The sequence below is a fragment of the Spermophilus citellus genome, assembly GCF_964194105.1.
Source record: "Spermophilus citellus genome assembly, chromosome: 3".
Taxonomy (NCBI): Eukaryota; Metazoa; Chordata; class Mammalia; order Rodentia; family Sciuridae; genus Spermophilus; species Spermophilus citellus.
The window spans coordinates 45,527,958-45,672,136 of record NC_138184.1 but is presented as its reverse complement, the minus strand read 5'-3'; the positions used below and the strand labels follow the sequence as shown (position 1 = coordinate 45,672,136).

At 42.0% G+C, this 144,179-nt stretch overlaps 2 protein-coding genes across 7 annotated transcripts in view; one reads left to right on the top strand and one right to left on the bottom strand.

Annotated features, from left to right (window-relative positions):
• The window catches only part of FLNB (filamin B), a 149,737-nt gene extending 106,637 nt beyond the window's left edge, over positions 1 to 43,100 (top strand). The window contains exons 21-47 of one of the 6 annotated variants that reach the window (XM_081286655.1): positions 857 to 1,454; positions 2,114 to 2,287; positions 2,878 to 3,040; positions 3,737 to 3,897; positions 6,586 to 6,753; positions 8,078 to 8,170; positions 8,973 to 9,096; positions 10,115 to 10,271; positions 11,397 to 11,586; positions 13,287 to 13,534; positions 16,564 to 16,602; positions 17,354 to 17,456; positions 18,212 to 18,352; positions 20,515 to 20,643; positions 21,597 to 21,770; positions 22,665 to 22,823; positions 23,107 to 23,310; positions 23,951 to 24,103; positions 24,203 to 24,325; positions 27,080 to 27,346; positions 27,864 to 28,001; positions 28,962 to 29,077; positions 32,312 to 32,444; positions 34,229 to 34,405; positions 39,211 to 39,429; positions 40,540 to 40,743; positions 41,358 to 43,100. In XM_081286655.1, coding sequence (XP_081142781.1) covers positions 857 to 1,454; positions 2,114 to 2,287; positions 2,878 to 3,040; positions 3,737 to 3,897; positions 6,586 to 6,753; positions 8,078 to 8,170; positions 8,973 to 9,096; positions 10,115 to 10,271; positions 11,397 to 11,586; positions 13,287 to 13,534; positions 16,564 to 16,602; positions 17,354 to 17,456; positions 18,212 to 18,352; positions 20,515 to 20,643; positions 21,597 to 21,770; positions 22,665 to 22,823; positions 23,107 to 23,310; positions 23,951 to 24,103; positions 24,203 to 24,325; positions 27,080 to 27,346; positions 27,864 to 28,001; positions 28,962 to 29,077; positions 32,312 to 32,444; positions 34,229 to 34,405; positions 39,211 to 39,429; positions 40,540 to 40,743; positions 41,358 to 41,545 — 4,743 coding nt within the window. In that variant the 3' untranslated portion in view covers positions 41,546 to 43,100. Of the gene's footprint in view, positions 1 to 856; positions 1,455 to 2,113; positions 2,288 to 2,877; positions 3,041 to 3,736; positions 3,898 to 6,585; positions 6,754 to 8,077; positions 8,171 to 8,972; positions 9,097 to 10,114; positions 10,272 to 11,396; positions 11,587 to 13,286; positions 13,535 to 16,563; positions 16,636 to 17,353; positions 17,457 to 18,211; positions 18,353 to 20,514; positions 20,644 to 21,596; positions 21,771 to 22,664; positions 22,824 to 23,106; positions 23,311 to 23,950; positions 24,104 to 24,202; positions 24,326 to 27,079; positions 27,347 to 27,863; positions 28,002 to 28,961; positions 29,078 to 32,311; positions 32,445 to 34,228; positions 34,406 to 39,210; positions 39,430 to 40,539; positions 40,744 to 41,357 lie in introns of all 6 variants that reach the window. The other 5 variants (XM_081286654.1, XM_081286658.1, XM_081286656.1 and 2 more) reach the window with 5 other exon arrangements.
• A 17,078-nt stretch (positions 43,101 to 60,178) lies between these two features.
• DNASE1L3 (deoxyribonuclease 1L3) lies at positions 60,179 to 136,570 on the bottom strand. Its single transcript, XM_081283823.1, has 10 exons — positions 136,432 to 136,570; positions 136,212 to 136,273; positions 93,329 to 93,551; positions 86,630 to 86,718; positions 82,292 to 82,381; positions 81,630 to 81,742; positions 75,824 to 75,936; positions 72,400 to 72,557; positions 61,803 to 61,899; positions 60,179 to 61,497 (listed from the first exon to the last, which is right to left on the bottom strand). The coding sequence occupies exons 1-10, from the start codon at positions 136,477 to 136,479 to the stop codon at positions 61,381 to 61,383; spliced, it is 1,110 nt and encodes a 369-aa protein (XP_081139949.1). The 5' UTR covers positions 136,480 to 136,570; the 3' UTR covers positions 60,179 to 61,380.
• Between the last annotated feature and the right edge of the window lie 7,609 nt (positions 136,571 to 144,179).

The following is a 144,179-nucleotide window of genomic DNA, read 5'->3' as shown; positions in this document are numbered from 1 at the left end:
GATGTTGTGTCCACCAAGAACTAAAAAAATAAATATTAAAAAAATAAAATAAATAAATAAACTAAGCATGGTGGTACACACTTGTAATCCCAGTGACTCGGGAAACTGAGGCAGGAGGATCTCAAGTTCAGGCCAGCCTCAGCAATTCAGCAAGGTTAACTTAGGGAGATGCTGTCTCAAAAAAAAAAAAAAAAACAACACATTAAAAGGGCTGGGATTGTAGCTCAGTGGTATAGATCCCTGGGTTCAATCCCCAGTCCAAAAAGAATACATAATCTTCATTACTTCTTCTGGTAGCCCTGAAATTTTGGGTTTTTTTTTTCCCATTGTCTGAATGGTGTGAATCTATGAAATGGACTTAGTTGTTGAATCACAGATGAATGCTTCATCCCTCCCTCATTTTAACAGTTTGACTTTTTTATTGTGCAAAATTTATTGAATGAGATGTAGCATTTTTAGTTGCAGTGAGGTCTGGCCTTCTGCAAGCCCTTGACCAGGGAGACCTTTGTATGCTTGTTGGATAGGATGCTAGTTCTCAAAGTCTACCTCAGGGGTTCAGAAGAATATGGGATAGCAGTTAAGGGTGGGATTGCCATCTCAACTCCAGTTCCTGTCGCTTAGGCAAGCCTCCTGCCTGTGCCTTTCAGCAGTCATTGAGTTCTTAGCCATCTAGCTATTCATGGCATTTCATCACAGCTCTAACTTGGGGGGTGTGAGTGAGTGGCACAGTAGGGCTGGGGAGAAGGACCACTTAGCTGTGGTACACTTCAGTGCTGGTTGTAGTCTTGCAGCAGGCCTGGCTAAGCAGCAGTACCAGTGCCAAGCGGGATTTAACTTTAATTCTTTCTTTGTATAGGTGAAGGCCCATGGTCCTGGCCTTAAAGGTGGTCTTGTGGGCAAGCCTGCTGAGTTCACCATTGACACTAAAGGAGCCGGAACTGGAGGTTTGGGCCTAACCGTGGAAGGTCCTTGTGAGGCCAAAATTGAATGCTCTGACAATGGTGATGGGACCTGCTCTGTCTCTTACCTTCCCACAAAACCTGGGGAATACTTCGTCAACATTCTCTTTGAAGAAGTCCACATACCTGGGTCTCCCTTCAAAGCCGACATTGAAATGCCATTTGACCCCTCTAAGGTTGTGGCATCAGGACCAGGTCTCGAGCTCGGGAAAGTGGGTGAAGTTGGGCTTCTTAGCGTTGACTGTTCGGAAGCAGGTCCTGGGACACTGGGCATGGAAGCCATCTCAGACTCAGGAACAAAAGCGGAAGTCTGCATTCAGAACAACAAAGATGGCACCTACGCGGTGACCTATGTGCCGCTAACAGCTGGCATGTACACACTGACCATGAAGTATGGTGGGGAGCTTGTGCCACACTTCCCTGCCCACGTCAAGGTGGAGCCTGCTGTAGACACTAGCAGGGTCAAAGTCTTCGGGCCAGGAATAGAAGGAAAAGGTGGGTTTTATTTTTAAATAAGGGAAAGGCTGGAACTTAAGGACTACCAGAGGCTCACAGGCTACCAGCCCCCTAGACTTTTAGGGGCCAGGTGAGGTGTAAGAGGACATGTACCTGTGGCCTCTGCTTCAGAGAATGGTTGTGGGGAAACCTGGATGAAGTGGGGAGCACATTGCTTTTCCAGAGGCTGCTTTGCTGCCCAGCCCTGTTTCTGTTTCCCCGTGGGGAATGGGGTCCAGCATTGTCAGCAGATTTTCTAGATTTTTTTTGGGCAAAGCCAGAAATATTGATTTTTTTTTTTTTTGGTTCAATATTAGAAACAACTTATTTCATTGTCAACACTTCATTGAAAAAAATAGTTTAAATGTGATGCTGGCTAACACCACACATGCTGCAGACAGCAGGTCCGCCTGTACCCTTTAACTTGTCCTAGAACCTCACCTCTGTGTATGCAGGTCAAGACTTCCCTAAAAGGGGTTGTGTTGTCACAGACCAAGACTATCCTGAAAGAGGAAAAGGGGTTAATAGTCCCGATTTTGAGAGTAAGGAAACCAGTTGTCTGCTGTCATTGAAGTTAGACTTAATTCTAGTGTTTTGGGGTTTGCTATTGGGTGCAAGGTGTTTTTTGGGACATTCTTGTCTGTGTTGTTGCTCTGCAGATGTGTTTAGAGAAGCCACCACTGACTTCACTGTTGACTCAAGGCCCCTGACCCAGGTAGGGGGTGACCACATCAAGGCCCACATTGCCAACCCTTCAGGAGCCTCCACTGAGTGCTTTGTCACAGACAATGCTGATGGAACCTATCAAGTGGAGTATACACCCTTTGAGAAAGGTAAGATTTGCTCTTCTTGGATGTGACCCTTAATCAAAGCCATGCTGACCCCTGACCTATGTGCTGGACCCATCTCAGGAGATGCATGTATAAACTGAAAAGGAATGTGAAACCTCTCTCCCCAGTAGGCTACCTGCCTGCTCAGTGCCTGGCTTGCTAGTCTTTTTGTATAACAGGTAGGCTGGGGCTTAGCCTCAGCCTCACCTGAGCAGGTTATGGGGTGATGTCAAGGTATGTTGTTCATTTGTGCTATTTTTTTGTAGGTGCATATCGGGTTTCCCGTAGCCTGTTGGTTAATAGCTAGTTGGAGTTTTCTTGAATTAGGATAATATACTTAGAATTATGACTTGAATATAGATATAGTGATATTTGCTTGGGGTAGCATGGGTGTGTTATGTCAAGTAAATTGCATTAATGGTTTGCTTTTTTTTTTAAAAAAAGAATCCATCTATACCAAAATTGTTTTTTTAACCTACTCTTTTCACATGACATAGACTTGAATGACAGAAAAAACCCTTAAGTACAATATCACTTTCCACAAATAAGTGAACTTTATGCAAATATTTATTTCTGTTTGTTGTTTTGAACAGGTCTCCATGTAGTGGAGGTGACATATGACGATGTACCCATCCCAAACAGTCCTTTCAAAGTAGCTGTAACTGAAGGCTGTCAGCCATCACGGGTCCAAGCCCAAGGTCCTGGATTGAAAGAGGCATTTACCAACAAACCTAATGTCTTCACTGTTGTTACCAGGTAGGCAGGGCCCTGGGCTCCATGTATTAAGTCTGTAAAAGGAATAGTCCTATGTAATTTAACTGCTTTAAAAAAGTTTAAGGGCTGTACCCTACAGATGTGTTATGGTCTACCATCATATGTTGAAATGCATTTTTGTAACATGTTAGTCATTTTCTTTTATAGAGACTATGTTGTAGAGAAAGACCAATTGTAGTGCCTAATAAAAACCAAAAAACAAACAAAAAACTTCTAAGCAAACTAGGACTAGAGAGAAGCTTCTTATTCTGATAATGCAGAAGTATATAGCCAACCTTATACATAAAGGAATAATTAGAAATATTCCTATTAAAATGGACCACAAAGAAGGCTGGGGGTTGGGTCGCTCAGTGGTAGAGCACATGCTTAGCATGCACAATGCTTTGTGTTCAGTCCCTTGGGTGGAATGGGCACGTATCTACATTGTATTTGCATTGTTAGCCAATGCAACTTGTTAAGAAAAACAAATGAAGGAAGCATTGGAAAGGAGAGGTCAAGGCTGTATTTATATTAGACTGTTGAGAAATACCCTGGGAGAGAGGTGTTGACATGTTTGCAGAATGAGGATGGCTCAACGAAATAGTTACTTATTATAAATGGATTTTAAAATGAATTCTGGCAATAAACAGACTAGCATGGACTGTAAACATTTCACTTTTTTCTCCACCCTTTTCTCAGAGGGGCAGGAATCGGTGGGCTTGGCATAACTGTTGAGGGACCATCAGAATCGAAGATAAACTGCAGAGACAACAAAGATGGCAGCTGCAGTGCCGAGTACATCCCCTTTGCCCCAGGGGATTATGATGTTAATATCACTTATGGAGGAGCCCACATCCCTGGTAAGCTATGCAGTGGACAGGAGTCCAAACACTAACTGATTTTGGGTGAAAATAAGTTTGATTTTGCTTATTTCTTTTGAATAGGAAAAAAAAATCTGATATTTGTGGTAGCTGTAGAGGGGGACTTTTCCCTTTTCAGGATAGAGCCCCAACCCAGGAACCCAGGAATAGGAAGAACCTCAGTGGCTCATATAGTTTTTTCAATAACCTGGCATGATGCTGAGAGGGAAATGGGCAGGCTGAACGCCCCACTTATGGCTTTCTGGATTGACTCCTAAGAAGCTTGAGTCACCACACACTTCCCTGATTCTGTCCCCTCTTTCTCTCTTACCATGTACAAATGTGCATACACAGTCACAGTCACTCTCTCACACACATTGATCAGAAAGTATTAGCATTGAACACAAATTAATTCTACTCACATGTCCATATGAAATGTCAAAGGGACAAGTTTTTCCTCAAATTTGTGCTTGCACTCATTCAATAGAGATTTTAAAGATTATCAGGGTATTTCAGCCTCTGCCTCCTACCCCTAATACTATCTATTGTTTTTGCAACTGAAACTTGTAATAATTGGTACAAAGAAGAATGGAACGAGGTGACAAGATAAAGTTACAGGAGTTTTGGAGTTTTGAGAGAGTTGAGCATCAAGAGAGAGGACATGGTGACTTAATTAGGTGGGTGATAAGCATCTGGTTGTGGCAGCATTAGAGCTCCTTTTGACTCTTGGGAAAGTGCTGGGTACCATCAGCCTTGGAATTCTCCTACAGAAATGGATGACCATTCAGGCTCTGGTGGCTGACCCATGAGCTTACTAGAAAACAGAAAAAAGACTCGTTTTGGGTATTCCCATTAGATGATAATGATGTCTGCATTCATTTTCTCCTGAACCCCAGAACTCTATCTCAAGCAAAGACATTTAGTTAAGTGATGGTTGTAGTCTTAGTGTTAAGCTATGTAGCTAAGGTAACTCCAAAGGCACTGAAACATTTGGTGACCTGCTAGCTTCTAATTGCTTTCGTGGGATTTCTGGGTGGTTAAATATGAGCCCACTTTTTCCTAGAGATACAAACCTCTAGTGGGATTTTGTTTATTTGTTTTTTTGTCAGTGCTAGGGATAGAACCCAGAACCTTGTGCATGCTAGGCAAGCATTCTACCACTGAGCTCCCTACCCAGCCCTCTAGTGGGGTTTTGAACAAAGTATCCTGTCATGCTCATAATGGCTTATTTGTTTCCTGTGGTGGACCAGCTGTGGTCTGTTGGTGACTGCCAAGACCACCAGGTTGACTAGGATTCAGAGTGTGTCAGGAGGAAGGGCTGCCATGATTGATTGATTGTGTGCCTGAGGCAGGGACCAGGGGACTGATGGCAGACTTCCATCTTGAAATTAAGATTTTTACCTTTGTGTGTTGCTTCATACCTGCTCTCATGCTGATTCTCTGATGACTTAGTGGCCTCAGAGGTAGTCCTTGGCCACCCCCCCTTGTCATTGAAGTCCTCATCTACTATGAAATGAAGCTCCAATTTCTTTCCCTAAACCACAGCATGGAGGGCTGTGCTCATCTTTGCTGGGGTCAGCCATTATTTCATTTACTTGAAGAACTAGATGCCATTGAAACTCTGCTGTGTTGTTAGAAAACCAGGGTCTTGGTTCATTGTGTGGTCTTTGTTATTTACCACCCCTAGATCTATAGATAAACTTTCTAGGATGTAAGACAGAGAGACTTTGGATTCCATGGCTGTTAGACATCTGGTAATTGTCAGGTGTCATGGGAAACATAAGAACTCTACACATGGCAAGGAGTTCATGGAGCTTGGCAAGGGACTTGGCAGCTTAAAGCCTGGTACTGAGGACATTGGGCTTCTGTTTCTGGGGAGGTCCCTGTCCTTAGGGAGTTCCATTAAGATTCCTGCCCCAGACCTTATTCCTCTGTTTAGTGCTTTTCTTATAAATTCTGATCTTCCTGCATTCTCCATATTTTACTGGTCTTTAAAATTGATACTGTGGTAGGAGTCAGAGGCCCTCAGGTTTGCTCTTGGGGTCAGCCATGCAGCAGGTCCATCCAGAAATCTCAATTGTTCAGGGAACCAAGAAGGCTGTGTGTGTTTGGGGGATGCTGGCTGTGTTGGCGGGATGGAATGAAGGAATCATTTGTGGGAGAGGAGGTTGGATATAGTCTTCAAGGCCTGCCTGTCCTCCCATCACCCAGTCTCCTCCTTTAGTTCCTCCAGCAGCCTGTCTTCCCCTCACCTCTAGGCTTCTGCACAAGCTGGTCCCTCTGCTGGTCCATCTACTTCCCCTGGGTGATAGCTGCTCTTTCTTCTGTCTCAACTTAGATGTTACTGGAAGGTTTCCTCTGGTCTCCTAAGACAAGGTTCAATGTCTCCTAAGTGTTTCACCTGATACCCCTTCCCACATATGTTATGTAGGATATTAGAGTGACATGCTCACACCTTGCCGCGCCTTGCAGGCTCCTTAAGGGTTGTTAGCCACTGAGTAGACACCTGGCACAGTGTCTACATGTAGTAGGTGCTCCATGGCCATTGATTGGGCACATGGGTAGGCACAGCAAGGCAGGGGGAGCTGATAGAGGCCTATTAAAATTGAGGTCCCTCGTGTGATTCTGTGTGTGCATAGATGGGTCTCCAATTGCTAGATACTCAAAATCCCATGACCTGTTTTCCAGGTAGCCCCTTCAGGGTTCCTGTGAAGGATGTTGTGGACCCCAGCAAGGTCAAAATTGCTGGCCCTGGGCTGGGCTCTGGTGTCCGAGCCCGCATCCCACAGTCCTTCACGGTGGACAGCAGCAAAGCTGGCCTGGCCCCATTGGAAGTGAGGGTCTTGGGCCCCCGAGGTAAGTATGTGTCCTGCCTCCCTGCCAGCATCACTTATCTGGGTGGGGACAGCCATGACACAGAACAGGTATTTGCTTTCAAATATAATCATGAACTTAAGATTATTATTGCTGATAATCTAGCTAAACTGTAAAAGATCCTGCTTAAAAGTAGGCAGGCCTGTTATTTCTTTAGAAGTCTGTCTTCCCCCATCCCTTTAACGACATGGCCTTAAATTTCTTTCTTTCTTTCTTTCTTTCTTTTTTTTTTTTTTGATACTAGGGATTGAATTCAGGGACACTTGACCACTGAGCCATATCCACAGCCCCATTTTACATTTTATTTATAGACAGAGTCTCATTGAGTTGCTTAGCACCTCACTTTTGCTGAGGCTGGCTTTGAACTCACGATTCTCCTTCCTCAGCCTCCCGAGCTGCCAGGATTACAGGTGTGCACCATTGTGCCTGGCTCTTAAATTTCTTTTAATAATTTCACTTGTTAGAGTAGCTAGTTGAAGCAAGTAGTATATGGGCTCTCATGTAAAATTACTGTGATTGCCACAAGCAACTCAGTGAGACCCTGTCTCTAAATAAAAGTCCCTGGTACCAAAAAAAGAAAGAAAGAAAAAAAAAATGTTGCTACTTCTTCATTACCTACTTCAGCATTTATGAGATGTCTAAGGGGGAAGTCCAGATGTATGGAAGGGGTGAGATTTGAAGGCAGTAATTCTCTTTGAGATGCCTCCATGCTCATGTAGAAAATTCCAGAATCTCTGAGAGTGCTAGCTCTGTGGTATTGTGTGGTTCAGCCTCTGGGAGAGGAAAGAGGGTCTTTTGGGGAATGGGGTGGATGTTTTTTTTTTTGTTTTTTTTTTTGTTTTTTTTTTCCCACTGGCCTGCCCTGTTTGCAGTCTAGAATTTAGGATTGGTGTGGCAAGCAGGGTATTTGGGGACAAAACCCCAAACTATGTTGAAACATGACTTTTTGGGTAAGTGACCGCATTCACATTCCCTCTTTTAAAAATGTGCCTTTATTCTCATACACAATTCTTAAATAATCTGGATTTTTTCCCCTGTTCTGTGTTCTTGGCTTCCAGGAGTGACAAATAGGGGGTTCCTCCTTTGAAGAGGAACCTTCTCCTTAATGGGGTTCAGCAGGAGGTTAGGCCCTTTGAAGCTCAGGGCAGAAGTGGTTTGGGGGAAATGAGGTCATGGGACTGGACTCCAATTCTGTGAAGTTACTGAGCTTTAAGACTTGCGTGCATGCATGTGTTTGTGTGAAAGTTTTACTTAGATATCTTCTTTTATCATGGAGAACTCTCAAGTAACAGCCTTTTAATTTTAGCTGATGAGATGGATTCCCAGTCATGGCGCAGCCCCTTGAAAGCCATTTCAGAGTTCTTTAAAGGTGACCCGAAGGGTGACTTTATGGAGACAGGTTTGCATTTTTCCATTGGGCTGCTGCTTTAAATTATGTAACCTAAATTCTTCTTGCTGGCCTTGCCTCTAAAGTTGGCGTGTAGCTGCCTCACCTGCTTTATTTAATGAGCATGCTATGCTTTGATTAGCCTACCCTGCCATTGACCAATCTTGACTCTCATGTTAAGGACTGCAATCTGGAATCTATCAACACAGTGCATGCCTTGATTATGCTTTAACGTGATCTCTAAGCATCCCCTACAGACATCACATTGAAGGTCTCCTCATCTCATGAGATTGACACCCTCACCTGCCCTGTACCTACATCCCAGCATGCTAGCATTTTATAGTGGTCTTTGCTCAAAAATGATCACAGATCTTAACTGGCCATCCCATTGATTAACTTTTGCTGTTCAGGGTTCTGGACTTTTGGGCACTTTCTCAGCTACAGAGTAAAAATTGCCACATCCCAAGCATGCCTAACCAGCTTGAAAGGATATAGCATGTCCACAACATGTGCCTTCACCATACGCCCTCCAGCAGCAAGCACAGGCAGTCTCCTTAATTATACTCTAGGGCAGACTGAGTGTACTTTAGCCAACCCCAAAAGCTAAAGGTGTCTCTTGGGGTCATTTCTGCAACCATGAATTGGGGATCCTGTGATTTCTTAGGCCTATGATTATGGCCTGCTTGCCTTTATGTTACTCATCAGTGGAAACAAATAGCTCTTGGGGATAGATGTGATGCTGTTTCAGACGCAGCCAAGGGTGAAGTGAATTGGAGGCCAAGCAGTCACTCAGATCTCTCATCTCTGTCCTCAGGTCTGGTGGAGCCAGTGAATGTGGTGGATAATGGGGATGGCACACATACGGTGACCTATACCCCATCGCAGGAGGGGCCTTACATGGTCTCAGTTAAATATGCTGATGAAGAGATCCCACGAAGGTAAGTGCCTCTCACCTGAGGTATGGATCTAAACCAGCCTCAAGCCCACCCAGCTGCAGGATTGGCTAGCATTGCTGTGGTAGCCCCACCCACCCACTTACCCATTCATCCAATCAGCAGATTTTATCCTGAACCTGTGTTTTCCACACACATTATACACTAGTTTGTTATTTGTGGTTCCCATTCTGCTATCCTGCCTCTACTTTTATCCATCTTTAGTTTAAAAGCAAGCTGAAATTAAGAAGATGGGGAATTTTGGAAAAACAAGGAATGTATTAGTTTACCAGAAGCTCCCATTTGGTAACTGTGCAAATGGTTTTCTCATTAAGACAAAGGTCTTTACCACTTAATTTGAGAGTCTGGTTGACAGTAAACATTCTCAGAAAGATGTTGGGTAGCAGCTTTGTTCCTTGTTTATATCAAAACAAAAAATGTGTAAGTTCTTTAGCTCTGGAATAACATCAAATTTTTTTTTAATCATGCCCCTTAAAATGGAAGACTTACCTCTAACCTTAATATATACATTTTATATGGAGATCAAAACATAGCTAGCTCTAGCTGTGTAGATATTCATTATTTATGAATTACATTTGCATATTGCTTTACTTGTCGATTGTGTACCGTGTAAAGCATACTAAATATAGAACAAGAATAAATATCATTATAGAATGAGATAAAATATTAAAGACTGGTATTCTTTCCATTTTGGTTACCATTGTCTTAGCATAATAAAAGTATTAAATGGGTTTAACCCCGAGTTTCCCAAACTAATTTGGGAGCCTGTCTTCCCTAAACTATTTATATTCCATGAAATGAACTCAGGGCAAAGCTGGTCTGGCATATGATGGCTACTACCTCATAATTCTAAATTTCTACTGGACTTAAGCCACTTTGATTAAACTCATTTTCTTATCTCCTATAGAAATACTCTTGTCAGTCCTAGTCTGGCTGTGTAAGAGAGGTCAGATGTGGCTGGACTGACCCATATCCTTACTGATGAGGGTATTTGTCTATCAAGTCCCTTTAAGGTCAAGGTTCTTCCCACATATGATGCCAGCAAAGTGACCGCCAGTGGCCCTGGCCTCAGTTCCTATGGGGTGCCCGCCAGTCTGCCCGTGGAGTTTGCTATCGACGCCAGAGATGCTGGGGAAGGCCTGCTTGCTGTCCAGATAACGGTAACCTTGAACTGTTTTTTTGAGCCAAACCTTATTAGTAAGACCTAATTTTCTCGCCAAGGATAAGAACAAGGGTTTTCATAACTAAAACCAGAACTGATGCAATTATTTGTTAGATTTTTCAAGAGTCACTGTATGTGTGGGAGAATAAGCATGCTCACCTGAGAGGCTTTATTTATTTATTTATTTATTTATTTAGGTGGTGCTGGGGATCGAACCCAGGGCCTTCTGTATGTGAGGCAAGCACTCTCCCAACTGAGCTATATCCCCATCCCAACCTGAGAGGTTTCACTCTGGGTGTCACTTTGTAGTAAATCTCCTGTATTTTCATGTTACATCTCTGTTTTTATTTTTTAAATGTTTTAAATTACCTATTGGATCATTTGGGACTACTTTCTGCTATATGTCCCAGTAAACCCCCAAATAAGTATGGCTTCAACATAAGATCATCCTCTCTTGGAAAAGAAGCCAGGTGGTAAGCCACTGAGGTATTCTATGGCTCTCCAAGGGAACCAGCTCCATCTCTGTGCTCCTGTGTCGTAGTGTGTGGCTTCTGTCTTTAAGTTCTCCTCATGCCCATGAGACTGTCAGTGCTCTGGCCATCAGATCTACATGGCAGGCCAGGAGGAGGAAAAAGGGAAGATGGAGAAGTGGGGCGCTCTTCCAACTCAGTCAACTCAGCTATCTTAAGCAGCCCGGTCAGAAGACTTCCAGCCTGTCTCATTTGGTAGAAGTTAACCATGAATCACATGGCCATGTCTGGTACCAAGGATGCCAAGACATGGAGCTTTGTATTTTGGGGGCTATGAATGAGGGAGTCCTATTAGTAAAGGACACAGGGAGAGTAGATGTAGCAGCATGTGAGCAGGAGATTCTCCCCTTACCTCTGCATTTCATGCATTTAGAGCTAAAACATTATTTGTTTACTTAACAGATCATTGTGGTTTGATCTGTGACCCTGTCCTCTGCCTACCAACACAGCAGAACAAGATTATATTAAGCCATCACTTCTGTCTCCTCCCACTAAAAGCACGAATCAATGAGCAAGATATGTCAAGGATTTCCATGAACTTGCTCTACCTATGGGAAGAAACATCCTGAGTAGCATATCTCTTTTATCCACAGGACCAAGAAGGAAAACCCAAAAGAGCCACTGTCCACGACAATAAAGATGGCACATATGCTGTCACCTACATCCCTGACAAGACTGGACGCTATATGATTGGGGTCACCTATGGGGGGGATGACATCCCGCTTTCTCCTTACCGCATCCGAGCCATGCAGTCGGGTGACGCCAGCAAGTGCCTGGCCACGGGTGAGTGCAGGAGGGTGGATTGTGGAGTCAGAAAGCTAGGTTCTAGCCCTTCTCCACCACTTAATAGCTGTATTATCTGGGTGAGTTGCTCAATCTCTCTGAGCTTCAGTCATACATAGATTGAAGATCTCTTTGGGGAACGTTCAGGTTCAAGAAGTTCTTGCATGGGTCAGAGACTGTTCCACAGGATTATTGCAAAAATTAGATGAGGGTGAGGCATGAAAAATGCTGAGCCCAGTGCCAGGTTCATGGGAGCTATTTATTATATCACTTTTGAAGTGGCTATATTTGTTGAGGTCTCAACTATGATGGTGACTCCCATGAGAAGCTGCAATTTTCTGCCTTCATGAGTAGATGGTTGAGTTATTTAAGATTCAGGAGCATTTCAGTTCAGCATCAGAGAAACACATGAAAGGATCTAGGGTTTTCCTTTCAGGAATTCTCCATGGATAACTGAGCCTCACTGTTCCTTCAATTTCTTAGGCATGAATAGTTGACTGTCATGGGCCTTTCAATTTGTAAGAATAGTTCCTGCAGCTCAGGGTTGCTCCTCAAGCAGATTTCAAAACATGAAATGAAATAGATTTGCTTCTCTTGGGCCTGGGTTTTTTTTAATCTTTCATCTTACTCTGGCTTTTAGGTCAGGGTTGTCAACTGCTCCTCTTGGTCCTTTTTGTCTTACTCATTGCAAAAATTAAGAAATTTTGAAATGTTGGCCAGATTGCCGCCCCCGTTCCTGTAGTGACCTCTGACCCTAAAAGGGCATGTTAATGTGGGAAGGGGGTTTCCTTTTTGCTTTCCAGACTCTGTTTCCTTCCCTAGCACAACCAGAGTCCTGAGCAAAATACTCTCCTCGACAGTGTGGTTCCTGTTGGCCATATCTCTTGGTCTGTCCTTCATGGCCTTCCACAGATTGGCTCCAGTCTTCTCCTCTACCTACCCTCTGTGCAAATGTTCTTACCACTCCCTGATACGCCTAAACTTCATGCTCATTTTTGCTGATGTGTTTTAGTTCACACTTCTCTGTACTTTCTGATTTTATATAGATCCTGGGTAAAGGAGTGCCATAAGTCAGAGAAAGAGACTGGCTATTGTTTGGAAAGAGGTTACTAAAAAAATGCCTATCCTTCAGAGTTGAACCATTTTTTTTCTTTTTTGGGGGAGTGAGGGGGAAGATTGCCCTCTATCAATGTGGCAACTCTGAGATGTAAATTCTTAGAACCTTTGAATAGCTGGGAGGTGGAACACTTATCAGAAGAACGATTGATTATTTTATCTATGACTCAGTCCCTGCTCAGCCATTTCCATGGCAGATAGAGCTGTCATCCTTAGCACTGGCCCACATCTGTCTTGTTAGACTATGAGCATCTGAGAGGAGGGACTCTGTCTTGTTTCCCTTTGTATGGGCCTGGCTCTTAAGAGCATGCCTAGTGTGTTTGCTGATGATAGTCGACCTTCATCTCCATACCCTTGGACGTGAGCAAACCAGGCTGTTTTCTTTGGAGCTGATGGGTGGGATACTCCTTAAGCGGCACCCGCCCCCTCCGAAAAGTGATCTTTGGGAGAATCCCATGTGGCAGCAGTTAAATGCCTAATATTTACAGCTACAAGCAGCACAAATGTGTATGATTTGTTGTTGGGCCTCTGGAGCATGTGTCCCTGCTCATGCTTCTATTATCTTCTCCTGAATCTTTCCGCAGGTCCTGGCATTGCCCCCACTGTGAAAACTGGCGAGGAAGTGGGCTTTGTGGTGGACGCCAAGACTGCTGGGAAAGGGAAAGTGACCTGCACAATTCTCACCCCAGATGGTACTGAGGCTGAGGCTGATGTCATTGAAAACGAGGATGGCACCTATGACATTTTCTATACAGCCGCCAAGCCCGGCACTTATGTGATCTATGTGCGCTTTGGTGGTGTTGATATTCCAAATAGCCCCTTCACTGTCATGGTAAGTAAAATTCCTTCTCCAGAGTGTGCTCTTTTTAGCAGATACAGTAACAGCAGCCATTTGTTGAGCCCTGACTAGGATATCCTCTTCCACAGAGTCACAACCTCATAGAGCCCTAGCATAATCTCCAGAATCATAGAGACCCTTTAACTCTAAGGGTTTTGGGGGAATCTCATCAGCCACCAAAGTATCTATCATGCAGAGGGACTTGGACAATGCCCTGGCCTAAGCCCAGTTCAAAAAGAAATACTCTCTTGAAAAATACACTTTTATAAAATAGAAAGGAAAACATGACAGTTTTCACTCTGCTAGTTCTTCCTGTGTCTTCCTGCCTACCTCCATGGTTGGAGAAGAGAGAGTCCTGAGGCTTTTCCGTTTGCAGATTTGATTCTCTTATCTCAGGACTGAAAAGTACCTGCAGTTGTTTTTAGGGAAGATTCACACTTTTCATATGAGAGGGGAAACACCTTGTCTTTTTTTTTTTTTTTTTTTTTAATAGTTGTAGATGGACAGCATGCCTTTGTCTTATTTATTTATTTATTTATTTATTTATGTGGTGCTGAAGATCGAACCCAGAGCTTCACACATACTAGGCAAGCGCTCTGCCACTGAGCTATGGCCCCAGCCCAACACTTTGTCTTTTGAAGCAAGGAACATCTGGGATAGAAAGGAACCAGCATGTGAACATCTGGGCTAACTCATAACTAGAGACTTTAATTTTCAGTTTTTTGGTTGAAATAATCAAATCTTACTCTAGTTAGGTTATTCCACCAGGAGTGGGGATAGAACTTTAGGAGAATTACCTTATGTAACCCTCAGGACCAAGCCTGTTGGCCCTTTTACAAATGAGGCGTGCCTGGTCTAGACAGATCCCAGGTGCCGTCCAGTCTCCCTCCCTATGCCCTTTGATGCAAGGAGCAGCCTCCATCCTCCACAGGTTCATAGGCCCCTGATGACCTGGCCCTGCCCACAGCCTGCAAAGTGCTTTGTAATTATTTCATGTTGTGCAGCAATGGAGAAGGACATAATGGTTCCATTCCAAACAGAAGCCTGAGGACTTTCTTCCAAACAGTCTATAATCTATTATAGCTTTTTTTCTTTTCCCTTGACATTTGTATGTGTGTAAACATCATGCCAGAGGTCTGGAGGCTCTTTTCTATCTCAAGTATGTAAACACTTGTCAGCTTTGGATGTTGTCCATTGGGAGTGTTTTTCCCCTGTAGGGAAAAAAGCAGTGTAGCTCAAAAGTGTGTATCCTTATTATACAGAAGAGTCCCATTGTAGTTTTAAGAATCTGGGTGTTTTTATTTTATTTTATTTTATTTTTTTGTCCCTAGTGAGTTTTATGTTGTTAGAATTGGGTAGAAGAGCAGCCTCCAAGTGGAGGTCATGGCTCTGCTGGTACAGTGGCCTGGGGATAAGAGACTCCAGATTGATAAGGTCAGAGTGAGAAAATCAGGGTGTAAAACATTGGGAACCATCTTAGCAGGTGAACCAGAGAGGCTGAAGTTGAGGCTTTTAACTTGGTTAGAATAAATGTCCCCTGATCCTTTAGTAAACAGGCAAGGATACTTTGTGGATGCTCACTACCCCCTGACCACTGCTGAAGGTAGAAATGCATGATCCCTCATGGTACCTGGTTTGGTACTTTATTCTCCCATTTCACACTTTCCCTAAACATTTCTAAATGAATTGACTTCCACTGGATAAGTTTTCTGCCTTCCCTTAGAGGGTTAAAGGCAAAAGGACATGGGTACCTGGCACTGCATTGGTAGTGTATATCTCAAGGAGACCTGCAAGCTGATTCAGTTAGGTTCATCACATACATGGCCCATGACATCATGGATGAGCAGTTTTACTGCCTGTCACTGTTGAGAAGTCCTAGATCAAAGACCATAGTCTAACCCTTGGAAGATCTTTCTCCTGGCCAATGTAGCCCTGCATTCATCCCAGCTTGAACAGGCCCTGCAAGGCCTGTTCCTAAACTAGCAGCTCACAAGGCCTGCAAATAGAGCCCTTCTTGCATATACCACAGCACATAAAAAGAGCTAACCTGAGCACAAGGCCCCTGTAGAAGAAGCCTTTGCTGCTTGTTATGACAAAAGAAAGATGTTGAGGGGCTACCTCCACATTGGGTCAGTTAGATCAGAAGCATGAAGTCTTGAGATTTTTAAAAAATGAATTTATACCAATGACTTGAGGCTGAGACAGGAGGATCATAAGTTCAAGCTGGCCTTGGCAACATAACAAGAACCTCAGCAACTTAGGAGACCCTGTCCCCCCAAAATAAAAAGGACTGGGGATATAGCTCAGTGGTAAAGTGCCCCTGGCTTAAATCTCTGGTACCAAAAAAAAAAAAAAAAAAAAAAAAAAAAACAGAAAGAAAGAAAAGAAAAGAAAGAAAGAATTTATTAAAAAAAAAAAAACAAAAACCCTGAAGATATTTATCAAGTAAAAAGACCACTTTCTTGACCCCATGCTTCAGAGAGGACTGGTATCAGTTTTTCTCTGCTTATACAACAGATACCTCAGTTTTGTGCGTGGGATCATAACATATGTTATTTTACAACTTGCTTTCTTTTTTCAATATGCCATAGATACCTTTTCACATTAATTAATCAATTTCAGTGCTTCTTCAGAATGGCCACTCAGTGTTCCCTTGGACAGTCTTATCACAATTTATTTGACCAAAGTATCTTACTGATGGATATTAGGTTGCTTCATTCTTTCACAAGTGGCTCCTAGTAGAACTCCCTATGCACATCAGTCATCTATGGTGTCTCCTGCCAGCATAGGCCTGCTAGAATTGGGATTGGGGGTTAAAGGACATGTACATTTGACAATTAAAAAGAGAACACCAACTTGTCCTCTAAAAGGTAGTATGAATGTATCCTCCTGCTAGAGGAAGCCCCTTCCTGCTGTACCAGGTGGAGCAGTGGGGAGGAGACAGCTCCCAGGTTGTAGCATTTGTTGAGTTACAATATCCCTCCAATGTGATTCCCAACTAATCTCCATTTGCCACTGACCAGGCCACGGATGGGGAAGTCACAGCCATGGAGGAGGCACCGGTAAATGCATGTCCCCCTGGATTCAGGCCCTGGGTACACCTTTGTTTTTGTTTTTTCTTTTTCCTTTTGTATTTCTGTGTTTACTCAGCCTTCATTTCAGAAAAGCTGCCACCTGCTTCTCGGGATTGCTTAAGCCCTCTGGGTGTCCTGGTCATTGGTGTGTTCCTCCTACTGATCAGTCCATCATGATGATCCTGCTTTTTCTATAAGATCCACCTTTGTGTCAGCGTCCATGCTCCATGAATCGCCAGCCATCATGTCTGTGATCCCTCTTGGTGCAGTTTGTCTTCGTGTTTAAAGAGCAAGGTGGACAGTTCTCTGCAGGCCTCTTGCTGGCTCAGAGCTGCCACTTGCCCATTTGTTTTCTGTTCAGGGGCACAGCCACCTGCTGCTATTCTCTGGCACATAAAATGCACCTTCCTTTCCAGGCCACAAGCAACTAAACCTCTCCAGGTGGAGCCTCTTGGGACTTAGACATTGCTGTGTCTTACTTTTCCACTTTCTCATGGGCTCTGCTGGGAATTTTACAAGCAGGCTGCTGAGTGAATTTCTAGCTATTCATCAATGGGACTTCTCAATCCTTCAAGTTCTGCTCTGGGCCCTTTGGTTAGTTAGACACAGTGCATAGGCAGCCATATACCCAAGCTTGGCCTCACTGACTTGCAGAATTCCCAGCAGCTCTGCTCCCTATAGCTTCATTAGCTCATTTTGTTGCCCACTTGACCAGGTGATCACTGCTTCCTGTTTTTAGGTAACTGAAGAGGCGTATGTCCCAGTGAGTGACATGAATGGACTGGGATTTAAGCCTTTTGACTTGGTCATTCCATTTGCTGTCAGGAAAGGAGAAATCACAGGTAAGCCCTTCTTTGCATTGGGAGCCGAGAATGGTATTGGGGAGATACCACTATCCCACAGACCTAGGATCCTTAACCCAGTGCCCCTGGTGCTTGCTCTGGGGCATAGTCCTGTATTACTTTCTTAAGAGAGCCTGTGATTCCCTCTAGGTTTAGAATTGCTGTTTTAGATACCTCCTGACTGTTAGGTTCCTGTTCCCCCTTTTCTTTCTGCCTTTTTTTAAAAATATTTTTTAGTGTTGACAGACCTTTATTTTATTCATTTATTTATATGTGGTGCTGAGAATTGAACCTAGTGCTTCACACATGTGAGGCAAGCTCTCTACCACTGAGCCACAACCCCAGCCCCTTTGCCTTTTCTTATTTGTCCACTTTTCCAAATGCAGTTGATGCTGAGGTTGGGTATACAAGAGTTACTTTCTCTCCTTGCCCCTTTCTAATGCCAGCTTCTCTTTGAGTAAATGTTCTATTTATCCTGCTGGTTTTGTGGTCCTCTCAAGTCCTATTTGAGCTTCTAATTTGCCAGTTGTAGAAACCCTTTACTTATGAGTTGCCTGCTGCATTTTGTGGAAGCCAACAGGAACCAAAAAAAGCAAAATAGGTCTCCAATTTCCATCTGTGGGACTTGGATGTTTTAGGCAGCATCAGTTTTCTTGGGTCTGAAAACCTGTGTTTTGAGGACGTTTCTGTGTTGCGCTCAGCTTCTTGGAGAAAGTCACCATGAGCCCATTACCCTGTGTCCCTGTGCTCCACAGGAGAGGTCCACATGCCTTCTGGGAAGACAGCCACACCTGAGATTGTGGACAACAAAGATGGAACAGTAACAGTCAGATATGCCCCCACTGAGGTCGGGCTCCACGAGATGCACATCAAATACATGGGCAGCCACATCCCTGGTAAGTGGGATTCAGCAGCGTGACCAGCAAAACCAGCAGGACTCTACGATTCAAGGACCTGAAAAGCTGGGGGGCTGGCAGACGTTCCAGGCAGGCCGTGCAATAAATGGTTCGCAGTGGCAGGCTTAGGGAATGCAGCCTTGGCATCCCTATGAAACCAGGAAGCCTAGGATCCCAGCACATCCAGCCAGTTTCCCAAAGAGATGATGCAGCTCTGCCTCCTGGGTCTCAGTGCAAGCCTTCAGGCCTGTGGTTGTTTGTCTTTGTTGCTACATGATGGAGTATGACCAGAGGTCAAGCTGGGAGAAAAATGTGAGGCGCAGTGAGGGACTTTCCAGCCTGGCCTGCAGAACCCTGTGTGGTGTGGGGTTTGGGGCAGGGTCAGAGCAGGAACAGAAGGGTGGACAGCCCTGACAAGGAAAGCCAGCTCAAGTTTCGTGGCCATCAAACAACATAGTGCTAGTCTTGTTCTTTTCTTTTTTCTTTTGTCTTTGTTTAAATATTTTTTAGTCTCATTTTTTTGAGTAAGTAGCATATTCACATGGTTTAAAAACAAAAGCCATGTGGAGAACTGTTCCCCGCCCACCCACTCATTTCTTCCATCTACCCTCTTCTTGAATATATTAGTGATTTCCTATGCTCGATTTCAGGATATTTTAAGAAATGGATTAGGCACCCCCACCTCCCCATAAACATAAATAGTAGCATCTGTACACATTTATCTATCTTTGCTCTTTTCATCTCTCATATGGACCTTCACCCTGTTTGGATGAGCCATTATATATGTGACCAATTTCCTTTCAGAGGGCATTTCTGGTTCCACATTTTAGCTGTCACCAGTCTTTTTACATCCATCTTCTCACATTTTTCACTGGGTACTTGTGGGAGTTAGGCCTTAGAGTTGTGGGACACAGGTGCTGTCTTCTGTGGGTTGGCTATATCTTGCCAAATTGCCCTTCCTGGGGGCTACTCCATCCATACCCCCACCAGCAGTGGAGGAGAGCACTTGCCTCTTCACAGCATGGACAGGGAAATGTGCTTTCAGATTTTTGGATCTTTGTGAGTATGAAGTTGAAGAAAGCAGTATCTCAGAGTTGCTTTATTTGCATTTCTCTTGTGAACCAGATTGAGCAACTGTCCATACATTTGAGTGCTGTTCATATTTCTTTTGCTGTGAACTGAACATTTCTATCCTTGGTCTATTTTTCTATTTGGTTACTGGCCTTTGTCATATTGATTTTGGAGTACAATGTAAATATTAGAGAAATTAGCCCTTCATGATAGCAGTTGCTAATACTTGTCTGAGTTTCGCATTTCCTTTTGTTTATGTTGGTATGTATACATGATATTTAAAGAACAAATGTATTATCTACATCTGTTTAAATATTCTAGAGATACAGATGGTAGAGAGGGTAAGAAAATGTCTTTCTCACATTGCCTTTCTACTCCCTGCCTGGGTAAATCAGATGTTTCTCTGTATCCCTGCTAACATGCATACAGTTGTGTTCTGTTTTGTTTTTGAAAGAAAGACAAATTGGTATTAATATTATATAGCAACTTACTTTTTCTCTTTTTAACACAACCTACTATGGATAATCTCTCAAGTTAGAACACAAAAATCTCTCTCTTGTTTATTTTTAAATGGCCAACGAATAGACCTATTTCTCCTGTATCGTTGGACACTGGGGTCTTTTCCTGATTTGCATGTAAACACTGTGGGAATTAAAGTGTTCTTTGCATAGGGCTGGGAATGGATCCCCACTGTGGGATCCATTACTATCTCCCTAGATCAATAAGGACTTTCGTTTTGAATGGCACAGGCAAATGGCCTTCCAAAAAAGACTTTTCCAGACCTTTCCCTCTAGTAGTAGATCATTTCCTCTCATACAGTGCAGTGATTCCTCCGCTTTAGCCACTGGCCCCCAACCCCAGTCTGGAGTAGCCTTGGGGACTGTTTTTCTCTTGTAATTGAGTGAAGGAATGATACTCATTTGACCCCCTCAGAGTCCTAATATGGTGAGGCAAGGCATCTCCTTTTATCTTCCACCTCTCCTCAGGAACCTGCCTGTGGTTGGGTGAACTAACATTAAAATACCTGTCATCTGAGTGCTCGTTTATCATCTAATGAATTCCAATTTTGTGTTTTTCTTTGGCAAACCCAGAGAGCCCTCTCCAGTTCTATGTGAACTATCCCAACAGTGGGAGTGTTTCTGCATATGGTCCAGGCCTGGTGTATGGAGTAGCTAACAAAACGGCCACCTTCACAATTGTCACCGAGGATGCAGGAGAAGGTACTGGGTGGTTTAATGTTTATGTGCTTCTGGCCTTCCATTTGGGGAGTTAAGTGGACATGATTCCAGGGAAGCTTTTTAAAATGAAATTATTACCAGGTACTGTGGCACACACCTGTAGTCTCAACACTGGGAGGTTGAGAGGGGAGGATTACTTGAACCCAGGAATTTGAGACCAGCCTGAGCAATGTAGCAAGACTTTGTCTCCAAAAAAAAAAAAAAAAAGAAAATATTGAGTAGTAATATTTGCATTATCTTTTCTCTCACATAGATCTATGTATCCTTTAGGTCGACTCTGTCTTCTACCTATTATAGAATTTCTTTTTCTGGGGACAGAATCGATGGCTTTGAGCATGCTAACCAAGCACTCTACCTACCACTGAGCTATATGCCCAGTGTTCCAATACAGAAATTTTTGAAGTCCTGTGTTCCAATTAAAATCAAATTTGTACTATGAAATATTTTATATGACTCACCTGGAATTAACGTGCTTTTGTTGAAGATGTTCTTGTCCTTTTTGCACATGTATCCACAGATCCTCCTGTAAGTTTTTGTAGCAACTCATTCTAGTTAAAGCTCTGTGCCCATGTCCCTTGTATTTCCTAACCTGTGGTTCTAGTGGATTTCTGTGATGGTGTCTAGCTAACAGGGATAGAATGTGTCTGGCACCACCCTGTATGTGTTACTGACCTACAGGGCTCCATGTCATTCTTATCGCACACGTCCTGAAGAGTTAGGGATTACTAGAGAGAACCCAAGGCAGACAATGGGGTGTCTGCCCAGTGAGCTTTTCCCTCTTGTAAATTACTTCTTTGTTACCTAGGCCCCTTGTACAGCACACACATGGAATGTGTCAGCCTATTGTCCCTGGCATCAGGGTTGCCCTGGCTAAGTTGTCCCTGTGGAGACAAGGAAAGTCTCTTAACTGCCCTCCCTCCCTGGTTCACTCACAGGTGGTCTCGATTTGGCTATTGAGGGACCCTCGAAAGCAGAAATCAGCTGCATTGACAACAAAGATGGGACATGCACCGTGACCTACCTGCCTACACTGCCAGGCGACTATAGCATTCTGGTCAAGTACAATGACAAGCACATCCCTGGCAGCCCCTTCACAGCCAAGATCACAGGTGGGTTCCCTGGTTTGCTAGGGTTGTCCTCATGGGACGATATACCTGCCTCAGACAGCCATTCTCTCTGCATGAGACCAGGGGTGGCAAGCTGTATCTGTCTGAATTTAGGTTTCATAGAGACTCTTTAGAGGAGCATCCATGGTGTAAGTCCACCTTCAGGCAGGCTAAATTCTTCTCTTCACTGATAACTTAGGGAAAAACAAAAGCTACCATTTCGAGGATGATTATTTTACACCAGTATAACTTCATCATGCAAAGAACAAGCCCTCAGAGAGAGGCATGCAGATAATACTGCATGAGTACAGTAGCTCAGAGAAGTCCAGCATCACTACCAGGCAGGTTTTCTGTTCTCCATTTTATAGATGAGAAAACCATGGCTTGGTAAGGTAGTAGCTTAATTGAGTTCTTGTGTGGGTATTCTAAGATTCAGGATAAGTTATCCTATTCCAAAGCCCATGTTCCTAACCTCTGTTCCACCTGCTGGGTTTGGTTCTAATTTTCAGTGGGTTATAAGGAAAAAACACAAGTTGAGGTTCATGTCCCCGTGGTGTTTCGACCTGTCTGAAGCAGCCAGTAGCCCTCTGTGGACCATGATCAGTGCGTCCCTGAGAAATGCCAAGCCATGGCAACAGGTGGGAAGTGCCTTCCATTTCCATTCAAAAAGTGGCCTATGAGGATCCACATCCCCAGCTCCTGCCAGCTCCTAGTCTTCCCTTGAACCAGGCATGAGTACCAGTCATTCTTTGTTGGTCCTGTGTGCTCATGGTCAGAGCCACATTTTGTCACTTAACTGGGTATTTAATTCTTACCTGTTAATCTGTCAGTGGCATTTGGAGTGAGGGCTTCCATGCAGCCACATGTAACAGGATCCTTGTTGGGGCTGTTTCCCAGATGACAGCAGGCGTTGCTCCCAGGTGAAGTTGGGCTCAGCTGCTGACTTCCTACTTGACATCAGTGAGACTGACCTCAGCACACTGACAGCCAGCATTAAGGCACCATCTGGTCGTGATGAGCCCTGTCTCCTGAAGAGGCTGCCCAATAACCACATCGGTGAGTGCCTTCCAGGTGGTGAGCTTGGACTCATGGCTGGGGATGGGCTCCTGAGGTGCTTTCTTGGTGGCACATTGGAGTGTGACATGGTAAACTTGTTGGGTCACATGCATGAAGAAAGTCTTCGTTCTGATATTGACACCCTTGAATATTCTGGATTGTTGTAAATTTAGGAAGGAAATTGTCAATTACAATTTTGAGAATATGACATTCCCACTTCTCCACTTTCTTTCCTCCATCTCCTTCTTTCCTCTTACATACCTCAATGTATGTTTTGGTCCAGGCATCTCCTTCATTCCCCGGGAGGTGGGTGAACACCTGGTCAGTATCAAGAAGAATGGCAACCATGTGGCCAACAGCCCCGTGTCCATTATGGTGGTCCAATCGGAGATTGGTGATGCACGCCGAGCCAAAGTCTACGGCCGAGGCCTGTCAGAGGGCCGGACTTTTGAGATGTCTGACTTCATTGTGGATACAAGAGATGCAGGTCTGTGGCATGTTTCCAGGGGAAATACCCAGAACTTATAGGAAATGGCTTCTTTTTCTCAATCTGCTTCATCTTCATCCTACCAACTCCCTTTTCTCTCTGAATAGTCTTCAAACTCAGAGAGGTCCTTGAGGGTCCTTTTACCTACATAATCATTTAAACCTCATGACCATGGGGAGAGAACATATTTGTTTTATAAATAAAGAAACTAAGGCTCACGGGCTTATAGTTATATTTGCTCCTGAGATTTGAATCTAGATCCACAACAACTCACAGACCTGTGTTTTGTTGCCTATACTGCCCTCAGTTTGTTCTTCTCATGGTGGGTCTCCTGGCTTTATCCTAAGTGAAGAATGCTGGGCCAGGTGGCCAAGGTAGTATTCTCCTGACTGGTTTCATGGACATAGTAGGTGTTCATGAGGAAGGAGTCCTCTGGATAAAGCCTTGTTCAGCAGTTTAGTCACTGTGTGGCTTCTCAGAGGCTTTTAAACTGTTCTCCTGTCCCAGGCTCTCCAAATAGGGCTGCTTTTACTTTCTGCTATCTAGAAATAGTTAGGGGTTAGATGTCCCTTCTATAGTCAGTGGGCTCCCACTTGTCAGAGAGCTGCTGTCAGAATGGCCGGAGGCTGCTGTGTTGCAGGTTATGGCGGCATATCCTTGGCAGTGGAAGGCCCCAGCAAGGTGGACATCCAGACAGAGGACCTGGAAGATGGCACCTGCAAGGTCTCCTACTTCCCCACCGTGCCTGGGGTTTACATTGTCTCCACCAAATTTGCTGATGAGCATGTTCCTGGTACGTGTGACCTCTGCCCTCCTTTTCTGGTGCTTGGGATTTCTGTAAATGCTGTGCCTTGGCCTCTGGGCGCTCATGAGCACCTTGTTGGTTTTTCAGGAAGTCCATTTACTGTGAAGATCAGTGGTGAGGGAAGAGTCAAAGAGAGTATCACCCGGACCAGCCGGGCCCCCTCAGTGGCCACTGTTGGGAGCATCTGCGACTTGAACCTAAAAATCCCAGGTGGGTGCATGGGATCAGGGCATAGTAGTAGGCACCATAGAAAACCAATTCCAGGCCTAGCTCAGAACGTGCTACCTAAGTCAGCTCTGGTGACCGTTTTATTTCATTTCATTTTGTTTTCAATATTTATTTTCACAGATGCCTAATTAAGAAAAATAAATTTATTTACCTGCTATCTTTCTCTTCTTCCAAATGAAAATGGCTTTATTATGTTACATGGGCAGAACATGGATATGCTTTTAGGTTTACTATTTGCCAAAAAGAAAAATGTCAGTGAGAGCACTGGTCACACTTCTAGATACAGATGCCAGTGTCTGGAAGGATTTAAGTGACATTGGCCCTGCAGTGGCCTTCTAACATTTCTACTCATCTCTTTCATGCCTAAAATTAGGAAGAGGGCTGTACCGCAAAACTGGGTGGGCTACATCCAGCCCTTTGGCGATGAATTTTTCCTCGTGGGGCCAATGAGCAGTAAACAGGCCACACAGTCTGGAATGTGGTTCTAGTTCTTTCTATAGGGATCCTCCCAAACAAAATTCATGGTGTCAGTAAGAGTTCTGAGCTCCTCCACCCATAAGCTGGCATGCACCGATTCTGCAGAGAAGGAAAATCAAAACTTGTTTGTGATCTCCTTGAAAGAGGACTGGTTTTCCTGTTCCTAGTATATTGTGTATCTATTTACTCTGCCTTCTCGGCTGTAGTTGGTAGGGTCTTGTGTAGGCACAACAATGTTGGGTCACATGGGAATGTGTGAAGAAGCCTCATTACTATAAGGTCAAAACAAGATCACTTTAAGCTGGGCATAGTGGTGCACACCTGTAATCCCAGTGACTCCAGAGGCAGAGGCAGGAGGATCGCAAGTTTGAGGCCAGCCTGAGCAACTTAGAAAAACCCTGTCTCAAAATAAAAAAATAAAAAGGGCTGTGGACGTAGCTCAGTGATAAAGTGCCCCTAGGTTCAATCTCTAGTACCAGGAAAAAATTAAAAAACAAGATCACATTAGAAGAGTTGTATAGATTGTTTTGTGATTATAAAAAGTGCATATTTCCCACATTGGAGGGAGAATGCATGGCCAGAAGGGGGATTGCTGGGTGGTACATTTCATATGCAGCCATGACTTGGCTGATGGCCCTCCAGAAATGTATTGGTGCCCATTTCTACATATTTTCCACCATCACTGCCTTTCATTCTCACTTTGGCCAACCTGATGGAAAAACACAGTATCTGGTTTTCATTTTCATTTCTTGAATTATTAGTGATGAGGACTGTGTTTGCATTTGCTTTATGTTTCTGATTTTGCAAATTATCCATTCTGTTCTTTTTTCTTATTTATTTCTTGGAATTATCTTTGTATTAGTGTGGACGCTTGTTCTTTGTCTTAAATCTCTTGATGACTTTGTTATTCTTTTTGGTTACTTGGTAGCAGACGACTCTGGGAGGACACACAGTTCCCCTCATTACCCACATGGTCCCCTCTCCTCTGTTGGGGTAGCTCATCAGCTTCCAGATATCCTCAGGACCCAGGCTTTGGGCAGGGGGAAGGGGATCTCTTGGTCAGTTTGGATTGCTATAACATTGTAAATGAAGGACTACCAGCAGACATTTACTTCTCATGGTTGGTCAAGACTGGAAGTCTGAGATCAGGAACCAGCATGATTGGGTTCTGGGGAGGGTGCTCTTCTAGGTTGCAGATGGCTGCCTTCTTGTATCCTCCCATGGTGGACAGCAGAGAGAAGCAGACTCTTCTAGCTCTTTTAAGGGGACTAATTCCATCCTGCAGGTTCTCCTTTCATGAACTCATCAAATCCTGCTTTTTCCTGTAGGGTCCCACCTCGTAAAACTACCACACTGCGGGGTAATATTCAACATGAATTTTGGAGGAACATAAACATTCAGTACATAACCTGGGATGACCTCTCCTCAACCTCCCTTCCTTCTCTGTCCTCAGGATTCAGAGTCACAAACTCCTCAACCCAGATCCTGTAGGGCCGGAGGGCGCAGTTTCATATGGGCTGTAGGTGATGGTAGTGCTCAGTGTCCTGTGTGTCCCCTGCCTGCCTGTCTCCTTCACATTGGCACAGGCACAGTTGTTAGCATGATGCGTGCAGCTCACAACGTACATGTGGTCTATACCCTGGTGCTGGTGACCGAGGCATCTTGTGGCCTCTGTCTGATCTTCAGTCTGAAGCTTTTGCTTCTGAAAGCTTTTGCTCGCGCATGGTTTTCCCTTTGCCATTGAGACTGACACGTGTTCACCTTTGTCTCTGCATCTGGTGTTATTGCCTAGAAGAAATGCAAAGCTTCTTGACAGTAAAGGATGAAGACCCTTGTGTTTTCTACCCTTACCTGCCTGGTGGAGAAGAACCGTCCAAGCATGACAGATGGCCATGTCACCTTTGTTCTGGATGTACCTGAGCTACTCTGGTTTTTTATCTATATGTTGCAGCTCAGTTCCTGGTTTGAAGCTGTCACATCAGATTAACTCACTTCCAGCCAGGAAGGCTGTAAATATACTTGATGGGGCAAGAAGTGTCAATACCCTAGAATGCAATCTGCACTGGGTGCCTGAAGGGCCCCACCCACTCCATGCTGGCCACAGGAGGACAGGCCTCCAGCCCGAAGGGGAGGGGGCCTAGCACCCTATGTCCACCAGGCTGCACCTGCCTTGCCTTCTGCTGCTACCCTGCATGTTCCACCTGCCTCTGGCCCCTGCTCTAATCCTCCTTTTTTTCCCAACCTCTTGCCTCCTTTCAGAAATCAACAGCAGTGATATGTCGGCCCATGTCACCAGCCCCTCTGGCCGTGTGACTGAGGCAGAAATTGTGCCCATGGGGAAGAACTCACACTGTGTCCGGTTTGTGCCCCAGGAGATGGGCGTTCACACGGTCAGTGTCAAGTACCGTGGACAGCATGTAACCGGCAGCCCCTTCCAGTTCACTGTGGGGCCACTTGGTGAAGGGGGTGCCCACAAAGTTCGGGCAGGAGGCCCTGGCCTGGAGAGAGGAGAAGCAGGAGTCCCAGGTGAGCATTCCAGCAGCTTGGAGGAGACTGAGAGTTGTTGGGGATGATAACCTGCACCCCTGGCTCTAAAGGGAAGACTTTTCATGGATGGCATTCAGTGACATTCCTTATTCAAGGCTTCTGTGGCTAAGTAAGTTTGAGAATTGCCCAAAGCTAAACAGGCTTCCAGGACTTCTCAGAGTCTATAACTTATTAGTGTGGATCTGAAGCTCTAAGAGGGTCTGATGTGCTATGGAACACACTAGAATGCTGCAAAACCAATCATCAGGGTCCTTTATTCCCATCCTTTTCTGGCTTCATTTGGGTGTATTCAAAAGATGCCAGTTATCTGTGAACTTAATAATCATGGGCAGTGCTTAGGAGACCACAGGGATGGCCCTTGCTTGGATCCTGCCTAAGGTTAGAGAAAGAGGAAAGGGCTGGTGAGGGACTAAACCAAGCACTACAGATTTGAACAGGTAGAGGGGCTGGGGCTGTCCTTGGCTCAGTCACTAACCCAGTGTTTTTTCACTCTCAGCTGAGTTTAGCATCTGGACCCGGGAAGCAGGTGCTGGAGGCCTTTCCATCGCTGTTGAAGGTCCCAGTAAGGCCGAGATTACATTCGATGACCATAAAAACGGATCATGTGGTGTGTCTTATATTGCCCAAGAGCCTGGTATGTACTCAAGGGTTGACTGAACACATTTTGCTATTCAGAGATGGTTAAGTTGCAAGGAACAGAAACCCATCTAACTCAAGTATCCAAGGCATTTGTGGGAGGAGGCACAATAGAGAGCTTTCTAGAAAGCCAGTTGCAGAAAATAACTGGGTCTCAACGGGGTGAGGACTCTTGTTATCATTATCTTTCACAATTCTTTCTCCATTGGCATATTTGCTCTTTGCTTTCTTTCAAATGCTTCTGTCAACTCATGGCCCATGACTGGGACATTTGCCCCAGGAGAGTGGCCTAGGTGTCTAAGTTTCCTAGAGCAAGGTTCTTCATTTTTTGTGTCACAGGGACCCTTTTGGCATCTGGTAGAGTATATGGGGTCTGTTCTTAGGATGATATTTTGAAACAAAATATATTAGATTATAAAGGAAATAAATTATATTAAAATGTAGTTATCAAAATTAAAACATAGGTATTGATAGTTATCAGATATGCACCATAACAATATATGTTTCTCTCTCTTAATACATTAAATCATAAGATTTAGTGATGGTATACTAATGACCTTAATTTCAAAATAGTGATCAGTGCAAATGATATACAAAATATTTATAAAACTTAAAATGGTATAAAAAATACTGTTTTTGTTGGTGATAAGTCACAGGTACTAATCCTGTGCTGTGATTTCTTATTGACATTTCTAAAGACTAAATTTCATTAAAGATGTGATTTTCCTCCCCCATTCGAGTCTGTGGATCTCCTGAATTCTCTGCATAGACCCTTTGGGGACCCTGTGGGCCTAACCCTGCCAAATTAAGAAAATTATACTCTTTCATTCAGCTATGGCCATGGAGCAAGGCTGTGTCTCTCTCTGAAGACATTTTAGTCCTAGCTAAGAAGCCAGAGGCCACTCTGGAGGTAACTTTTTAGAATCTGTGAAATGATGGAGCTTTCCTATCCCTACAGGTAACTACGAGGTGTCTATCAAGTTCAATGATGAGCACATCCCTGAAAGCCCCTACCTGGTGCCCATCATCGCGCCCTCTGACGACGCCCGCCGCCTCACTGTTATGAGCCTTCAGGTGAGACGCAAGGAAGCATCCGTCTCCTTGGCCACAGGCCAGCCAGTGAGACCCCTGGACTCCTGAGGCCTCTTCAATCCCCCCTTGGGGATTTCACTTTGACCTCAAGTCTTGCCCCTTGTGGGCAAGCATTCCCATGACAGGGTCAGCTCCCCACGTACTTAGAGCAGAAAACAGTTGGGTCAATCAACAGCACACCTCAACGTTTAGGGACAAGTTTACTTTTAAATATTTATTTAAGAGAAACAAAGGAAGCCTGTTAATAATTGGTTAAGGGATAAGGAGAGACTTAAACAAAACAGACAGAAAACCAGCAGCCCAGTGATATTTAACCTGCTCTTGTTTGGCTGCTTTTTCCCTCAAAGTCAATTGCGATTTATTTTATAGGATGATTTTATAGAATAGTTGTAGCAGCCAGGATCCAGCTAGCATGAGGTGGCAGAGTAAGGTCTCTCTCACCTCAAAAACTGGGCTGTTGACTGCAGTTGCCTGAATCTCCACCCGGATCTAGAGGCAAATGGTTGCTTTGTCCACCCTACTGGGATACCAGGAGATGCAGCAACCCCCAACCCCATCTCAAACAGGTCACTTCAGTGTTGCATTGGCACCTTTAGCCAAACTAAGAGCCACTTGGGATGCATCTGCATCTGTTGCTCAGGACACTGAAAAATAATTTGTGTGAAATCAGAAGTAGCATTTAAGTTGTAGAATAACACCAGACTCTCTAAAGAGGATTTCTGGTTAAGGGGCTTTCTGTATAACCTTTGGCTGCCCTGAGTTCTCAAAAATATTGGCTTGATTAATATCCACTTTAGTATCTCAGATTGGTGATATCATTGCATCTAGTTCCATAGGCTTCATTTACATTTGAGATTCTAGTCTTATTCTGGGGGAATTGGAATACTCCTAGATATTCCAAATGTTAGTCTTTCAGGTAGGGACTGAGATAGAACCCAAACCAGCATCATAGTTCATAGATTGAAGAGGCCTCATGTGGAGAATACCAAGGGTACTAACTGGTCACTGTGGTGTAGATGTATTTCTTGTGTTTCATTTAAAGGCTTCTTAACAGAAGCTTCTTTTGTGGCTGGCTTAAACCTATGGAGGGAGATAAACCCAGCATTTGTTGAGGGCATAGAGCTGCCTTCATGCATCTCAAAGATTCCTTTTGGATCTTCTGAGGTGTTTATCTCCCTCTTGAGGATTTAGCGGCAAGCAGATTCAGGTAAAGTAAATGATTGTGTCCAAAATGAGCTGGTTTGGAGAAAGCCTCTTCCGAAAACCTTTGCTATAGAGTCCTCACATCACAGTTTGGTCATAAATATTTCAGTAAGCATGCAGGAGGCCTTCTATCAAGCTTTTGCAACCAGCTGCTACAGCAAGAGGGACCTGTGTGTCTACATTGTCCCCTGTTCTTTCTGGGTTATTTGATACTGAGGGTTGTGTAAATTATTTATCAGAGCCTTAGTGGAGGCCTACACAGCCACATCTGGTGCTGGTTAGGCAAGAGAGGCATGTATTGTTTTGTCTTGCTTTCAAGACTTTGTAGAAAATTAGAGTCGGCTGGCATTTCGTGGAGGAGGGAGTGGAATAGGGGTGATCTGGTGATCAAAGAATCCTTAATTTTGTGTTACGTCCTTCCTCCCCAGGCTGTAAGCTCTAGGCAGCACAGTAGAGTAGAACATTCTGCAGCAATGGAAATGTTCCCCATTTTCACTGTGCTGCATGGTAGTCCCTAGCCATCTGTGGCTAGCTATTGAGCACATGAAATGTAACTAGAATAACTGATAAGTGGAATTTGGAATTTTATTTAATTTTAAGTGTTTTGAATGTAAAGATATTCATTTTATAGTCTATATACACATAGGCAACATGTATTTTTAATTTATATTTATATATTTACATACATACATATATCCACATGTGGCTAGTGACTATCTAACTGGACAGCACAGCTTTAGGGACTTGCTACTAACATATGGTCCTTAGACCAGCACCCTTGGCATTTAGAAATGCCAGCACCTGGAAATTTAGAAATGTCAAATCCAGTCCCCACTGAGAATCTGATCAGATCTCCTGATGATTTGCTTGCATGGGAAGTGTGATCCCTGCTTTCATTAGTGTCTGAGGTGTGGCTGTCTAATCAAGTTTAAAACAAAAAAGTGCTGACTTATAAAATTTTGCTGCTTGGGATTGGCCAGTCTTAATGTGTATTAAATGTTGCTATTTGGTTTAATTCCTAAGTACCTAGTTCTCTGTCCTTCCAGGGGAGGCTATTGGGTCCCAAATAGTACATGTGGAGTAAAACTGACCCAGAGAAAAGCAAAAACTACATTTCTCCCCATTGTTTTTTGTTTGTTTTGTTCTTTTGTTTTCGTTTGTTTATTTTGTTTTGGTGGGATGGGTATAGGCATTTTGAAGTCTTTTTGTGTATGGGCCAGGCCTTGTGCTGAGTGTTGTACCTGTGTAACTTCATTTAATCCTCTCAACAGCTCTCTGAGATAGATGAATTTATTACGTCCATAAATAATGTATTATTTATGTAAGTAATTCATCATTACTTACTGAGACTCAAAGAAGGATCAGCAGCTTAGTCATATTGCTAGGAAATGGTAGTAAACCTAGGTCCAGCTGATTCTTCAACTCACTGTACAGTCCTGCCTACATTAAATGTTCTGTCCATTCCTACCCTTGAGAGGAAAAAAGAACAGTGGTATAAAACTTTAAGTTAGGGAGTACATGGTTTGGTCAGCTTCTAGGCTTCTCTTAAAGGGGAGTTCTTATACTTGCCTGGCCCACACGAGGCCCTGGGTTCGATCCCAAGTACAGAAAAAGAAAAAAAAGAAAGAAAACAAAAAAGGAGTCCTTGGTTTATTTCAGCTGGGGAGATACTACATTTTCTGGCCTGTACAAGTCTTGTTTGAGATGATTAGACAGTAGTCTGATTGACCAAGCTGTCCCAACCCTCCAACCCCAGGAGCTGTCTCTTCCAGCCTAAACCAGCCTAAATGGTTTGAGTACAAAACTGTGCAGATGTGTGTCTTGGTTTTCTTGAACTCTGTACTAGAAATGTACATGATATGCTCACACTCTTTTGTTGTCAGATGTTATTTGGAAACATATTCTGGGCCTATTTGCACGAGAACTGTCATCTGGAGTCCTGGGTCAGGTTGGTGTGTGCCACTGAGCAGGAGCTCCAAGGGCCATAACCTGTTTAATATATTAAATTCTCAGGAATCGGGATTAAAAGTTAACCAGCCAGCATCCTTTGCTATAAGGTTGAATGGTGCAAAAGGCAAGATTGATGCAAAGGTGCATAGCCCCTCAGGAGCCGTGGAGGAATGCCATGTGTCTGAGCTGGAGCCAGGTAAGCAGGAGGCCCGCAGAACATTGCTGTGTGTATGCGTCCCAAGTCTCGTCACTGCCAGCGACATTGTTTCTAAATTGTGATTTAGACATGGAACACAGAGACTCTTGACTTTGGCATAAAATTCTTTTTTTCTTCTTCCTCCTTCCTCCTCCATTCCTCTTTGTTCTTCCTTTTCCTTCTCCTTCTTCACAAATTCTACTTTCCTTTCTTTTAATTTTTTCAGATTCTTTTCACTTGACATTCTTTGTGATTTTTCTCTCATTTTAACAAAATCTTACAGATTTTTGTTACATTGTTGACCTTATGACATAAGTAAGTATACTTTGATTTCATTTTGCTGTGAGGAAAAAGTAGATCAACGTTCTTCTGTAAAGTGAAAAAAGAGAATCTAGGTTCTTGAGCTTATTACCCTAAGATTTTCTTGGGTGGTGCCCTGGTATATGGAATTCTCTGACAACGATCAACTTTAAGGAAATCAACTTTAAGAAGTGAACATTTATTGAGTGTCAAGACATGGCAGGAAGATGAGGCTGGGGAATACATGCCCCCTGCCCTCAGAGAACTGCTCAGAGCTAGTGAGCAAGGCCAGAAACCTGCCTCACCTGGTAATGACCCCCGATGGTTCCTTTGTCACAGGAGAACTGATCAGCAGCTGATGAAAACGTTAGAGCAGGAGAGAGAAGCAGGATCAAAGTGTCTGTTAGCAGTGATTTGATTTGGTCATTCAGCTGTGTTCTCCAAGCCCCAAAGATCTTGACTCTTTCTTCTGCTTTGTGGGTCATTGTGAGGCTGGCTTTGGTAGCAAGATGGCTGCAGCAGTACCAGACTTCCAGTCTTCACACTGCACCAACCAAGAGACATTTTCCTCTCAGAATTCATTTTCAGAAGTCTGAGAGATGCCTTTTCTTGAAGTCTCCAGCAAAGCTCCCCTTCCATCTCACTGAACAGGGACACATGCCCATGACTAAGTCATGTCCTGTAGCTAAAGAAATGGCCTTATACTAATTGACTTAGACTTGAAGAAAGAAGGATTTTCTTTATTCATTCAGGGCCCACATCTGGACATGAGAATGGGTACCCAGCTGGGAACTGCTAGGGGAAGTACAGAGCTGAGAGGATTAGGGTGGGCAGCTCTAGGATATTGATCTCTGGAGAGTACTTGAGTAAAAAAGAAGAAGGTTTGGGTGGAACTTTGAGGGAACAGATTCTATAGGAGATGAAGGTACAAGGAGCCAGGGAAGAATTGAGAGACTAACCAGAGAGGAGGAGGTGAAGGAGGGCAGATGCTCTGCATCCCAGGCTGGAAAGGGTCACCTCGGGCATAGGAGATGGATAATCTAGGTGCCCACTTCAGTTAACAGATTCTCTTGCCGCATGCTGTGACCCACACTCTCAAGAACAAAACCTGGCTTTTGCCTGTGGTTGTTAGCTTTGGGCTTAATTAAGGAGCATTAATGCCAGTTGGAACCATTTATTCCCCTTCAAGAGGCCAAGTATCGAGACATTATGAGAAGTGAGCTTTTCATAAAGGAAGTGTCCTGAGGCAGAGGCCAGAGTGTGAAACCAAATTTGAGACTTGGATGCATTTCCCAAAGGGCTGACCAGGGACACACAAATAGACCCGTCTGGTTTTGAAATCCACCGTGTTATGTGCCAGGCTCCCAGCAGAACCGTGTGTCTTTTTAAATGATTTTAAGGGTGGCCTGCAGTTCTGTGTCCTCACCTAACTCCAGCGTGTTCATCTGTCTGGTTTCACTCTGTGACTTTGCTTATTCTCCTAGATAAGTATGCTGTTCGCTTCATCCCCCACGAAAATGGCATCCATACAATTGATGTCAAATTCAACGGGAGCCATGTGGTTGGAAGCCCCTTCAAAGTGCGCGTTGGGGAGCCAGGACAAGCCGGGAATCCTGCCCTGGTGTCTGCCTATGGTGCAGGGCTTGAGGGGGGCACCACAGGTAAAATATCATTGCACTTCTTATCTTTAACAAAGCCAGCTCCAGAGGCAAAGCCAGGTGGAAATCTCCAAGGCCTGCAGAAGCCACCTGTATACTCCCCCTGGGAAAGTGGAGTAGCATGTACTTTGGAGGCTCCTGCTGTCCACCATTGTTTTGGGAAATAGGGCTTGACCTGTGATAAATCCAGAGTGAGATCTCTGTGGCAGTATTATCATGTCATTACTGTTCACTGTGGCCCAGATGTCTTCCTTCACCAAGTTCCTGGACCCCAGGGACAGGACACTGATAGTTGGGGAACATACCTGGTGTCATTAGTGATGAGTTTTTTTGCTTGCACAGGAGTCACTGGTATCATCCCTCCCCGTCAGTTCTTCTGGTCCCTGGACTCCCAGAAATACACCAAAATAGTATAAAATCTGTCATGGCCCATTTCCTCCTCCTTTATTCTCTACTCCTGAAATGGCTCAAGAATTCTGAAACTTTTTGGACTTATTACAATATATTTTTAATGTTTGCTCCATTAAAATGGGACATATCTGATTCTGGAAACATAGGAACTGAAGAAGGATTTAAGGTGAAATTTACTTCCTTCCTCAGCTCCTTGCCTCTCTCTGGCCCCTGGTCCAGGAGCAAATACCCCTAGCAGCTCAGAGAGATCTTCATACCATCTGCCTGTCTCTCATTTGACTTCATTCTTGCTGGCTAGGTTGGTTAGCTACTTCTTTAAATGGTCAGATGGATGGTTTTGCTTCTTTTATTTTGTGGAAGTGATCTTATTGCACAGATTGGTGAGCAGCTTGCTTTCTTCCCTTGACATCTTAAATATTTTTCTGTATCCAAACATACAGCTCCACCCCCCTCTAAATGCCTATAGTTGGTATTCATACTGTGAACTAACAACTATTTGCATGGTCAGCTAGAGATGGACATTGGCTGATATTCACTGTGTCACTGTTTCAGAAGATGCTGGGGCAGGGAATTTGTCCTCTTGGGTGTCTCTGCAGGGGAAATCTGTAGTGGGGGACTCATTTGCATTTGATGTTACTTGGGGCCCTCTTGGGAAAGCAGCCCATGCTGGTTTCTCAAATCCCTTGTTTGTGTGCATCTCTCCTCTTAGTTCCCCTGCCCCCATCACGCTGCCCTGCTGTGAGTGGGATGGCAAAGAAATGTCTTCCTCATGGGAAAGAGGATGAGTGGCCATGGTTCTTGGCATCCAGTCCTGGATCAAAAGCGTCTTAAGTTCCCAAGGGTCCCTACTCAGATTCATGAGTGACTGATGGGCTGGAATGCTCTTGGGGACTCCATCCAAAGCAATAGCCTTAACAGCCCCCCCCCCTCCCGGGATGGCATTAATGCTGCTGGACTCCTCAGACCATCCAGATTGGCCCCCACTGAACTCTGAGCCAGCAGTTTGCCCTTTGTGAAGGGCCTTAGGTGAAATCCATTTGACAGTTGAGGAAAGGGAATCAGAGAGGTCCATCACCCCCAGACTCACTCAGGTAGGAGGAGGCAGAACCAGGACTCAGTCAAGGTCCATGATCTGAGAGCCTGGTGATAGCCTAACCCCCAGGCTGTCCCTCCTCCCTAAGTGCCCACTTACCTGGAGGGCACACACGCACCTTCACCTCACTTTGTGTAGTGTCCTAAACTAGCACTCCTGTCTTCCCAGCAGCCCTAGAATAATTTCCAACAGTACAGGCATTTGACCCTTGGCAGGCTACCCACTGAGCACTGAGGTGGGGTCCTTCTGCTTCTTGAGTGCACAGCAGCCTGTGTTCCCTGTGCCAGCCAGCAACCATCTGATCCTCCTGTTGGCTCATACCTATAGTACCCAGCCTCTCCCACTTCCTCTTGGCGGATTGCATGCCTTCTCCAGAGCTCGGGTTTCAGACTGAGCTTTGCAAGCACTGGACATTGCAGGGAGAAGGAGCCTGTCTTGGAGGGAAGCTTCTAGCCAGGAGAGGAGAGTACAGAGCATGCTTGTTTCAAACCCTGTGTAAATATTGCTCTTGTCAAGGGGAAGGTGTCTTGTTTTTTCTAGCCCTCCCATTCCCAAGCCTTTCCCCAAATATCCATGTGGAGGTTACACAGCTGCAGTGTGAACAGATGAAGAGGTATCTGCTCTGCTGCTGAAGGGTCCAGCATGCTGACCTTCAGCACAAAGCAAACCTCCCTGTGTTTATCTTGGGTGGATTTGTTGTATCTCTTGGCTCAAACTTTCAATGGTCCATTCTGCAGATTTAGGAACAGGGCATGAGGAGAATTTAGGGCAGGGCTCTGCTGAGGCTTGGAGGTCAGGAGTTAGACTAGGGAGGTTTCCACTCTTTGGAGCAACTGAGTGTGTTTCCTGATAAATGCTCCAGAACCCCAGGATACACCCTATGCCTTCTTCCCCTCTACCCTCTCTCACCTTAAAGACTAAGTTGCACTGCATTAAACATGCACTGAACTCACAGGAACTCAGCCAGGCTGGGGGAGGGGAAGACCATCATGTTGAGGTGTTTGTTGGTATCAGATCCTGGTTGTAGCTGGAGGTGGTGGTGAGAGACTTCTGTATGCAGGCTCTCTCTCTCCTGTCTTCTCTCAGACAGGTGTCTTAGTTCCAAGTCAGACAGACCTTGTAACTCTGGACAAGTTCTTTGCCTTTCTGTATCTCCAATTCATTTTCTGTGAAGTGGAAATAAGGAAGCCTTAGTTAATAAGCTTATTCTGAGTATTAAAGTAGCTAATAAATAGCCAGGTAGCTCTTGTCCTGTACTTCCTAATTTCCTTTTCCCACCTTATCGTCTTTGCCTTTTTGGGCTCTCAGAGTCAGAATGAACTGATTTTTTTTCCCCCCTCAGGAATGAAATAACTTGTTAAAAAGAGTGGGGTGGGGGGAGTGGAGCTGGACTAGGGATAGAGCTTAGTTGGTAGAATGCGTGCCTCATGTGCACGTGGCCCTAGGTTCAATCCTCAGCATCACAAAAAAAGAAAAAAGAATGGTGCTGGGCTGGGCAGCTTAGTGGTAGAGCACTTGCCTAGCACGTGTGAGGCACTGGGTTTGATCCATAGTACCATGTAAAAATAAATAAATAAAGGTATTGTGACAATCCAGAACTAAAAATTAAAAAAAAAAAAAAGAAAGAAAGAAAGAGTGGAGCTGCCAGGTGTGGTGACACATGCCTGTAATCCCAGTGACTTGAGATGCTGAAGCAGGTGGATCGCAAGTTCAACAACTTAGTGAGACCTTTGTCTCAAAGTAAAAAATGAAAAGGGCTGGGGATAAGGCTCAGTGGTTAAGCACCCCTGGATTCAATCTCTGCTACCTAAGGGGGCAGGGGTGGGGTGGGTGGGGGGAGTTGGAGCTTCTGTGCACTATAGCCAGGCCTTTTAAACTTCACTTTACAAATATCTTTCCTTATCGCCACTTTACAGCTACTTCCTGGACACACCACCCCCTTGTTATAGACTCTCTACTTCCCCCACAGTCCCCAGCCTGGCAGCTGCTGCTTAAGGGGCTTCTCAGCTACATAGATTAGGAACCATGACAAAGTTGAGATAGTGGGAGGGACTTGGGACAGGAGCCTCTGGAGCTTCCAGAAACAGCTGGGCTGTGTTTGAAGGTTGCACAATGGTAGTTCCTTTTCTTTTATTGATAACCAGAACAATAATTCCTTCTCTGATCTGAGGGCTATAATTAAACCAAAACATTTCCCAACTGGGGTGGCGTCCAGGGCTCTGGCAAAAACAGCCTCCTGTGGGGGTGCTGTGCTAGGGATGCCCCATAGAGGGCACTGTAGGGGGCACGCAGCTGATATTCTGACACCCAAGCAGCCCCACTGACCCCTGGAGTAGAGAGGGGGGAGTGGGATTTTTGTGGAGCTGTGGGCTTAGGTAGGAGTGCCTTCATGGCCATCAGTTGGTACTCTCTTTTGGGCTTTTGTCACAAGCAGGATGCCCTGGGACAACCAAGAGGTTAGGTATCCTGAGGTTGCAGCTTGGGCACCTCCACTGTCTTTCCAGTGGCCAAGAAGGGCCTGGGCACCAGAGCCTTGCAGACTTGGTTCAGATGCTGCCTGCTACTTTCTGATGATACATCATGACTGGCAAGTGGTCAAACCTCCCTTAGTCTTAGTGCCATTCTGTGAAACAGAAACCACTGTGAAAGGGTCCCATGCACATGCATGTAAAATAATGCCTGGCACAGGGACTGCAGCTTTTGTGGGGTCTGTGGTTCTCAGCAGGAGCTCCTCTTTTATTCCTGTTTTTGTTGCTGGAATTCATGGCCAAGGGGGTGGGCTGGCAGATCACAGTGATTACTCCAGTTTTTGGGATGGGGTGGGCAAGGAGCCTGAAGAGGAAGAGAGGGGACACTGGGCCTCCTTGGCATCTCTAAATCTACCCAAAGGAGAAAAGAAAGGTCAAAGGGGCCCACGCCTCTCCTTCCCGCCTCTAGGCAGAGCTGGGCCAGTGGCTGAAGCAGCACTTTAGGCTTGCAGTGATGACTCAGGCTCCTCGCCCTCAGCCATGGCTCATGCCTGGAGGAGAGAACAGGGTGTCCAGGCAGTTTACACTTGTGGGCGAAATGTCAGCCACACTCCTGCCTCACCCTGGGTTAGGAAGCTACCCACCCAGGGCCCAAGGTTCTCTGTGCCAGAAGTCAGAGCTGGACCAGTGGGTTCCCATGCCATCAAGGCAAGCCCTCTTTGAGGAGACTTATGTGTACACCATCACTGCTTTAACACCCCCAGGAAAGCCCCCCACATGACACCCCTCATCCCTCCAAATCATTTACTAGTGCATTCCCTTTTCCTCTCTCCCAGGCATCCAGTCTGAATTCTACATCAACACCACCCGAGCAGGCCCAGGGACGTTGTCTGTCACTATTGAAGGCCCATCCAAAGTTAAAATGGATTGCCAAGAAACCCCAGAGGGGTACAAAGTTATGTACACGCCCATGGCTCCTGGAAACTATCTGATCGGTGTCAAATATGGCGGACCCAACCACATTGTGGGCAGTCCATTCAAAGCCAAAGTGACAGGTAATGATGAACAACCTCAGAGTTATTCTGCCCTATGGAGCTAGTCTTATCTGACTAACAATATGATTTTAGATATTAAATCTACTTTGAATCTTGAATGTAAAGAAATTGTATGACATTCCAGAGGCCGGTGTGTTGAAAACTTGCAAAAATAAGTCCACGTAGTGAGGCAGTATAGACGTGGAGAAAGCAGGTTAGGTGGGTGTTTTTGTTTTTTGATTCCCCCCCCCCCGTTTAACAGAAAAGAAGAAATGTTTACATACTTGAAATCTAATGTATTTGTTTAATCAGAGCCTGAAAAAAAAAAAAACTTTCTAACCTTTTCGCTTGAAATAATCAAAAAGTTATTTTTTAATTTATAAAAACATAGGCCAAGTGCAGTAATCCCAGCAACTTGGGAGGCTGAGGCAGGAGGATCACAGGTTCAAGGCCAGCCTCAGCAATTTAGTGAAGCCCTAAGCAACTTACTGAGACCCTGTCTCAAAATAAAAAATGCTGGGGATGTAGCTCAGTTGTTAAAGCATCCCTGGGTTCAATCAAAACAAAACAAACTTACAAAACGATGTCTCCTTCCAAACACTGAGGGAAAGAATGCCAAATAGTAAAAACAACTTCACAAGCTGGCACCCAAAGGTAACCACCATACATATTGTGGTAAATCCCTTCCATGATGTCATGATTCACTGTTCGATAAGTAATATAGGTTCATCGCAGAAAAATGAGAAAACTTGGGAAAAACATCCTCTGTTGTGTATAGAATCAATTTTGATAATGTATATATGTCCTTTCAATGTGTATATGTCCTGCTTATACATAGAGTATTTTATATGAATGGAAAGGTAAATTCTGCAGGGTTGCAGAATTTGTCAGCTAAGGCCAGACTGGTCCATTTGCCCAGAAAGGCAAATCCTAGTTGTGTGTATGGGTGAAGCCTCAGGGGATTTGGAAGACACTGTGGTTATGGGATATGGATATATAGTGGCTTTTGTATCCAGGTGTTGGGCTGTGGGGATCTTTCTGGGACTTTTACATGGGATACCTGCCTGTCCTCTGACTGAGAGTCCTCTGGTCTGGCCATGCATCCCTCCCTCCTGCTCTTCCATGTCCTAGGTCAGCGTCTGGTCAGCCCGGGCTCATCCAATGAAACCTCGTCCATCCTGGTGGAGTCAGTGACCAGGTCATCAACAGAGACCTGCTATAGTGCCATCCCCAAGTCATCCTCAGATGCCAGCAAGGTGACTTCCAAGGGAGCAGGGCTCTCAAAGGCCTTCATGGGACAGAAGAGCTCCTTCCTGGTGGACTGCAGCAAAGCTGGTAGGTAGCGTGGTTCCACTGGGGTGGGGAGGAAGGGAATGGGGCCTAGACAGGCCAAGTATCCTCCTACACTTTGACCTCCCCTGCAAAGGCCTTCAGTAGCATCCACCCCCCTCTCCCTTGCCTCATGCAACCCAACCACCATCAAACAACCATGTTTCTTGCCCTGTTCTCCTGCACTTAATGTCTATACCTGTTTGTTCTCTCTTTGCCCCTTGATTCTTTGAGATGACCCCAAGGTAGTCATGAAAGGCAGTAGTATCCCCATTACACATGGGCAGACTGATTTGGTTAATCTAGTCCCTTCTCTTCCACTAATTGCTCTAATTTCCAGCTGAACTTGGGTGTTAGGGGTCAGTTGCCCAGGTTCTGACATCCAGAGCACCTGGACTAGAAACTTGGCTCTGCCATTTCACTTATTTGTTCTCAATGCTGGGCACATGAACCTCACTGTCAAGCTCTGTAAGTCTCTGTTGGTAATCACCACAGCCTCCCACCTGCTCAGGGGCCCAGCGTCCTCACAGAAGCTCAACAGGAAGTCCCAGGCTTGTCTCCCTTGGTTCACATGTTCTCTTTCTGCTGCCCGGAGTGACCATTTTCCCTTTGCTCTTCAGGTTCCAACATGCTGCTGATTGGAGTCCATGGACCCACCACACCCTGTGAGGAGGTCTCCATGAAGCATGTGGGCAACCAGCAGTACAATGTCACATATGTTGTCAAGGAGAGGGGGGATTACGTTCTGGCCGTGAAGTGGGGGGAAGAACACATCCCCGGCAGCCCTTTTCATGTCACAGTGCCTTAAAATAGTTTGCATCAAATCCTGGGAGGAATTCTTATGGTTGCTTTTATCGCTTGTTTGTAATTCATTTTATACCATGTCCTCCAGCCTGTTGGTGGGTCTAAATCCCATCCCAAAACACTACCATTCTAAAGTGCCTTCAGAAATAAGTCCTAGACTTGACTCTTGAGGGATGCATTGGGTAATCATAAGAAATGCAAATTTGTCCAATGGACTAAGAAGATCCAACGTATACTCAGTTCACCTCAGACCTTGGAGGGCACAGGTCACTGCAGACAGACCAAGAATATGGGGAAGACTGACATTTTTAAAAAATGAAACTGGCCAACCTAAGCTACAGGTTTGCTGTTGAGCCTTTACAAAAAAAAGACGGGGGGTGGGGGGCGTGAGGGGGAGGTGGGAGGGGGCCAGGAAAAAAAGAAGAGACCTAGTTTAGGTTGTAATTTAGCAAAGGGATTCCTTCAGACCAGCTGGATATAGTCCAGGGCCCATATTCCATAGGAAAAGGCTGTTAGGTGCTCCTCCACCATGTTGACACTACTTCTCACCAATCACCCATTGCACTCTCGCCTCCTGACATTCTTTCTGGGCAGAGCCAGTTGGTGGCACATGGCTTCCTAGTGTTTCTGCACTTCTCCTCTGGTGATTATTTCCTTGCAGAGTCATAAAAGTGTGACCATTTGGCTGCCACGGATCTGCTTTAGGTTTCCAAGTCCATTTCAGTCACTTGGTGGAGGAAATTCTGCAGTGACCAGCAGCAGCCCACTTGCCAAAGATCCCTTCTCACCAACACTAGCCCTTGCTTCTAACACACGCCCCAGTCACTTATCAGCCTTACCAAAACCTTTAAAGTGACCTCAGGTGGGTGCACATGTTAGTGTTCGCCTCATGAAGGCCTATAAGGTGACACAACACTCATAGCCACCCCTGCCAACCTGTGGGTCACTCAGGAAAATATTAGTATAGACAGGAAAGAATGAAGCTCATGCCAACTTTTGGCTGAGTGTTGGGGAATTGTTGAGGGGCAGGGAAAGGCAGCAGCTTCTTTGGTGATCTCCCTCTTTTGGCAGAACAGTGAAAGCTGCGTAGCTGACAGTTTGCATCAAATCCTGGGAGGAATTCTTATGGATGCTCTTGGGAAAACAATAAGCAGGTGCAGATTTTTTTTTTTTTTTTTAATGGGGTATAGGGCAGTTTGCAAGCCTTTTGCAGACCTGAGCTGGCTTTGGGATTAAGTTAAAGCAATCAGGGACGTTGCCTCATGGCAGAGCTCAGATGTGTAGCTTGGGCCAGGCAGGCTGACTTTCTGATTTGCTGCTTAGTCCTAAGGAAGTGACCACTGTCATCATGGGTGTGGTAGGGCTCTGGAGGTGTAGCAGTTGGAGGTGGGTATTAGTGGTAAAAGTCCACCTTTTAGAAACTGGAGGCAACCCGAAGCCTAATGTGAAGGGACCACAGGCCTTGGAAACGAGGACAGGGAAGCCAAACTGGAATCAAATGCCGACTGTAAATTGTATCTTATAACTTATTAAATAAAACGTTTGCGCCGTAAAGTTTCCCCTGGCGTTCCTGGGTGGCATCTTTTTTTCTGAATAAATGGTTTGAGCCTTTGACCAGCTCTCCCAATCCCTGACTGAAAAGGCACAGAAGAGCAACTCATTTTGACAGTGAGCCTGATTGATCTCTTTCTTCAGGGAAAGGTCTGTGTTCTCCTGAGAGGCCAGGTGGCACAGCCTGAAAGGTGAGGGGACTTTGAGAAGAGGGTGTATGGACACCAACACCAACACCTCTTGGAGAGTTCTAGATACGAAGCTCACCCAGGTAAAAGCAGGGGCAGGTGGAGGCTTTTCCTGATTACATCAGGAAGTCCTTATTTTCCAGGATGTTCTCAAACAAGAACATACCACATATCATCCTACTGCCTTAGACATGCAAGGTTAATATTCGGTGTCACCATCTGCCCTCTGTGTGTTCATGCTCTTTTTTCTGAGAGCTTTTTTTTTTTTTTGTGGTGGTGGTGGTGATTGAACCCAAGGCCTTATGATGCAAGGCAAGCACTTTACCAACTGAGCTATATCCCCAGCCCTCTCTTTTCTGAGAGCTTCTGGTTGCTGAATGGCTAGGATGGGACTGGCCCCTTGCCTCCTCCTAGCATTCCTAACAGTCCTGTGTCACCGTTGACAAGGCTATTGGGTGCAGTTTGCACACCAAATTTACAGACACAGCTTACTTGGGGTTAGACCCTGGCCCTTCTGACCCCAAATGGGAACTCTGCCCCTGTTGACACTGCTATGGAAGCAGAAGCCCCCCGGGCAGTGGTTGGAAGTCCCTGCTGGGCCCCTGGCCCTCCAGTGTTGGGGCAGAAAACTAGATCTTTCCTGTTTCTTCTGACACCCAGCTGTGAATCAGAATGGTGATTTGTTTACCTCTGAGAGGTGGGAGGAAGAAATTGGAGGGAAGGAACACCCTTATCTGTGGCTTGCACTATGAAGGACTAGCCTGAGCTCCTAGCTCAGGGGGCTGTGGGGAGTCCACTCAGGCTCTGCCCTGATGTTCTGGCTTTGCCCACCGAGGAGCACAGGGGCATAGCCAATGATTTCTCCACCTTCCTGAAGCCTGACCAGGCATTTGGGGAAGGCAGCATTTGTAGGTTAACAGCATGGATTTTGACATTGGTATCCCAGAATTTAAACACTGGCACCACATTTCACTGGCTCTGTGACCTTGGAGAAGTCACTTCACCCCTCTGAGCATGCCTCTCTCTGGGTGATGATGAGGAAAAGATGAAACCCCACTGGGAGCTGTAAGGAACAGTCTGCCTGAGTCTCTCACTGCTATGGCCTATACCTGCTATAGTATCAGGACTGTACCTGGTGGCCCCCCTACATGGGGCTGGAGCACATTTCCACTGTAAAAATTATACCAAAGATATCTCAGAGTAGAAATCTGCACACCTCTTTACTGGCCAGTGGCTAGAATCAGAGGGCAACTCTTAACTGACTTGGGCTTGGCTGCCATGGAAACCTGCTGTTGTTTGTGCAAACACCTTGAAAACTTTGAAACTTGATCCCTGGACAGGCCAGGTGCCAGGTCCTTTCCCACTTTCACTAGTTGACTTTGCCCCATTCCTAGAAGGAGCTGACAGGATTGTCACTCTTCAGCATCTAGTGGAGGTTAAGCAGACAGCAACTAGCAGGTGCTCTGCAGAGATCAGTTCTCAACACAGAAGAGGCCCTGCCTGTCATGCCTGGATGCCCACCTCTTCCTCATCGGGGTTCACTTTGAGACCCAGGGCAGCACCCACCAACTGCTGCCAGGAAGGAAATGTTTTATTACCATGTCTTTGCTTCTAATGCTCTTGTGAGTACCTGGGGTCTTGACCCCAGGCCTAATGCTAGGACTTCAAAGGGGCCCTGGAAGCCACATTCTGATGAATTTGGTGTAAAATGAGTTGGGTTCATAGGGATTTAATTTCCCTTGAAAATTGCTCAGCCTTGAAAAATAGAATAAAGGTTAGTGGCAAAATGAGTGCTCAATCCTTGCCAAGTCCTCAATAAATAATAAGTTATTTATTTTTGGTTCCAGGAATTAAACTCGGGAGTGCTCTGCCACGGAGCTACATCCCCAGCCCTTTGATTTTTTTAAATTTTGAGACAGTCTCACTAAGTTGCTTAGGCTTTCAAACTTGGGATCCTCCTGCCTCAGCCTCCTCCTATGTTGCTAGGATTATAGGTGTGCACCAACAAGCCTGGCTCAAGTTTGTCTTTAAACTGAGGAAGATCACTTATTGTGATCTTCCTTGGTACTTGGCCTCATCTCATCCAGTAGGGTCAGGAAAGGAATGTAGTCTTTTCAAATCTCTATAACTTGGCTGGAAGTGGGGGCTGCGATGAGGAATTAGATTATTTCACTAATGAAAAATTTCTCAGAAATGTATCTTACTTAATTTTGTTGTTGTTTTGTTTTGTTTCCTTCTCATAAATACCACATTGCAGGGAGTTAAGGCCCCAGGCTTGCCTGGATTCAATTTTTCTTCTTTGGCTTTGTCCTAAGGATGCTGCCCAAACACATGGTGGGAGGGATTTTTTTTCCCCCCCAAACAAAGGAATCCTTCTGTGCTTTGTGGCTTTGTCTGGGGGCAGCCCATGGGGACAGCTCATGTGTGTGGAATTTAGGGAGACCTACCTCTCACACTCTTTTTCTGTTCCTCGAGCATTAAAGGCAGGAGGAATTTAGGAGCCTGATGTGGGACACATAGCCAACCTTTGCACTTGCTTATCTTTCCAGGACAAAGACTGCGGGCCTTTTATTGCTCACCCTTTCCCCTCTGCCCTGACCACTGCCTTCCCAAGGCACCCGGACACCTCCCCCTGGCTTGGAGTTGCCCTTGCTTCTAGGCAGTAGACATTCTTAGGGCAAAGTTGGTGCTGGATCCTGGCAGGGTGTTCTCAGAGGAGAAGGAAGCCTTGGCAGAGGTGCCAGGCCCTGGAAAAGTTAGACTTCCGATGGAGCAACAAGCAGCTGCTTTAACAGCAGCAGTACAACCGTGTTGAGAAGTGCTCAGCAAATGATGGCTCAGATGCTACAGCTCAAGTCTAGATTCCAATCCCAGCTCTGCTGCTTATCAGCTGAAACCTCTCAGGAAATGCCCTCTCTGCCTCAGTGCCCTCATCTGTATAATGGGAACATAACAAGAAACTTCAAAGATCAGACCTACACCTCCCCTCCTCACTCCCCCACCCCCACCCCTACGCTGACCTAGGTAAACCCTCAACTCAGAACTGCCAGGAAAGGGGCTGCCTGAGTGATCCCAAAGTGGAGTGGAAGGGGTGCCCCATTGGGGGAAAGGTGGCTGGCAGGGAAGCTATTTAGCACGGTGGTTATGAGTACAGGCATGGGCTTCCCATCCTGGCTCTGCCACGACCTCAGGCAGCTCACCATCCTCTTAGAAAACTGTGCCTCGGTTTTCTTTCCAATGAAATGGGGTGGTGGGACTCACCCCATAGAATGTTCTGAGCATTAAACAACAAAATCTGTGTAGAAGGCAAATCTCAGTGTCCAGTCCATGATGAGGGCTCACAAAATGTTATTGGTATATGGTGACTATAATTGTTCATCAGTGGGAATGGTTGGGATGGGCCAACCACAGGACTCTGAGCTGGGATGTCAGGGCCTGGGGGCATGGCCCCAATGGTGTGAGGAAAATTGAGTCAGATGTACTTGGAAAACTAACCCCCCCACACAACCTTTGTCCTTTTAGAGTTTCAGCCACCCTTTCCCCTTAATACAGGCCTAGACCAGAGATAGACCTTCACAAGTTAATTTTTCCAAGTATGAAAATTATCCCAACTAAAACTAATGGTAGGCTCAGAGACACATTATCTCTCTCTCTCTCTCTTTTTTTTTAGAGGAGCGTACCAAAACTCAGGTTGAGTGACTTGCCCGAAGTCACACAGGTAGTAATTAATGGTCAAGCCTCAATTTAGGAAAAGGGCCATGAAGTTTACACTGCTCCCAGACTCAGGGAACAGAATTCAAAAGCAATTCTCCTCATGGACCATCTGCTGTCCTTAGGCCCATTGGAAGGCATCACTTTGAGGACCTCTTTCTTTTCTTTTTTTTAAAGAAATTGTATTGAGCTGAAATTATTTTTTTAATATCTTTATTTTTATTTGTTGATTTTTATGTGGTGCTGGGGACCAAACGCACTCATGCGAGGCAAGCGCTCTACCACTGAGCTACAACCCCAGCCCTTGAGGATGCTTTTCTATACCTTCCCCAATTCTCTACCCTTCGTGGGATTGATTTGTCTACCAGGGTTCACCTTAGATTGCCTGAAGGCAGTCCCTGCAATAGGAAAGCGTGAGGTCTCTGAAGGCCCATGAACACCTGCCTCTGCCTCTCTACATTCAGGACACCCAGACTTACCAGTCCGGGGGCAAGGACAGCCTGTGCTCTGCCTGTCTTCATCTACCTTTGGCTCAGTGCCTGGCACAGGGTCAAGAAAAAATGAATTTTGTTGAATGAATAAACAAGAATACAGCTGGCAGCGAGCAGAGGCTTCTTGGAGTTCCGGGATCATATACCCATTCCCCATGATGGTTTGACCCCAGACTCCTGCCACCCTTGGCCCTGCAACTCCTGATTCTTCCCTTCATTCCTCACCCAACCTGCCCCTGCAATGGGGCCAGTATGAAATGTGCCTGTTCATCATTTCCTTGAGCACATTCTGAGCACTGTGCTAGGCACCACCCCTAGACATGCCCTGAAGATTCGTTTTGCTGGTTTTGTTTACTTGCAGCTCCAAGCAGAGTGTAGGCCCTCAGGAAAGAAGGAGTGGAACGTGTACCCTGGTCAGGAAGCCTGGATTCTAACCATCGGTGACCACTATGGGTGCTCAACCAAGACAGGTCGCACTTAGTCTACACTTAATCTTTCCAGATTTCCCAGTCTCCCTTCCTGCCATCTCACCACAGGGGCAGTCTGCAACTGTGGGTTGCATGATGGGTGACTCCCTCCACACACCAGCTGTGGCCCTGGCACATCATAGCATTTCTCCACACGTCCAGTCTTTCCTCCCCCACTCTGCCTGGCTAATTCAGGTTCACAGTCTCTGGAGGTCACTTCCTCCAGGAAGCTTTCCCTCCCCTCCACCCCCCAACACACCTTGTTAATGATTCTGTCCCTCCTTCTCAATCGTGAAACCTCCCTGTCTCTCCTTATCGGCCTTTTGGATCTGACTTGGTACCCAGTGGAGTTGAGAGCAAATGAATGTTTGTCAAAGGGATAAATGATAGCACACCCAGCAGAGTAGAAAGACAGTGGTCCTGGAGCATTGTGGGTAGCCTCCTTCTCTCTGGTATTCACCAGAAAGGCCCTGGTCTAGGAGGCAGAAGGTGCGAGGGTCCAAAGGCGGACTTCAGGGTGCTGTTGGGCATCTGGTGAGCCCTCCTCTGCTCCACCCTGCCTGTGCCCTCTTGTGGTTGTCATGGTCCATGTCTATGACATCCATGGGTTTGGGAGTCGATCCCAAAGCAACCACTTAACATTGTCAAGCCTCAACTGGTACCCGATTGGTGCTTGTTAAAGTTCAGCTGATTTTGATGGAGGGTTGCATAACACTGTCAACTCATTCTCCCAATACCAAGGGGAGTTCTCAATATCATTCCCCTGTGTACTGAGTCCACTGGGTTAACCAAGTGGCAGAACTCTGTTAGGAGCTGAGCTGCAGAATTGCTGTTTCCAGAAACTTCCTGCAGGTGGCATTTGGGCTTCCCTTGGGTGCCTACTGCATAGTAGGTGTACATCAAGGTTTGCTGCATGGAATAGAGGCCCTGGCTCCCCATCCACCTCTTGGGGACTCTGGTCATGAGGTGAAGGCCTGGGCCTGAGACCTTTGGGGGAAGAACAAGGCTCCTTGCCAGACACCCTGGGGTGAGCCTATGTAGCCAGGCTCTGCTCCTTTTTCTAGCCTGCTCTGTGCTTCTGCCTGTGGGTGGCCAGAGTCCCCTCACCAGCCCAGCCTCTCCTCTCCAATGGGGCCTTGTCAACCCAGCCCTCATTGGCTGCACGTTTCCTTGGAGACTGACACCAGCTACTCAAACACAGGCCTCAGAACTATGGGAAGAATCTTTCTTTCTTCCCTCCCTGACCCTCCCCAGCCATGAGGGAAGTGTCATTTTCCCAGAACCAGGCCTGCTGGCAAGAGCACATCCAAAAAGAGACTGCTGCCCGGGTTGCCTGGAATATCCACTATGGCCACAAGTTCCTGAAGGAGGGGACCAGGGCCAAAAAACAGCCCAAGCAGGCCCCCTTCAGATCAACCCCAGTAGAAGGCCAGGTGCCTGCCAGCAGCTCCCTTGTCAGCAAGGAGGTGAAGGTGGGACATCCACAGGTCCAGGGTGTCCAGAACCAATTGTCCAGTTTAGTGGATGTCCAGGTCCCTCCACCCAGTAGTATCAGAATAAGGAAGGCCAGAGGAGCCACTCAGGGCCCAGCAGGCCACAGCAGGCCAGAGAACTCAGTGATGAGGCAGGCCCCCTCAAGTACCCTGAAGCTGCTCTTCAAAGGTGTCTCCCACAATGGCGAAGGCCGGGCCCGTTACCTCCAGGAGCGGTATCAGCAGTTACCAGAGGAGAAGTTCCGGTACCCGATCCTGTCATCCTGGGAGTATGGCTGGCATGTGGGTAAGGGCACCATTCTCTTGCCATTTCAGGCCTTTGGCAGGGAGGGCCAGCCTCATCTTTCATCATCCGTCTCTCCTGGCACATCAAACTGGCTTACCAACCCTGCCTTTTCATGTACACATGTGCATATCCTGGCCTCCCCACCTGGAATGTTCCTCCCGCCCCTTCCTCTGTCCTGGCCAGATTTCACATCACCTCCTCTGAGAAGTCTTCCAAGAGTCCCAGGCAGATTTGTTGAGTTCACCTTTGTGCTTCTGCAGCTTTTTGGGTCTACAGAAGCACCAAGCCAACTGTACCCCCATTCCTTGTCCTTCTGGTCTGGAGAGCCCTTTGAGTTCCAAGACTTCTTAATTAACTTTAGGAATGTTCCCTCAGCTTCCAAACTTGGGAGTGGTTCTCAGTGACTGTGTAATGAATGAACAAATGAATGAACATGGACTAGAGAAAGAGAACTTTATTTGGAATCAGGAGATATGAGTTCAAATCCTGATTCTTTGAGTTGTGTGATCTTTAGGCAAGAACCTGAAATTCTCTGGGCCTCAGTTCTCATATCTGTAAAATATAAAAAACCTAGTACCTTCCTTCCTATGTCACAGAGTTTTTGGAAAAATTGGGCAGGGTTGGGGAAAGCACCCGAAATAGGAATTATCCTAAAACAAAACAAAACAAAAAACCCTGTGCAGCATTGGAGATGTTTAGTAATCATATTCTGTTACTGGTACCAAGACTGCTAGGGGAAAGTTTTTGCACTTTAAGGAAGTGCTTTTGGCATTTGATAATATAGACAGAGAAACTGAGACACAGTCCCGCTCCTGGATGTGCTAATTATTTTGAATAACTGTTCATATGATGCACTCATGCTGATTACTGCCTGTTTCAATAAATACTATAGAAAAATTCATGCACCCTATTGCTGGTACTGGCCCTAAACCCCTCCCCATCCCAATAGTTGGTGCCCATTTGCTTTTAAAATCCACTTTCTGTCTTAAATCATGTCAGACAAATATATTCTAATATAAGTTTTTAATTTAATTTGTGGTGCCTTGCATAATGGTCAGAGGCTCATGTGTTTGTTAAGGTCGAAATAAACTATTTTTAATGCTATCAAAAAAAAAAAAAAAAAACCCTGTGCAGTGGGATCTGAATGTGACACTTAATTTGGGACATCCTGTAGAGGAAGAGTTGAAAGTACTGAATGCCAGCTTTGTCCCCAAACTAGCTCTTTCCCAGCAACTTGGGAGGCTGAGGCAGGAGGATCACAAGTTCAAATCCAGCCTTGTCAATTTAGCGAGGCCCTAAGCAACTCAACAAGACCCTGTCTCTAATAAAATATAAAAAAGGACTGGGGATGTGGCTTAGTGGTTAAGTGGCCCTGGGTTCAATCCCTGGTACAAAAAACAAACAAACAAAAACTAGCTCTGAAGAATGACTCAGTTTGAAATTAGGAGACTTTGGTTTGACTTCTGTTTCAGTCATTCATTTTTTTTGTACCAGGAATTGAACTCAGGAGCACTCGACTACAAGCCACATCCCCAACCCTTTTATGTATTTTATTTGGAAACAGGGTCTGACTGAGTTGCTTAATGCTTTGCCATTTCTAAGGCTGCCTTTGAACTCTCAAACCTTCTGTCTCAGCCTCCCGAGCTACTGGAATTACCGGTGTGCGCCACCACGCCTGGCTTCATTCATTCTTTCATTCAACAAATGTTTCAACAAATGTTTATTGAGTATGTGTCAGGAACTTTTGTTCCTGGGAATATATCAGAGAGCAAGATTAGACCAGAATCTGCACTGGAAGGGGTCAGGCCACAAATAGATACACAACGTAGGTCAGGCAGTGAGGTCCATGCTGCAAAGTGACACTTTTGGATCTTTACTGTGCATGAGGTCATCAGTGCAGTCTTGTTAAAAGGCACATTCTGATCCAGTAAGTGGAGGGGCTATGGAAGAAGATTCTGCATTTCTAATAAGTTCTCAGATGCTGCAGATGCTGGTTTGGAGACCACACTTGTAGTTTCTAAGGCCGTTAAGAGGAGTTAACTGAGGATGTAGAGGTTGTGGCTAAGGGTACTGTCCTGGTAGATGACTTTCTGGGGAAGGGACATGGGAGCTGAGTCCTGGGATAGGATGAACTGCACAGGACTTCTGGAGGAAGGGCCTGACTGCCTGCGTTCACAGTCGGTCTCTGTTTTAAGTGTTGTGCAACATCTTCCTCTTCTGCTCTAGTCCCTGGGTCCATATCCACAGCCTGTGAAGCCAATGCCAGTGAAAGGTCACCAGCTCTAGCAAATAAAAATGCAGAATACCTGGTCTCATCTGAATTTCAGATAGCTGAACCTTTTTTAATGCAAGTATATCCTAAATACTGCATGACAACTATAATAAATAATTGAGTCATGTTTATCTGCATGTCTTTTTTTATTTTTTTGTACTAGGGATTGAATTTAGGGGAGCTCTGTCACTAAGTCACATCCTCGGGCCTTCTTTATTTTTTATTTTCAGACAGGGTCTCACTAAGTTCCTGAGGCCAGCCTCAAACCTGTGATCCTCCTGCCTCAGCCTCCCTTGTCACTAGCTATTTGCATTTCCAACGTAATTGGACATTCTGCAACCCAATCACTGGAGTGCCAATACCCACATCAGAAGGCCTGATCTTGGATGCTCCCTGAGTTCTAAGGCAATTTCAGCTTCTAGGCAGAGGTAGAGAGATTGTTTACCTCTCTAGGGGTTCTACTTAAGCCCACAGTTGCGGCCAGAATCACTGGATCGTTCTGTAAGCCCCTGGCCTCACACCCCGAACCCAAGTCCAGTTCATGGATGAGTTGTAGAACAGATGATAGACTACTTCTCCCCTTCCTACCACAGTTAGGAACTACATCAACCTAGTGGATACAAATAGACACAGGGAAGAGGAGTTGAAGGCATTGTCTGGGCTCCAACTAGGTCAGCCACAAAATGCCCTTGTATACTTATAAAGTGTCAGTTAGTGCCTGGCACATAGTAAGTGCTGAATAAATGATATCTGGCATTATTGTTGACTCGAGGCAATATTTACAGCTTACAGGCATTGGGGAGCCAATTTGGCCTTGGACCAGACCCCAGAGCTCTTACTATGGAGCACTGGGATGAGTGGGGTATCCCTGATAATGGGAGAAATGTGATGATGGGTTAGAGTGAGGAGAGGGGTCCAATAAGTTAACCATTGGCATGACATCAATGTTATCCATCAGCGAAAATTCTGTTCATGGTGCCAAAGCAGGATCTTGGGGTTCTCATGCTATCTCAGGTATTAGCCTTCAGTTATTGGATCATAGGGAGGCCTGGGATAGAGGTCAGGAAGCATAAGAGGGCAGTGACTATTCTAAGTGACAGAAGTATTTCCATAGTTGTTACACTATATCTCTGCTGGCCCCCAGTTCTTTGGGTGGGGTGGTGCTGGCAGGAGGATGGTGAACCCTGGTCACCCAGGTCTCTGCTGTGTTCCAGGGGATGCCATGAAGAACTTCTCGACATCTCCGTATGCCAAGACCCAGACCATCGCAAAGACATTTTACCTCAAAAGTAGCATCTTCCATTTACCACGGCGAACAGACCAGCTCATGTGAAGTTGGCTGGGGAAGGGCCCTCAGCTGCTACTTTCCTTCCTCCTTGATCTATCTGGATCCTCCAGGGGACATGCTACCAGCCAACCCTGCCCTCCACTCTGCCTTTTGCTAAGCCCTACCTCCCTGGTTATGTGTGGATGGGCATGAGTGTGCCTCTAATGCAGATGGACCTCTGGGATGTACAGGTGACCGCCCCCCCTAACCCCACAGGTTCTTGTCTGTGCTTGCAGACCTTCACTCCTTGCAGACCTGCCCATACCCTACCATCATCAATAAGGCCTGCGCACTGGTGCTCATTTCTTGCGGAATCAACAGAGTCTCACTGTGCTCTATCAGCACACCTGGGGGTGGGGGAGGGGCTCACCAAGTCCTTAAGGTGCTAATGGGGATGTGTGTGTGAATAGCTCCATGCTTTTTATTTCTCTACAGTCCGTTGTAGGGATCCAAATCAGAGTTGCTCTATCCCAGTGTATCCCACAGTTTAGTGAAGAAATAGTTTTCATTTCTTCTTACTGTTTCTCTCACACCCAGGAGCCTGCATTAGTCAGGTTGTTATAGCCTCACTGCTGTAACAAAAAGCTCCTAAATCCCAGTTGTTAAAACCAATAAAGATATATTTTTTACACCATAATCCAATTTGACGTTCAGTGGACAAGGGTCCAGATGCTGATCTAGGAAAGGCTTCCCTCATCTGCTGTCTTGGCCATTGCCAAGGGCCTCAGAATCCTTCCCAGAGTCCTCTACATCCAACTGGGGGACAAGGAAACATGGAGTGTAGAGACACACACTCAGTCTTAACCACCTTGGCCTTCTCCTGGAACTGACAAATGCCATGTCCTCTAACATTCTATTGGTGAGAACAAGTCACATGACTTCTAGGTGAGAAGAAGCCTGGATTGGTCTATAATTGTGTTTCAGTCAGTCTTTTGTCCCTGTGACAAATACGTGAGAAAAAGAACTTGAAAAAAAAAAGGTTAATTTTAGATCACAGTTTTGGAGGTTTCAGTACATGGTTGGCTGGCTCCAAGATACAAACACTATGGTGGAAGGGAGTGGTGGACAAAACCTCTCAGCATATGGCAGCTGGAAGGCAGGAAAGGAAAGAGAGAGAGAGAGAGAGAGAGAGAGAGAGAAGAAGAAGAAGAAGAAGAAGGAGGAGGAGGAGGAGGAGGAGGAGGAGGAGGAGGAGGCTGGGTGTGGTGGTGCACACCTGTAATCCTAGCGGCTCAGGAGGCTGAGGCAGGAGGATGAGTTCACTAAGCAACTAAGCAACTCAGTGAGACCCTGTCTCTAAATAAAATACAAAATAGGGCTGGGGATGTGTCTCAGCGGTCGAATGCCCCTGAGTTAAAAGTTCAACCCCTAGAACCAAAATTAAAAATAAACAAATAAATAAAAGAAAGAAAGAGGAGAAAAAAAGAAGGGGTGGGGGACAAATTAGAGTCCTCAAGGACACCCCCCCATAGCCAACTTCCTCCAACTATGTGACTGCTTATAGTTTCCACTGTCTCCCAATAATCCATTCAAATTATTAATCCACTGTTTAGATTATAGTCCTCATGTCCAGTCACTTCCCAAAAGCCCCACTTCTGGACATTGTGTCCATAGGACAAAAGTCTTTAACTCATGAGACATTCCAGATCCAAACCATAACACTGTGTGCCCAGAAAAAGAGGAGAAAAGATTCCCAAACATCTAGCCTGTCCCTTCCCTGAGGATGGATTTGAGACACAGTCACCATCCTAAATTCAGTCATCTCCTGAATTAGTTTCCTCAGGCTACTGCAACCTGAGTGTCTCAAAACCACAAAAAATCATTATATCATAGTTCTGGAAAACCAAGGTGTCCGCAGGGCCATGTTTCCTCTAAACCTGTAGGGGATGCTTCTTTGCATCCCTAGCCTCTGGTGGTTTGCTGGCAATCTTTAGTGTTCCTTGGCTTGAAGCTGCATCTCTCTGACCCCTTCATATCACATAACGGTCTATCTGTGGTCTGTCTTCACATGGCTGTCTTTTTTAGGGAGGAAGGGAATACCGGGGATTGAACTCAGGGGCACTCAACCAGTGTGCCACATTTCCAGCCCTATTTTGTATTTCATTTAGAGACAGGGTCTCACTGAGTTGCTTAACACCTCATTTTTGCTGAGGCTGGCTTTCAACTCACAGTCCTCCTGCCTCAGCCTCCCTAGCCACTGGGATTACAGGTGTGCGCCACCACTCTGGACCACAAGGCTGTCTTATAAGGACATCTGCCATGTTGGATTAGGGCCCAACCTACTCATGTACGATCTCTTTACTAATCACATCTGCAATGACCCTATTTCCAAATAGGTCACATTCTGAGGTACTGGTGGTTAGGACTTCAACAACCTTTGTGGAGGGACAATTCAGCTAAGCCTTGGTTACTGGGACCATGTTGATGGTCCTTCCTCTTTTTCTTGGTAAAAGACCACTTGGTCTTTTGCAGAATCCCAGACCATGCAAGTCCATTGGATGTTGATGCCCATAGCCTTTCACAGCTTCAAAGGCCTCAGGGCATAGCTAAGTATGGTGGCACACTCCTATAATCCCAGATACTCCTCTTGCTAAAGCAATAGGATTGAAAGTTCAAGACCAGCCTGGGCAACTTAGTGAGACTCTGTCTCAAAATAAAAAATTAAAAGGGCCAAGGGTGTTGCCCAGTGGTAGAGTGCCCCTGAGTTCATCCCCTGTAACAGGGGATGGGGGAGGCCTTGGGCATAGGGAGCCCAAATAGTCATCGCTGTGCGTAGCTCTTTGCAAAACCAAAATGCTCATGGGTTGGTACACCTTGTTTAATCAGAGCATCGTGGTACCCTCCTCTGTCCCCCTGGATCCCAAAGCCCAACTATTCAACAATGCTGTTGCAGTGCAGAGGCAGCCATGGATGACAATATAAAACAAGGTGGACATGACTGTGTTCCAATTAAACTTTATTTGAAAAAAAAAAAAGATGGTAGGTTAATTTTGATCCACAGACTGCATTTTGATGTACCCTGGGTTAAATTTAAAAAATATATTTAAGTTGATTTTACTCCTCCCCATGTGTCTGCTAGAAGATTCCAGGTTGCATATTGACTCACAGTGTTATCAGTATTGGACAGAGCTAAGTTAAGCATTTTATAATTTTAATTCTGGGTTAACTTACCTTGGGAGAGGGATGGAGTGGGGTGTATGGTGTGTGAATTCTCATGACAGTTTAGAGAGCTCCCTAGCCAGGTTCCCCACTTCTGAGTGTGGATCCCTGGAGCACTCCTGACTGCTTCCTGCTAATATCTTGACCTGAGGTTTCTAGTCCTAGATTTCCCTTGGGACTAAAGGGAAGTTCCTTGAATGGCCACCAGGTGATGCTGTTAGTCTACTTGGGCTCTGCCTGGCTCTGCCACGGCTTTGCTGTGTGGTTTTTGGACTTCAATTTCCTCCCTTGTAAAATGGAGTTAGACTAGACTAGTGAGAACATGAACTTTGGAGGCAGACAAAATTGGATTTGAATTCCAGCTCCATCAGCACCTCAGTATGACTTTTGTGGGTCCCAGATACTTTTCCTTTTAGGTGCCTTCCTCCATCAAAATTATTTTAAAATTATATTTTATAATATGTCTGATATAAAGAAAAATATTAATACTGCATATTAAAATTTTTCTTCAACTAAAAGTTTATCATTTCTGAGGCTCCTAAAATTACTATTGTGCCTACCTTGCCCAATGGGTGAGTCAGTTCTATCCTCCTCTGCTCTAGTTGTGTGACCTTAGGCAAGTTGTTTAACTTCTCTGAGCCTCAGTTTCTTCATCTTCAGAGTTTGGATGATATCAAATCCCACCCTTTAGTGCTAGGATTGAAATTCAGTGAGATAGTGTACCATGCCTTCTTAAAACACAGCCTAGAACAGAGGAGGCTTTGCAAATGTCAGCTATTATTTGTTATTTTTGTCTTCTTTTCCACTCTAACCTCTGTGAATTGATGAACAGATCTCAAAACAAGCAGGAATCTCAGGGCAAATATCTCAGAATAATAAAGCGAAGTTTCCAGGGTATTTGATGGAGAAAGTAAAGAGTTTTCTAGAGAATAGAGTGGCAATAGACGTTTTTGCAAATGAATACAACCTCCGTCTTGCCATCAGAGAACTCATGAGAGGCAGGAACATGGGCTTAACCACCCAACCAGAAGCTGAGCTAGCTGGAGAATATGTACCAGAAAAGGGAATCCTTGGGAAATATGTGTGTATGTGTGCATGCGCTCATGCATGCATGTTGCATACATATATCCTTGCTTCTTTACATTTCCTTTGTTTTACTTTATTTCAGTAACTTCCCTGGACTCCTAAATCTTGAAGCCAGAGGTACCGGGGTCCTGTGGGTTAGCTGACTCCGTCAGGATCATTCAGGGAAGCTTGGGGGATTATTCAGAATGCTGACTCTTTCAAAATCATCATCATCAGACTTGGCAACAGATGAAGGTGTAAGCCTCTCTTAGAGGATCTGATTTCCACCCACACCTGCCTGGGCCCAGTGCCTTTTCTTGTTCTGGAAGGGATGAGGGCTTTGGCCTCCAAGTTAGTCACCCTTTACTGGTTTGGCAACTGCCCTTTATACTTGCTTTCTCCTATAATGAGCCAGGCTTGCTAACTGGAGAAACCCTCCTCATCCCCAACCTGGTAACAGGGACAAGGTAAAGGTCAATAAGGGAAGGTTTCTGTGTGTGAGGCAGGAAAGGGATGTTACTAAGGAAGAGGACACGACAAGGACTAGAAATAGGGGTGTCTTCATTTCTCAGAGCTTGGTTGCCAAAATACCTACTGTGGTGAATGATAAAGCAACAGAAACTTGGCAGGTTTCCTTCCATGGCAAAAAGGCATTCTGAATAATTAAATGAGAGCAACATGAACCCAAAGATGTAAAGCTGTCTACTGTGACAGAACAAGTTCTGATAAAAATATAGTTTCCATTTATCAAGGACTTAGTGTCATGCTCATACTCAATGTCCATCACCCAATTTAAACTTTACCTGTGAGCTCAATTCTCTTCTCATCCCTATTTTGCTCATTTAGAAATGAGAAGTGACCCTCCTGCTTAGGGTTGTACAGCAAGAAGGCAGTACAGAATATGGCCCTGAAGTGATCATGCTATGCCTCTTCTAAGGAGGGCTAGTAGAGGAATTTCAAAATCTGGTCCTCAGATTACCTGCCTTTAATATATCTGGGTTCAAGTCAGGGTGGTACCTGTTAAAAATGCAAGTTCCTTGGGGCTGGGGTTGTGGCTCAGTGGTAGAGTGCTTGCCTAGCACCTGTGAGACACTGGGTTTGATTCTCAGCACCGCATATTGATAATTAAATAAAAAGTCCATCAACAATTAAAAAACATTTTTTAAAAATGCAAGTTCCTAGTTAGTAACAGTGGCATAGCCTATAATCCTAGGATGCTGATGCAGGAAACTTGAAAATTAGAAGTCAACCCCACTCAGCAACTTAGCAAGACCCTGTCTTAAAATAATAATAATAATAATAACAATAATAATAATAATAATAAAATTATTATTATTTTAAAAAGGGACTGGGGATATATGCAGTGGTAAGTGTTCCTGGGCTCAATTCCTAGTACTGCAACAAACTAAAGAAATCATGGAGGTTCCTGGAACCCACCCCAATCTTCTAAGAGAGACTCGGGCACCTACAGCCTGCAGATTGACATGGTAACTGGTTCTCTGGGATTCTGGTACATGAAAAGTTTCAGAAACTTTGGACAAAGTCAAGGCTGAGAGGGTGAGTTTGACCAGGGTACACACCCCTTCCTGAAAACCACTGGCACTCCTTGCCCTGCTTAGGCCAGGTGACCCAAATGGATGGGAGGTTTGTAGCTGCATTAGGTAGTGGACAATGAGGACAAGTCCTGTTCTTTGCATCTTGTCTGGCAAAGTTTGACAGAATAATAGCTGGCAGGTGCTTTATAACCAGCTGTGGAGTAAGAAGAGGGGCACATCTTGCTGGGGAGGAAGCTCCAGGATATCAGGATTTGCTGACTCCAGGTCAGAGCTATGACTAGGCTCCTGTTTAGTACCTGTTCCACCTTGTCCTTGCCTCCCCACTGAACAGAGTCTGGAGCCCATGGCCAGGGCCCTTGCCCAGTTGGGCCAGCTATCAGAACTTTCAGCCCTTTATGGAAAAAGAATGATGCCCTCTCTCCAAGATAAGCTCATTTGTCAAATGCTTGCTTGACCATTTTGAGCCTTGGAGATTGGAAAGTTTCCTGGGATGTCCGTGCCTCAGAAAAGCGGTGACAAATGTTAGCAGCCTTTCTGAGATTGTTGAAGTTAATTGGACATGTGGGGAAGATGGATTCTTTTAATTAGGCCTTTGGATTTTATTCCCTCATTCAGATGTTACATAATTGTGCATACCAGGCTGCTGTAGTTTGGATCCGGAGTGCAGCGCTATTGGGAGGAGGTGGGGTCTTTAAAAGATGGGGCCTGGAAGGAGGAAGTGGGGTCACGGGGGCAGGGCCCGCGAAGGGGATACTGGGACCCCACCATTTCCTGTCTCTCTGCTTCTGGACGCCATGAGGCGAGTCTTGTGCGATGCTTCGTGCCCTGCACGATGTTCTGCTCCACTGCAGGTCCCAGAGTCATGGAGCCAACTGACTGTGGACGAAACCCCTGAAACTGTGAGGCGAGATAGACCTTCACTCCTTTACCTTTGATTTATCTCAACTTTCTGTCACAGTGACAGAAAGCAAACACAGGTGTATGGTCTCTTTTTTCTTGCATTAGTCACACTGACCCAGACATAAGGGGGAAAACAAGGAGCTGAACTCATGTGGTATGCCACACTTTATTTATTTTAATTACATATGGTGCTCATTTTTTCACAAACTCTGGAAGTGCACATAATTTGGTCAGAGGGGCTGCTTGTGAGACGGGAAACTAGGGAATAGCATTGCCATGTGACATTTCTTTTTTTGCTGATGCTTTGGCACTGTGAGCATATTTAGCCTTGCTCCTGTTACTACTTGAACAAAGGCATAATATCAATAAAAACAAATCAAAACATAAAAATGCATATCTTGGTATAGGCAAAGTAGTTCCATGTTGCTCTGCACATTTGCAGGAAAAATAAAGTCCCAGCCAGCCAACAGGGCATTTGTCACACTAAGACCCTCAACGAACTCTAGTACTGCCTTGGTGACAAATACAGTGTGGTACATGTTCCAGTGGAGACATAGGAAGTGGTGTCAAGGGCCCTTAATCCAGTCTGTGGGGCAGGGCAGGGCACCCAAGATGGAGCCAAGACCTGGAGGGAGGTAGAGCATATGATGGGCAGGGAAGAGTTGTCCTGCTGGAGCATGCAGTGCAAGGTATTGTCAGATGTAGGCTAATAGAGACCTTTATGATGCCCAAAGACTAAGCTCATGGTGATGAGAGCCCCTGAAGGATTATAGGGAGGTGATAAGAATGGGGATGAGCTGTGGACTGACTGGTACATCAGAGGATGACACTGGTGCTTACTGCTCTGGCTGACTTGAAGGAGGTCAGTCTGGAGATAGGGAGAACAAGTGGGAGTGGCCTCATCCATCCCTGTGAGATATGATGGAGGCCTGATCTCAGACTGAAGGACTTGAAGGTGAAGTCTTAAACCAGTTAATTGCCCAAGTTATGTGGTGCAGTTGGGGCCTTGGCATTTCTGCTCATTTCCTAGGAATTGGATCCCACGGAAAGCTGTCTGTCTGACATCCTCCTGCAGCCTCCAGCAGAATAGGGTTGAGTAAGGACTAGTGACAAAGGATGGGGCTTGGGGACCTAAGACCATTCTTTTGCATCACAAAGACCAACTTTTCCTTTAGGACAGTTCTTGGGAGGTATGAGCCAGAAGGGATGGCAGAAAATTCTCCTCCCAATTTGGCTCAAGGCAGAATTAACTCAAGTGAAAAATAAAAGCAGCTGGATGAGTCATCTTTCTAGAGTGTGCAGGGATCAGCTAATACCTGTTAGGACCATTTATTTAGAGGCAAGAAATAGTTAATTAAATGGTGCCTTTGTATTTAGGAATGATTGGTCTTTTTTTTCCTCTTTGGAGCAACAGATTTTTTGCGGTTTGTGAAGGCCCTTGAAGACTGTAGTTTAAATTCAACTGGAAAGTGGTCACTGACATCCAGGGCCTGTAAGAAGAAAACAGAATTAGTTTGAGAATTAGAAGATACTTAGTATAATGTTGTCATTTTGGTAATAAGCAAATTCAGGAATAGAGGGGAGATGAAATGCCTGAAGTCACCCAGTAGAACTATTGAGAATGATCCTTGGTTTGGAGTCATTAGAAATTTTGGCAGGCCTTCAAATCACAGAGTCATAAGTATTGAGGCTACAGGTCCAGTGGCCCAATGTGGCATCTTCATTGGTGATCTCAAAGGGTTATCTGTACATCTTTCCAGGATGGTGACTCAGAAAGACAAGATGGCAGCCTTACCTCCTCTTCAGATAATTTGTAGGCTTTCTGGAAGTCAAAGGTGCCATTTGATCTGGGAACCACAGATTGGACTATCTCTTGCCCTCGAAGCACAATCCTGGAGCAAGGGGAGGGAGGACAGTCATGTTACTCCATGCTGTTGATTTTTAAAATGAAACCAAGATCTGTGTTTGACATCAGAAACTGTCTAAGCAGCCTGGCCCTTTCATGTGGTGCTTCAAGTCAATACCTGTGATAGTTTGCACCCTAGAGGACAGTGCCTACAACTGTAAAATAGGTTCTATGCTTGCTATGGCTCTGTGGGCACCGGGACAGTGTCCCCTGTGTTGGCAGGTGTTTGGTGATACAAGAGCTGTTTTTATTCCCAGTACTAGAAATTAAACCCAGGGGCACTTTATCATGGAGCTTTATCTCTAGTCCTTTTTAGTTTTTATTTTTGAGACAGGGTCTCACTAAGTTCCTGAGGCTGGCCTTGAACTTAAAATTCTCCTGTCTTGGCCTCCTAACATGCTAAGATTACAGGTATGCACCACTGTGCCCAGCTTTAGGAGCACATTTTATTTAAAATCCATTGACACTGTACCTACCATGTAGTAATGGCTTGCATACTAAGAATGTTCCCCTTTCTGTCATTTTTTTACTTTTTTTGATTTGATTATGGAGAAATTCTCAGGTAGGTGCTGGTTTATCTTAAAACCTCCCTAAGGCCCCAGTTTGACAAAAAGGACTGACTGCCACCTTCAAGGCAAAAAATTTAAGACAGAATTTAACACTGAGCTTCTTTTTTTTTTTTACATTTTTTATTGGTGCATTATAGTTTTATATAATGATGGCATTTGTTACATATTTGTACATGAATACACTATAACAATATAATTTGGCCAATATTCAGCTGTGAAGAAAAATGTAATTATGTCCTTTAAAATTAATTTATTTCACTAAGAAACTAATGGATTTAAAGAAAAATATAAAGAAAAATCACAGTATAGGTGCTTTGTATTGATGACACCATTGGGAATTTGTTATTAAAATGGGTTTTGGCAGCAGACTCTAATATTAACCCAAGTGTGGTGAACCAGGTGGGGATATACAAGGTCCTGACTAAGGAATAGAAGGTAAGACAAACTGCCATTCTATGCTACTCCATTGAGCTTTTCCAATTCCTTTTTTTTTTTCCCTTGGTACTGGGATTGATCCCAGGGGTACTTTACCACTGAGCTACATCCATGGCCCTTTTTATTTTTTATTTTGAAACAGGACCTGGCTAAGTTGCTTAGGGCTGGCTTTGAACTTGCAATCCTTCTGCCTCAGGCTCCTGTGTTGCTGGGATTACAGGCATGTGCCACCCTGCCTGGCAAAAGCTTTTTCTTTTCTTTCTTTCTTTTTTTTTTTTAACTGAGCAAAGAGCAATGAGCAACATATTTAAAGCTCTTCTGTTTCTGACTTCTAGGGATATGTATGGGTCTGCTCTTCATGTTGTTTTCCCACTCTGGGTCAGGGCACAGATCAGATCTTGAACATCTTTGCTTGTCCACCAGTGCTTAACACATGGGAGATGTTCAATAAATATTTGAACACAAAACAAAGGCTTGAGGGGATTCCAACATGGCGGCGGGCGCGGAGAGATCAAGTCTCTGACCTCTTCAGCTATGTGGGCATAGGGAGTCGTAAACAATCTAAATTCTGTTTGCTCAGGATCACTAGGCAATGCTGAGCTGACGTGGATCTGGGGCGAACAGTCTGGGCCTCTCAGAACACACACTGAGCCCGGATCGGCTGAATTCAAGCTCCCGTTCGCCTGCTTCCCGCAGACAAACGGCTGTGACTCAGCACAAATCCATCCGGCTGAAACAACTGGTCAGCCCTTCTGATCCTACGGAGGTAAATGCCTACCGAGCCTTCTTAGGTAGTGGCCACAGGTTTGAAACGGGGCTTGGGAGAGACAGTAAGGACCCACCCGTTGCATTGGTCACCCGGCAAAGGGAAACGAACTGTCGCCATTTGCAAGAGATACCACCATGGCAGAGAACTGATGTCACCAGACTGCGGCGGAGGAGATAACTTCATTGAAACCTGCGGCTACAGGTGTGTAATTCCCTAGCCTTCCCTCTCCACACATCGGGGAAACCTTAAGGGCCCCTCCCAGCTCTCCCGTGAGCGCGATAGCCAGACCGAGGGAATCAGGAGTGGCGCGGGACCCGTGGCACGGAACTCCCGGCTACCGCTCCCACCAGTGCTGACAACTGAGGTCTCTTGCATCAGCTACCGCGGGCGTGGCTACTGGAGGGCAAGTAAAATTCGCTTAGGATTCTCAGCCCCAAGCTCTACAAACTTAGGGTCTGAGGGAATGGCAAACAGGGAGAGTGTGCCCAGTCGTTCATGAAAACAGGGCTCCCGGGAGCAGCAGACCTGGTGTGTAGCCAGTATTGCGGTGAGCGGCACCCGTGAGAGGGGCCTGGCTAGAGGAAAATTGGGGAAGTGACTAGACACAAGAGGAGGCCCTAGGCACTCAGGATTGGAGACCCGCCCAGTCTGGGAGGAGGAGCTGCTGCACAGTGATTGGTTCCCACGTATTGACAGGAGAAACTTGGCCTGGTGGGCACAGTGCCACCTACTGGAAGAGAAGTTAATCAAACTCTAAGACTGCATTTATTAGGTTTTTTTTTCTCTTTTTTTTGATTTGGGTTTTTTCTTTCATTCTCATTTTTCTTTCTTGTTGTTTTTTAATTTTTTTTTCAATTTTAAAAAATTTTTTTTCTTCTAATTTTAATTTTTATTTTTTTATTATTTTTTTTAATTTTTTTCTTTTTTTATTTCCTATTTTTTTCTTCTCTTGTCTTTTCATTTCTTTTAAATTTTCTTATTCCCCCTTCCTTGAATTCTACCTGCTTACTCTCATTCTCTTTAGTGACTTCTTCCCTTCCCTTCTAATACCTTTCCTCCCAAGCATCAAATAAATTTATAGGAGTAAACAGTAACTCAGCAGTCAAACAGAACAAGAAGTAACATGAGCAGCATAAAAAAGCAAGGAAGAAAAGAAGTACAAACAATGAAGGACAGCCTAAATATTCAGGAGGACCTAGAGTCATCAGAAAAATGGTCATATAAAGAACTCAAGGAACACCTTAGACAGATGGAATGGAACCTTAAAGAGGATACGAGACAACAAATTCAAGCAGCGAAAGAACACATTGAGAATGAATTACATAAACAGATAAAAGAAGAAGTTAAGCATCTTTATCAGGAGATAGAGATTATAAAAAATAATCAAACAATAATTCTAGAAATGAAGGAAACGATAAACCAAATTAAAAACTCAATTGAGAGTATCACTAACAGAGTGGAGCAAGTAGAAGCCAGAATGTCAGATAATGAAGACAAAATATATCATCTTGAAAACAGTCTAGCCAACTCAGAAAGGCTGGTAAAAAATCATGAGAAAAACATCCAAGAGTTATGGGATAACATAAAAAAACCAAACTTACGAGTCATTGGGATAGAAGAAGGTACAGAGATTCAAACCAAGGGAATGAGTAACCTGCTGAATGAAATAATTACAGAAAACTTTCCAGAAATAAAAAGGGAAACAGATATACAAATTGAAGATGCATACAGGACACCGAGCACACAAAATCACAGTAGACCAACGCCAAGACACATTGTTATGAAGATATCCAATATACAGAACAAAGAGAAAATATTAAAAGCTACAAGAGAAAGGAGGCAGATTACATTCAGGGGTAAACCAATAAGGTTAACAACGGATTTTTCATCTCAGACGCTGAAAGCAAGAAGGTCATGGAACAATGTATTTCAAACACTGAAAGACAATGGATGCCAACCAAGAATTCTGTATCCAGCAAAATTAAGCTTCAGGTATGACAATGAAATAAAAATCTTTCATGATAAACAAAAGTTAAAAGAATGTGCAGCCAGAAAACCAGCATTGCAAAGCATTTTGAGCAAAACACTACACGAGGAGAAATGAAAAACAATAACCAAAATCATCAGCGGGAAGTGCCTCGGTAAAGACAGAGGGCGAGGGGAAAGATAATCATGGAGAAACAAACTAAATTTTTTTAAAAAAGGATAAATAATCAAACATGGCTGGAAGTACAAACCATATATCAATAGTAACTCTGAATGTTAATGGCTTAAACTCTCCAATAAAGCGACATAGGCTGGTATCATGGATTAAAAAAACAAATCCAACAATATGCTGCCTCCAGGAGACACATCTGATTGGAAAAGACATACACAGGCTGAAGGTGAAAGGATGGGAAAAAATATACCACACACACAGTCCTCGTAAGCAAGCAGGGGTGGCCATCCTCATACCAAATAAAATCGACTTCAAGACTAAGTTAATCAAAAGGGATAAGGAAGGACATTATATACTGTTAAAAGGAACCATTCACCAACAAGACATAACAATTATCAATATTTATGCACCAAATAATGGTGCTGCGACATTCATAAAACAAATTCTCCTCAAGTTCAAGAATCAAATAGACCACAACACAATAATTATGGGTGACTTCAACACACCTCTCTCACCATTGGACAGATCCTCCAAACAAAAGTTGAATAAAGAAACTATAGAACTCAATACCACAATCAATAACCTAGACTTAACTGACATATATAGAATATATCAACCATCATCAAATGGATACACTTTTTTCTCAGCAGCACATGGGTCCTTCTCAAAAATAGACCATATATTATGCCATAGGGCAACCCTCAGTAAATATAAAGGGGTGGAGATAATACCATGCATTTTATCTGATCATAATGGAATGAAACTGGAAATCAATGATAAAAGAAGGAAGGAAAAATCCTACATCACATGGAAATGAACAATATGTTACTGAATGATCAATGGGTTACAGAAGACATAAAGGAGGAAATCAAAAAATTCTTAGAGATAAATGAAAATACAGACACAACATATCGGAATCTATGGGACACAATGAAGGCAGTTTTAAGAGGGAAATTCATCACCTGGAGGTCATTCCTCAAAAAAAGGAAAAACCAACAAATAAATGAGCTCACACTTCATCTCAAAGCCCTAGAAAAGGAAGAGCAAAACAACAGCAAATGTAGCAGAAGGCAAGAAATATTAAAATCAGAGCGGAAATCAATGAAATTGAAACAAAAGAAACTATTGAAAAAATTAACAAAACTAAAAGTTGGTTCTTCAAAAAAATAAATAAGATCGACAGACCTTTAGCCATCTAACGAAGAGAAGAAGAGAGAGAACTCAAATTACTAACATATGGGATGAAAAAGGCAATATCACAACAGATGCTACAGAAATACAGAAGACAATTAGAAATTATTTTGAAAACCTATATTCCAATAAATTAGAAGATAGTGAAGACACCGATAAATTTCTTAAGTCATATGATTTGCCCAGACTGAGTCAGGAGGATACACACAATTTGAACAGACCAATATCAATGGATGAAATTGAAGAAGCAATCAAAAGACTACCAACCAAGAAAAGCCCAGGACCGGATGGATATACAGCAGAGTTTTACAAAACCTTTAAAGAAGAATTAATACCAATACTTTTCAAGTTATTTCAGGAAATAGAAAAAGAGGGAGCTCTTCCAAATTCATTCTATGAGGCCAACATCACCCTGATTCCTAAACCAGACAAAGACACCTCAAAGAAAGAAAACTACAGACCAATATCTCTAATGAACCTAGATGCAAAAATCCTCAATAAAATTCTGGCGAATCGAATACAAAAACACATCAAAAAAATTGTGCACCATGATCAAGTAGGATTCATCCCTGGGATGCAAGGATGGTTCAATATACGGAAATCAATAAATGTTATTCACCACATCAATAGACTTAAAAATAAGAACCATATGATCATCTTGATAGGCGCAGAGAAAGCATTCGACAAAGTACAGCATCCCTTTATGTTCAAAACATTAGAAAAACTAGGCATAACAGGAACTTACCTTGACATTGTAAAAGCTATCTATGCTAAGCCTCAGGCTAGCATCATTCTGAATGGACAAAAGTTGAAGGCATTCCCTCTAAAATCTGGAACAAGACAGGGATGCCCTCTCTCACCACTTCTATTTAATTTAGTCCTTGAAATACTAGCCAGAGCAATTAGACAGACAAAAGAAATTAAAGGCATAAAAATAGGAAAAGAAGAACTTAAATTATCACTATTTGCAGATGACATGATTCTATACCTAGAAGACCCAAAAGGGTCTACAAAGAAACTACTAGAACTAATAAATGAATTCAGCAAAGTGGCAGGATATAAAATCAACACGCATAAATCAAAGGCATTTCTGTATATCAGCGACAAAACTTCTGAAACGGAAATGAGGAAAAACACTCCATTCACAATATCCTCAAAGAAAATAAAATACTTGGGAATCAACCTAACAAAAGAGGTGAAAAATTTATACAATGAAAACTACAGAACCCTAAAGAGAGAAGTAGAAGAAGTTCTTAGAAGATGGAAAAATATACCCTGTTCATGGATAGGCAGAACTAACATTATCAAAATGGTGATATTACCAAAAGTTCTCTATAGGTTTAATGCAATGCCAATCAAAATCCCAATGGCATTTCTTGTAGAAACAGATAAAGCAATCATGAAATTCATATGGAAAAATAAAAGATCCAGAATAGCAAAAGCAATTCTAAGCAGGAAGTGTGAATCAGGTGGTATAGCGATACCAGATTTCAAACAATATTACAGAGCAATAGTGACAAAAACAGCATGGTACTGGTACCAAAACAGGCGGGTGGACCAATGGTACAGAATAGAAGACACAGAGACTAATCCACAAAGTTACAACTATCTTATATTTGATAAAGGGGCTAAAAGCATGCAATGGAGGAAGGATAGCATCTTCAACAAATGGTTTTGGGAAAACTAGAAATCCATATGCAACAAAATGAAACTGAATCCCTTTCTCTCGCCATGCACAAAAGTTAACTCAAAATGGATCAAGGAGCTTGATATCAAATCAGAGACTCTGCGTCTGATAGAAGAAAAAGTTGTCTCCGATCTACATATTGTGGGGTCGGGCTCCAAATTCCTTAATAGGACACCCATAGCACAAGAGTTAATAACAAGAATGAACAAATGGGACTTACTTAAACTAAAAAGTTTTCTTTCAGGTGGGTACATTCATCTTCAGTATTACTCAGACTTTGCTGAAATTCAAATTCACAGACAATTTATTTTGAATAAATGTACATTTATTATTTAGCATTCCTTCTAAATTCAATTTGTAAAAAATATAACTCCATGGGCTATTCTAAATCAATACATTTCCATAACTTTATATAAAGCTGAGTTAAATACAAATGGGACTTACTTAAACTAAAAAGTTTTTTCTCAGCAAGAGAAACAATAAGAGAGGTAAATAGGGAGCCTACATCCTGGGAACAAATTTTTACTCCTCACACTTCAGATAGAGCCCTAATATCCAGAGTATACAAAAAACTCAAAAAATTAGACAATAAGATAACAAATAACCCAATCAACAAATGGGCCAAGGACCTGAACAGACACTTCTCAGAGGAGGATATACAATCAATCAACAAGTACATGAAAAAATGCTCACCATCTCTAGCAGTCAGAGAAATGCAAATCAAAACCACCTTAAGATACCATCTCACTCCAGTAAGATTGGCAGCCGCTATGAAGTCAAACAACAACAAGTGCTGGCGAGGATGTGGAGAAAAGGGTACACTTGTACATTGCTGGTGGGACTGCAAATTGGTGCGGCCAATTTGGAAAGCAGTTTGGAGATTCCTGGGAAAGCTGGGAATGGAACCACCATTTGACCCTGCTATTGCCCTTCTCGGACTATTCCCTGAAGACCTTAAAAGAGCATGCTACAGGGATACTGCCACATCGATGTTCATAGCAGCACAATTCACAATAGCTAGACTGTGGAACCAAGCCAGATGCCCTTCAATAGATGAATGGATAAAAAAATGTGGCATTTATACACCATGGAATATTACGCAGCAGTAAAAAATGACAAAATCATGGAATTTGCAGGGAAATGGATGGCACTAGCGCAGATTATGCTTAGTGAAGCTAGCCAATCCCTAAAAAACAAATACCAAATGTCTTCTTTGATATAATGAGAGCAACTATGAACAGAGTAGGGAGGAAGAGCAGGAAGAAAAGATTAACTTTAAACAGAGACATGAGATGGGAGGGAAAGGGAGAGAAAAGGGAAATTGCATGGAAATGAAGGGAGACCCTCATTGCTATACAAAATTACATATAAGAGGTTGTGAGGGGAATGGGAAAATAAACAAGGAGACAAATGAATTACAGTAGATGGGGTAGAGAGAGAAGATGTGAGGGAAGGGGAGGGGGGATAGTAGGGGATAGGAAAGGTAGCAGAATACAACAATTACTAATAGGGCATTATGTAAAATTGTGGATGTGTAACCGACATGATTCTGCAATCTGCATTTGGGGTAAAATTGGGGGTTCATAACCCACTTCAATCCAATGTATGAAATATGATATGTCAAGAGCTTTGTAATGTTGTGAACAACCAATAAAAAAAATTAAAAGAAAAAAAAAGATTACATTATATTTGTACTTGGGAGTCAAGTAAAAAACAAACAAAACAAAACAAAGGCTTGAATTAAGACCATCTTGTCTCAATCCTTTTTTTGCAGGGTTGGGGGGCAGTACTGAGAATTAAACTCAGGGGATTCTATCACTTAGCTACATGCCCAGCCCTTTAAAAACTTTTTAAAATTTGAGGCAGTATGTCACTAAACTGCTCAGGCTGGCTTTCAACTTGAGATCCTCCTGCCTCAGCCTCTCAGATATCTGGGATGACAGGTGCCACTGCATCTGGCCTAAGTCCATTTTTTAAACATCTTTTGTAAACCACAAATATACATTGTTATGGAAGCCAGAAAAACTATAGCATCAAGATAAAAAAAAAACTAACCTTTAAGAAATTATGTGTAATCCCACTATCCTTTGGCATACAGGTGTATAAATGAGGATCTTTTTAGGAAGCATCTCCCCTGCCCCCAGTACAGAGGATTGAACTCACAGGCACTCTACTACTGAGCTACATCTCCAGTCCTTTTTTTTTTTTTTTTTAATTTAGACACAGGATTTTGCTAAGTTGCCCTAATTGGCCTCAAACTTGGGATTCTCCTGCTTTAGCCTCCTGAGTCACCAGGATTACAGAAATGCTCCACCATATCCAGCTGAAACAACTTTTCTTAACCGGTTTCACCATCCAACCTGATTTGCAGTAGACATCTTTCCTTGTGATCAGCTACTCTTTTGCATCATGATTTTTGATCACTCCCCTCTCATTGGCAGATCAGTGGGACTGGAGAAGGGAAGTGACCTGTCCAAGGTCCCAAAACTGGCTTGGCTAGAGGCTCTTCCTGAATGAGGGAAAGAGGTCTGGACGCTCAGTCTCCTCTGACTTCCCACTCGGGTTTCCAGTTTTGAAAGTTGAAGTGATGACGTGTACGAAGGAAACACTAGCCCTGAAAGTCCCAAGAGGAACAAAAGGAGGCCAGGGGATGGAAATGAAAGCCAGACCTTAAGACTGAGAAGTGAGAACTTCAGGCTGTTTCCCACAGATGGCCATCTTGTGACATCTCATGCTCACTCAGCAACAGGCTGAGCTCTGGGAACCGTGGCCACCCACTGGACCAGACTCTCAGGGATTTCCCTGCCTGTGGTCTTTGATGTGGACGATCACTGATGTTTAATGCTTCAGGCACTCCCACTTCCCTCAACATTGAAGAAGCAAAAGTGAAAGTCCTTGAAACTTTCCCAGCCAGACTTTAGAATGCCATTATTTAAATGTATTCACTCACTTTTAGGAAAGTATAGCAGAAGCTTTAAAAATGCAAATCCTTTGCAGGAATTGCTCTCATTTTTATGCTTATACCCTGAGGAAATCAGAAATATTTGCACAAAATGAATATATAGGATGTTGGTTTCAACAGTGAACTCTTGGTAATATCTAATGACCAGTGAAGGAAACTGAGTCACTAAACTGTGATGTGTCTTTGTGATGGTATAGGAACAGCCAAGGAACGATTGAGCACTTACATACCCCAATTCATGTTAACAGCTTTATATATGTTACTTCATTTAATCCTCGTCTTCCTAAGTGAGGAACTACTAATCTCCAATTTACAAGTGAGGAAATGAGAACACAAAGAGCTTAAATCATTTGGTCACAGATACATTAGGTGGTAGAATCAGGATTTGAACCCAACCCGTCTGACATCAGAAGCAGTGCTGTGAGGCTTTGGTGTATAGCTCAGTGATAAAGTGCTTGCCTTGTATGTAGAGCCCTGGGTTCAATCCCCAGCACTGCTCCCCTCCCCGCAAAAAAGGCAGTGCTGGTTACTGCTAAGCGTTAATGCTCAGGGCAAAGAGTCATGCAGTTCATACACTGTCAGGGTCTGTGGTGGTAGGTTCTGAAATGGAGGTGACTTGGCTCTCAAGCTATGTGCTACATATGCCTAGAGGGAGCTGGTCTTTCTAGCTCACAGCAAACACTGTAGGGGCTAGCAGGCCTGCAGAGCCACCTACCTGTCATATGCACAGTTGGTACTCTTCTTAACTGTGGTGTCCTCTTGGTCCCCAATCAGCCAGATGAACCTCTGGTCAGTTCTTAAGCGAATGTTTTTCCAGGCCTTCTTGGGGACATAGCTGCAGCCAGCATTAAAGTCACCCATGAAAATGAAATTCTGAAAGGCACATTTTGGGAGCATCAGCTGGTGGTCACTGCTACACAACACTTTTCCCAGAGATTACAAGCAGTGACACTACCTCACCTGCCCAGTTAACAAAGGGGTCTGTTAGTAACTGAATTGTGTTCCCACCCCAATTTATACGTTGAGATCCTGACCCCCAGAAAGGAGTAATGTGACTATGATTGGAGATAGGGTGTTTTAACAGGTAAATAACGTCAAATGTGATCAGATGGGTGGGCCCTAATGTCATGGGAGAAGAGATGTCTCCAAAGAAGGGTCCAAGGAGTTCTTAGAAGAGAGAGGGAGCTCAACTCAGGACCAGTGGGGTTCTTGGCATACATGACAGAAAAGAATTTCAGCATGAGCCAAAGACATAGACAGAAGTTTATTTAAGAAGGTAGATATACATTCAAGGGAGAATGTGGGCTGTCTCCAGAGTGAGAAGCAGCCGGTCCAGTATTTATAGAAGGACTGTATCAAGGGCTGGATTGGAGGTAGATCTAGGGGGGAGCTGCACAATATCACTCCAGTTTTCCCTCATTTTACAAGAGCATGGGTCTAGGTTTACAACTGTTTTCTCCATCTCAGTGGCTTGACTCTGCATTTCAACATCTTGTGGGTATTTCCCTTAAGATTCCATATTTCTCTCTCCTTATCCTAAATTCCTGTTTTACTAATCTAATAGGATTGGCCTTCTTAAAAAAAGAGGAGTGGAGGGGATTAGCTCATGCCAGTACAAGGCCCTGGGTTCCATATCTAGCACTGCAAGGAGAGGCTAAAAGGCGATTAGCATACAGAGAGACACTTAGAAAAGACAGTTGAGACAAGGGAAGAAGATGACCATCTACCAGCCAAGGAGAGAAGCCCTCAGGAGGGAGCAACCCTGCTTACTTTAATCTTGATGTCTAACCTCCATAACTGTATTGTTTAGCCCACCCAATCTTTTGTAATTTGCTATGACAGCCCTTAGCAGATTGATAATGGGCTTGTCTTAGTTTTCTTTTTAAAAGAACAGGCGGCTTTACAACTGAGTCTGAAGGCTTTTTGTTTGTTTGTTTAACTTTTATTTTATTTATTTTTATGTGGTGCTGAGGCTCAAACCCAGTGCCTCACACATGCTAAGCAAGTTCTGTACCACTGAGCCCCAACCTCAGCCCCTTGAGTCTGAGTTTTGATGACTGCCTGGCAAGTGAGTTCGAGGAAGGTGAGATTTTTTTGTTTTGTTTGCAGTGTTGGGGATGGGCCCAGGGCCTTGTGCATGCTAGACAAGCACTCTACCACTGAGCTAGATCTCCAGCCCAAGTAGGGTGTTCTTAATGGGAAGAAGGATGTTTGCTGTCATTGCTCCCTCTTGTTCTTAGTCACCATGTGTGTAGTTCAGCTGCAGAAGTAGGTAGGAATAGAACCATCTAGCTAAGATATTCTCATGCATCTTTTGTCTCTGGCCCACATTGCTGCAGGACATAAACATATGAATGAATCAACATCTTTGTTTCCAAGCCAGAAAAATGTACTTGGGTGGTGTGCTGGCGCCACTCTCTCTCTCCTATTGTTTTGAGATTGGAGACTCGTTCCTGTGGAAATTCAGTCTTTGGAGGAAATGGGAGGAGGTTTAAGGGGAGGGGGTCATTGGGTGAGGTGTTGATCCCCACCCTAGGCCACCAACAGAAACTTTCTATTTTGGAAGTATTTTTCCCTGCAGGGCTCTTGGAATAGCATTTTAACATTCCATAATACAGAGGAAGTGTCAGATTTCCTTGTTTGAGCTATTGTTTGGGGTAGTTGCTGACTTCTGAGTTTTCTTCAAGAACATTTCATCTTGACCTCAGCCGTCAGAATTTCCCCTGAGATTAATAGGCACAGTTGAGGAAAGGATGATTTGCTGAACATTCACTATAAGGCAGGGCCAGCATTAAATGTTTTCTAAAATTCAAATTGTTTCTTACAACAACAAACACTAGGAGGTAGGAGGCATCATTAAACCCAGTAGAAACAGGATAAGGGGATTAAGTGACCTGCTGTAGGCTACATAGATCAATAGTTCAAGTGGTAGAGAAACCCAGTCTGCCTCACTAAAGGCTCCTCTTCCATAAATTTCCCCTTTTGTTTACCTTTGGGCACTGATACCACCCCAGGGCTGATGCTCAGTAGATGATCAATATATTCTTGTTGAATGAATGAATGATTTCATAATTTGGGGGATGAATAGATGAGACTTTCCCTTGTCCTGCTATTTACAAATAAATAATTAAAATGTGGCCCTTGTCCATTCCATGTTCTAACTCTGATCAACTGTGTTCACATTTCACTCATTTTGCACTTTGAACACGGAACTGAGGAGGAGGAAGGGCCATCATAGGAGGCACATCTCAAAAGAAGAAAAGAGGAATGTGGCAAACAGCCTCCAGAGCACTTCCACATTTGCCAAAAGCTTCCAGGGACCCTCATGGCCACAGGTGGTCCTGTTCCTGACCTCCAGATGAGGAAATAATGTGGCCCAGGAGGGATGACAGACATAATTTGCTCCTCCATTCAATGAGCCCCTTTGAGAACTTGTCACTTGCAATGGACACCCCTGACTTCTCTGTGCCTCTCTTCTTAGTTACAAAGTAGGACAGTAACTTCCTGGGACTATTGGGAGGATTGAGTACACTCTTGTTTTGGTACCAGGGATAAAACCCAGGGGTGGTTAACCACTGAGAAACACCACCAGCACTTTTTTATATTTTATTTAGAGATAGAGTCTTGCTGAGTTGCTTAGGGCCTTGATAATTTGCTGAGGCTGGCTTTGAACTCACAGTCCTCCTGCCTCAGCCTCCCCAGCCATAGGGATTATAGGCATGCACCACTGTGCCCAGTGAGTACACTTATTCTTGTGAAGCCTCAGCACTGTGCCTAGCATGAGTGAGTTACTCAGTAAAAATGTTGGCATCCATTATAAATTGTTCAGAGCATGAATTCCCTAGTCCTACATAGATGGTGCCCAGGCAGATTTAGCAAGAAGGATGTTTAGGGGTTGGGGTTGTCGCTCAGTGGTGGAGCACTCACCTAGCATGTGAGGATTCTCAGCATCACATTAAGTAAGTAAATAAAAGGTATTTGTGTCCATCTCATGTGTGTTTATGTGTGTGTGTATTTAAAAAAGAAGGATGTTTAGGGCTGAGGAAAGATCTAAAGTGAGGCTGGTAGTGGCCTGCACATGCCTGCCCCCTCATCCTCCTTCACATGGACAGGACTTTGACAAACACAGAGATGCTCACCTCTGCATTCCAGCGCCATTTCACATCCTTGTAGACTTCAGCCAACTCATCAATCTCTTTAACGGATGTCTCCGGGGTGGTATGCAGGGGGACAATCACGAAGTCCTTGACAGCTAGGAAAACAGGAAGCATCAGAAGTCTCAGGCTTTCCTTGCCCAGCACCCTCCAACACTGCTTGTGGAAATAGGCGTTCCCTTCTAGAAGGCATGAGCTGTATGGTGTGGGTCCAAAGATCCCATAGGGTCTAGGCAGTGGCTAAGATTTTAATGATCTTGAGTCATTGGGCTGCTTATTTTTAGTACATGAAAGACTTTTTCTGCTGGGTGCCATGGCACAGGTCTGTAATCCTAGTTACTCCCTAAGCTGAGACAGAAGGATCACAATTTTTTAAAAAATATTTATTTTTTAGTTTTAGGTGGATATAATATCTTTATTTCTATACTTATGTGGTGCTGAGGATTGAACCCAGTGCCCCATGCATGTTAGGTGAGCACTCTTCCACTGAGCTACCCCAGCCCCAGAAGGGTCACAAATTTGCGGACAGCCTTTGTGAGATTTTTGTGAGACTTTGCAAGTCTCTGTCTCAAAAACTAAAAAGGGTCAGGGATGTGGCTCAGTGGTAGAGCATGCTTGTGTTCAATCCTCAGCAGGAACACCACAACAACAAAACTCTTTTCTACCACTTGCCCTCCATTGCTAAAAGAAAAATAAAGCTGGTAGGTAATGTTCCTTGCTAGCATTGTGGATGTTTTCTCTCTCCCTCCCTCCCTCCCTCCCCCTACTTCCCCCCCTCCCCTTACCCCTCCATCCCTTTCCCTCTCTCTATCTCCCTTTTTCCTGGAAATCTGTAGTTTTCTACTGGTTCATTTTATAAGTAAAAATTGTACATATTTGTGGTTTTATTTCTTCTGCTTCTTCTTTCTTCTTTCTTCTTCTTCAGTGCAGGAGCACTCTAACATTGAGCTATGTCCCCAGCTCCTTTATTTATTTTTGAGACGGGGTCTGTCTAAGTTGCTCAGACTGGCCTTGCACTTGGAATTTGTTATAGGGCAGAGGCTTGCCACAAAGCTGAGGCAACCCGAGAGGCCTTTTCTTTATCTTGACTCTTGAGATCATGTTAGAAAGATTTCAGATGAGTCACTTAAAAATAGCAGGCATGAGTTTATTAGAAGGGATAGGAGAGGGGAAAGGGGGATACTCTCAAGGGAGAGAGTGGATACTCTTAGAAAGGAGAAGGGCCTCTGGTGAAGGACAAGGTCACAGTGAGGATGAAAGTCTTTGGCAAGGCTACACTTTTGGAAACAGAAACCATGAGACCCTTTTTTATGTAATTGAGACTTTTAATTTTATAAACCTAATAGAAGGCATGAGTATACTTATTGCTAAACCAAATTAAATTCTAGAGTATAACAGGTGGTTCATGACTTAAAATGCTGTTTTACTATCAGGACATTGAGGACAAAACAGAAAAGTATCAACAATCATTCTGGGAAATGTTACAGGAACTCTAGGTACCACAATTGATTATATCAACTAAGAATCCAAATTCATATCCTCGTCTCTCAAAGAGCCTAAGCAGATAGTTATGCCTATTGTACAAAGCCCACTATATGTAGCCTATTTGATTAAGGATAGGCTATGGTATTCATCCAGAGGAGAAAAGGCTAATAAAAATATATTTCCCTTCTAATAGACCCTCCTTTACTTTACACAGGGACTTATAATAAGCATAGTTAATGTTAGTGGCAGGGGGATTGACATACAGAGCCTGCCCTTTAGTTACAGATTAGTAAGGAACTGGTGTACTTTGACTAAGGAAAAAAAAACTCTCTGAGAAAGCAGCTCAACCAGTTTTATGAGAATAAATGTTGGCATTTTTAGATGCTTTTAGAATATACTATAAGATTGTTATAAGGGGACTTTTAAATGGGATCCTAGATTAGAAATAAAGTACAGGTGTGCTTTAAACTTAAAGGTTAATGACAGGTTAGGAGACATAGAGTCTGGTTACATAGTTTGGCATCTGTTAAACAAGGAAATGTTACATCCTGGGAAAATCTGGAAATTGTAAATTAATGGTACATTTTACTAATGATTCTTTTACTAATGAGGAAAGGCAAAATAAAAGGAGACAGAGAGAAAGCAGTTTTATAGCTCTCTCTCTAGAGGTTGCTCCAACCGAATGACTCCTTGTCTCATCCTTTGTGCTGGATGCCACTCATCCTTCAGGACCCCCTGACCTCCTGTCTTTCCTGTCCTCCAGGTTTAGTGGGGTTCCAGGGAAGTTTCCAGAGAGTTCTGCCCAGGTCCACCTCTTTACTTTTGATAGTAGGATGACAACAGACTTTTAAGTCCCTACTGTGCATGAAAACTCTAGGTCACTTTGGCCCATGCTGATCAGTTCTAATTGGAACCAGTTCTTACACATTTTTATGGTTAAGGGGAGTTATCCTTAGCTGCCTGAGTTGTGGGGTCTGGTTTGTGTAAGGATCACAAAAATCCCCCCTTTTAGGGTAACTTATTGGCATTTCAAGCCTGCATCCCTCCTGCAGATAACAGGTTATTTGCTGAGGAATTTAACATAACCTATTGACTTAAGCTAGCAGAGCTGTGGGGAAATTGCCTTTTTTTTTTTTTTTTAAAGAAAATAGTTGGGTGTGGTGGCACATGCTTGTAATCCCAGTGTCTCTGGAGGAAGAAGCAGGAGGATCCCAAGTTCAAGGCCAGCCTCAGCAATTTAGGAAGACCCTAAGAAACTTAGCAAGACCCTGTCTTAAAATAGAAAATAAAAAGGGCTATGTATGTGGCTCAGGCTGGGTATGTGGGGGTCAGCACAGTGGGCCCAGCTTATAGAATTATTCCCTTAATCTTATATTCTCAGTGCCCATGTCTGTTCCTTACCAAAATTCTCCTGCTTCAGCCCTGAGTTGCTGGGGTTAAAGGCATACACCACCACACTAGGCTATATTTTATATTTTTAAAAGTATAAATTTTTAAGTTTTTATATTTTATATAAAGGGAAATTTTTTTCTAATTAAAATTTTTTTTTGAAAAAAATTGCGACCAGTTCATACTCCTTTTGTAATCAAGAAAAAAGCCTTAAAAAAGTTACTTAAAAAATAAGACAGCCTTGGGCTGGGGATATGGCTCAAGTGGTAGTGCGCTCGCCTGGCATGTGTGCGGCCCGGGTTCGATCCTCAGCACCACATACCAACAAAGATGTTGTGTCTGCCGATAACTAAAAAATAAATATTAAAATTCTCCTCTCTCTCTCTCTCTCTCTCCCCCTCCTTCCCTCCCTCCCTCCCTCCCTCCCTCCCTCTCTCACTCTCTCTTTAAAAAAAAAAAATAAGACAGCCTTTTGTGGAGTGTTTGAAAACCTTCCCCCACCACTAGGGATCTGTGTGACCATGAAGGCAAACATCAGAATCTTGCTTGCCTGCCTGCCAATATCAGTTGTCCTGAGCATCTCCTCCTCTGACTGGGTCCCCAATCCTGCTTCAAGGTGAGACTGTGGGGTGATCACTGCTCAAGCCACACTGGGAAGCCATCACTTAGACCAGCAAGAGATTCCAAGGGGCAGGCTGATGCCCCAGCCACGTCTGCTGGGCACCTCCTTAGCCTCTGCTTCATTTCCCAACCTCTCTGATCTCCGGCCCTCTGTATGGCTGGCTTTGACAAGTCAGAGCCCAAGGGGCCATCCCTAGTCACCCCATTCCTTGTCTTCTCCAAGAGGCCATCCCTAGACACCCCATCTAAAGTAGGCCCCCCATTCCACTATCCAGTGGACCCTCGTGATTATTTCCTTCATACTCTGAAATAATTTTCTTTGCTTCTTCTGTATTTAATCCACTAGAGGTGGGAGCAGACTTGTCTGTCATGTTTACCCTCTTTGCTCTATTATCTAGCACAGTGCTCAGCACACTGAAGGTGATCCAAAATGATGGATGAATGAATGGATTGGTGGATGGATAGACAGATGAATGAATGAAATAGCTAAGTCTTTCCATCTTTAATCCCAGATCAAGGGAACATAGATTTCCTGATTCAAGAGAGAAAACTCCCTAGAGGGAGTGCTGTCTCAAAAGAGAGGGGATGGCTAGGGAAGGGATAGGATGGAGGCTCAGGGCAAACTGGTTTGTTTAATAGTTCACAAAGGTTCAGGACTCTTGAGAAGAAGTAATTATTTGGGAGCGGGGAAGCTTTCCCTTGTCATCCAAATACAAATTGTTTATATGACAAAAAAAAAAAAGGATTACTGTACATGCTCTCTGAAGGGCATTTACCACCCTCAATATCCTCCTTCTCCTCCATGTTTATTTTCTGGAAATGTTCCTCCCTGAAAGAATTAGCCCTGGGCAGAAATAAAACTTCATGATTCAGGATGTTTGTATTGGTGTTTATATTGTTTATATGACAGTATAGATGATACAGATGTACATGTAGGTGAACTTATAAATCTACATATATTTGGTAATGGGGATTGAATATAGGGCTTTGTGCATTATAAGTATGCATTCTACCATGGAGCATTCCACTACCCCAGCATATATTTATTTGGTCATGATCTGTATGTCCTGCTAAAATATAACTCGATGGGGGCAAGGAGCTTTCCTGTCTTGCCCATGCCCTCAACATAGCCTGGCACTTAATAGGTACTGAAAATATATTTTATTCTGTGTGGTTGCAATCTTCAAACCAAATTTAATTCTTGTCTCTCCATTGAGTGCTGCATAGTGGTTAAGAACATGGGCACCTGGATGGGCTTGGATTACAATCCTGGCTCATCCACTTGAATATCTGGGTGACCTAGGAATGTGGCTGCACCTTTTTGAACCTCAGTTTTCTTAAATGTAAAGAGGAGACAATCCTAGTCCCTATTGTGAAGTGTGTTGCAAGGGTTATAGGAAGCCAACACTCAATCAGGGATCAATAATATTGTTGTCAAAGCTCAGGGTAGAAATGATTTTGATTTCCTGTCTCCTGGCAGTAGTTCATGGGTGAGTCTGCTACCTAGTGACTGCAAGGAGAGTGAAACTTTCAGCCAGGGTTCACCTTTGGTGGTCATTACTGGGACTTTTTAGACTTTTTGTACTGGGGTTTGAACCCAGGAGTACTCTACCAAGGAATACATCCCCATTCCTTTTTTAAAAATATTTTGTTTTTAGTTGTAGATGGACACAATATCTTTATTTTATTTATTTATTTTTATGTGGTGCTGAGGATCAAACCCAGTGCCTCATATGTGCTAGGGCGAGTGCTCTACCACTGAGCCACAAACCCCAGCACACTCCGAGCACTTTTTATTTTTTATTTTGAAACAGGGTCTCATTAAATTGCTTGGGGCCTCACTAAGTTGCTGAGGCTGGCTTTGAACTTGCAATTTTTCTGCCTCAGCCTCCCAAATTGCTGGGATTACAGGTATGTGCCACCTAACCTGGCTCCCTGGGGCTGTTTAAAATTAAGGAATACTGTATTTGAGAGGGACCATGGAATTGCAGCAAAAAACTTCCAGGAACCTAAATACTACATGGAAAGTAAGAATAGAATATTTATCACCGATCCTGGGAGATGAGATCCAGGTTGGGTGGTCTTGCATTTTAATATTCTGAGAAGCAATCCTAGTGCCATCAAAGTACCTTCAAGGTATCAGAAGCAACAGCACATCTTCATCTCAAGCCTAGTGTCTGCCTCCCTGAAGATGCTGCATGTGCCCCGGGAACCCTGTCCACATGGTATTCAGGTCTGCCACCCTCTCATGGGCCACTGAGGAGGTTCATGGATAAGAGGGCCCTGGGGGTCTCACCAGTGTGTGGTGACTGGAACCAAACCACAAAGGGCTCCCTGGAAAACACATCTGTATCCCCATCCTGATAGTCATGGTAGAGGTACTTCTCCTTTACAGACACCAGCTTTTCCCTAGAAGAGAGAGAGAGAAAAAAAAAAGTCTATTGTTTGCTTACTTTGAAGAAGTAGAGATTTAGGTCCCCTTAGCTTTCAGAGGAGGCTCCAGCACTGGCAGCATCTTTTGCCTGAGAACAAGGCTGAGTCAACTCTTCATATTGCCTGGGCCCTGGGGAGTTGAAGATCTGGGCTGTGCTAGTCATCTGGGACTCCCACAAGGGAGTGTTCTGACAGAAATGACTAAAGAGAAGACTATGAAGTTCAGGAGTCAGTCATGTTGGGCAACTCTGGTTTCTAGCCCCAGGCCAGGACTTGACCATGAAAAATAAAGAACTGTCCCAGGCAACCATCAAGTCAACCAACAAATTAGGTGTTAGAAAGCTGCTCATGTTTTCCAGTTTGAAGATTTAATGTTTTGTATCCATCCCAATTTTGATAGCAATTATTTTTATTGATATTGAGAATTGGTTAGAAATCAAAATCTGGTTTTGAAGAAAAATTAATTTTTGACTAAATTTGTGTTCACAGTTTTAAGTAGAACCAGACAGCATAGGTTATACTTACTTGTAGATAAAGGCATACTGTTCTTTATATGTGTTTCTTCCAAGACGAGAGCTAATCACATAGCTGTATGTAATGTCTCTCCTTGAATTTCTAGAAAACATAAAGATTTCACACTGTATCTTAAAGAATGAATATCCCCACCCACCCCAACCCCCCCAAAGAATGAACATTCTGTGCTGCACACATTCTCCTCACTCCAATCTGCCTTCATATTCCCTATGGCATTGTGTGGAAGAGCTACCGATCATTATAGCTTTTCAGTCTGATAAGAAGAGCCACCATTGAATGGAACTGTGATCTGCCAGACCTTTACAGCCTTTGTTTTTGTTTTTTTTTTTTTTTTTTTTTTTTTTTTACATTTTATTTACTTATTTGTTGTGCTGGGGGTCGAATCCAGGGCCTTGAGCATGATAGGTAAGCACTTTACCACTGAACCAAGCTATATCTTAGCCTGGCCCTTCTTTCTTTCTTTCTTTTTTTTTTTTAAAGAGAGAGTGAGAGAGGAGAGAGAGAGAGAGAGAGAGAGAGAGAGAGAGAGAGAGAGAGAGAGAATTTTTTAAAATATTTATTTCTTAGTTCTCGGCGGACACAACATCTTTGTTGTATGTGGTGCTGAGGATCGAACCCAGCAGGTTTTCTGTGGCACCCATCCTTTCTGTTGGAGTCAACCTTATCACGTGGCCTTGTCTGTGGCAGCCCCTAAGCATTCATCACATGTGAGAAAATTCTCTCCTCTGAAACTCAGGCATTTTCTCCCAAGTATGGGGACTGTGATTTCAAGTCACTCTTGTTCATGTCCTGGAGATGGGAATATAGTCATGACAGCCCATGAGCCCTACCTCTCGCCTACATCGGGGAAACTACTCCTTGTGCCTTTGTCAAACCAGCTGGTGACTCCACTTTGGGCAGAGCCTGACACAGTTTCACTCCATCTACCCACGAAAAGATCTAGGACCTGTCTACAACTGTGGCAGAGTCTCAGTGTCCATTGGGAAAGAACAGAGTGACTATTTAGAGCCAACTTGGACTCTGCAGAAATTCTGGTGCTTCAAAGACATGTTCTAAGCCAGACTCGGTAATGGGGCCTCAGGAGTGAGGATGGGTTCTCAGTTCAGAAAACTGGCTCTCTTCTGAATCCAGCCTGTCAAGGCCTGAGTTGCAAATTGTATGCAGTGACTCAGCTGTGAGGTGACTAAGGCTCTTCCTGCCTATGGAGGATAAAAAGATAGCCTCGGTGACTGTTAAGTACAGTGACAGAGTGTACTCTTAACATGCGGGAGGCCCTGGGTTCCATTTCCAGTGGGGTGGGGGGAGAGAGAGGAAAACAAAAGGGGCGAGGGGAGTCGGAATCCATGGCACAGTCAAGGCAGGTTGGGGAGCACTAGCTTGACTGTGGGGAGATGCCTGGAGTCCACCTGTACCCCACACTCCTGAAAGCTGACCGGGGCCACTCCAAGGAAGACCGAGGGGGCTAAGAACAGAGCACTGGTTTTGAGTCTAACATGATTTGGGTTAAATGTAGGCTCAACCATTTACTGTCTGGGTGACCTTGGGCAGGACTTTCCTCTTTGTGCCTCAGTTCTGTCAGCTATAAGGGAAGCAGTAATAGTATCCACTCCACTGGGTTCTCTGGGGAGTAAATGAAATAGCACACATAAACAGATTGGCAGCTGCCTGATCAGGAGTTGCGTGTGACCCCTTGGACGTCACCTGCTATTATAACTCCTTTTCATTTAGTAATTATAGACACCACTGGTACTTACTGATCATGCCTTTGTGCCTCATTTGGGGGAAATGAGGCACAAAGAAGTAATTTGCCCAAGGTTGTGGCACAGCCAAGATCAAAATCCAGGTAGTCTGAGCAAAGCATGGGCTCCTAACCCCTATGAGGTGTCTCTGTCTCTACCTTTCAAAGATCAGATCCAGAAACAGAAGACCTGGTGAGACTAAAAACGATACGCTTATCTGGACTATTTTCAGATAAGAAACTAGGGCTAGAGAAGGGTCGGGGCAAGTCTAAGAGGCCCTGTGGAAGCAAGAGAACATTCCTAATTTTCCCTTACCAGGTCTAGTGAGTCCAAATTGACCCTTCCTTGCTAAAGAACAATGTGAGTTTTCCTAACTATCAAAGTCTAATAATGGCCAGATGTTTCTGTTTGTTAAAGCACAGTTTTTGGGCTTTTATGTATATTTGAGAAATTTCATAAGAAGGGGGAGTGTAATTGGAAAACGTAGAAAAATTACTCTTAAATTGCTTATAAATTTGTACCCTAAAATAGTTACTGCCAATATTTGCTGAATTTCATTTGAATCTTGCTTTTTTAAAAACAATTGAGAGAAATCGGGTATGACGTTGCACTCCTGTAATTCCTGCAATTCAGGAGGCTGAAACAGGATGATCCCAAATTTGAGGCCAGTCCCAGCAATTTAGCAAGGTCCTAAAGAACTTAGTGAGACCCTGTCTAAAAATAAAAAATAAAAATGGCTGGGAATGTGGCTCAGTGGATAAGCACCTCTGGGTTTAATCCCTGGTACCAAACAAAACAATTGAGAGAGCATGGTACCCATTGTGTACTCTTGTTTGTTGCTTAGTTTTATTATTTATTTATAAACACACCCATTATATTAGAAGTTTTAAAAAATTAAGGCACGTCAAGCTGGAGGTGTAGCTCAATGGTAGAGCACTTGCCCAGCATACACAAGGCCCTGGGTTTGTGGATTTCAATACTATAATAAATAAACAAAAAATTAAGGAACATCAGAATCACTCAGAAGCTTGTTAAAATACATATTCTCTTTCACAGATATTCTTATCCATTGGGGTGGGGAGCATGAATATACATTTTAAACTCACTTTGGGGTGGTCACTTGGGTAGGTTTGTGTAGGTTCAGTTCTCATGGTTTGGAGAGGTGTCCTCTAAAAGCCCAAGAGTTGAAGGCTTAGTTGCCAACTTGTTGAGCTATCATTATGTATGGAACCTTTGAGAGGTGGGGCCTGGTAGGCGGAAGTTAGGACACTGGGAGCATGCCCTTGAAGGGGCTATTAGAACTCTAGTCCCTTCTCTTTTTTCTCTTTCTTTGCTCGCCTGCTGCCATGAGGTCAAAAGGCCTCCCCAACCACACATGCCCACCATCATGTTCTGCCTTACCACAGTCCCAAAAGCAATGCAGCCAACTAACCATGAGCCAAAACCTTCAAAATTGTGAGATGAAGTAAACCTTTCATCTTTATAAATTGTTTATCTCAGGTATTTGGTACAGTGATTGCAAGCTAACTAGTGAGTTGAATCTGCTACTCATTCAGAAATAATATAAACCATAAATATCAGCTAATGTCATTTAAAACTATTTGAGGAAACTACTTTTTTGTTGCTAATATTTTTTAGTTATAGATGGATGCAATAACTTAATTTATTTACTTTTTTGTGTGGTGCTGAAGATTGAACCCAGTGCCTCACACGCTAGGCAAGAGCTCTACCACTGAGCCACAACCCCAGCCCCTGTTGCTTTTATTTTTAAATTATAAAAATCAACCTGGACTGATTATAAAATATTCAAATTATACAGAAGTATTAAAAAGTAACTGTTCTCCATTCCTTAAGTGACCCATTCCTTTTCAATCACGCCCCCCTGGAGCTATTAACAGTCTGGAGCTCCCCTTCCAGTCTCTTCTGTGCTCTCCCAAACACAAATTTGCCCTTATTCGTGGAAAATATAACATGGGGTCTAGAATGGGTTGCTGTACTTACAGATCTAAACTTGGTATTTTCAATATATTTCAGCTATCTTTTCATGCTAGAATATTACTTATTTTGTAAGCATGTTCTTTTTTTTAGTACTAGGGACTGAACAGGAGGCACTTTTCTATTGAGCTATATATCCCCAGCCCTTTTTATTTTATTTTGAGCCAGTCGCACTACTGCCCAGGCTGGCCTTGAGCTTGTGATCCTCTTGCCTTAGCCTCCTGTGGAGCTGGGATTACAGGTATGTATAATCATGTCTGCCTTGTAGTAGGTGGATTTTTTTTTTAACAGTTGCATGATGTTCCAGCCTGAAAATACATAATAATTGTATTTATCTTACTTCTATTGTTAACATTCAATCTTTATAACAGGACTTCTTAGCTCAGAATCTTGTTTTCATTTCTGTATTAATTCATCACCTATTCCCCTTGTTTTATTTTATCATATTAAAGCCATCAGGTTTAGGACCATGGCTAAGAGAGTAAGAAGTCTGACCAGCACTGGCCATCTGATTTTTATGGTCAGAATAAGTGCTGGCTCTCACATCAGTTTCAGACTTCCTTCAGAACCTCTATCCCTTCCCCCTTATATTTACCCATTCAGCTTATCCATCAGCATGGGACAGATCCTATTGTTGCTGTCCTTGATTTCCATTAAGAGTATAAGGTCACAGCGTTTGATGACCTGCAGAGAGAGAATTCCCAAAGGGTTGAGACCATTTACTATAAATTATAAAACCTTTTATTAGACACTTATTGTGTTTTGAGTATTACATTAATGCTTGTTAAAATAATTTCTTCCCTGAGTTAAATGAAGGACTCTGTAAAGTCAGTGCTTTTATTAAGTTCATTTTTGAGATAGGATCTCCCTATGATGCCTAGACTAGACTTAAACTCCTGGGCTCAAGTGATCCTCCTGTCTCAGCCTCCCAAGTAGCTGGAACATAGGCACAGATACAGTTGTGCCCAGCGGGTTTTTGGTATTTTTTATTTTATTATTTTTTTTTGTATGTCAATTTTAAAGATAATGAGACTGAGGTTCAGGGAAAGTCAGATTAATTACACAGCCACCCAGTTAGAAAGTGGCCAACACAGAGTTCGAACCCAAGCAATCCAGAGCCCGTAATCATGACCCCTGTACATCCTACCTCTTGGCTTTGCTTGAATAATTCCAATAATAATGGTAACAAATACTTATGCAGCCCTTGGTAATTAAATATACCAAGCTGGGTACTACAGAAATTAAAAGATATAATGTTAAGAGTTAAAATTTATCATGAACCTACTTAGTCTCACAACAACCTTATGAAATGACTGGTTATTATTCTACTAAACAGGTGGAAAATAAGCTCAGAGTGGTTTAGTGACTACCTAAAGTCACACAGCCAGTATAGATGGGAGATTTGACCTCAGATATATAACTACAAAGTCCACCATGCTAACCTCTTAAAATAAGGCTCTGCTGTCAAAGTCTTATAGTACAGTGAGAGGGACAAATGCAAACAACTAGCAATAATGGGAGGAAAACAGAATTTGTGCTGTGGGAGGTGTTGGGGAATAGTGAATTGCTTCTGCCTAGAGAATCAGGGAAGGCTCCTAGTGGGAAGTAGCATTTGAAAAGTCCCTGATGGTGAGAAGGAATTCATTGGAAAATTAATGTAAGAGAGATCCTTCAGGTTGATCAACAGCTTTTATCCAAGGTGCAGATCAAGCTTGCACCGCTTGGTGACCTCACAGGCCTTTCTGTGTATGGGATCCTGGTGACTTGTTGCTCAAGGATAAGGCACCACTAAGGTAATTTTGTCCTCTTACCTGGCCACCAAAGAACATGAAACATGAGCATTATGTCACTGTCCCTCCATTTCCACAGCATATGCTTTAATTCTGTCTTCAAGGGGTAGAGCATGAAGAGATAGCAGCACCCTATTGTCTAGATTGCCCTGTGACCAGGGACTCAGCCTTTAAGAAGCTGGGGTTAAGAACCATCTGTGTATTGACTGAGGAGGAAGATTGTGTCCCAAGCTGGGATCCTTCTATCAGCAAGGCTTGAAATCCATGGCATTAGCTGCAAAGGGATTAACGGGCTGGGTGCCACTGGTCAAGCTACCCTGCTGGTTTAGCCACTGGCAACTGCCACATCTTTCTGGAAGACTTTAAAATGTATATTTTCTTTGATTCAGTTTTCCCACTTTGAAGAATATCATCTATTATAAGGAAATATCCACTACTTCTCTGCACCTCATCTATAAATTGGGATGAAAACAGTCCATCCTTTACAGGGTTGCTAAAGGGTTAAGTACTTAGAATTTTGAACAGCACCAGGCATGTAGGAGGCACATAATAGATTATTATGATTACTTGTGGAGATCAAAGAGGAAGCTGCACTGCAAAAAAAAAATTGGAAACAACTTAAGCATCCCCAAATAAGAAAGCATTCAATTTAAGGTGTTACAAATATCAGACAGAGCATTATGTAACATTAAGTCATGTTTTGGGACTGCAGAAATAGCTTTGTGGTAAAGTGCTTGCACCTAAGTCATGTGCAACACCCTGAGTTCAATCCCCAGTATTATAAAAAGGACATTTGGAAGCGGGGTTTGTTTGTTTCGGCTTTTGCTTTGTTTTGTTTTGCTAAAGTTGTTGGTTGGTTGGTTTGTTTTTATGCTGGGATTGAACCTAAAAGTCATCTTTTAGAAGAATAGTACCATTGCAGGGAGGAATTTGTGGGGAGGAGATGATGGCCAGATTTTATTAGGACACGACAGGTACATTCCTAACTTATTAGACAGAAGTTAAATGAGTTGTCCTATATAATGAACCTAATGCTGTGGCTGGCACACAATGAAATCTTCATAAAAGGTAATTTTTATTACTGAATCACTAAATTTTCATTGTTACCCTTTGAAGTGGTCTTGTTAATGTCCCTACTATATAGTTGGCTACTCTGAAGCTCAGTGAGTTTTTGTAATCTGAACACCAAAGGAATATGGGATAAAGGGACATCACACTTGAACCCCTTCTTGACCACTACGCTCAGAAGCCAAGGAGATCAGCACGTACTTGTGATAGCTCTTTCTCAAAGAGCAAGGTCTTTTTGGGCACAGTGGCACACATCTATAATCCTAGTGACTCAGGAGGCTGAAGCAAGAATATAAGCTCGAGGCCAGCCTCCGCAATTTAGTGAGTCCCTAAGCAACTTAGTGAAACTGTCGCAAAATAAAAGATAAAAAGGGCTGGGAATGTACCTCCGTGGTAAAGCACTGCTGGGTTCAATCCCCAGATCCCCAAAAAACAACAACAAAAAAGTCCTTTTTTATGTGACCTATTGGCATTGGTACAAAGCAAACATAGGCCATGAGTTCAGTCTCCCTTTGCTGAGAGAGAGAGAGCTCAGCCTCCAGATTTCCTGTTTACAATCCATGTGTTGCTTAACAAGCACTTCTGAGCCCCACATCTCCAGCTGTTACTAATTTCTACTTCCCTTGGCTGGTCTCCTTGGTATCTCCGAGAATATTTCTTATAGACAAGAATCTACACTGCAATGAGCAGTAGTTCAAGAGCCTATTTTCAGAATTCTTCTCAGTATGGAACCTGTAATTTCAGCCAGTGGGCCTTCATTCATCCATGTATGTATCCTCCCACTCCCACCCATCTCTCCATCTATTGGTTCATCCATCTAACTAAATTTCATTATGGGTCTGCTGTGTGTCAGAGCACATGCTAGTCCTTAATTTATTCACAAATTTATCCCCAGCTCCTGCTGTAGCATCTGGCATGAGTGAAAGAAAGACAGGAAGGAGGAGAGAGGGAGAACACTCTAGAACCAGTTGGGGCAAATTCATGAAGCACACATTATCTTTTCATTTTTAAATATTCCTTGTAGCATTGAAAAAATGGGAATTATTTCCCTATTTATTTTTTTTTTAAGAAATAATTTTGTTGGGCTGCAGATATAGCTCAGTGATAGAATTCATGCTTAGCACATGTGAAGCACTGGGTTCACTCCCCAGTACCATAAAAAAAAGTTTGTGTTGTAATTTTTTCTAATAGTAAAAAAATAATGGTGCTTTTTGTAGAAAGTCTAGAAAATTCAGAAGACCGAAGATTGTAAAAGTCACAGATGACCCGAAACCCCACCACCCAGACTTTTCTCATGATCTCTATGCTTATTTACAAGATTGCCAACATAGTGATTAACCCATTGGTTCTAACTGTGGACTTTGAGTTAAATGGCCTTGGGGTTCATGTCTTGACTCAGGGTCACCAGCTCTGTGACCTTAAGAAGTTCACCTAACCTCCCTGAAAGCCCAGATTCCTTATTTGTGAACTGGGAAAAATAATACCCTTCCTATGGGAATTAAAAGACTCCCCACAGGAATTAAAAGACATAATGTATATAAAATGCTCCACCTAGTCCCTGACACAGAGCTAGCCACACACAGCCCTTTAAATTCTCAGCAAACAGTGGTGCCATTTATCATATAGTTTTATTCTTGCCTCTCTAGACTAAAATTATATTGTAAGCATTTCTCCCACTATGATTGAATATTTAGTTTTCAAATACAGTCTTGACACATTTTCCTTACTCCAATTTCAGACCAGAGGATTAGGAAAAAAAATGTATTTCTCCTGGTTTCATCTCCTTGGGAGAAACTTGCAAGGATGAGAGCCCCAGAGCCAAGCCTTGAAACTCTTGAGATTTCCCTGACTAAAGCCAAATTCCTGACTGTTTATAGGAAAGGAGTGAGAATTTAAAGGGCTGTGTGTGGCTAGCAAGGATGGAATTGGGCAAGGGGTGTCATGATTGGGCCAGGGTAAAGGAGAAGGGACAGTCTGGAGGACTCTAGAAATATCATGGACAGAGTAAGGCTCATGAAATCATACTTCATGTCTCTAACCAGGGAGCAGCATAGCATGGTGGGGAAAACCCTGTGTTCTAGCCCTCACCTTGCCACATATGTGCTTCACAACCCTGAGCAACTTACTTTGTCTCCCTGGGCTCCTGGTGCCTTATCTATAAAATGGGCCTAACAACTAGAGTAGTTGGGAGGCTGAAATTGGATACTACCTATTAAGGGCCCAGCACATCAGAAGCACTCAGAAACCATAATTATCATGTGCAGTAAGCTCTGGGAAGAGGAAGACAGTGCCTTCCATGTCCGCTGTCCCACCTCCAGTGCCTTGGAGTGTCTGCCACATCATCTGCCTTCAATGAATATTTGTTGGATGAACAAGCTGTGCACTGTAAGGGCACAAACTGAAGAACATAAGCAGAAGCAGGTTTTCCTGGGCAGGGTGTAGCATCTGGAAAACTGCCCATGGTAGGGGAGGGCAAACCCAGATGGAGAAGACGGCCTACCTCATTCTTCAACCTCCCAGTAAAGGTGAGAATGACAATGCGGTTATGGTGAGTTATCCCCAAAGTGACAAGTCCATACGAGGAGTAGAAGAGGCATCCCAGCTTACATGGGTGAGTTATGTGACCGCATCTGACGCAGACTCTTCCCCACTGGCTATGGAAACCTAGAGAGTCACTTCATCACTCTGAGCTTCAGTTTTTTCAGTTAAAGTGGGGGAAATGCCACCTATGTCATAATATTAAATAAGAATATAACTCCTGGCCTGTAATAGGTGCCCAGTTGACAGATCCTGAAGGCAATACTATTTTGAATCCCTGGCATTTGGTTTTAATTTTGAGTGCTCTTTTAAGTGGCTCTAACAGTGCTTTAGAATGGCCTCTGTTTACAGGATGGTTTTGCAGTATTTAGGAGGGTAAGGCAGCCTTGATAAAGACTTTATACACACTTGGTAGGATACAATAGCCCAAGGGAGATGCTTTGTGTAGGAGTAGAATCACCACAGCACACACACACAAAAAAAAGCCTATAAGATTGTGGTGACATTTTCAGGGTAGAATAAGTGAACTTGGTTCCCAGGCTCCATGAGGCCATGTGTGAAGAAGTGAGGAAATAGTCAGAGTTCCCCGTTGAGCCACATGTCCTGGCTCCCACAGGCTTGGCACAACTGTCCTGTTTAAACAACGTCTAGAGGTCCCCAGGTACCATTCAAGGGACAGGGCTGACCAGGGTTGAGGACCATCAAAGGAAGAACAGAGTATGTCAACACTATCTCTCCTGACAACACAAACACTTGCCTGTGGCAGTCTATGCTGGGGGTCTTACCCCCCTGAATTCTCAACCAGCTGGTGCTGGTGCTGTAGGTGGTACAGCCTCATTTTATGGGAAAGGCCTGGAAGCTGAGGAAGGTGAAGGGACTCCAGAGCTCTTGCACCTGACAGGTGGGATCTGAACCTAGGGCTCTTTGCCCTCCCACCACACCATGGGGCCTCTGGGTTTTTTTTTGTTTTAAAATATATACATATTTACATTTTAAATATATACATATATATTTAGTTATATATGGACACAATATCTTTATTTTGTTTGTTTATTTTTATGTGGTGCTGAGGATCGAACTGAGTGCCTCACATGTGTGCAGCGAGTGCTCTGCCACTGAGCCACAGCCTCAGCCCACCTCTAGGTTTTTTAAAGCAATAACCACCACACCAGAGTCCTGGGAAACAATTTAGTCCCAGCATAAAAACAACAACAACAAAATTAACCTGTCCAACAAAGAATAAACTGACTTTAGAGAACTGTGATTTGTGGCATCTGCAAATACTGGCCATGTTACCAAGGACAGCATTATCTAAGTGCAGAGAAAGAACAGAATTGAGAGTTGGGAGGAAATCAGAAAGTATACTTCATGGATGGTCTGGAAGACCAGGCTGGGCTGGCATCCCAGCTCCCTCTCCCACTCACCAGCTGTTGGTGCTGCTTCACCTTTCTTTGTTCATCATCTCTGCATGGGGAATAATAATCCTTGCTCATGATGAAATAAAATCATGTATTTACAGTGCCTGACACAATCATTCAATAACTGGTCCTAAAATCATCCTAGCCAGTCAATCCTTTTCTGTAATTTACTACGAGCCAGATACCTGTATTAATAGGCTTTACATTTACCTGTTCAGGGGGGGCAGGCAGTGGAGTGCTCCTATGGGAGGCACTGTTATCAGCCTTGTTTTAAGATTTTAAGATGATGACAGGAGGTACTAAGAGGTGAAGAAGTGGTTATTGTGACGACTGCTATTCTTATCAATACCAATTCCAAGCCACCTGCTACCTTCACCCTGAAGGCAAAGTTTAAATTCCTTCAGAGTCTCCTAAAGTCTGAAGACAGAGGAGAGGGCATGAGGCATGTCCAGGATCCCACTGATGGGAATAGGGGCTCACCTTCACAATGACATCCATGGCATTTTGGTTTTCCTTCTTGCTTTGCCCAAAGGATCTCACGTTGAAGGAACAGAGCCTCAGGGCCAGGGAACTGTCGAGGGTGAGGAGGAGAAGCAGCAGGGTGGACAGACTCAGGGACATCCTGGCTTCAGGCTGGGTGAGAAGACAGCAGTGCTGGGAGTGCAGGCTTCCGCCACCTCCCGGCACACTTGACTTATTAAGCCTGTGGATAACAGGAATGACTGGATTCCTCTTTGCTACTTTCACTTCTCTGAGGAACTGAAGATCATGTGTTTCAATCCCCAAGGAAATGAAGATACTGGGCTAGCCTTTTAGGAGCCCCTGTTATTGTCACCTTGGTGAGAAAACTGGCATGCCTATTTTAGGCACCATCCTCTACAAAGTCACTCCTATCTAGACCAGAGCCAGCTCTGACCACTGGTTTTCTCTGCTGTGGATGCATGCTATGGACCTTTCCCTGACAGTTCATCAACTTGGAAGCAGTCTACCCAGAGGCACCTGGGGCAGAGGAGCCTTCTGGGGAACAATGAGGCAGTGGGCAGTGGGAAATCCTGCCGAGTTTTATATGAATCATTGGGATTTGGTGGCCAGCTGTCCCTAGATACACCCAGGCAGTTATTCTCTAAATACCCTGATGGGCATAAATTAAACTCAAATTATTTGAATGACATAATTTTTAAGGCAATTTTACTATGCACAACTTAACACAGTGTGTTGCCAGGGATGGCAATGCTGATCTGCTAGGATGGGCCAGTAAAATATCCTTGGACTTCAAGGACAAATAGCCTGTTTAAGCCTGATATTACTTTAATGTTTGTGGGATGTTCTTTGACCCCAAGAAAGAAAAGTTCTGCAAGAATTATAGACTTTCATCTGGGCGTAGTGGAGCACACCTGTAATACTAGTGGCTCGGGAGGCTGAGGCAGAAGGATTGCGAGTTCAAAGCCAGCCTCAGCAATGGCGAAGCACTAAACAACTCAGTGAGACCTATCTCTAAATAAAATACAAAATGGGGCTGGTAATGTGGCTCAGTGATTGAGTGCTCCCTGAATTCAATCCCCAGTACCAAAAAAAAAAAAAAAAGGCCCAAACTTTCTTAGAGTTTGGGCAGGAAGATACAAAGATCTGAAAAGCAAAGGAAATATAAATCTACCCAGGTTATATTTGTGAAGTTTGGCAAGGACAATTCTGCAAGAAAAAGATAGAGAATGAGAATAACTCAAAGCTAACCTTGGGCTCTCCAGACCATCCCTCTGAATTGGCAGGGCTGTGACTATAGCCACAGGGAAAAGCATATGAAGGTTGCAAACATGACATCAGTCAGCATTCAGAAGGCCACTCATGCCCAGGATATCTAAGAGAGAATCTGAACTGTACATGGAAGGAGACAATGGTTTTCTTGAGCTCTTGGATAAGATGAATTTCCCCACTGTTTTCAACTTCAACCTCAGGCGTTTTTGAGTCTCTGGTAAGAAGTAGCTCTCGTTAATTTAATTGGGTGGTTAAGTATCTCCCTCCATGAATGGATTTCTTCCAGCCAGAGGAAGATATAGAATTAAGTGTAAAAATGCTCAAGAGACTCAATCATAATACAAGCTTTTGCATTTAAAGATGAAATCTGGTGTACCCCTGCAATCCTAACAACTCAGGACACTGAGGCAGGAGGATTACAAGTTTGGTGCCAGCTTTGATAACTTAGTGAGACCCTGTCTCAAAATGAAATACAATGGCTGGGGATGTAGCTCAGTGGTAAAATGCTCCTGGGTTTGCTCCCTAGTGCCCACCCTCATAAAAAGGTGGAACATGTACATGTGTATTTTTTTTGTTGTTCTAATTAGTTATACATGATAGTAGAATGCATTTTGGCACATCAGACATAAATGGAGTATAGCTTCTCATTCATCTGGTTGTACATGATGTAGAGTTACATGGGTCATGTAATCATACATGCACATAGAGTAATAATGTCCAATTTGTTCTACTATCATTCCTACCACCATGCCCCCTCCCCTGCCTTCACTCCCCTCTGTCTAGTCCAAAATACCTCTATCTCTTCTCCCTGCTTATTGTAAATTAGCATCCATTTGACCTTTGGTTCTTTGGGGATTGGTTTATTTCGTTTAGCATAATATTCTCCAGTTCCATTTATTCACTGGCAAATGTCATAATTTCATTCTTCTTTAAGGATGAATAATATTCCTTTGTGTATATATACCACAGCTTCTTTATCCATTCATCTTTTGAAGAGCACCTAGGTTTGTTTCATAGCTTAGCTATTGTGATTGAGCTGCTATAAATATTGATAGGATGCTGATTTTAAGTCATTTGGGTACAAACCTAGGAGTGGGATGACAGCGTCAAATTGTGATTTCATTCCAAGTTTTCTGAGTAACCTCTATATTGCTTTCCATAATGGTTGCACCAATTTGAAGTCCAACCAGCAATGTATGAGTGTACCTTTTTCTCCACGTTGTCGCCAACATTTATGTTGCTTGTATTATTGATGATTGCCATTCTGACTGGAGTAAGATGGAATCTCTGTAGTTTTGATTTGTATTTCTCTAATTGCTAGAGATGTTGAACATTTTTTAATGTCTTTGATTGATTATCTTTCTTCTTCTGTGAAGTGTCTGTTCAGTTCCTTAGCCCATTTATTGATTGGGTTATTTGTTTTTCTGGTGTTAAGTTTTTTTGAGTTTTTTATATATCCAGGAGATTGATGGTCTATCTGAGGTGCATGAAGTAAAAAATTTTTCCCATTCTGTAGGCTCTCTCTTCACATTATTGATTGTTTCCTTTGCTGCAAGATTTTTTTAAAAAAAAATATCAGGTTATATTCTTTCTTTCTTTTGTTTTTAAGATGGACAAAATATCTTTATTTATTTTATTTATTTTTATGTGGTGCTGAGGATCGAACCCAGTGCCTCATACGTGCTAGGTGAGCACTCTACCGCTGAGCTATAACCTCAGTACCTTGGGTTATATTAATTCTTTCTTCCTTCCTTCCTTCCTTTATTTATTTTTATGTGGTGCTGATGATTGAACCCAATGCCTTACACATGAAGGCAAGCACTCTACCACTGAGCCACAACCCCAGTCCCGAAAAGAAGCTTTTTAGTTTGATTCCATCCCATTTGTTGATTCTTGATTTTTTTTCTTGCACTTTAGGAGTCTTGCTAAGAAAGTCAGTTCCTAAACTGACATGGGCCTACTTTTTCCTTCTGTTAATTGCATTGTCTCTGTTCTAGTGCCTAAGTCTTTGATCTACGTTGAGTTGATTTTTGTGCTGGGCAAGAGGGGTTTAATTTCATTTTGCTACATATGGATTTACGTTTTGCCACCACCTTTTATTGAAGAGGCTATTTTTTTCTCCAATGAATGTTTTTGGTGCCTTTGTCTAGTATGAGCTAACTGTATTTATGTGGGTTTGTTTCTGTACCTTCTATTCTGTTCCCTGGTCTACTTATCTGTTTTGGTGCTAATACCATGCCATTTGTGTTACTATGGCTCTGTAGTATAATTTAAGTTCTGGTATTGTGATGCCTCCTGCTTCATTTTTCTTGCTAAGGATTGCTTTGGCTATTCTGGGTCTCTTATTTTTCCAAATGAATTTTATGATTACTTTTTCTATTTCTAGAATAATGTCATTGGGATTTTAATAGGAATTGTATTAGATCTGTATAACAGTTTTGGTAGTATGGCCATTTTGACAATGTTAATTTTGCCTATTCAAGAGCATAGGAAATCTATCCATCTTCTAAGATTTTCTTTAATTTCTTTCTTTAGTGTTCTGTAGTTTTCTTTGTAGAGGTTTTTCACTTCTTTTGTTAGATTGATTCCCAAATATTTTATTTGAGACTATTGTGAATGGTGTGTTTTCCTGATTTCTCTTTCAGTGACTTCATCACTGAAATATAGGAATGCATTTTATTTATGGGGGTGTTAATTTTATATCCTGCTACTTTTCTGAATTCACTTATTAGTTCTAGAACAATTCTGGTGGAATTTTGGGGATCTTATAAATATAGAATTATGCTATCAGCAAATAGTGATAGTTTGAGTTCTTCTTTTCCTATTTGTACATGTGTATCTTAAGAACTTATATAACATCTGAGAAATTTTTGGCCTGTTAAGTTGACAATTTTGAAATACAATATAAAGTGTGCAATTAGGTGGATGAATTATTAGATTTGTGACATTTATTTATTTTTAATTTTTATTTGTTTTTTTGGGGGGGGATTGAACTCAGGGGTACTCAACCACTGAACCCCATCCTTAGTTTTATTTTGTATTTTATGTAGAGACAGGGTCTAACTGAGTAGCTTAGCACCTCATTTTTTTTTTGCTGAGGCTAACTTTGAACTCTCAATTCTTTTGTCTCAGCCTCACAAGCTAGTGGGATAATAGGTGTGTACCTCACACCTGGCTAGATTTGTGACTTTTTAAGTTGGAACCTTGCCAAGTTTATGTACAGATCTGAAACATTTTTAAGGACTTTGGTTAGTACTATCTTTGCAGATTAATTTATTAGACTTAGACATATTTAGTACCAAAAAAAGGTGACTTTTAAACACTTGTTAGCTCAAACAATTGAAAAACTTTAAAAAGTAAGAAAGATAGGCCATATTAAATCTGTAAAAGAAATTTTGAGTGTTTGTAAATAGGTCCAAAACTGCTTGAAAGTAATTGTTTAAGTTATGGGGTTTAGGGTTTCCAGATTTAGCAAATAAAAACACAAAATGGTATATAGATTAAAATTTTAGATAATTTAATTTTTGTTTGTTTGTTTGTTTTTGCACTGGGGATTGAACTCAGGGGCACTCGATCACTGATCCACATCCCTGGCCCTATATTTTTATTTTGTTTAGAGGCAGGGTCTCACTGAGATACTCAGTGCCTTGCCTTGCTGAGGCTGGCTTTGAACTCACAATCCTCTTGCCTTAACCTCTAGAGCCTCTGGGATTACAGGAGTGTGCCACCATGCGCAGCTAGATAATTTAAATTTAATTGGACGATTTCTATTTTACTTCAGAGTTTTAGTTGGACTCATAAAAATAATAAGAACTTTTGTAAGCTAAACCTACAAGTGTGGCATTTGGTAAGAGTACTGACAGAAGCTGAGGTTGCAGCTCCATTTCATCTCACCGTGGGCTCAGTAAATCATAATCACCTTCCACGCACTTTACTTGGGATATCTTTTAGAATTCCTGGGTGTGAGTGCCTGAAATGCTGACTGTTCTATGTTTGCAGTGCAAGTGCACTTTGCCCTGTATTTATGGCTACAGCCCCAGTCACTTGCTTCAGGGGAGTGGTCTGGAAATCCCAAGGCTAGCTTGGAGTTATTCTTACAGAATTTTCCACAAAGACAACCTGATTAGATTTTTCATTTCTTTTGCTGTTCAAAACTTTCTCTCTTCCTGCCCAAATCTTTAACAGTCATTGTAGAAGTAGTTCCTAGCATCAAAAAACAAGCTAACCTGGGCTGAGGTGCTTAGTCAATTGAGGTTTTACATCCATTCCCAGTACTATACTAAATAAGTGAATAATTAATTAGCTAACCTGTAGGATAAAGAGAGTCAACTAATTAGTTTTTGAATTCTTAACTAATAATTTGAATATTAATTTGAAAAATTAAGTCAACCTTTAGAAGATGCCCTTGAGGACTTAAAAAATTGACATAAACAGCCTGAAGAGGTGGATACAATTTTGTACTTGGCACACTAACTGCATAAAATTAAACTTTAAAAAAAAAGGTACCTGGATTCTAGAGAAAATCCTGAGTCAAATTTAACTGAATCCAACTCAGTGCAGGTGCTGTGTCCAGAGCTTTCTGTGTTTCAAGTCACCCAATACTCATCCAGTGCCAAGGATACAAAGCTTCTGCAAGACAGAACTGGGATTTGAACTCAGTCCCTCTAACTCACACCGGCCTTCTCCCACCCCAAGCTAGGTTTCTCAGAACCATCTACACTGTGGAGTGAGAGGCTGTGGGAAGGAGCTGAAAGGGGGACTTCCACTTTTGACTATATGAGCTTGTATATTGTTTGACTTTTTTTTTTTTTTTTTACAAACACATGTACTTTAGTCATTGAAGAGAAAGAAGCAAGTGCTAAATGCTTTTCATACTAACTATGCCCATGCAAACACACATTTCTGTCTCCGGGTGCCACAGAGTCAAAGGAAGTTCCTGCTCTCAGGAGTCACTGAGAAGGTGGAGGCCTAAATGTGTCTCTGCTCCAGTTAAAATTCTTCAGAGGCTCTTATTATAGAAAGACTGAGAGAAAGTTTTGAACAGGGTAGTCCTGGGGGCCCAGGGAGAGAGGAGCCCTTCCCCCTGCTCTGAAGTTGGGTCCTAGTGCTGGGACTCGGGGTTCCTTGACAGCTGAGAACCTGGGAGGAAAGTTAGACACTGGCCTGACCCTCACAGACCATTCTAGGCTCTCCTTACTTCTGTCATTTAGTGGCTGTGCATGACATTTCCTGCTGCATGTACTTTCAAACACTAGTGTGCAGGATGCTCATGGAATAAAGGATAAATATGTATCGCTCCTTTCAAGAGACTTACAATGCCTATTAGTGCATCAAATGTTCTGAGATGACCTGTAATTTTTTAAAAGTTGCTTAAATGAGTTGAAACAGGATGTTCCAAATTTATTGTCCTTCTACTTCCCCTTTCCCCCCAACGGGGCTAGTGGAGGTTAACCCAGGACCTCACACATGCTAGCGAGTGCTCTACCCCTGAGACACATCACCAGTCCTATTGTACTTTTTTCTTCAAGATGGCTTTGAATATTTTGAGCAACATCCACCTTGGGAAATATGTTTGATTGTGCAGGGTTAATCAGATCCCCTCAAAGCCTCAAGCTCTTGTTCTTGTTGGTAAGTCTTATGCATGTTAGGTGAAGGGGCAGAAATGAGGGCTGAGAGTTAAGACACATGACCCCAAACATCACCAGCAGCCACAGCCATTTGCCCAGGCCCTGGTGGACAGGGTACCTTGGAATCTGAGGAAGATACAGAGTCCAGGAGGAGCAAAAGTGTCACCTGCTGAATCATTCAAAAGCAGCAAAGAAACAGGAAAGTCCTCACTACTAGCAGGGATGGGCCATGTGATCCAAACAGGTGTCTCCAGTGACGGGTGCTGCCCTCTGTCTAATGATGAGTGAGCCCCAGCAATAATCTCATAATGCATGCAGATTGCTCCATGGTCACGTTTCACAACCAGCTTGTGGCACTGGGTGAGGAAGGTGCATTATTTAAGGTTGTGTAATTGGGACAACTTCACCTTTGTATGAGGGTTTTCAGTTCATGAAACAGGCTCTGGATTTCAACCTCACACAGCATCTTTTTTTTTTTTTTTTTTTTAAAGAGAGAGTGAGACAGGAGAGAGAGTGAGAGAGAGAATTTTTAATATTTATTTTTTAGTTCTCGGCGGACACAACATCTTTGTTGGTATGTGGTGCTGAGGATCCAACCCGGGCCGCACGCATGCCAGGCGAGCGCGCTACCGCTTGAGCCACATCCCCAAGCCCACACAGCATCTTTTATATGGGACTATGCCTGAACCTCAAGAGGGACATTCTCTGAAGGGCAGGCCTGAATGTGTCTCTGCTCCAGTTAAAATTCTTCAGAGGCTCTTATTATAGAAAAACTAAGCTCCTTAATGGGGCCCCTACCTACCCACATTGTCAAGGCTATGTGCTCTACTCCTTCCCCACTTCCTTTCCCAGTGCCTCCCTTCACACTGCCCAGCTTTCAGTTCCCACATCAGGGCCTTTGCTTAGTTATCTCCTACCTGCAGTGCTGTACGTGTCTTCTGTTTTCACTTGTTGGCTTTAAGTTGTTCCCTCAGTAGCCTTCCTGGCCCCCTTAGCTCATCAGGGTCTTCCCTCCTCTTATTCTATTTTATGGCACCCAGGTCTTCTGCTGCCTGGCATGTATCATGATGTATCATTGTGTGTGTGTGTGTGTGTGTGTGTGTGTGTGTGTGTGTGTGTATGTATATGTTTCCTTGCCTAATGTCTTATCTCCCTGCTAGGTAGCTCTGGGGGGTGGTGGTGGTAGAGAAACCTCCATGTGTCTATGCTGACCAGAACAGGTTGGGAACGTAGCAGATGCTCACTAAATCATTGTTGAACGCAAGATATAATGCTCTGACTTCAGAACCCAGGTTCTTGCCAGGTTGTCTGCAAGCCATCATGGGCTGTGTGTGTGAGCTATGCACATTTGAGTTTATGAGGGTACTGGCCTGACGTCACTGTCTAATTGGGCTGTTCGATGTATGTGTGCCTTTCCTCTCGCTCTGCCTGTGATCCCACACAGCACCTGAGATGGGCATGACTTGCCAGGATGTCAGTCAATCTGCTGACCACAAGACATCACTAAACAAGACTCCACCCTTTGAAACCCAATCCCTTGCCTTATTTGGGTGGAACTTTCTCGAATGTCTCTTCCTCAATAAACAGAAGGTTTAGGATGTGCTTGCTCTCTTGCTCCTGCCAGCATTGGAGCTGACCTTTGGGTCACTGAGCCATCATGCCTTAGAAACGTATGTTCATGTGATGCGTGGTTTCTTCGCCATTTTTTTAGTTGTTGATACAGCCAGCTCCTTTGAACCCAGCTGATATTGCCAGTCTGGCCAGCTGGTGATACTAGGCATGGTGGTATATGCCTGTAATCTCAGCTACTAGGGAGACTGAGGCAAGGAGAATTATAAGTTCAAGGACAGCCTGGGCAATTTAGTGAGATTATTTCTAGAAAAAATAAAATAAAAAGACTTGGGTGTAGCTTAGTGGTGGAACACCCCTGGATTCAATCCCTATACTGGATAAAAAAAATGAGCCCAAGTTCTCCACCACCACATAGGTGCTGAGCCAGAGGAACTCAGCTTCCCTGAGTAAGGAGAGGGAACCTGCCACACGCACCACAAAAGGCAACAGTGACAACAGCCACAATAGTGCCTCCTTTTATGGAGCTCTCATTGCCAATTCTGGCCCTAACTCCCTGATTCAAGAGTAGAGCATAGAGCAGACTTCTCACCGTTGGCCCTACTGACATCTTGGTTCCTGCTACAGCTTGAATCTGGAATGTCCTCAAAGGTCCACGTGTTAAAGCTTAGTCCTTAGCTTGCAGCTATTAGTAGGTGGTGGAAACTTTAGGAGGTGGGGTCTGATGGGAGGTTGTAGTCTCTGGGGCTGTGCCCTCAAAAGGAACTGTAGGATCCATCACTTCCTCTTTCTTCTTTGCACCTCAGTGAGGAGATGAGCAGCTTTGTTCCACTACATGGTCCTACCATGATGTGCTGCTTCACCACAGGCTCAAAAGCAACACAGCTAACTGCCCAGGGGCTAACCCCGACCCCCAGATTGTGAACCAAAATAAACCTTTTCTCTTTATAGATTGATTATCTCAGGTGTTTGTTATAGTGATGGAAAACTTACAAATGCAGGGCTAGGTAATTCTTTGTTGTAGAGGTTGACCTTAGTATAGGATGTATAATGGGATTCCTGGTAACTACCCACTAGTTTCCAGTATATCCCTCAGTTGAGACTACCAAAAATGTCTTCAGATGTGGATAAATGCTTCCCAGGAGGGCAGGAATCATTCTATGTTGAGAATGTTGGTTTGGAGGTTAAAGCATGTGTGATTCTATTTACTGGCTGTTTGACCTTGGAAAAACAACTAAACTTCTCTGGGTCCATTTCCTCGCCTTTAAAATGGTAGAACTTGTGAAGATTTAGCCAGTTGATAATTAAAGGGCAGATTCAGCACAGTGCCTGGCCTTTTGTGGTACTCAGTCAGGTTGATATTCTGTCTTCAGAATAAATTGTGCTACTTCCATTTTGTAGATGAAGACTTGGAAATCATCCTGGATGGCTATGAAGTGATGTCATAGGCAGGCATTTGGTTCTTAGGACTAACTCCTTTTGCAAGGCTTTTCTTTATAGGTGGAAAAGGGCCCATGTAACTTCAGACTTCATCTGACCAAGTGCAGGCCCAGAGCTGGTGGTGTTGCAATGAACAGATGGATAGATCTGTCAGTACAGAAACAAAACCTAAGGGAGTGACAACTCAGTAGTCAAGGTCAATAATCTCATGTAATATTTTGTAGAAATAAAAATCAGTGCAGAAAAAAATCCACGATGAATAGGGTATATACATCTTAAATAAAGACACCATTCGACCCTGCCCTTAGACTTGACAGAGTCTCATTCACCTTGCTCTGATCCTGCTTCTGGGATTTTGCAGATCTGTGAAAAGCAGCCAGAGTCCAAGCTTGCTGCTGCTAGAGTAGGAGATGGGGAGACCGCGCCCTCTTATGGCCAGTGGGAGCACTGCTCCTCTCCATGGCACAGGGCTCGCCTTTCTCATCCCCTAAAGGCAGCATCTCAGCACTACAACAATTGGAGAGAGATTCTCCAAAAAGTAATCACGTTTATTTAGAAATGGCAGAACACTGCTCTGAGAATATGTGTGCCATAGTAAACATGGGCATGCTCAAAGAGGCTGAGGCAAGGGGAAGTTTTTCAAGGTAAAATGAGGGGATTGGATTACAGAAGATTTTTTTGAAAAATTATTTTGAAACAATAATCCTTAATCACAAGGCCACTAACAAAGGTGGCACCAAGTCTGAGAGATAGTTGAGCAGATAGTTGGAGGACAGACATCCTTACAGAAGTATTTTTGCATGCCAATCTATTCTCCATGACTATCTTCTCCTTCTAGCTCAGCCTGCCTCATCTTGCTCTACTCTGTCCCAATGTCCATTCTACTTTTGACTCTTTGGATTGTTCCCAGATACTTTAGGGTTTCTGGCAATACATGACTAATTTTTATTTTATTTTTGGTACTGGGGATTGAGCTTGGGGCACTTGACCATTGAGCCACATCCCCAGCCGTATTTTGTATTTTATTTAGAGACAGGGTCTCACTAAGTTGCTTAGCGCCTTGCTCTTTTTTGCTAAGGCTGGCTTTGAACTTGAGATCCTCCTGCCTCAGCCTCCCAAGCCACTGGGATTACAGGCGTGCGCCACAGCACCCAGATACATGACTAATCTTGATTGTTCCTGCTCCTGACCCTGTTGGGACTCTAGAACTCTTTATCCCCAGAACCTCAATCTAAGCACCAGGACCACTATCTGAAGGGTGACTGTGGCCCATTATTATGAATACATAACCCTAGTTGCGCATGACCTTAGCAGCTCAGAGAAGAGAGGACATGGGAAAAAAATGAGGATGTGTTATCCATGAGATGAATTAGGAGCATCAGAAAGCATCATGACTGGGCTGGGGATGTGGCTCAAGCGGTAGCGCGCTCACCTGGCATGCGTGCGGCCCCAGTTTGCACCACATACAAACAAAGATGTTGTGTCCACCGAAAACTAAAAAAAAAAATAAAATAAAAAAATAAAAAAAAATTCTCTCTCTCTCTCTCTTTAAAAAAAAAGTGAAAACGTCATTATTAAAAAAAAACCGAAAGCATCATGACTTAATTAGCATAAGTTAGCATGAATCTATATATGAATATGAGTATACATGAATACATATATGAATGTGAGTATGAATATATATCAACACAAAAATGAATACATAAATAATATGTGAATATTAATATATATTGATATTTACATATATGAATATGAACATGAATATATGTATTGATATGAATATATAGGAATATGTATATATGTGTGTGTGTGCGCGCATGTGTGCGCATGTGGGGGTGTGTGTGTGTGTGTGTGTGTGTGTGTATGAGGGGCATGTATTCCTGTGCCCGCCCCTTCAGGGAAGTAGATTCCAGTGCTGTCTGTTCAGTATGGAGAATGGGTCAATGTGCCCTCCACTACTTGAGGAGAGGAGATCTCCATGCCCTCCTCCCCATGAAGGGAGTAGGTCCCAGTCTGGAAAGTCACTCTCTGTGTCCTTCACCCAATGAGGAGTTTAGATCTCCATGTTTTCCACTAGTGAGTGGAGTAGAATGATGCATATTCCACCCAATGAGGAGAGTTAATCTCTGTACACTTGATCTGATGTGCTCCTATTCCAGTTCAACCCTCAAAGTACAAAATAGGAGAAGACATCTATATATGACTATGTATATGAATATATATGAGTATATATGAATATGAATAACTATATATAATATATATGAGTATACATATGAATATATACATATGAAGAATTATACCCCTGTGCCTTCCACTCAGTATGAGGAATGGATCACTGTGCCTTCTGCTAGATGAGGGGTGTTGATATCTATGCCCTCTGCCCCATAATAGGAGTAGGTCCTGGTTGGGGGAGTAGGACCCTGTTCTCAGACATTTTCATGTACAGATACATATTTGTGAGCAATTCATATTTTTTGTATGTGTACATGTACACATTCATGTCCATGCACATATTCATATTTATGCATGCAGACATGTACATTTTCATATTCATGTACACGTACATTTTCTTATTCAGGCACATATTCAATTTCTTGTACAGGAACATGTCCATTCACATATTCAGATTTATGTACATGTATACCTTCATATTAATGTATGTGTAAATGTACATATTCATACCATATCTATATATGTTTACATATTCATACACAATTTCATATTCACACATTTGTACATGCTCATATTCATGAACATAAATATTAATATGCATATCAATTTTTTGTGTACATGAAATTGAATGTGTGCATGAATATGTGCACATATATAATATTTATATTTATACATATATTCATATTCCTATATACATTCATATACCTGTATGTATACATGTACAGATATATGTATGTGCACATGTACATATGTATTCATGTATGCATACACATTCATATGTACCTAGTCATATTTATGTACCTGTACATTACATTCATATTGCTATTCATAAACATTCATATTAATATGCCTATTCATATATACACATGCATATATTCATATACATATACCTGAACATATTTGTGCAATTATTTATGTTCATATTCTTCTTCAGATTCATATTCCTTCTTGAACATTTTCATATTCATACTTATTCATTCTTATTGATTTTATCTCTATAGAGATTTCATCTCTAGAGCTGGGAATAGAGTTAGTGATGTTGAGTAAATGAATCATGTTTAGTAATGCTGTAATTGTATAGATGTATGGATAATAATATCATTGTTTGATTCTAACTATTCAATATGTATTTTGGGGTGACTCTGGTTAGTGGAGGAAGGTCTCCTAGGGATAAGAGTACAATGAGAATTATCAAAATTAGTAGAGGGAACTATTTTATATACTAGATAATGACAGGGTGGTAGTTTTTTGTTATAATTAAATAACATAAATATATTGATTGTAAGAATAATATAGATAAATATAGTTAATGTGGGATTAACTATAATAACATATTATTCAATCTATATGGGCGATTGATGTATATGCTAAATTTTGGTTTAGTCCTCCTCAGCCCCCTAATATAATAGATAAGACTGCTATTGCTATTATTAGGGAAAAGTTAATTGATGGCGCAATTTGAAATATGATTGAGACTGGAGCAATTTTTTGTCATGTTAATAGGACTAGACGTGATATTAGTGAATTCATTGAGTAACTTCAGGCACTCATAGATGAAATGGGACTAATCCTATTTTTATTGATAAGACTGTGACAAATATTAGGTATGAAATTTGGTTGGAAATATTAAAGTTCACTGTCCTGTATTTATAAAAAGAATAATTATGGCTATTAAGATTATTGTTGCAGTGACTTGAATTAGAAAGTATTTTGATGCTCATCTGTGGGCTGCAAATTTGCTTTATTAATTAGAATAGGAATAATAGCTAATATGCTTATTTCCAGTCCTACTCAGATGAGTAGTCAGTGGGAACTAAAAAGTTGAATGAGTGTTCCTGAGAATAAAGTAAAATAAATGGTAGGTGAAGTTAAGGGATTAATTAATATGGGAAGGATATAAACCAACATTTTTAGGGTATGAGCTTGATAGCTTATTTAGCTGACCTTATTAGTAGGACATGGTGTATAGGGTAGCACGAAGAATTTTGGGTTCTTATGTTAGGTCACATATGGTTTTAGAAATAGGAGGGCTCAAACTTCTATTATTTACTCTATCAAAGTAACTCTTTTATCAGACATATTTCTTTAAGTTTGAGGGGGAACACATGCTATAATAATAGGTAGGGACATATGTTATTTGCATAAGACTAGTGTTAGGGGTAAAAGTTTTTTATAATAAGAGTATGAGTTAATCATATCAGAATCATGGATATGATACTTGAATTCATAAAAATATTGAAGTCAGGATTAAGATTTTTATAACAAAACTAAATGTAAAAGTTTCAAAGATTCATGGGTTGAAAAAGGCTCCTATGAAAAGGATTGTGGTTAAAGCATTTATTATGATAATATTAGTATATTCAGCTATGAAGAAAGGACAGAGGGTCTTGCAGCATATTCTGTGGTGAATACTGATACCAGTTCTGATTCTCCCTCTGTCAGATCAAAGGGTGCTCTATTTGTTTCTGCTAATGTTGAGATAAATCATATTATTGCTAGGGGTCATGATGCTTAATAGTAGTCATATATATTGTTGGGTTGAGATAAGGGTTGATAAGTGACCCATTTATTAGTAGAACAGATACTAGAATAATGGCTAGAGTTACCTTGTAAGAGATTGTGCTACAACTCATAGTTCTCCAATTAAGGCATTTTTTTAGAGTTAAATGCTCATCCTGATCATAAGATTGCATAAATAGCTAAACTCGATGTTGCAAGAATAAAGAATATTCCTGGGCTGGGGATGTGGCTCAAGTGGTAGCATGCTTGCCTGCCATGCGCGGGGCGCTGGGTTCGACCCTCTCAGCACCACATAAAAATAAAATAAAGATGTTGTATCCACTGAAAAAACTAAAAAATAAAAAAAGAATATTCCTATGGTTATAATAATAGGGGGGTATTGCATGGGTAGGGGAATTCACATCATAATGATACCGCTGTTGACTGGTGACGAGTCCTTGCTTCCCCGATGTTGAAGAATAACACCAAAGAAGCACGCCGAGGCAAGGTCAGAGTAGAAATTAGAAGTTTATTAAAGGACAGCAGAAAAGACTTCTCCCGGAGGAAGAAGGGGACCCAAGAGGTGGAATCTGTGGAAGTGCGGTTGTTTCCCCTTTTTATAGGTTTGGTGATGAAATGTAGGTTGGAGAGCTCGAGGGGTGGGACACTTCTTTGTGATGGGCTATCTTTAAGTTTGCTGGGGGCTGTTTATTAACACTTCTTTGAGGTGGACTTTGGCCTAGGGCCTTTTCGGGACTTCGTCATCATTCCATGAATTGTCCTGTGTTTTCCCTGAGTCATTCCCAGCATGGCCTCCATTTTAGATTTCACTGGATATTAGACCCGATTTACCTAACTACACTGACTACCTGACTTTAAATCTGGCTTCAATAAATGCCAGGGTAAGGGCTAGGGAGGGGACAATAATTAATAGTATGATGTAGAATGTTAAGGGCTTAAGTGGTTCTTTAATTTTATTGCATCAGCAAATGATTGAAGTAAACCATAGGGTCTGACAACATCTGGGACTTTTTAGAGTTGTATATAACTTAATATTTTTTACTCAATTAAAGTCAAGAATGCTATAGCTAGTAAAATTGGGATAAATAAGAGAAGTGAATTTACTAGTAACATGTTAAGAAAAGGGATTGAGGGCTGGGGTTGTGGCTCAGTGGTAGAGTGTTTGCTTAGCATGCATGAGGCACTGGGTTCACTCCCTAGCACCACATTAAAAAAAAAAAAGTAAATAAACAAAATAAAGGTATGTTCATCTACAACTAAAAATTACAAAAAAAAAAAAAAAAGAAGATAAGGAATTTAACCTCTGGTTATAGTCTTAAATCTTACACAGTTATGGGTCTCTACCATGTTAACAAACTCTGTTCTAGGGAAGGGTATATAATAGTATACTAGATTTAGATTATTTCAATCTGTTATTTTAAGGCACTTTTATACTGGGAGAAACATCTTGAAAGTGACCTAGATTTCTCCAGTCTTAAATCATGTAGGACTTTAATTGTTGAGTAAATGAATCATTAATAGTGGTTATTCCATTTGGATGTCCTGATCCAACATTGAAGTTGTAAACCCTATTATGATTATGTACTCTTGAATAGGATTGCACTGTTATCCCTAATGTAATTTGTGGCATTGGTCAATTATTTGGATCAATTGATGAATTTAAATTTGGACAAGCTTTGTCTGGATTATAATGATTTGTAGGTTAATTTATACTCCATGGTCACCCCAAGCGTATTGGTGAAATTTTATTTCTTATAGAAATTGATTTAAAATGCTTAGGCTAATAAATTTAAGCTCCGTAGGGTCTTATTGTCTTATTAACTTATTCCTGTATCTTCATGGGGAAGTCAGTTTCACTGATTAAAAGTAAGAAACAGTCAACCCCTGTCAAGCCATTCATACAAGTCCTTATTTAAAGAACAAAGGATTTTGCTACCTTTGCATAGTCAGTATACTGTGGCCATTGAACATGTGTCACTGGCAGGCAGTGCTTCTAATACTGTTGATGCTAGAAGTGATATTTTTGGTAAACAGGTGGGGTTGATATTTGCCAAGTTCCTTTTGCATTTAAAAAAATTTTTTTTTTAGTTTTACATGGACACAATATCTTTATTTTATTTATTTATTTTTATGTGGTGCTGAGAATTGAACCCAGGGCCTCACATATGAGAGGTAAGCAACTTTGCCACTGAGCCACAGCCTCAGCCCCTTCCTTTTGCATTTTTAAATCTGTATGCATCACAGTATTGGGTTAACAATATAATTAATAATGGTTGAATTATTCATATTATATTATAAGGTCATTAACTATCAATAAATTATTCTGATATAAACTTATACAGGGAGTGTTGAGAGCCACAGGCGAGTCGGAATGGCCCCTAGCATTTTGCCAGAAGGAATGGTTGAGAGATGACGCCAGAGAGCCATTAACATGATGATAATTAAGTTAAGCTGGGTATAATTGCTGTGCCTGGATAATGCTGGATTGAAACAGGCTGTGTATTCAGTTGTATATTAGACCCCTGCTGTCCTGCAATAGGGCAGCTCCTGCTGCCTCAGGCGCCTGCTACTTTTGAGTTCTGCAGAGTTCCCATAGAGTTCCCATTGAGTTCCGTTGAGCTCTCGCTGGGATTCCTGGAGAGTTCGTGTTGGTTGGTGAAGTTCCGGTGGAGGGAGTTCCGGTTGGTGTGTGGTGTTCCTGGAAGGGCCACGTGGGTGGCGTTCGTGGGAGTTCGGGCAATAAAGGAGTTCCTGTTTGAACCTACAAGTGCCTCCTGGCTGCTCAGTTATTTTGTGCCCAGCCAGACTGTGGCAAGGGAGAAATTATTTATTGTTACTTATATAAACATTATTGCTGGGGCTGGGGATGTGGCTCAAGCGGTAGCGCGCTCGCCTGGCATGCATGCGGCCCTGGTTCGATCCTCAACACCACATACCAACAAAGATATTGTGTCCGCCAAAAACTAAAAATAAATAAATATTAAAAAATTCTCTCTGTCTCTCTCTCTCTCTCACCTCTCTCTCTCTCAAAAAAAAATTATTGCTTCTATAAGCTTATAGATTAGTCCAGTTTAGAATTAGTAGGTCAATTAAAATACTAATAGTAAGTTTAGTCAGTTTAGTTAAGCTTGAATGTTTTTTAAATTGGTGGCTGCTTTTAGGCCAACAGTGGAAATTTAAGATTTACTCCTATTTCCTTTTTCTAAAGAGCTGTCCCTCTTTCGAATAACATTTAAACTTATATTAAGATTGTTGGTTCTTTAGGTAAATTTGAAGTCAAACTAAGATTCTAACCTGGACAACCAGTTATCACTGGGCTATATTGGCTTTTCACTTCTGCTTATAAGTCGTTCCTCTATTTTGCTACATAGACATATTAGCTCTTTTAGCTGCTGGTAAGAAGCTTGTCTGGTTTTGGGTTCTTGGATTAAATTCTTTTTGTGAAGTTCATTCTGGTTAAATTATTATGCAAAAGGTAAAAATTTTAGTCTTTGCTTTTTTGTACTTTTAATTATTCTGTAATCTTTCTCTTATGGTACTGTTACCACTGTTGACCGGTGACGAGTCCTTGCTTCCCCAATGTTGAAGAATAACACCAAAGAAGCACGCCGAGGCAAGGTCAGAGTAGAAATTAGAAGTTTATTAAAGGACAGCAGAAAAGACTTCTCCCAGAGGAAGAAGGGGACCCAAGAGGTGGAATCTGTGGAAGTGCGGTTGTTTCCCATTTTTATAGTTTTGGGGATGGAATGTAGGTTGGAAGGCCTGAGGGGTGGGACACAGGTGGGCCAAAGAAGTAATCTGGTCAGGAAGGACTTCTGAGTCAGCACCTTCAAGTTTGCTGGGGGCTGTTCATTAACACTTCTTTGAGGTGGACTTTGGCCTAGGGCCTTTTCAGGACTTCATTAACATTCCATGAGTTGTCCTGCGTTTCCTGGAATCATTCTCAGCATGGCCTCCATTTTAGATTTCACTCGGTATTAAACCCGATTTACCTAACTACACTGACTACCTAACTTTAAATCTGGCTTCAGTACTATCTCTATAGCTCCAGTTGATAATTTCTATATTTTATACTTTTATATAGGTAAATGTTTTATTTAATAAAATTGTGATATTAGAGTTTTGAGGATTGTGGGCTAGCATTAGTTCAAAATGTTCAGAGTTGTGTGAAATCTTCTGGGTGTAAGCTGGATGCTTTGAATCGTTAAGCTACATTTTGATTACTCCAAACATACTTTCCAGTATGTTTACCTTATTATGATTTATCTCTATTTATATCATTGGTGAAACAAAATTTTTAGTTTATAATTCATAGTACTTGAAGAGGGTGATGGGTTGTGTGTACATGCTTTATTACTCTATTCAGTTAAACTCTCTATTCTTTTTTTTTTTTTTATACCAGGGATTGAACTCAGGGGCACTTGACCACTGAGCCACTTCCCCAGCCCTATTTTGTATTTTATTCAGAGACAGGGTCTCACCGAGTGCCTTGTTTTTGCTGAGGCTAACTTTGAACTGGCTATCCTACTGCCTCAGCCTCCCGAACTGCTGGGATTATTAACCTGTGTTTCTCTGTCTGGCCAGGATGATTTTTCATGTCATTAGTCATGGTTAAATTCCATATAGAGGGGCTGGAGTTGTGGCTCAGTGATAGAACAATTGCCTTGCACATGTGAGGCACTGGGTTCGACCCTTAGCACCATATAAAAATAAATAAATAAAGGTATTGTGTCCATCTACAACTAAAAAAAAAATTTTTTAAAATTCCATGTAGAAATTATGACATTACATATTAAGTATGCTCTTTGTTTTAGGTTTTGTTGGGTTTTCTTCAAAACCTTCATCAATTTATGATGGATTAGAATTGATTATTAGTCGGGGCGGGGGGATTGGGTGTGGAATTGTATTATATTTTGGTGGGTCTTTTTTTAGGTTTACTGGTGTTTTTAATTTATCTAGAGAGAATATTAGTAGTATTTGATATATAATTGCTAGAGCAACAGAAGAATACCCTAAGACCTGGGGGTTTAATGTTGTAACTTGAAGAGTGTTATTATTAGGCTTTTTGGTAGAATTATTGATTGTTTTATTAACAGTGCTGTATGATGAAGTGGAGATTGTAATTGAGTTTAAAAATTTAGAGGACTGTGTAATGTTTGATGGTGATGAATTAGTGTTAATTCTTGAGGATTTCGTGGGGGTGGCTACTTTATATGATTATGGGAGTTGATTGATGGTTGTTGCTGGTTGATCTTTATTTGTTAGTATCTTTATTGTAATTGAAATTATTCGTGGTAATGTAAGGGTCCGGCGGCGGAGTGTTGGAGAAAGAGACCACACAAGAGACTGGCTCCATGAAATTGGCAAAAGGGGATTTATTGGGGATCCATTCCAGCGTGCTGGGGCTCCGTGCTCACTCAAGAAGGGAGAGCAGCCCAGAGCCCAGAGCAGAGGTCAAGCACAGCTTAAGTACACTTTTTGGAGAGGGTGGTGGGCTTTGCATACATCAGAACAAATCATCATGAGGCGTGGGAAAATTGAACAACAACTCTGAGACATGATTAGTCCATTCATTGGCGGGAACAGTCTGGGCAGGGGTGATTGGTCACTTCTAAGTGGGGTACACATTTAAACTGATTGGTTTTGGAGCCTAGATGCTTACAGAGGTGAGGCTAAGAACCTCACCCCCCCACTGGCACCAAGGCTAAATTTGGGGGCCAACAGAGGTGAGGCAAGAACCTCACCCCCCCACTGGTGCATAGGCCTATCCACAAGCATGGCTGAATGCTGGACCGGTAGTCAATGACGGGTTGATCTGATTGCAGTGGATTCAACCTAAGACAGGAGGCTGATGCCTAAAGGTCAGTTTTCCCATGACGGGTAAGAACCATATGTTGAATTGGACAACCTACCAGGCACGGTCCTTAAGCCACATTGCTTGTTGTTTAATTAATCAGAAGGGGGGAGATGCTGAGGGCCATTACCAAGTAGAAATGACGCATCAAAATTGCCTTGCCAGCGTACCCCATGTTAATTTCGCTGTTGACCTTGCATGTGTGTTTGAGAAAGGTGACCCTGCTCAACGACCAGGGTGGATCCAGGATTAGGGTGTATCCTGCAGTTTGAGGAAGTATAGTATCCCGGTCCTTGGGTTTAGGGCGTTCCCAGTTTAAGACCTTGGGTTTTAGGGAAGTTCATGTTGAGGATTATTGCTGCTGGAAATAGGGCGTTCCTGCTACCTGAGCTCCCTTGGAGTTCTCGTGAGATTCAGAGAGCATTTTGGGAAAAAAGCCTCGTGGAGGAGGTGAATTGGGTGGCAGCAGAACTGGGATTGCCCCAGAACGTGTGTGGAGGCCGGCGTGAGTTCGGGAATAAAGAATTGCTGTTTGAATCTACAAAGCTGTGTGGTGGCTCGTGATTCTGTGCCCAGCCGAGACTGCGGCATTGTGCCGTGCTACTTGGAGCCCTTAGCTATTAAACAACCAGGGAATCAATGGAGATATTTACTGGGCAGTTCCAGCATTGTCCTAACAACTACAGAGATTACAGGTTCTGGGGGAAGCAGAGGAGTTGTAACAATGCCTTGTCTTTTACTTTTTAGCCCAGGCCTTGTAATTTAGAAGCTTTACAATGCCCAGTCTTTTACACTTTAACTCAAGCTCTTGCAGCTTGGAATCAGCTTAGAAATTTTACCTTTACAGTAATTAGATTACAATTGCTAATGCTACAATAATAGTAGGAATGAGAAAAATAATTTAATTAAAACTTTGTGATTGAAAGTTATGGTTGAGGCTATAATTTGGAGGCTTGCAATTGATTTTGGAGTTGTTTTTTTCTAATCAGATTAAGTCTAATAGGGTTGATGCTGATTTTTTACTTGTAGTGACGTTTAGGTGGGGAAATAGTCAACGCATTGTAATTGGAAAATAATATGTTTGAGAATTTGGAATATTGGAATAGTATTTAGTTTTAAGATTAAGAGTTAATTGATTTAATTCTATGGCAATTGTGATTAGTAAAGCTGTAGTTTTAAAATATAAAGGTATAGTTATGAGTAGGGTATTTATAAAAGGGAGGGATATTATTAGATAGGAGAAATCCTTCGAAAACACTGCCAATTAAAAGGAGTTTAATTGAACTAATTAGTTGGGGATTGTTTTTTTTAATAGAAATTAGTGTAGAGAATTGAGAAAAATAGTTTTATATTGTTATTTTTACTTGAAATATATATATATAAACTTAGAGGAAGAAAAATTTATTTTGGCTCATAGTTGTACAGCTTCAGTCCATGGTCAGCCAGTTCCATTGCTCAGGGTCCAAGGTGAGGCAGGACATATTGACAGAAAGAAAGTGCAATGAAAAGTTGCTCACCTCATGTTGCCCAGGAAGCAGAGAGAAAAAGAAAGAGAAAAGGGACCACAGGGAAGATGAACCTGTCCAAGGCACCCCTCTAGTGGTCTACCTCCTACAGCCACATTCCGCCAGTTACCACCTAGTTAGATCATACAAACTAGGATGGGCTGATTAGGTTACAGATATTATAGTATAAGCATAATACCTCTGAATATCCCTGCATGAACACAGGAGTTTTTTTTGGGGGGACACTTTATTCTAAACCATAGCATTTTATTATTGATAATCTTTAGGAATATACATCATAAAAGCTGAACAATATTATTATATTTATCTATTAGAAATTAAATATCTTTATATATTTAAATTGCTTTTGATTTGGGAAATGATTTGACCATGGGCATCTTTGTATAAAGATTTTACCTAGATATATTATTTATTATCTATTGTTTCCCTAGGATAAGCACATTTAGGATTTGACATGCTCATTCGGCACCTTTGATATTATGCAATGCTAATTCTAGTAAGTTTGGAAGCATAGAATGTTATTCAAAGTCTATAATGTTTATTCAGAGAACACAATCAATATCAGTATGTGGTAACTTGGAGAACAATGTCTAATAACATTCATACAAAGATAAGAAAACTGAGATTCCCCAGAGGTTTAAAAAAATGGAAAAAATATATTGATTAAGTGACACAGTCTATACTAGAATTCACTGTTACCTATTATCATGGGTAGGTTCACCCATACCATTTCCAATGGTCCAAAGTAAGAAGAAAATTCTGGTGGTCCTTCTGTCTGTGGACTTATTGTTTTGTGGAAGAACAAGGTCAAGTAAGGACAAAGATACCTTTTGGGTTCTGTTCCTGAAAGGTCTTTGTTCTTACTTGACAAAGACCTTTCAGGAACAGAATCCAAAAGGTATCTTTGTTATCAGTTGGTAAGTGTGATACTACTGCTCATAACACTTCTAAGGAACCAGAAATCATTGTGCTTAACTGCATTCTGAGAAGGCTTCATAAAAGAGTTGAGTGAATCATTGAAAAATAACCAAAGATCTGTAGTTCCAAAGGAAGAGAAAAATGGTCAGACCATTTTTGGTAGGTGGAATGATGGTCCCCCAAAGAAAGGCATAAAAGATAATTCATATGCTATAGATGGCTGTACGGGAGGTAGCAATGAGTGTAATTAGGGCTCAGGCATTGGTATATGACCCGTTTGCAGATTCAGTAATTAGGTGTTTGTAGTAAAATCCAGTTAGAAAAGGCATTCCTAAGTGCTAGTCTTCCAATAATAAGTAAGGAAGAGGTAAATGGCAGGATTTTGAACAGTCCTCCTATCTTTTGAATATCTTGTTTGTCAATTAAGTTATGAATAATTGATCCAGAACACATAAATAATATAGCTTTAAGAATACATTTGTGGGCTGGGGATGTGGTTCAAGCAGTAGAGCGCTTGCCTGGCATGCGCGGGGTGCTGGATTCGATCCTCAGCACCACATAAAAATAAAATAAAGATGTTGTGTCCACCGAAAACTAAAAAATAAATATTAAAAAAATTCTCTCCTCTCTCTTTAAAAAAAAAAGAGAGAATACATTTGTGCAAATGTGAAGAAATGCTAGTTTCTAGGGTTGATTAATACCAATAGTCACTATTATTAACTCCAGTTGACTTCAGGTGGAGAATGCAACGATTTTTTCTTAATATTATTTGGGTTAATGTACAGATAATTACAAATAGTGTGGTGATGACTCCCAAACATAAGTGTTTGGATGGTTTTATTATTTTCTATTAGGGGATTGAAGCATACTAGGAGGAAAATCCCCGCTACAATGATTGAGCTAGAATGCAGATTTCATCTCTCTCTAGAGAGATTTCATCTCTAAAGTATCTGCCCCAGTTTCATCATTTTGGGGTTTGAACTTGAACATTTTGGAGTGGGATCTCATCAGATTGATGGTATATTTATTTATATTGATGTTCACATACATATGATTAAACATTCATGCACACATTCACAATCATTCATGCATATGTATGTGTGGATGTTTATATTCCTATTCATGTACTTTTTAAGGTACATGTACCTATGCATATTCATACACTTATTCAATTTTGTGTATATGTCCACATGCATTCATATTTATGTACACTACACCTTAATATTCATAGTCATGTATGTGTACTTTTACATGTTCATACCATACCAATATCCATATATATTTACACATTCATTTCATACTTATGCATGTGTACATGTACATATTCATATTAAGCACATAAATATGAAAATATGTATCTTTTTATTTTTTAGCTTTAGGTGGATACATTATCTTTATTTTATTTTTATGTAGTGCTGAGGATCGAACCCAGTGCCTCACACATGCCAGGCAAGCGCGATACTACTTGAGCCATATCCCAGCCCTGAAAATATGTATTAATATATACATGTACATGAAATTGAATGTGTGCATATGTGTACATATTTATGTGTGCACATGTACATATTCATATTTATACATGTTCCATATTCATATTTCTGCACACCTTCATACTCCTGTATGTGTATATGTACATATTTATGTACAGGCACATGTACATGTATATATTTATATTTATACATATATTTGTATTCATATTCCTCTTAATACACATGTACCTACTCATTCATGTATACATACACATTCATATTAATATACTTGTACATGTATATAGTCATTTATGAACCTGTACACTGTATTCATATTAATATTCATAAACATCCATATATTATACATATTCATATTTGTCTGCATATATACTCATTCATATCCATATCCATATCCATGTACATATTCTTGCAATTATTCATGTTCATATTCCTCTCTAGATTCCTATTTGTGTACATGTACATTTTTATATTCATACTCATTCTTATTGATTTCATCATTTTGGGATTTTAACTGGGACATTTTGTACTGAAACGTCATTTTCATATTTGAACAAACTTTCATATTTATACTTTCTTGTACAGATTCATATTTATTTGTACACATATAATGTACATGTATACTTTCATATTCATGTACATGTACATTTTCACATTTGTACACATATTCATATTCATTATACATTGATATGTGTATGCATCTTTTTGTACATGTATGTTGCATTTTTATGTTCATGTACATGCACATATATATTTTTATATTTAAACACATATTCATCTTATATACCTGTATGTGTGTATGGACATATTCAAACACATATTTATATTCATGTTCCTTTTCATATGCCTGCTCATATTTATTTATAGATCATACACACACTCATATTCATATATGGTTCACATTCATATTCATACATTTTCATATTAATATTCACGTACAAATACATATTCTCATCCATATGCATACATATTCATATTTGGGTCATATATTCACATTAATATTCCGATACTTATACTCACTCATATTAATGTTAATATACATATTTGAATAGATATTCATACAAATAATCATAAATATATTTATATACATTTTTATGGCTTCTCCATTTATACTTTGAGGGTAGAACTGAAAACAGCTGGATTTGGAACTCATCAGAAGGGCTGTTCATGCACACTATATTCATATTCATATAGACTCATCTACACAGACTTATCTATATCGATTTCTCTATATAGCATTTGCTCCAGTATCCATCCCAGTTTCATCTCTTTAGGACATTAATTGGCACATTCTGTCATCAAATGGAGGTTATATTCACATACACATTAACACAAATATTCATATTCATGTACACGTACATGTGTACATTCATATTACTATTCATGTACATATTGATATGTACACATACTTATCTGTTCGTGTACATGTAAAAATTCTTGTTATATATACATTTCTAGTTACATGTATATGTAACTTTTATATCCATTTCCATGTCCATGTCTATTTTCATATTTTACAAATATTTATGTACACTTTCATACATATATTTGCATGTACATGTATACTTTCTTAATCATGTATGGTACATGTATATTTTCACATTTGTACACATTCATATTCATGTACACTTTGATATTCATACACGTTTTTGTACATATGCATGTACACTTTCATGTTTATGTACATGCACATGTACGTTTTTCTATTTGAACACATTCATATTCATGCACATATGCACTTAATATTTATGTTCATATACCTGTACATGTGCATGGACATATTCATACATATATTCATATTCATTTCACATGCATATTCATATTTATTTATAGATCACATATTCATGTATTTACATTCATATTCATAATTTTCATGTTAATATTCTTGTACAAATATACATATGCATATCTGTAAGCATACATATTCATATTTGGATCACATATTCACATAAATATTCATGTACCTATACTCGTTCATATTCGCGTTAATTTACGTATTCAAATATAGATATTAATATTCAAATATAGATATTAATATTCCAATAAATAATAATTATCTTCATATAAATTTTTATGCCTTTTCCATTCATACTCTGAGGATAGAACTGGAAACAATCTGGATGGGAAATCATCAGAAGGACTGTACATGTACACTGTATTCATATTTATACAGATTCATCTATCTAAATCCTTCCACCTATCTAGATTCATTTATCTATCTGGATTTATCTATCTAGATTAATCCATCTATATTCATCCATTTACCTAGATTCATCTATCTAGATTCATTTACATATCTTCATCCATTTATCTAGATTCATCTATCTAGATTCATTTATATATCTAGATTCATCTATCGATGTTAATCCATCTATGTAGATCAATCCATCTATCTAGATTCATCCATCTAACTAGTTTCATCTTTCTATATAGATCCATCTCTCTAGATCCATCTTTTTAGTATCTGCCCCGGTATCCACCCCAATTTCATCTTTTTAGAGTATGAACTGGAACATTCTGTAATGGGATCTCATTAAATGGAGGTTATATTCACATTAACATTCATATACATATAAATGTATCTATCATTATCATATTATGTACATGTACACATGTACCTTCATATTCCTATTCATACACTTTTCATGCAATATTCATATTCATACACATGGTCACATTCATGTACATATTTGCATCCATATTCATGTACATGTATATGAACACATACTTGTACATGTTCATATTCATATACATGTACACATTCATATTTGTATGCATGTTTGCATGTACATGTATACTTTCATATTCATATACTTGTACATTCTAATATTTGTACACATATTCATATTCATGTATACATTCATATTTGTATGCATATTTTACATGTATATGTACATATACTCACATTTGTCTATTTGTGCAAGTACATTTTCATATTTATGAACATATTTATATTCATATGCACATTTTGTACATGTACATATTTATATTTATATAACACATGTATCTGTACATGCATGTATTTATATTATATATAAATATACATCTGTACATGTATATTTATAACATACATGTATCTGTACATGCATGTATTTCTATTTGTACATATTAGTATCTATGTTCATTTTATATGCATATTTGTGTACATATATACATGAATATTCATGTGTGTTCATATTCATATTCACACATTTTATATTGATATTCATGTACAAATCTACATGCATACATATTCATATTCAGGTTCATGTATATTCACATAAATATTCAGGTACATATTCACATTCATGTTGATGTACATATTCATATATACATATTCATATTCATTCATATGATAAATATATTCATATACATATTAATGCTTTTTCCATTCATACTTTGAGTGTAGAACTGGAATAATCTGGAATGTGAAATCATTAGGACTGCACAGAAATGACTCCCCAGATTGGGTGGATTATACATGGTTCTACCCGCCCACCCCCCACCCCTGTGGAGGGTATGGGAACCTGTGTCCCTCAATATGTGTAGTACACAGGTACCTATTTCTCCTGAGAAACTACTCCTCTCACTTTTGGGACAGTATGGAGTTCTATTCTCTCATTTGGGCACAGCGTACCATACCCCATACTGAGCAAAAGGCACTGGGATATTTCATCTTTAGATTGATCTATAGATCCATCTGTAGACCTAGCTATAGATTCATCTGTAGATACACATATAGATCCATCTATCCATACTTCATACTATTAAGATTTGAACTGGAATATTCTGGAGTGTTATCAGGTAGACCATACAGTGAAAGTCCCTTTATCAGGTAGAAGATAAAATCAACTTACTGGGTGGAGTTCATGGGTTTCTACTCTCCTCATGGGGTGAAAGACCTAGAGACCTACTCCCACTTGGGAACCAATAGTCCTCCTGATGTGGGGGATGTGGATAAATACTCACCTCCTCCAGCAGAGGGCAGGGTTATCCATTCCCCATATAAGCAAAAAGCACTGGGATCTAATTCATATATACCTGCTTACATATACTTGTACATTTATTTGTATATTCATAAAGATGTTCATACATATATTTATATTCATATATCAAAATCACAATACTTATGTACATGCTCATATTCATATTAGTATATATATACTATTCATGTATATATTCATGTACATATTCTTGCACATGTACATATTCATATTCATTTACAAATATATGTACATATTTATATTCATGTAATTATTTGCACGTGTACATATCTTATGCACACTGATATTCATATTCATGTACATGTGCTCATACATATTCATGTACATGTGCTCATTCATATTCATTCATGTGCATGAACATATTCATACCTGTAGTCAGGTATGTGTACATATTCATATTCATGTGTATGTTCATATTCATACATGTATTCAGGTATGTGTACATGTTCATATTTGTGTGCATGTTCATATACATTAATATTTGTGTACATGCATGCATTTATATTCATATTTATGTTAATAATCATGCTCATATTTGTATTCATATGTACAAATATTCATATGCACACATACAGGTTCATGTTCATATTCATGCACGTTTATGATAATATTCATGTATGTATTAATAACAATATTCATACATACATATTCATATTCATGTTCATATATTCACACACATATTCACGTGCTTATATTCATATTGATGTCCACATTTATATATACATATTTCATGCAATATGAATATATATAAATATTTATGTGAATTATATCCCTGTGCCTTCTGCTCAGAATAGGGAATGGATCACCATGCCGTCTGCTAGACTATGTGAGTCCATGCCCTCTACCCCATAATGGGACTATTTCTCCATTGGTGTAGTGCTGTTGCAATGTTCTTTAGCTCATTTGGAGAATACTTTCCCATGCCCTCCACGTGGTGAGGGGAATAGGACCATGTATTCTTTACCTAATCAGGGAGTTAATCCCATCTAATGATTTCCCATTCCACAATATTCCAGTTCAGCTCCCAATGTATGAAACTGAAGAAGACATAAGTATGTCATATGTATAGCTATATGTATAGATATATGTTAATATATTCATACATATATACATGAATATATGTATATGTATCTAGCCCTACACTAGATGAAGGGAGTTGATCTCCACGCCCTCTACCTTGTGTTAGGAATTGTCCCCATAGGGGGTGTAGGATCCTGTTCTCCTTCACCCCATGAAGGGAGGGATCTTCATGTCTTTCACCTGGTTAGTAAAGTAGAACCATGCATCCTACACCTATCAGGGGAGTTAATCCTTGTACATTCCTTATAATGTTTTCCCATTCCAGAACATTCCAGTTCAATCCCTGAAGTATGAAACTAGAGAAAACATGTGTGTGTGTGTATATATGAACATATATATGAATATACTACATATGAATCTATGAACCCATATATGAAAATATATATGGATATCCCTGTGCCTTTGGCTCAGTTTGGGAAATGGATCACTGTGCTCTCTGCTAGATTAGGGGTGTAGATCTCCAAGCCCTCCCCACTGAGGGAAGTAGGTCCCTGTGTCGCAGTCTGGCTGGGCACAATTCAGGAGCCACTTGTCAAAAGAAACGAACTTTATTTTTAGAACACACACACCAAACCACACAGCTCCTCAGGAAAAACCTTCAGAGCCCAACTGCCACCACCGGCTTCCCACAAGCCTCTCAACTTCCCCCACTCCTCCTGCTCTTGAGGCTGATTGGCTGGGTCACGTGGGCAGAGCCAAAAAAAGTCCCCCAATGAGCAGCTCCGTGATCTGAAAGGGCGGGGAAACAGCCTAATGAGCATCACCGCAGAGGAGCCAATCAGTTGGCAGCTAGAAGTTTGCTGGGGCCGCTGTGAGCCAATCATCAGCTGGCAGCTGGAAGTTTGCTGGCAGCTGGAAGTTTGCTGGGGCCCCTTTTGGCTGTGGCTCTCAACAACTGTGCTCTCTGCTGCCGCAGCCCGGCTGGCTGGGCAAAATAGCGGGGGTGGGGGGGGAGGGGTGGTGGTGGGGGTGGGGGTGTGATGAACAACTTGTGTACGAACAACTTGTGTACGTTGATACAGCAGGAGAGGGAGCCGTTTATTGTAGGACAGGAGCGGTATTTATACATTCCACACAGCTTATCTAATTAACATAAACTAGATACAGCAGTCAACCAATAAGAAATCTCCACACTTAATGGCTCCCTGGCGTTACTTCACAAACCACTCCTTCTGGCAAAATGCCAGGCACCATCCAGACTTGTTTACAGACTCTTACATTTGCCAGGCACCATCCTGACTTGTTTACAGACCCTAACACTCTGCTAGATTAGGGGTGTAGATCTCCAGGCCCTCCCCACTGAGGGAAGTAGGTCCCTGTGTCATTCACCCTATGAGGGAGGTAGGTCCCTATGTTCTCCACATAGTGAGTGGAGTAGAACCATGTATTCTCCACCTGATCAGGGTAGTTAATTCCTATACCCTCCATTTGGTGTGTTCCCATTCCAGAACATTCCAGTTCAATCCCTAAAGTACGAAACTAGAGAAAACGTGTGTGTGTGTGTGTGTGTGTGTATGTGTGTTTTCATATTTAAGTAGTTATTGGTAGGGTCCCTCAAGGGCCCTAGGAGAGACACCAGGGACAGCTAAGGGGGAGAGGTCCAGGTACAATGACATCAGTTAATTGGATGATGAAATGAAACCAGTGAGGCATCCAGCTAGAATCTTTGAAAGTTTTTTGTTTTCTCAGTGTGAAGAACTCTGCCCTGAGGTTACACATGGGTGTACATACCTGCTCGTACCCTTCATCCACTGATCCAAAACTCCTGTTTTTATATAGGAATATTCAGGGGTGCAATGTTTAGATTATGAGAGCTAAATCTAATATGTACAACCTCATTTGAATGAACTAACTGGATGGTAACTGAAGGCAGGTGCCATGTGACTGGAAGAGGTGGGTCACTGAGAGAGTGCCCTTTTTTAAGGGTTTTTCATCTTCTCTGTGGACCCTTCCCCAACTCTCTTGGCTTCCTGGCCACCTGGAGTAAAACAGCTTTTGTCTACCAAGCCCTTCTGCCACAATACCCTGCTTCATCTTGCACCCAGAGCAATGGAGTTGGCTAACCGTGGACTGAACATATGAAATTGTGATCCCAAAATAAGTTTTTCCTCCTCTGAGTTGTTCTTGTCAGGTATTTTAGTTATAGCAATGAAGTGCTGACTAACACTCATATTTTTAAAATTTATTTTATTTTTAAAAAATATTTATTTTTTAGGGGTAGATGGACACAACACAATGCCTTTATTTATTTATTTTTTCATGTGGTGCTGAGGATCGAACCCGGGTTCCGCCCATGCTAGGTGAACACTTTACTGCTGAGCCACAATCTCAACCCAAATAATGTTGGGCTTTAAGTATTGCCCTATTGCATCATGGGAATGACAGATTGAGGGGATTTGGGAGTTCTTTTTGGAAGAGGCAATCTTAAGGTTTAGAGAGTAAAAGTGTTACTGAAAGCTTGGCCCTTGGCCCTGATGCCAATCCAATAACGAGGATAAGGTTTTTTTTGTTTTGGTTTTGTCTTTATTTCCCCTATTCACTTTATTTTTACTCCCAAAATAAGATGCAGAACAGTGTGTATAGCAGATCACCATTTGTGTGAAAAATAAAACAAATGTATATATAGATCTTCCTGTATATGCATACAATAATTCTGAAAGAATTTGTAAGGATTGATAGCATAGGTTGACTTCCATGAAAGGGAGGATAAGGTTTTGAGAAAAAGGAAAAAGAAGGGTTATTGCTTTGCTAGCAAAGGAGAAACACAGATGACCCCTGTCCTAGAGACTGTGATTCTGCTCATCAGCAGGAACAGGAGGATTAAAAAAAAAACAAAAACAAAAAAACTACACAACACACACATATTTTTTAGTTGTAGATGGACACAATACCTTTTATTTGTTCATTTATTTTATATGGTGGTGAAGATCAAACCCAGTGCCTCACACATGCTAGGTGAGTGTTCTACCACTGAGCCACAACCCCAGCCCAGAAAAGGAAGCTTTTTAAAGAGGTAATTTAAAGGCTACATTCCTTAATTAAGTTCTTTGTTGGAGTTGTAATTCACTTGTTAATTAGGGAGATAGTAATTTCTGAGATCTGGTACCATCCCCCAAATCTGGATTACTTCCTTCCTAGGTGGGTGTGTTTAAGGACACACAAATCTACCTAAAATGGGGAAGAAAAGTAATCCTCTGTTCCTGAGATTAGGGATGAGTAGGGAGAGAGGCAGAAAGAAATATGTCCATTTTAAAAATAAGTTGCAAACTGGGCACACTGGTGCACCGCTGTAATCCCAGTGGCTCGGGAGGCTGAGATAGGAGGATCAAAGCCAGCCTCAGCAAAAGCAAGGCATTAAGCAGCTCAGTGAGACCCTGTCCCTAAATAAAATATAAAATAGGATTGGGGATGTGGCTCAGTGGTCAAGTGCCCCTGAGTTCAATCCCTGGTACAAAAAAAAAAAAAAAAAAGCGGTGGCAAAGGCTATATTCAAAGCATAAAGTAGACCACTGTTACAAAAGTATATTTTGGTGGTTTAGAAATGGAAAGTTTAATGTGAACATTTGAAGGCAACTGTGCTAAGCTGTACAGAGGTTAAAGTCCTTCACAAGAGAAACAAATTAGAAATGTCATGATATAGAGTTTGGTAGAAAAATTATGACATATATTTGAATAAACTATAGAGAAGGCCAGATTTCAGGGCTTTGCTGGGGACAACTGTCTTGGCCACGGATAATAATTTGCTTAAATTTTTTGAGACTTAATTTCTTCATCTTACTACCTCACCCTTAGAGGGTGGTAGTGAGAATTAGAGAAGTATGTAAGATATCTGCTGGCCCTATGGAGTGTGGTAATGGGAAGATACGCCATGGAGTTCTTTAATAGCGTCATACTTTCTGTTGGTAGCCATCAGTAGCTACTCTTACATGAGACCACATGTCTCATCACTCAGTGATTTTTATAGAAGAGGTGGAAAAAAAAACCTGAAACATAAATTAGTTTACTTTTAGTACTGGGGATTGAATGCAGGGGTGCGTCACTATTGAAGGGAAAGTGAGGAATGAGTGACGGGTAAGCCAGACATGAAAGATGGAGACCAGGTTTGTCAGAGCTGACAAATAAAGGCCATCTCACTATAGGAGAGAAAGGCAAAACAGGTTTGAGTTCTGGGACTTTTATGGGGGAGGCTCAGAGCCGTCTGGATCCTCATGCGGCTGGGTCCTAATGCCGGTGGTTAGGGTTGGGTTGGTATGAGGGAGTGGTGAGTCTTTCTCAGAAAGGCCTTGGGGCAGGAAAGTGAAACTTTTTCCTTAAAATGGTAACTGTCATTTAAGATGGCCATCCAAATGCTAAGCAAGGACCTTAAGATATCTCCAGCCCTTTTCATTTTTTGAGACAGTGTCTAAGTTGCCTAGGGCCTCACTAAATTGATGAGGCTGACCTGGAACTTGTGATCCTTCAGTCACTGGGATTATGGGCGTGCACCACCACACCCTGCAAAGTCACCCTTAAAAGAGTTTTCCAAAGTAAAGGGCAGAAAATTATCTCTGTTTTTCATTTTCTACACTATTATACAAGATTTGATATCCTCATTGATTTTGTGTCATCTTTATTAAACTAGGTCCTTGTGGCCTAAGGGATTGTGTCCTTTTAGGATGATGGTTCTTAAATTGAGGTCATAAGAGTCTTTGAAAGTATGAGAAAAGTGAAAAACTGTCATCCCAGAAAAGCACAGTCCTATTTCTCTTGTTATTTCATAATCCTCTATGTAGGAATCCCTGCACCGGGATATCACAGCTAAATATAAGCATGTGTTTGTGATACATGGGTTACTGTGATACTTATCATGCAAAGAGCACACAATTATGATTAGTAGTGTAAACAATGCTGAAAAGCATGTTGGGCAACGGTGTTTTCACTGAGTGAAATATTTCCCTTATTTGGTTAATTTTCAATCCTATAGGAGTATTGAAGAATATACAGTATCCTTCAGCTGGACCCACCAGTTGTTAACAAGGCTTTAGCTGTCTCTATAAATATACATTTTTTAACCAATTGAAAGTAAATTGCATATATTGTGATACTTTACTGTTAAGCACTTCAGGGTATATTTCCTAAAAGTAAAGATAGTCTCCAAGAAACACAAACCATGATCAAAATGAGTGGTATAGTTTAATGATCTAATGTTTTGGGTGAAAGCATTCAAATAGAAATGAGACATATGCTGAGATTTATTTACATATTTATTTATTTAGTACCAGGAATTGAACGCAGGGACACTTTACCACTGAGTCACATCCCAGCCGGGTTTATTTATTTTTCTTTTTTTCTGTACCAGGGATTGAACTCAGTAGCACTTACCACTGACCCACATCCCTAGCCCTATTTTGTATTTTATTTAGAGACTCTATCAGTGAGATAGAGTCTCTCTGAGTTGCTTAGCACCTCACTTTTGCTGAGGCTGGCTTTGAACTCAGGATCCTCCTGCCTCAGACTCCCAAGTTGTTGGGATTACAGGTGTGTACCACCATGGTCCACATGAAGTTTTATTTTTGTAAAGGGAAAAACTGACCATTATTTATAGCTTGACAATAAGCCCTAAAAATGATCATGCGCTAAAATAAGGAGATCTGGTGGCTAGAGATATAGCTTAGTTGGTAGAATGCTTGCTTTGCATGCATGAGGCCCTGGATTCAGATCAACATTTTTAATTTAATGATATTTATGTTCATTTAGCAAGATTCTTGCTTACGTGACCCTTTATTCTTTCAAATCATTCTCAAGCCAGTTCTTTCATTTAGGCCACCTGGCCCAGAGACTGCTCTTAACCACCAGGCTCCCCTATCTCCTGGCAGAAAACAAGCTTCTTGAGATTGGGAATGTAGCTCAGTGGTAGAGCATTTATCTAGCATGAACAAGGCCCTGGGGTTGATCCATAGCATCACACAAGGACCCAAAGACAGAGACACAAGACACACATACACACACACAAAGAAGAAATAGCTTCTTTTAGTACTAATTTTTTTTCAGTGACCTCAAAATAATTTTCCACACTTTTGCAAATTTTTAGTATGCAGTTGAGGAAGCCATGAATACACTATTCTGAAAGAGTAAAGACCCTTACTCTAGGATTGTCAACACTTAGTGCAGTGCTATGCCCAGGGTGCCTAGCCACATGGGGAACACCTGGTAATTTTTAGGCAAGTGGGTCTCATGTATAATTTTTCACATTTAGGAAAAGGAAATGATCTGGTTCAGAACTGCTTTACCTGTACATAGTTTCCAGTTTCAGTGCAGAAAACTCAAATGCACTGTCTCCCTTTTCACAGAAACCCAGAGTTTCTATCTTTAGCCACTATAGCAACTGCAATAACAAATCCCAAACCAATTCCTATTGCTCCAGAGGTATGAGCATCAAGCCTGTTGAAGAACAAAACTAAAATAAAACTCAGGGGCGTGTCACAGAGAGTGGGATTAGCACAAAACTTTTAGTCATATTTACATGGATCATAGAAAAATAAAGAAATGTAAAGACATTCTCTTTCTTTAATATAAAATTTTTTTTTAGCTAGATGTGATGTGCATGCCTGTAATCCTAGAGATCTGGGAGGCTGAAGCAAGAGGATTGCAAGTTTGAAGCCAGTCTCAATAACTTAGTGAGATGCTGTCTCAAAAAGTAAGAAAAAAAAAATGCTGGGAATGTGGCTCAGTGGTAAAGTGGCTCTGAGTTAAATCTCCAGTACCAAAGAATATGTACATAAAATGTTTAGGCTGATTTGTCAAGGATAGCAGTATGAGAGGAAAAAGCTACTCGATTGTTTGGAGGACTGTAAATGTATCCTTAGAACACTGAGTATACAAATTATCACATGAACACTAAGGGATATATCAAGTATAAAATCTCTACAAAACCTTATCTAAGAATACATTATGAAATATATTCTTTTACACTAAGCATGTATAGTTTTCAAATGTTTCCTTAATCTGCATTATTATAATTTCAAATTGAAAACACTATAATTTCTTAAAAGTCTTTTTTTTTTTTTAAAGAGAGAGTGAGAGAGGAGAGTGAGAGAGAGAGAGAGAGAATTTTTTAAGATTTATTTTTTAGTTCTCGGCGGACACAACATCTTTGTTGGTGTGTGGTGCTGAGGATCGAACCCGGGCCGCACGCATGCCAGGCGAGCGCGCTACCGCTTGAGCCACATCCCCAGCCCCTTAAAAGTCTTTTTTTTAAAAAATATTCTTTTTTAGTTATAGTTGGACACAATACTTTATTTTATTTATGTATTTTTATGTGGTGCTGAGGATCGAATCCAGCGCCCCACACGTGCTAGGTGAGCGCTCTACCACTGAACCACAATCTCAGCCCTCTTTTTTGGAAGTGTCCAATGGCCATAGTATTTGCTCCTTTGCTTAGCCTAAAATCCTAGGCAGTTGTTGGTACTGGGGATTGAACCCAGGGGTGCATTACCACTGAGTCACATTCCCAGCCCTTTTTATTTTTAATTTTGAAATGGGATCCTGCTAAATTGCTTAGGGCCTTGCTAAATTGCTGAATTGACCTTGTGATCCTCCCTCCTCAGCCTCCAGAGTTGCTGGGATTACTGGCATGAATCACTCTGCTTGGCAAGGGCAGTTGTTCTTGAACATGGTAGAATACTGTGTAGGCAGGGATTTTGGGAAACTAATTACTAAAACAATAAAGAGGAATATACTCTAAATTAGATTGAGATACAATGAAAATAACCAATTTCAGTAAGCCACTACCAAACTAAATTGGAAATAGGTAACAACTATAAGCTATAAGATTCCCAAATGGCTGTTTCATGGCCACCCTCAGAAGCTAACTGAACAATCCTGTGGGTGGGGGACTTATCCCATAGTCCTAATTTGGGACACAATCAAATAAGCCACAGAATCTCTCTCTTCCTGGAAATCCACAATGCATACTAGCATATTAAAGATACCAAGAAGTCCTATAGTAAAGATTGCTAGGAAACACTGGGTTAAACAAAACTAAATAATCTTAATCTGAGTATTCTTAGGAAAACAAGTGCCTTAGAAAAAGTTTTATCCCTGAATATTTTCATCTGAAATGTGGTGCTAAATTTAAAATTAAAGGACTACAGAAGACAGTCTGGAAATATAGTTCTCCCTCCACATGCTGGAGAATAAGGGTACACTATATTCACTATTCTATAGTTCCTGAATGAAGATAAAAATAGCAAGGTAAATGCCTTTGTTTAGCCATATGCCTTCTGGTGCTCAACAAAAACCACCTGGGGCTTTAACAGCAACAGTCCCAACTAGCCCCAGCACTACCTCTTTGTGGTTTTTATTGTATGACTGCACAGCATCGTGATTTCTAGGAACACGTATGTCACAGACTAAGTGAGCCATGAACCTGAAGTGTCTGAGTTTCATGGGGTCTAAGGTAACCTTCAATGCAGCCTCACTGCTCTTTGTTTTTTCCCCTCTGAGTTTTCTACCACTTGATCTCTGCAGGATACTTCCATGGAGTCTTATCAAATTGTTCTAAAAGTTAAAAAACCACAAGTTTTCTTTCCTTTTTGAAAATCAATTTTATCACATTAATATAAGATATCTTCTTAAAGAAGACACACTGCTTGCTATGCTATTCTACCCTTCACACTGCTCATACTCTCTGCTTTTCCTTTAGGCAGGAAAAGACTGATAAATGAATAATATGGTAAGCTTTTTTTGGGTCAGTGTGGATTTCTGCCAGATGCTGGGATTCCTGTAGGACACAGTGAAGTGCCACCATCTCTACACCTTATGGTAAGAGCTCTTAAGCCCTCTTCAGTCTTCGACACTTAAAGAAAACCACCCCCTCCACAGAACCCTTATAGAAAGGCTGATAAACACCTACAGAGTCTTGTGATACAGATCAAATGCTTCAGAGTGATTTCATATGTGACTGGAGATGCAGTTTAATATCACATACTTATGATAACAAATATCCAAAATCAAGTGATAAATGTGACAATATTTTAAATCTCCTATCATAATGGAGTGAGTATATAAGATATATACAAAAATAAGAACCTGGACAAATCACTGATTGCAATTTGGGAGAGTAAAAAGCTCTTTATTAACTTAGAAAAATAAAATAAAATAAAAACCTAAAAAAATTTCCATCCTGTAAAGCTATTTTTTGGGCTGTAACCCAAAACTCCTTTTGGAAGTTACATTATAATTTTTCAGGCAGTGGGACCCTACTTAGTAAATCCATCTGCATTCTGAATGACTTTAAATTTTCAAATGCCTTCCAAAAAATGCTTAATTTACAGAAATATGAGCTAAGTATAAAAAGACCAAGTTCGAAAGTTATATTTTAGAATAGTTTCCCTTTACAAATTTGGTTTAAAATAGACACTAATATTTCAAGAACCATTCCTTAAAAGACCAGTTCACACAAACTAAAAACCTAGGCAAAAGTTCCTACCTGTTTAGTAACAGCATCTACGTCTCCTAGCAAAGTCACAGCACCAGAAGAAGACCATTATTTTCCAATTCTTCTGTACAGATGACAACTTTAAAAAGAGAAAAAGCTGAAGAACAAGTCATGTTTATTCTTAAAATATTTAACAAGTCAATTAAGGGGTTGCGAATGTAACTCAGTGGAAGAGAACTTGTCTAGCATGTATGAGGTCTTGGGTTCAATCCCCAGTACCACCAAAAAATCAAAAACCAAACAAAAAACGCCAAGAAGTCAATAAAGGCTGAATAAATCGACTGTGTTATATGTAAAATTTAATAAAGAAGATGTGATATTCAAGAAGTGAAGTGAAGTAAAGTAAAATAAAAGGGCTAGGAATGTAGCTCCTCAGTGGTAGAGTACTGGCCTAGCATGCTTCAGCCCTGGTTCAATCCCTAGTACTTTAAAAAAAAAAAAGTAAAAACCCATAGATCTATTCAAGTATCATAGTACAGAGAACCTCATCATCTTCCCTCATTTTAAAATCTACTCTATGGAATTCTGGTATTGTCCCATTTGAGCTGATCAATTACAGTTTTGAATCTAACCTCTACTGAGCCAGCTGTGGTGGCGTACACCTGTAATACCTGTGGTTCAGGAGGCTGAGGCAGGAGGATCTCAAGTTCAAAGCCAGACTCAGCAACTTAGCAAGGTGCTTAGCAACTCAGTGAGACCTGTCTCTAAATAAAATACAAAACAGGGCTGGGGATGTGGCTCAGTGGTCAAGTGCCCCTGAGTTCAATCCCTGATACCAAAAAGAAAAAAAAAAAAAAAAGAAAAAAAAAGAAAAAGAAAAAAAGAAAGAAAGAAAAAATTCTACTGAATTACATCATTAAGGATTCCTACCTAGAGCAGGGGCTCTCAAATTTGAGTCTGTACTACCTAGTGGGCTTATTAAACCATACATTGCAGGAGTCCACCTTAGTTTCTGATTTCATTAATTCTGGAATGGGGACCAGAAATGTGCATTTCTAACAAGTTTCCTAGGTGATGCTGATGCTGGTAGCTTAGGGACCACATTCTGAGAACCACTCTTAGAATATGGCATGATTATTCCATTTGCTCACAAGTTCCATTTCTGGATGGCCTTGGATAAATGAAAATGGATTTTGCAAAAAGGAATAATTTAGCTTCCCTAGAGGTGATGCATGGTACAGGTCTTAGGTTCAAGACCTTGGTCATCAAGAGGAGAATGGTGGGCCTGGGGATGTGGCTCAAGCGGTAGCGCGCTCGCCTGGCATGCGTGCGGCCCGGGTTTGATCCTCAGCACCACATACAAACAAAGATGTTGTGTCCGCCAAAAACTAAAAAATAAGTATTAAAAAATTCTCCCTCCCCCTCTCTCTCTCTAAAAAAAAAAAAAGAGGAGAATGCTGAATGTTTCATTTTAATCTATAATCCTACTTAAAATTATTTTCTCTACCTTAAATATATCTAAACATGAAGAAGAGGCAAACTGTGCTTTTCAAACTATTTGAAACTTGATTTTGAAAGGTTTTTCTGGTCAGAAGTAAAGTATAACACTACATTTTCTAGGTTTGAAAAGGCAGCTTACTTTGGTACCATTAATTATGTTAGAAAATTTATAAAATCTACTTTTGTAAAAATAGAAAAGGTTCCTTACAAAAGCCAAGAAGAAAGCAGAGCTGATAATGGCTGAGAAGGGAACAATGAACCACAAATAGCTCTCATTTGAAATCTCTTCTGAGTACCTGTATAAACTTAATATATGGCTGTTATGTTGGAGGCAGCCCAAATGTAAAATCCAATTTAGTCTCTCCAATTACAGAGGCCCATTTAAAAAAATCTGATATAACACAAAAAAGCATATTTGTATTTATTATTTAAATTATTCTGCAAGTATCTCTGAAGTCTAAATAGTTTGGAGCTTATTTATACTTTAAGCTTACAAATTAGCTTCAAGGGTAAATCTGATCTTTTAAACTAAAGTAATAAAAATCCTACTCTGTGTAAATGCTAATGTACAAGATGAACTAAGTAGAATAAATATGGTAGGTGGGGAGAAAACAGCAATTGCAGATAACTCATTAAACATCAAAAGGGATGGAGCCAAACCACATAGGGCAAACAGGGTTGTGAGCTGCCACATAGGTAGTGTTTCTCTTAGGACAGAAACTGTATATTTTATTTCATTTGTTTATTATGTTTTTAACACCTTCACTTTAGATAATGTGGAAAAAATAGTGAAAGTATAAAGAAAACTCTAAAATAACCCCATAGTAATATCAACTTACCAGCTATTATTAGTGCCCTGGGCTCTTTTCATACAGTCTTTTTTGATATGCAATTTTTTTTCTATAAATGAGTTTATATAATACTGGCTCATACACTTTTACTTATTATAAATGTTTTACTTTGTCATTAGTTCTTAAAATTTTTAAAGGCTACATTTTTTTACACATATACCACAATTAAATATTCTTCTCAATTGCTGGATAATTTTTGGTATTAAGAGCACTGCACTGTACATCTTTATGCTTGAATATTCTCTTTCTTTTCTTTTTGTGCTGCTGAAGATGAAACCCAGGGCCTTAAGCATGCCAGACAAGTGCTCTACACTGAGCTATATCACCAGCTTTTTTTTTTTTTTTTTTAAAATGAGACAGGATATTCCTAAATTGCCTAGGATGGCCTCCAATGGCAATCATTCTGCTTCCATTTCCCAAGTAGCTGGATTATAGGCATGTACCACCATCCTAACTTGTGTTTAAACCTTTCTCTCTTTTTTTCTTTTCTCTTGGTAATGGGGATTGAACCCAGGGGTGCTTTACCCCTGAGCTACATCCTTTTCCTTTTTGAGACAGAGGATCACTAAATTGTCAAGGCTGCCCTTAAACTTGCAAGCCTCCTGCCTTAGTCTCCAGAGTAGCTTGGGGTTATAGGTGTGTGCCACTTTATGGCGTTCTACTGTGTAATTTTGGCATCTTACTTGTACATTGGCTTTCTCATCTATAAAGTGAATATAATTCAGAGCATTGTTGTGAAGACGAAATCAGTTAATACATGTAAAACACTCAGAATAGTGTCTGAACACAGTAAACTCAGTAACAGTTTACTTCACAACAATCTGCCTACTTGCTAGCCAAATATGATCATTATGTCTTGATTACTTCAAGAATCTGATGAAAGACAATCAAATCATACCCAACTACACCCTTCTCTTTAACACAAACATACTCTTGAATGTCTTCTGATCCTGTTGTCATATTCCTTCTGAATCATCCTGTCATTTCCTTTAGTTCAGGCACTAAGTCTTGGTTGCCCAAAGGGCATATGTGCTGGATGTCCCACATGCATCTCAAACTCACATTCCAAATTGAATTCATCACCTTTCCCTTCCAAATTGACTCTTCCCTGTATATTTCCCAGTCTCAGTCAGCGGCACTATGGTCCACATAGTCAAGCAAATCCCAAAGAGAACCAGTCACCCATTCTGTACATTTCCTATTTAAGTATATCTTGTTTTTTTCTGCATATCTTGCCTTTATCTTCTCAGAATTGAAGGTCAAAACTACACTTCATTCCTTCTTTATATTTCTCTCTCCCACCAGTTATGGAGCACAGTATCTAAAACATAGTACACATTCAATAAATGTTTTCTGTATGAAGACAGCAGTGGCAGGTAAACTCACTTCCAGAAAAACAGTAAAGTATAGCTCGTATTAATAGATCAATCACTTCATCTTCTCTCGAGAAAAGAACAGAAGGTTCTCCCAACTAGGAAGAGTAAAAGTTAGAGGTAAGGGTATAGCTCGGCGGGAGAGAACTGGCCTACCATGCATTTGGAAAGCACTAGAGAAATGGTAAGCACTGAGTGTTTGCAATGAACAGCTGCTACTATTATCTATCATTCCCATAATGCATTCGGTTACCTGAGTCCTTACCACTTGCTAATTCCTCATCCCGACATACCTGATGTCCAGCTCCTGGGATGCAAGGGGGATGCCTAGGACGCCAAACACGAATTCCACATCCTGCGGGCAAGAGAACAGGGAATAAACTCCCGGTCCCACCCACGTCGCCGCATCCTCCCCTACCTAGGGGACGCGAAAAGGAAACCCCTGTAAGCCTCCACCCACACCGCCCCACGATCTCCTGTCTCCAAGACAACGCTTGGGTACCCGGCGGCCACCTGCACCGCGCTAATGTCGCTCCACTCTGTGAAGTTACTTTCCGGCATTTTCCACCTAAAAGTTCAAAGCACTCTCGCAGCTGACAATCAAGCTGACATAAAGCCGCCCAGCAAAACAAACCCAGAGCCCTTCTCAAGCCGCTCTTGTTGCATCTGACTGACAGCAGGGTAGCCAACCGCTTTATATAACGGGACGGAAAAGGCGGGGCTAAACCAGTCGGCTCCGGGGCGGGGTGAGATATGAACCGCCCTCTTCCCGGTTTAGGGTGTGAGAAGGAGGCAGGACTACTAGGAGGCCTCGGCCTATCCGTAACTCGGGAGCTTCTCGCCTACACCCCGCCCCACTATCCTGACACTCTTCTGCACCGGCGGCGGAAGCGCACCTGGGGCGGAAGGAGGGCCGGGCTTCCCCGAGAAGGGGGCGTGGCGCAAGCCCGCTCCCAGCCCCACCTGGGCGGCTCTAGGGGTTTGAGGCCTGCGCAGAGGTTGCGGGAACTCCAGTGGCTGGAGCACGTCTAACAGAGAAGTGGTCTGTGGGTCGTGTTGTCATGCTGCTAAATCCTCTGGCTTCATAGCTTGTGCCTTTGCACTCCATAAATCATAGTAATTCACGTTACTTAAATCCGCAAGCAGAAATATACTCTATCCCAGTTTCGTAGGTGATGCTGGGCTTCCATGAGGAGAGAAAGTAACTAGCCCAAAGCCCTGAGGCCCTGACTCTACTCTTGGGACTCTACTCTTGCCGGCTACCCACTCTTTGGCCCTTGGGATAGGAGAAATTCAACCCTTGCTACTGACCCATTACTCTCCAATACTATGTTTCCAATTCAGAAAATGCAGCTTTTCACAATTTTTAGGCAAGTCCCTACCTACAACCAGTCTTGATATGCTTGAGTTCAGGACCCCTAAAAGACCACCAGAGTCCAAGATCATGTAAGCAGCAAAGAGGCATTTATTGTGAGCTAGCTCTGTCCTCTGTTCACACAGCAACTGGTGACACTGAGAGGCCCCCAAGCCCAGGGTTTGCAGCAGTTTTATACACTCTTTGGGGAAGGCAGGGACTTTACATACATCATAGCATCTCTTAGCAAATTATCACACACCACGGGAAAAATCAAACAACAACTCTTAACATTGATTAGCACATTCACTGGCACAAACAAGTTGGTCAGGGGTGATTGGTTAGTACAAGAGGGGGATTCCTTCGAACTGATTTGTTTAAGCCACGGGGGAGTACTGCTGAATTACATGGTTTCCCAACATGTTATCAACCACCATAAATTACTGGGAGGGTCATCTGACATCCTAAGTATTTTCCCTGTCTCATGCTGATTGGTGGTTGCTAGGGGGTTGCTATGGGTCCTCACCTAGCCTAACTGAGTCTGGGACCTCTGGCACCACAGATCTCTCCTGTTATTTGCAGATAAACAACTCAGCAGGGTGGGTATGTGCCTAGGAGTGCTCTGTGGGTTTTTCCAAGGACAAGGGCCACACCCCCTTCCTTAGACAGGATTTGCTCTGAAGTAGAGGCTGGTTTCTCAAAAATGGAGTCACATCAGTTTCTCAGTCTCTGATCCCCATAGCCTTTCAAAACACTACAGTGGGAAAGATGTTTCGGTGTGCGATTTCTGAGGCTGTCTCAGTTATTAGATTGCTTCCTCAGTATCAATAAATGTAAAAATAGCTAATCTAAAAAGTTTTTAAAAAGCTTAAAAAGCTTAAAAAGTTAAGGTCACTTAAAAGTTAAAGAAACCCCAACAAAGTCTCCAATTATATCAAAAAGTGGAATTCAATTTTTTTGAGATTTTGTAATATCGTTAAACAAAAACGTCAGTGATAGAGGGCAAAGAGCCAATATGAGTGGGGGACAAGTCAGGTCAGTGAAACGAACGAGAAGCACTGGAAGTGAAAGGATTTCTAAACCTAGAGATTTTCAAAGTGTAGTTCAGGCTCTTTCAAAAGGCCTTCCCCTCTTTATTCCAACTCTTCTCCCAACCCTAAGCAGAGGAAAATTAAATGGTTGCCACCCTATATAAGGGGCCCATCTAAGAGGGAGATTTTTTTGAAGTCTCTAGAGTTCATCTAAAGAGTAAATGCAAACTTTGCATTCTACTCCAGAGTAGAATGTCATTTTTGACATATAAATGATACTTATTAAAGTTACACAAATGTGAAACTATCAAAAGTCAAATGAGTTTTGACAGTTATGTACACCATCTAAAATATTTTAAAATAAAAATATTTTAAACTGCTTATCTGTCAAGCAAAATTGACATTCCAGAAAGATGCAAAACATTTTTCTGTACTTTGAATAGTCGTTGGCACAGGGTATCCTGCCTCTGAGATACATGAACCCCATTCCCCTCTATCATGTACAATTGTTTATATCAGCTTTGCATGACAATTTCAACTCTCTGTGCATCAGAATCACTTAGAAACCTTTTTTTGAAAACATGATTGCTTGGTCCTACCCCAGGACTTGTTGTTAGACCACAATGCAAGAAAAGACCACTGACTCCAATTAAAATCAAATTAAAGCAAGCTTATTATTTCTACCAGCCGGGCTGCCTTTCCCATCAAAATCATGGGAGCCAAGGACAGCGGCCAAGCTTCCTTGCAGCCCAGTTTTATAGCCCAAAAAGTTACACAAAGCGGGGTTACAGATAACAAAACTCTGAGGAGCATAACGCAAGTTTACATTTTTGCTGGCCCCGACATCAGAATTTATGGAGGTCTTAGAGACTCAGAGAGGGTCGTTATCCAGCCAGGGAAGGCCAGAATTTTTGAGGCGTCACTAAGGTTTAGGAAAGGGTTGTTATCTGGTCAGGGAAAACCGGGCATAGGTGAGTTCAGGGCACGGGCAGGCATTCCAATCAGCTTTACAACATTAACTAATGGCCAGGCCATACAGACATCCTAATATTTTTACAGAAAACAGAAATGAATCCTTCATAACTGGTGACAAGCTGGCTTCTGATCTAAAGAGAGAATTAGGCTAGGTATATCATTGTGAATCAACTTCTTGGGACAAGTTAGGCACTTGTTTGTGTGTATTTGTTTTTTAATTTTTAAGGTGTAGATGGACACAGTAACTTTATTTTATTAATTTAGTTTTTATGTGTTGCTGAGGATTGAACTCAGTGCCTCACACGAGCTAGGCAAGTGCTCTACCACTGAGCTACAACGGCAGCTCTGTGTGTGTGTGTGTGTGTGTGTGTGTGTGTGTTGAAGCAGCTACCTGATTTTGATTTGGTGAGAATGATTACCTCTATACTAATGCTGAAGGCAGGAGTTTATAATTAAATGTCTGATTATCTAACTATTACCAAGTAATACTGTAGCAGGGAATGAGGGTCAGGACACAAAGATCTGGAAGCAATACTTTATTAGTGTTGCGGTGGCCCAGAGGGATAATTTCCAAAGTCTGAGTCCTGAGTACCACAAAGCTTTTACTTTTATACATAAGCAAGTTTGAGTACCTCAAGGCAAGGGAGTTGGTGCAGTTCTATTGGAGGGTGCATCTATATTCCTTACATGGATGCAAGCTTGTCAACAGCCTAGGGACTCTTAGCTCATACAACTTAAAGAACTTTACTGCACTAAGCTTAAAGGGGGATTGTTCTGTCCCCATTGCTTTGTTTCCTGCTTCTGCTACTGCAGTTATCTTTTACAGGTATCTGTTAGACACTGCAGGCCTCTATGGTTAAATGTCAATAAGCAGAGCTGTTGTGTGTCAGTGTGCAAAACCACAGCCTGTCAGCTCTTAAGCTGCTAAAGTTCCTATTTTTCTCTATCGAAGTACTGTTGATTAATTTGGACTTACAGGTTCAAAACCAAACTTGTTTCACATTGGCAGCACAAGCTGTATAGATGATTGTCAATTCATGGGATCTTGTGTCTGCTTTCCTGTCAAAAGAATCACTAACAGAAATACTCTATGAAGTGCAATGGAAACTGAACTCTGAGTTGAAACAATTCCCTAGGATTCAAATTAAGTGGTTTTGCAAAAGGAGAATTCCTTACCTGGCTATATACTGCCAGTTAGCAAAGAGAAAAGTCATTGAGATAGTTCTTGCTTTTACTTTTACCCCTTTCATTTCAGTTCAGGGTGCAGCCATCCACTGTTCACTGGCCTATGATGATTCAGCAGGAGTGGTGAATCCTACCCCCCAGAATTAACAGGACCAAGGAGCAACTCCTTTTCAATACAATTGTAGTTAAAAGATTCTAGGATCTGGAATTTATCCAAGGCCCTTTGAATGGACTTCATAAGCATTGACCATGTTCTTTATTACTTTTGTTGGCAATAGGCATGGGTTTTTTATTTGTTTTTGATGACTTATTTATTTTTTTAAAGAAGGAATAAGCCTAACCTTTTTTCCTCCTAAAGAAAAGGCTGTTATTGATAACAGAGCCAGTCATCCAAACCTGCATGTTAATTATTTGGGGTTATAGATTTCAGGTTATGGAAAGGAGCTATTTGACAACTCTCTTTCATCTGGGTGGAGACAAGATCTAGGCCCAAGGTAATTTAGTAAGAATAGTAAATACAGTGTCTAGAGAAAATATACTATCAGAAGACTGCAGCTTCTATAAGCAGTAACTGCTTAGACCCACAAATTATGATAGTACATCTTAATTTCAGTAAACTAACAAGGACACTAAGAATCCTTGTGATTATTTTAAAGCATAACACTAGATGAACTTATGGGAAATGTCCTCACTAACAATCTTTTATCGAGATGTGAACTGTGCCTGGCTTGGTAGTGCATGCCTGTAATCCCAGTGACTCAGGAGCCTGGGTCAGGAGGATTATAAGTTTGAGGCCAGTGTCAACAACTTAGTGAGACCCTCTCTCAAAATAAAAAAATAAAAATGAAGTATGCAAATACTGCCAATGTGCTGGCGATGTGGCTCAGTGCTTAAGTGCCTCTAGGTTCAAGCCCCAGTACCAAAAATTTTAAAAAAATTATTTTAAAGGGAAGGGTATGGTTATCAAATGAAGAAATGAATCAGGGTTATTTGTGATGACATTATAAAATGGCTGAAAATGAAGTTGGCTGAAATATGAAAAAATTGAAACGGAATATCTTAAAAACAAAAGTCAGCAACAAGAAAGAAACTCTGGGGCTGGGGTTATGGCTCAGCAGTAGAGCACTTGCCTAGCAGTGCTGGGTTTGATCCTCAGCACCACATAAAAATGAATAAAACAAAGGTATTGTGTCCAACTACAACTAAAAAAATGAATAAATTTAAAAAAAATAAAGAAAATATGTGAGGCATACTGTATTTAAAAATAACACTTAGGGCTGGGGTCATAGCTCAGTGGTAGAGTGCTTACCTAGCATGTGTAAGGCACTGGGTTCGATCATCAACATCACATAAAAATAAATAAAATAAAGGTATTGTATCCAACTACACCTAAAAAATAAATATTAAAAAAGTAACACTTAAAACTATACATCAGGAAATGTGATGTAGGAAACATGTCAAAAGAGACAAAGCAGGACATAAAATAATGCAATAAAATGGTTCTTTGAATAAAACAGGTTTAATTGATTTTGTTTTCTTCTCATTAATAGACTGCAAAGTACGAAAGCTCAGGGATAGTCTTGAAGCAAAATGGGTGAAAAGCAACTTTATAATGGAGCCATCAGCGACAGTAGACAATAACTGGATCATAAAAACTCCCAATCTGTTACAGGGTGACAGGCACTGAGAGTTTTTCCCAGTGCCCTCTAACCTAGAGAAATGTTGGATTTTTGCCCCTGGCTTACACTGACAAGCCCTTAACCTTTGCTTTGCATTTTTTTTTTTTTTTTGAGAGAGAGAGAGAGAGAGAGAGAATTTTTTTTTATTGGTTGTTCACAACATTACAAAGGAGAGAGAATTTTTTAATATTTATTTTTTAGTTTTCGGTGGACACAACATCTTTATTTTATTTTTATGTGGTGCTGAGGATCAAACCCAGAGCCCTGCGCATGACAGGCAAGCGCTCTACCGATTGAGCCACATCCCCAGCCCTGCTCTGAATTTTTTAAAAATATTTTTTAGTTGTAGAATATCTTTAAAACAAAAGCCAGCAAAAAGAAAGAAACTCTGGGGCTGGGGTTATGGCTCAGCGATAGAGCACCTTTATTTTATTTATTTCTTTTTATTTGGTGCTGAGGATCAAACCCAGGGCCCCACATGCGCTAGGCTAGTGCTCTACCACTGAGCTACAGCCCCAACCCCTGTTCTGCATTTTAATACCAGTGAGACCTAGGACTGGAATAGGGAGCATTATGGGAATAAGATGGGAGGAATGTTGTTTCCCTGTTTTAGTTTTTCTTCATCCATTAAGTATTTTTGTTTTTTAAGCAAAAAATTTCCCCCTTTAGGTGGCAGAGAGGGAACCCAGGGCTTTGCACATGCCAGGCGAGTGTTCTACCACTGAGCTGCACCCTCAGCTGTACATTTGGCATAGTTTGACATCAGCAGTAAACGTCACTGACAAGGACATTTATTTTGTGTGAAGTGTGCCAGGAAATGGCAGCAATTGTATGTTGTGTTGTGAGGACATAAGAGATTCATATCAAATGGCATAGAAATCATGATACAGACAGGTGTGGTGATGCATACCTGTAATCCTAGTGATTCAGGAAGCTGAGGCAGGAGGATCCCAAGTTCAAAGCCAGCCTCAGCAATTTAGTGAGCCCCAAGCAACTAAGTGAGACTGTCTCAAAATTTAAAAATAAAAATAAAAACAGGCTGGGGATATGGCTCAGTGGTGAAGCACCCCTGGGTTCAATCCCTAGTACCAATAATAATAATAATAATAATAATAATAATAATAATAATAATACAATAATAATAAAAAATTGGATACAGTATTTTCTCTTTTTGTGATGGAACTCCATACTTGGGAATGGTCCTTAGGGTAGGGGGACAGCTGCCACATATGAAATGTGGTACCAGTATCACCAGTATTGAAATATTTTCTGTTCATCTGTTTCTTCTGTTTAGCCATTAGCATGCATTATAGCCCCTTTCTTCAATTTTTAAAATTGTACCTTTTTACTGGGCATGGTAGTGCACATCTGTAATCCCAGCTACTGGGGATGTTGAGGCAGGAGGATCATAAGTTCAAGGCCATCCTGGGCAACTTAGCCAGACCCTGTCTCAAAGTAAAATAAAAAAGGGCTGGGGGTGTACAGTGGTAGAGCACTTGCCTAGCATGTGTGAAGCCCTGGGTTCAGTCCTGAAAAAATATTGTACCTTATTGCGTTGTTTTGCTTTTCATCTATTCTCTGTCAGCAAAACAAGACTCAACCCTAGGGCAGACTCTGAGTGATTCCTAGGGTGTGGAGGTGAAAGGGTACAATGCCAGGAGAAAAACATCTTCATGGTTAAGAACTTATGCCCAGAAACTTGTCTTTTCATTGTAAAGTTTGAGTTTCTTTTTGGAGCTTAGCTGTGATTTGTTGTTTCATACATTTAACATTTATGACATCTTTTAGACAAATGAAAGGAACAGAGATTAATACATCTATACACAGCACCTAGCTTAAGAAATACAGCATTACAAATACAATAAGCCTCTGGTGTGTTCTTCCCCCATTGCATCTCCTTCTCTATCCCATAGAGTTAATAGCTATCCCTCTCTCTCTCTCTTTTTTTTTTTTTGTTGTTGTTTTTTTGTTTTTTGGTCGGGGGTGCTGGGGATTAAACCCAGGAGCTGCATCCCCAGCCCTTTTTTTTTTATTTTT

Excerpts from the sequence above, each read along its gene's own strand:
- DNASE1L3 (XM_081283823.1), bottom strand. The coding sequence starts at position 136,479 with ATGCCGGAAAGTAACTTCACAGAGTGGAGCGACATTAGCGCGGTGCAG. Across the intron at positions 82,382-86,629 it reads CTGATGGATAAGCTGAATGG|AAATTCAAGGAGAGACATTA; the intron begins GTAAATATAAGG and ends TATGTTTTCTAG. Across the intron at positions 75,937-81,629 it reads GTTCCAGTCACCACACACTG|CTGTCAAGGACTTCGTGATT; the intron begins GTGAGACCCCCA and ends CTGTTTTCCTAG.